The sequence below is a fragment of the Calypte anna genome, chromosome 2, assembly GCF_003957555.1.
Source record: "Calypte anna isolate BGI_N300 chromosome 2, bCalAnn1_v1.p, whole genome shotgun sequence".
NCBI classification, from domain to species: domain Eukaryota; kingdom Metazoa; phylum Chordata; class Aves; order Apodiformes; family Trochilidae; genus Calypte; species Calypte anna.
The window spans coordinates 139,187,179-139,307,881 of NC_044245.1; the positions used below are offsets into that span (position 1 = coordinate 139,187,179).

Sequence of the window (120,703 nt, forward strand, 5' to 3'; positions counted from 1 at the left end):
TCTTTCAAGGGGTTGAATAGTTTTCTTGAGTCTCTTACACTCCTCTTATTCATTTAGAGATTATTTTTTATATACAAATAACTTGGGAATTGAAGTAACACAGTCTGCTGAAGCTTTCCTCCTCTGATAAAAAATAACATCCAGGTTCCCCCCTTGACAAGAAAGAAATGGTTTCACTCAATAAAAGTACCACCCAGCACTTCAGGGTAGCTCCAGAGGCTGATGCACTGACCTTCAACAAGCAGAACCACAGTGTTTCAATTTTCACCATTGTTGTTGACACCCTTTCTGGAAAAGAACAATTCCCACCTCTCCCAGAGCCACTGCTCGTGGCCACCTGCAGCCTCAGCCTGCCAGTCTCAACTCCGAGCTCTCCACCTCATCCCAACTTCTGGCAAAAGCTGCTGGTTTACCTGAACAGTTTCAAGAGGATGCAGACATGGTGCTGTTTTTACATGAGCAGCTCCTGCTGGCCTGTTTTTAACAGACTCTTCCAGCAAGCCTCACCCTCGTTCTCTGATGGCAAAATCACCGTCTCCTTAGCATCCTGCACACTGAAGTTCTTAATTTGTCATCACAGCATTTTTTTTTAAGTTAACAAGCATTAAATATAAGAGCTACTCAGAGCTTATCAGGCTTTTACGACCCATTTCTTAATATGAACTAGAACTGCCTTACTTTCCATGTCTTGTATTACTGATTCTAATTTGCTGCTCCTGAACCACAGCCACCAGTACCTCAACAAGCCAAGAAATAACTCAGACAAGAAAAATCAGTACTTCCTTGGAATGATGTTCTTCATGAATTATCACATGCAGCAGCAATTCCATAATTGGCATTTAAGCTTGTTCAGCACCAGATCAATGCTTCAAATATGACCCAGACTGCTTTTAAATTCATCACTATTCATGTTGCAAGGCAGATGTAGAGTTGGAGGGGGGAAAAATCATGCCCACATCCTGTCTGTTGCAGCTGCTATTCAGAAAAAGTGTTTCTGGATCCAGGACACCAATAGACTTCTTTCTTCACACTTTCTGCCTTCTCACCCAAGTTCACCAGCTCTTTCCTGGGGTTGCAGTACCAGCCGGTGGCTGTTCTCTGGGAAACACGAAGCAAAGCTGAAGCCTGACACACAGTGGTATACTCAGAAATTAATGCAAATCCACAGAATTACCCTCATTTGGGCTACATGCTGTTTACAATTGCTCCTGCCCAGCAAGGAACATCTAAAGTAAGCTTATTTTTTAGCATTTATTTCAACACAGATTACAATTTGAATGTGCTCCTATCAAAGGGGAAAAGAGTTAAGTTTTATAGGCCAGATTTTGAGTGATTTGATCAACAGATTAATTTACACCCAAAAAAATACCACCAACAGAGCAAGCTACAAATCCAGTGTGAGTGATCATGGCAGTGGAAACAGCACTGAGTTAAAGATCAAATCCAAAGGAGATCATAGAATCATAGAATTATAAAATCATAGAATTGGCTGGGTTGGAAGGGACTTCAGAGATCAAGTCCAACCCTTGAACCACTACTGCTCCAGTTACCAGACCATGGCACTGAGTGCCACATCCAGTCTCTTTTTAAATATCTCCAGGGATGGAGAATCCACTACTTCCCTGGGCAGCCCATTCCAATGCCTGATCACCCTCTCGGTAAAGAAATTCTTTCTAATGTCCAATCTAAACCTCCCCCGGCACAACTTAAGACCATGCCCTCTTGTCTTGCTGAGAGTTGTCTGGGAAAAGAGACCAACCCCCCCTGGCTCCAACCTCCTTTCAGGTAGTTGTAGAGAGTGATGAGGTCTCCCCTGAGCCGCCTCTTCTCCAGGCTGAACAGCCCCAGCTCCCTCAGCCTCTCCTCATAGGGTCTGTGCTTGAGTCCCTTCACCAGCCTGGTTGCCCTCCTTTGGACCTGCTCCAGGACCTCGATATCCTTCCTAAACTGAGGGGCCCAGAACTGGACACAGTACTCGAGGTGTGGCCTCACCAAGGCTGAGTACAGGGGCAGAATCACTTCCTTGGACCTGCTGGCCACGCTGTTCCTGATACAAGCCAGGATGCCATTGGCCTTCTTGGCTACCTGGACACACTGCTGGCTCATGTTCAGCTTCCTGTCAATCCAGACTCCCAGGTCCCTTTCTGCCTGGCTGCTCTCAGCCACTCTGTGCCCAGCCTGGAGCTGCCCATGGGGTTGTTGTGGCCAAAGTGCCACACCCTTTCTGGAACCGTGTTGAACCTCATCCCGCTGGAATCAGCCCAACTCTCCAGCCTATCCAGGTCCCTCTGCAGAGCCCTCCTGCCTTCCAGCTGATCGACACTTCCCCCAGCTTAGTGTCATCTGCAAATTTGCTCATGATGGACTCGATCCCCTCATCTAAATCATCAATAAAGATATTGAATAGAACTGGGCCCAACACTGATCCCTGGGGGACACCACTAGTGACCGACCGGCCGCCAACTGGATGCAGCCCTGTTCAGCACCACTCTCTGGGCCCAGCTCTCCAGCAGTTCCTAACCCAGCACAGGGTGCTCCTTGCCTGGCAGGCGTGGGAGAGACCTAAGGAAAACTTTCCCCACTGGAAGGGCTGCCAGGCACTGGGAAAGGCTGCCCAGGGAGATGGCTGAACCACCACCACTGGAGGACTGCTGTGATTTAGTGGTGGACCTGGCAGTCCCAGGTTAATGGTTACACTCCATGATCTTAAAGGTCTTTACCCAGCCCTGCCCACTGCTCCAGCTGGTGGCCTCTCCCAGGGCAGGATTCTCCCCAAGCTTCTCTGCTGCCCACACCCTCACGTTCCACTGGAGCCCCCCAGAGAGCCAGCAGGAACGAGCCCATCTCCACACATAAGCAAATCCACACATACAAATACAGGAATGGCACTGAATTCCCTCTGGCCCTTTAGCTACAGAGGCATCAAGGCTGAACCATTTTTAGCCTTCCTCAGGGTGCTGCCTTCATGGTCACAGGGGTGCAATTACTTTCCTGCTACTCTTTTCCCTCAATTTCTTCTGTGTTCCCTCCCCAGCAGAACCATGCCCACACATCCTCTTGGGGGTGTTTTTTTCCTTTGAACAATGCAGCCAGGGGTCATGATTAATCACAGGGTTTTCCATACTCTATTTCCCTGCTTATTGTCCCATGCCACTTGTTGAGAACCTTATCTTTATTAGCTGGTCTTATCACAACTCGATTACACATTAACAGAAACTCTCCTTACTCAGCAGGATTTCCTCAGGATTGTGCTGCTTTTGGCTTCAGAGAGCAGCTCTGTGCAGAGAATCACTCCAGCAGAGCCAGCCTAGGAAATTACTGATCTCATTTAAGATGCACAAGGGCACACAGAAAGCTGTAGGACGGCTTGAAGGAACTGGCAGGAGTGGATTTAGAGGACAAAGTGTCTCTATAGGGGAATGAAGGCATTAACTTACTTATGTTTATATTTGAGTTAAATTATACAGCAATTATGTGGTCCCTGTGATCTGTACTCTATAACAGCAGCTACAGAGCTCTCAGAGATCCTCCAGCACAGGGATTGCAGCCAACTAAAATGTCCCCCTATCCACTTAGCTGCTCAGCCAAATAATACAGCTGTAGGGCCTATTCTTACCTGTCTGCTGAAGAAATTTATCTGATACAATACTTAGAGGTTTACTAGACCTTCAAAAGTGCAACACCATCACACCATGTACACCTCAGAGATTTTTCTCCTTCAGTGCTAAGATCACCTTGCCCAGGAATGTTGTGGCAACCAACTTGTATTAACTGGTCTTGATTCTTCTTTACTTAAAAAGTAAATTATATAGGTAAATTCAGTATTTGAAAGGGATGAGGAGATGGGTGCAAGAGAGGAGAAAAAGCCTTGTTAGAGATGAGAAAATGTTTCTTCACAGGTGGCTCTTGTGAACTCTAAAAATCCATCTCTTGTGAATGGTCTGTCCAAGGACTCCACAGTGTGGTAAAACCTCCCAGTGCCAGACAGCACAGGTGAGAAGCAAGCAGAGCTCACCTTTTGGTTAATGATAGCATCCCCTCTGCTCGGGAAGAGGGGTACATCTGCAATGACAGGACATGGCCATGGTCCTTCACACTCCCCTCTGCTCCCAGAACAGCCCACAGACACTTTCATGGAGTGGCTTCGAGGAACAGAAACAAGGAGAAAGTCTGGAGAATTCATTAGAGACTCAGTTGACACAGCTAGAAAAAAAAATTGGGCAAGACTGAAAGCACAAAATTCTTCTCCTTAAATAGCAGCAACAGGCTCCCAAAGCATGGGTGGCATTTGAGGACAATTACTCTGAGTTTAACCAGTTACATACATCAGACCATCTGAGAGAACAAGTAGCTGATACCTGGAAAACAGAGATGGATGTGAGCCAAGGAAGAAGTATTAAACTGGTTATCATTGTGAGGGGGAAAAAACAAGAGAGATTGGTAATTTACTGCCTGCATGACAGCCAAAGAGGAAAATATTATAAAATGCTACAAAACCAAATATTGCTACTGGGCACATGATTTTAAGTATGAGGACTGAACTTCTGAAAATGGTTTGGAGCTCTTTATATATGATGGCTCTCATGGCAGGCAATAGATGAAGTGTCTGTTACTGCCTGCTTGGGCTTTCTCAGCTGATGAGGATACACATTTTGAAGGTGCAGCTCCTGGTTCCTGAAAGTCTTCCCTGCCTCTACAGAACACAGGCAGCAGCTACAGCTACAATGCAACAGAGCTGAGAGTATCCCTTTTTTTTCTTTCTGTGCTATTGTGAAACACTGAAGTTCATCTTAATTCTCAGAGTACAGTTCTAGATCAAAAAGAGGGGAATTTAAATGAAATAATACTGCTCTAATGAAAACATACAGGGAAACTAAAAACTGGATTGCAATGACTCCAATGAGAGCAGCAGACCTGCTAGGAAGCTTTTACCTGGAATGCAGACACTGCCCAGAAGCTCCAGGTTCCTAAACCTCTCCAGGTGACCCCTGCTCACAGGGCAAAGGAGATTAAAACCTATTGACAACAACCCAAATTAGATCTTTTTGCAACATTTAAGTCCTGTCTAAGGCAAGAACCACAAACATCAACTCCTTGATTTATCACAGTGAAAAGCAACCACCACAACACTTCTGGAAACCAGGGCTGAAGTTGTGTTTTGTCCCAATTAAAACAGTAGGCTCTGATTTCAGCTGTTAAGGGTTGCTGTGAGTTCTACAAGCAAACAGAAAATGCATTGTATCTCCTAACCTAACTGAAAGTCATTTTAGAAATAAAAACCAGAAGCATTTAATTGTCATCAAAATAATACAAATGAAATATTCTCATGCTCCTCCTTAACACATACGATTTAATTCTAATTCCAGCAAAACCTGCACACACTATGAGCACACACAAGTCTGCCCTGCAGCCAGGAACCTTCCCTCTGCACACACCAAACTTTGACCCTTTTCATTTCAGATTAGGAGCCACCTTCCCTTCCACAGCCTTCAGAAAGAGCAGTTTACATCCCAAGAGGCTTGGGATGTAACTCCCTGGGAAAGGCTGTATCCAGTAGGTACCAAACCAGGGCCTCTTCAAAAAGATTTGGTCCTAACTTTAACCTACTCTGTCTTAGTCTCCTCTGGGTTGTGCAAGCCCAGCAGCTCAACACTGCCAACTAAGGGAAGTCAAATAGAGAAAGCTGCCTGCTCAAGTCACTCCTGACATTCTTACCTCAGTTCCCACAGCTTTTGGTTGTGTTAGGTATGCTGGTCTCCCTGGGGGGCCCCTGCCCCTGGCTGTGTGCACCCTGGACTACTAGAGCCAAACCAGACACTGAAATAGCTAGAAAGGAGCACATCCATCTTTGTAAGTTTTACAATACAAGAACAACAAAAGCTCTGAAAGCAATGAAAGCCACCAGTCACCTAAAGTTCTGGGGTGTTTGAGCTTCTTGATGCTGCCCCAGAATCTTTGCTGTACTTTTTCAACATGAACTGGATTTTTATCTTAAATTACATACCTTAGGGAAAGAGGGAGAGGCAGAGAGAGAACAGGACAAGACTTTTCTACTCAGTTGTATATTAAAAGCCAAACTCTCAAGCATTCAGCTTTGAATCAGCTTTTAAGAAAGTTAATCTGCATGTAAGAGCTCCTAAGTGAAAATACTGAAACATTTACATCAGTTAATTTGTTAGCTTGAGCCCCTAAAATGAACAAGACCAACTCCCCAGGCATACACATTGCTATTTGGGTTTTGCAATTGTTTAAATTCGTGACAGCAATAAGCATAGGCATTTAGAGTCAACCAACAACTGCTTCAAAAGACAGCTGGAGAGGTGTTAGGCACATGCTCAAGGCTTCCTTCCATAGAAAGGCTTCTCTGCTGAGTCCAGCTGTGGGTACAAATACTAAACAGTGTCTCATCCATCCACGGGGGGGTTAATGATTCAGGAGGACAAAGACAGAAGCTGCTTTTCTTTGCAGCCTCCATAGACTGACATTTTTTGAGACCATATTGGGAAAAAGCACTTTGAAAAACATTCCTTGATCACATAGTGAATACAGTCCTCTATATTCACAGCATTTTTAGATCCTTTCCTGACTGATTTAAAATATTTTTTATTCCAAAACCCAGTACCTTAGGCTTATCCACACCACACATCTACCATCACCATCCATGAACTACATCTTCATTGAAAAAGAAGCAACAACGTAACCTGAACTGCACTCCTCTGTTACAGTACATGCTCCCAATAGCTTGGGGCTACGAGCACACACCCTGCCCAAGCACCAGGCAACCTAAACAATTCTGATTGCACTGATCCAAGATCCTTTCATATCTAAAGGAACAGTGCTGTGCAGGAGGGGCACTGTGTGGACTGCAAGAGGGCAAGAGCCCCTCCAACCTAATTCAAGAAGAAAAGCACACAGCACCATTCCACAGGGAGGGGTGGGCAACAGCAAGACCCTTTAGTCTTCTCCCCTCTCGTGTCTCTGGATGAATTTGATACCCAGTTGCCTGCTGGAGCTTTTACAGCACCAACACTGAGTGATGCCAGTCGAGTTTTTGTGCTACAAAAAGTCTCTGCCATTGGGAGTAGGTGAGGGTGTTTTGATTTTAAAGCAGGCTGGGGGGTTTGTCAGCTGTTTGACACACAGACTTGAAACCAAAGGGAAAACATTACTGCAAACAAACTTTCTACATTTCACTAGCTACTGCAAGGTGACCTGAACTCTGTAGTGTCAAGAGATTTCCCAAGCAGCTTTGTAAGCTGAAGGTTGACACAGGCAGCAGCCTCACACCTCCACTTACAATGACAAGTAAATGAAACCATTAATATAATTGCCCACTCACAGTCCTTTAATCCATGGACTGTACAGGGACTAAATACACACATCCCTTTTAAGAAATAAATGTAAAAACTCAGATGCAGGAAGACTGCTTGTGGTGGCTTTGATTTTTAATACTGCCTCCAGTTGCCATGATCTTCATCACAGGAGACTAATGGGTGCTTAGTAGTCCAGAGAAACTTGGCCTCAAAAGTTGATTTCAGCTCTCATGGCATCTTGCAAGTACTTGACATTTTTTGGGGGGGAAGGGAAAGAAAAGGGGAGGAACAATAGTAAAATACCAATCCACCTCCAAGCACCAGAATTAAGGTTTCATCATCACTTTTTTTCCCCTCCAACATAAACAAGATTCATCACAGGCCTTGCCAGCACCCTACAGTTACAGTTCCTTTTATGCAACTTCTGCTCACAAGTGGTGTATCACTCCTCCTGAACTATGTTCCAGCTGATAAAAGGGTGAGGCCCTGCTGTGAACAGAGCTCCTCTCATCAGCAAGGGTGTGCTTGAAAAATATAAGGAGCTGAAGTGTTTTTATCTTTTTAACCCTACAAAATAACATGTCATAACCATTTAGATGCAAGTAGTCCTGCTTAATATACACATATTACATGTTTAACTTAATTAATAAAATCATTACAAAAGACTCAATTCTGAATTTCTAGTCACACCACTGCTATGATGCACAACAAAATATGAATCTAGGGACTCACAAAACTAGAAAAGCCATTTACTACTGCAGACAATGGCAATGCTAAGGACATCTTCACCAGAATTTGTGCTCTGCCATACTATGGCAAGTACAAATTGACTCATTATCCTAAGCCTAGCACAGAACAAGAGAGAATATGAATCATCTTCATTTTATAGATGCAGAACAGGATTCCAAAGCCATTAGGTGACTTGTATCAGAAGCTTCAGACTGTATATTAGTGTGTATCTCTCCAGTTCACTACCTTAGCTGTCACGGCAAAGCAGTCTTCCTCATCGATAAGGTACACAGTGATATATAAACAGAGAAGAACCTTACATTGTATTGTAAACAATATCTTGTTCTGAAAATTAAAGCCTCTCAGTTTTCCTAATGCAACAATTAGAGGACAGAATGAAGCAACAGGTCCAGTGTCTCATTAAGTTGCTGGCAACACCACATTACTGAGTCGTGTTGAGAGAGGAGCTGCTGCCAAGACAAAGGGATAGGAACGAAAGATGAAGGGGTTTAGAAGCATTTGATTGCATATTCCTGGCTGTTCCACTGACTGTTCATGCAACTGGAGCAGAATCAAAAGGCACACACTTGCCACACTGTTCTATCTGGTGTATTTAGTATGGAGCAAAACTTTCCAGTACAAGGAGCACAATAAATTCACACAGTGCCTGAGGTACCAAGTCCATGATCCCCTTTGGTGCCTCTCTGGTAACAAACAGGAAAAGTGCAGTCAGATGAGTGATGAGGACCAGAAGTCATTCAGAGGATGTTCCATGTGTCTCCAGATCGGGTGACCCTCCAAAGAGATTCTGACAGCTACACACATCTGGTTGAATAGAGATAGGGTACTGCAGAATACCAAGTTCAGCCCTGGAAAAGCAAATGATCTCTGTCAATCAGAAAAAGCTGGAAGGTGAGTAGAATGTTACTTCTTTCCAGAGAACAACAAAGAATGAATCATCAAGTATACAAAAAAAGCTGTAAAACTGTAGTAGCCCAGGAAGGACAGGCTGTCAAAACTCACAGTGACAGAGACAAAGAAAATGCCTTTATGGTTTTGCAACTGATCAGAGAAGATGAGCCCCAGCCAAAAAGCAGGTTATTTTCTTGAGTACTAACAGTAGGAGGTGGTGTCACCGTGCAGCTGTCAGGCATTTCCCCAGGACGTGCAGATCACAGCCTTGCCTGAGCTGAAATATGATTTAGGGAAACAGAGACAGTAACAGAGATTAAAACTTTAATTTAAAACTTTGCCAACAAAAACTGATTACAAAAAGGGAAATTATCTGTACAAAATAAGAAAGGAGGTACTCATTTAACAAGAGACTGCCATTGTCAGTGTACACTGGAGGACAAGCAGTGCTTCAGGTCAAGTGACAGGCAAGAAAAAAACCAACAAACTGAGCTCGCAATATGGAATTCTGAAGTGAATTTTCCATATATCAAAGTAAATTGACTTGAAGCAGCTAAAAGATAAACATGACTTCTAAGAAGTCTATTTTCCTTGAAAACCCTTTCCTTGTAATTTAGAAAAGCCACAAGAAAAAACAGGCAATGACTTCTTCTCACTCAAGGCTTTCTACTGGCATTCGCTAAAATGATGTTCTGGAATTTGAGTGTGCCAGGGTTTTAGCTGAGTCACAAACTATTCCATCTTCACTTAACAGTCAGGTACTGGCTCAAGATCAAGATGAAGACAGGCTATGGAGACAGTGGTATTACAATGATTAAAACACCAACTGCATCATGAAACCTCTAAAAACGATGTTTTTCACACTTTTCAAGTGAGTGCCAAATAGCAGCTGTTGGTCAACAATGGATTTGTATTTACAACACTGCCATCCTCTTTTCTATCTACCCTTTTTAAAAAGAACAAGAGAAGAGCATCTTTAAAGTTATCACTGAATGGACAAAAATGGTGGGTGATTTCTCAACTCCAAGTTCCTATAAAAATTAAGCACACAATATCATCCTTAGCAGTTTAGATTTTTTCACAGGTTGGATCAAAAAACTGAGTTGCAGGTTTTTTTCCCCAAACAAGCCAGCTGAAATATTCCAGTCCAACTGCTTATTTTTCACTCAAACCAAGTAGTATGTACATGTTTCTAAACTTTCAAAACCCAGCTTTTGTGAAGAAACAAAGGAGTAGTAAAAACATTTTGGCCCAGATTCACTTCACCTACTTATAGATACCTGAGACACCCCAGTTGGAGCAGAAAGAACATCCTTCTGTGCCCTACCTACCCAGTAAAAAGACAGACAAATGCTAAAGGGAAATTCAATCAAAGACTTGAATCTCATCCTAGTGATGGTGCTCTTCATTCTCCGACTGTAAAACAAAAAGCAAGCAACTATTTTACAACTTCAGTCTTGGTTAAGCTTAGAGTAATTGTTTTCCTAGCTCAAGTGTTCTCATTTCTGTGAACCTAAGCCTTACCTTGCTCACTAACAGCTTCCACCATGGGGAGCTGGGGACAGCTGCCTTTCAAGAATGCTGTGTGACACAAATGAGCCCTCCTTACAGCTGGGAAAACTGAGATTAGTAATAGTTTGCTCAAGTCCATGCAGTGAGTCAGCAACAAGCTAGCATCACAGCATCCCAGATTTCAACCCTGTGCTCTACCCACAGGAACCCAGTATGAGGCAAACTACTGTACAGAATCATTCCCTTTTCCGTGTCAAAAAGTTTTACCAAAAAAGTACAGAAACCAATAAACAGTGTACATAATTTCTTATTTGACAATGAAAGAGATCTGTAATAGAGCAATCTGTTCTACTGTAACTTGACCCTGGAAAAGTTTATTTCCAGCTTTGATTCTTTGATGTCTTAAAGCTTGTAAGAGAAAGTTGAAGATTCAGTTAATAAACATAATGCTGCAGTCAGTACCCTTTACATTAACCACAACGATACGTGATATTTTCTAGTTTAAGTAGTATGTGTTACCCAATTGTGCAATCAAAACAGAAATCTTGAGGCCAAGAATTCAGAGATGCCACGAAGAGTTCAGATATTTCAATTCTGTGAATACCTGTTATTGCCATTTCAAACAAAAGCCCTCTTATCCTACGTCTTGTCCATCCCATGCTGTAGCAGCCATGACAAATGCTGAATGGCAAGGAAAAACTCCCTTCAAAATACAGCTTAATAATGGAAATGAAATGTTTGCAATTTGCTTTATGAATGCAGCAGAGAGATATCACTTAAATAATGTTCCCAAAGACCCTGGGATTTAAGCACAGCTATGGAAAAAGTCAGCTTTCTAAACTTCAGGGTTATTTGATACATCTGCCTCACACTGGATTCTTACCTTAATCACAGTCAGCAAAGCTTTTAACGTACCAGATGAGAGAGAACACCATTAGTTTGTTCCATCACACCATGGAACAAGATGGCATAATGGATGCCCCTTGCAAGAGATAGACAATACTGTATAAAGAAGGCTTTTTTTAATGGCAGAATCAAATTGGACACTACTGGCTAGCCTGGAGCAAGATCTACAATTTTCCCTTCTGGAGTTTTGAGTTTTCTCTTGAACCAGAAATACTCTTTCTAATCAGTTAAATCCAAGAGTACTACAGAGAGCTCAGTTCTTAAGCATACTCTGCACCAGGAAGGGTTGGTTCTATGTCCAATAAAAAATGAAGAGTTGCTTCTTTTCCAAGGACAGGAATTCTTCACTGGTCACCCAGTCGGAAACCTTGGCCCCAGTTGTGTCTTGCACCCCCCTGCTGATCTTCTGCAGCTCTCCTCATGCTAGCAGGAGGGACACCAAACCCTGAGATGCCTCCTCTTCGATTTGGCAACCAGCGGTACCTAGGACAAGCCAGAAGAGGAGGAGAAAGTTTGAGAAATAGCTGTACCTTTGGGTAAATGCCAGACTACTTCACCATGCACTTCCTTTTAGCTGGTCTTTGCAGTAAAACTTTAGCTTTTCAGAACAGAATTCTTTCCAAATCTGAGACCTCAGCACATTGAGAAATGGGAATTCCAGGGAACTTCCACCTCTGGGATACAAGAAGATACAATAGTCCAAAAAGAGGGGGAAAAAAACTGGCATGAAAAGTGAGCCTCACTGTTGAGAATAAATGCTGTCATACAAATTTTAATTCCCCTAACTTCTCTCTCTCCCTTTTTTCAAAAGAAATAATAATTATTTCTCTCCAACAGATAATAAAGCTGCTCTTACCACAGCATCCAACCATCTCGCTACTCTCCAATATTCCTGAGGAACTGAGGACAAAAGCCATGAAATAAAAACAACTCAAACCTTGCCAGAAAACAAAGCTCAAGTGACCTGCAGAATCAGAGCTGTAATCCAAAAGCCATCATCCAAATTAGGCTACCATCTAAACAGAGCAATATAAACACTGCTGCTACATTTTGCAAGCGATGCCATCAACTTGGAGTCATTTCAGCTCTACCATAGCTACACTGAGCTTCTGCAAATTCCTTTCTGAATTCAACCACTAAATCTGAGTTTAGTGGTTGACAGGAAACAGACAGCAAACTCAGGAAAAATGATCCTGTATAGAAAAAGCTGTTCATTATTAAAGGTATCTGTAATTCACCACAACATTTTAACAAAAGATTACAGTGCAAACGTAGAATTTATCCTTCTTTAGAGATGTTTCTTCCTGCATCTGTTCCTGCTTCTCAAAGAAAAATTAAATGCACGTATGGGGAATCAAGAGAACTGCACATAAGCAATATGACTGTTATTATCTAGAAAGATATTCTAAAACGCCATTTTGTCTTCTAACTTTACAGAAAATTAGGTTCACCAGGAGGGCTTGCAAACACAAAAGTAGAATATAAAGCTTCCCTACTCATAAGATTTGTACAGAAAGTGTAACTATAATTCAACTTTCCACCTTATATTTAACAGCTTATGCTACAGAAAGGATGAACTGACTTGCTAACTGAAGTTCAGTAGAGAAAGACTATTTACAACCCAAAAGGATGGGGACTAAGGCTACTGAAGCTACAAACTTTGTCATCTGATCATAGCATTTAAATGCCAGAACAATAAGCAGATCAAAAGAAGCACTTCAGAAATCAGGACTGCAGCCTCAGCCAAAGCAACTGGTACTGATGGCAAAGCAGAATACGTATTATAGTCCTGAACAAGTCTGTAGCTGACTCCTGTTATTGTCACAGGTTGCTGAACTGGTGGCTACTGTAATGAAACATGGAAATACAGATAAAAAATCATTTACAAGAGTAGAAAATTTTTTCATACTGTCTGGTAATTGTTAGGGAATTCTCTTTAAGGCAGCTCAAGTCACAAGCAGAGTGGGTACAGGACACAAGGCATCCATAGGGGTAACAAAGAACTCACACCGACCATTTACAAAAAAAAAAATAAAATCAATGTTTTTGATGACTCAGCAGCACAGTCAACACAATAATCTGAAGCAGGTTGATTTAGCAAAGCATTTTGCACCTTACAATACCAGAAAATATATGTCTCGTGAACAATACAGAAGACTGTACCAAGCAAATAGTGAGCTAAGAATAAAGGCAGCTTACAGGAACTGAGGTGTGGACAGAAAATTCCTTCCTCCCAAATCCATCGGATATTTAAACATTAAGAAGAAATACAGGTGTCCAACCAGATTTCCTATCAGCTCATTGATGACTCTGCAAGGCAAAAACAAAACCAAAACAAAAAATTAATTGTTTCACATGCAAATAAATGAGTGAGCATCTTCAGCCAGTTACCATTCACTTGCCACAGCCATTGCTGGGGCCATGAGCCACAAAAAATATTCCCTTCCTCACCATTTTGCAGCCACTTCTTTAGAAGGGAAACCATCAGTGCCAACACATCAACAGCCTGTCCCACCCTCCCTTACAACCCTTCTCTACAGTCTGTACTGCAAATGCAATTAAATACTTGTTTACATCAGGGAATTAGACCGTGGAGCTATTAGTGTCTAAAATAATAGTCTGCAGAGCTTGAGAAGTTACTGCTGGTTTCACTGGACAACCTGTCTCCTGCTGAACTGAACTGTTTTGTTCCCAATTTTATAAAAACACTGCTGAATGGAGGCCCTTGGGTATCTTCTGTCATGCATAGAAACAGCAGGTATTGAACAGCAAGCAGTTTTCTCAAGTGATGGATGAGTCAGTAGGAGGCACAGTGAGAAAAGGGCATTTGGTTTTGCTGTACTGCCTCCTCCCTTTATACACCAACCACATAAAACTCCTTATTGTCAGTAACTGTGTCACAGCGGCACCAAGAGGCTGCAGCCAGAGCAGGGCACCCATGGGGAAGACTCTGCACAGAGGAGATTTCAGCATCACAGAGAAGAAACTCAAAGAAACCCAGGGTAGACCAATGAATTCAGCAGATCCTAATATTCATGCTGCATGGGACTGTGAGGAAAAAACGAACAGCACCATCATAGTCAAGCTATGATAGTGTTTCTAAAACCAGTACTGATGGCTGGTCATATGGGATGAAATCTTTCTTAACCGTGCATTAGAGGCCTAGTGCATAGACTTACCAGAAAAAAACCCACAAGTTCTCATTACTTTCCCCTCACCTATATTCTCTAGTTCACATGAACATCTCCTCTTTGCTTTAATCTTAAATGACCACCATGTGATACTGAGCATTATCAGTCCAATTGTACAGTTTTAAGTCTCTTATTTTACTACTGCTTGTAAGTTAAGCACTAAGTTCAACAGCTGTAAAAGCATCTGTAACTTCAAACTGGCACACGAGTAAACACGTACGATCCACCAATGATGTAGTTGAATCCCAGAATAACCCATGGGAGGTAACAGGCCTGAAAAAGAAAGCAATCGAGACAGGGAAGTTGTAAGTACAAGTTAAAGACATGGACCTGCTCAACTTCCCACTGCACTAATAAGCATGAGTATAGTCTCAATGTTTTAGGCATTACACAAATCCTGACATATTAACTTAAGCAGATTCTACTTAACAAAGCAAAATATTCTAAAACCTGAGCAAGCACCAACATTTTTAGACTTGTGCTCAATTAAGAACTAGAGTACAAAAGACACAGGTACTTATATATTCCACACCAAGGTTACATCTGAAAAAAAATTCTCTAGTGTTTCTGATTTTTAAAAGACTTCTTAAAAGATTTCTGACTTTTAAAAGAGTTTTCACTGTGAGATGTGGCATAAACAGATGAGGCCACACAGGAAGCAACAATTTAAAATATCAACATTACGTCATTATAGTGTCATGACATTCAGCTTTTATTCAGGTTAATGTTTATTAGGAAGTTTTCCCTCTTTTCAGTCTGATGAACTTGAGTTGCCAAGATATCTTTTGAGTAAAGCCACATTGAGTGACATAAGGAAGACCATGAAAAAAATTTGTCTTTGCTCTTTGCTGCAGCTTAAGTAGTATATAGCTATGTGAATGCATGGGATGTCATTAATAACAGAAAATATTTCTATTTTGCCCCTTCGTGATCATCTTCTGAGCAGAAACATTTCCAATATTTTGTCTGACATACCTTAAATCTTGTTCCAAACCAAAATGATACAATCATGTCTCTGTTCAGTTGGGCCCACACATAAAGTACTGACATGATAAGTGGAATCATCAGCAACTGCAATATTATATAAAAAAAAAAAAAAAAAAAGGCAAAGTTACCATCACTTTCACATAAGCCTGAGAAACTTAAGACAGAAGCTTCAAAATAAACATGACACATCAGCAAAACCTTTAAAGGTTGCCCTATGGTTATTGCCACCATGTGTCATGGATCTGTTGAAAAGCTATTGAGAAAGCTAAGCAGGAGAATCTATGTGGTCATTGTTTTTGCAAGACCAAAACAAAGCAAAGGGCTCCAATTAACACCAAGTGACAAAGCTGTGGTGAACTCCTCTGCTCCTGGGTGCTTGGTAGTACAGCAACACACTTGGTGCTACAATCATTTCCACCCACATCCCAGGGCACTAACCCACACACACTCATCAGTATATCACCATTTCAGAGTGCCACAGTCAACCCTGGGCAAGGCCACCTTGGTAGAGAGAGCCTGATGTTAATCTGTGCTCCATACCAGGAGATGAGACTGCTTCAAATACTTCCTTATGTGACCATATATCAGCTGATTGGACTATTACCAGTGAAACAAATATAAATTCCTATTCTAGCTATCTGCTGATTTCTAAACTGAAGACAGACTGTGCCAGCAATATTTCAGTGGTTTAACACTACAGAGAGCCCACGAACTTGGAAAAAGAGTTTAAACTCATCCCTTCAGGGGCACTGCTATTTAGCAGGGTACAGCCAGCACACCAGCAGCAGCTCAGCCTTCCCCCAGCCCATCTGTGCACCAGCAGTCTGACTTCTCACACAAGTACTTCAGGATCTTTAGCAAAAAAATTTTTATTTTACTAGAAAAACAAAGTAATAGCTAATTCCTGAAAGTATCTGACATGGTAATAGAGGCCCAGCTATCTTACTCCATCTTCTCAGTTTCAAGCAAACCTCTCAACACAAGCAAATAAAACCTTCTAAGAAAAAAAATTTGTACATCAAACAATTGATTCTCTTTTAAGCAATACTTCATATGGAGATACAAAACAATTTTAAGTACCTTTTTAAAAAGATACATATCAACACAATCAGTTTAAAATTCATAAAATGTATGGATACCTTCAGCATGCTTTTCAAGAATTTTGTGCTGTCTTTCCTGCAGCAAAAAGTGTTTCAGTGCAAATTTGCAGACAGCCCTTCACAGAACTCAGTCCTGACTGCACATGTACTATTGCTATTTTTTGCTGCCAGGGGAGCCATCTAATAAATGCTAAGATAACACTGTATAGAATGTTCAGAGATATGGCTTTGGGAGACAAGGAGAAAATAAGATGAGGAGAGAACAGTAGAGGTAGGCTGCAGACATGCAGTTATCTGATACTCTGTTGTGTCCAAGAGACACTTCCCCATTTGCTCCCTTAATATCTGGGGAGATAAGAGCTACTTCATTGAAAATGCTTCTTGAGATAACTATTCAATCATCCTTGTGAGGATCTTGCACTTCATAGTTCTGCTCTGAATCGGAAACTGCATTTTTCCCAAAAAGATCTTCTGTCAGCAAGTGAAAGGCACACTGAATTCAAGACGACTAATGAACCCAAGAATCATTTTTAGATAAAAAAGAATGCAGTTCCACATTCATAAGAGGAAACAGCGCAGAGGTGACATCTTGTGTCCATTTTAATATCAGGCTGAACACTTCCTGATGCCACAAAGAGACAGTTTTCACTCCTTGACTCCCTAACTAGAGTAGAAGTGGCGGAGATAGATAGCTTGTGACATTAGCTGAGGTGAACCCAAACTAAAAAAACAATACACATAGAGCAGACCAATTTTGATATAAATTAAACCAGCCTAGCTTAACTATACTCTGCAGTTATATCAATAATGCTCCTATAAAGTCATTAAGTAGTCAGACAGTTCCAAAAGACTATTTAAGAAACTGCACTACACTTACCTGCATGTCCATTGCCAAGCCAGTTATCTGTCATTGCAGCATTAAGGAAAATGCAGAAAAACCTGATAGACTAGAACAACAAAAAGAAGCTGCACACACCAAACACATGCAAAGGCCTTTAATGTTCAAGAGTGTTCCTGCATAGTGTTAAGCTAAGAACTGGAAAAAATTAAAACCTTCCAATGATCTAGAGACTTACTTACTTAGTTTCAATAACCACTTTAGAGTAGCCTTTCAAGCTGGCACCTCAAGTCACTGCATAGAGGGCTGACAGATGCAATGGCCTTCTCTCCATCATGAACCTGGCTAACTACAAACCTGATCAGTCCTCACACAAAAGCATGTTAAAAGGTTCATAGAAACACTATGGCTGGAAAAGCACTCTAAGAGCATAGAGTACAACCATCAACACAACACCACCACGTCAACTTAACCCTGTCCTGAAGTGCCATGTCCACTTGGGATTTGAACACCCCCAGGAACAGTGACTCCACTGCTTCCCTGGGCAGCCTCTATCACTGCCCAACCACTCTTTCAGTCAAGAAACTTTTCCTAATATCTAAACCTCCCCTGAACAACTTGTGGCCATTTCTCTCATCCTGTTGCTGGTTATTTGACCAACACCTACCTCACAACCCACCTCACTACCCCCTCCTTTCAAGCAGTTCTAAAGAGTAGTAAGGTCTACCCTTAGCCTCCTCTTCTTCAGACTGAACAACTTCAATTTCCTCAGACACCTATTGTAAGACTGTGCTCTAGACCTTTCACTGGCTTTGTTACACTTCTCTAGACACACTCCAGCAACTCAATGTCCTGGATTCTTTCATTAATTTTCTAAAGACTAAAATGTTGGTTTTCTAACCAACACCATCTCAGAAAAAAATACCAATATATTGCCACCGAGTCATAGAAAATGTATAATTTCTTGAAGTGCATCAATGCAGGCTCTACTGTCCTACCTCAGAACACAAAGATCTACTTGCTGTAGTAACTGCTGACTAGAAACAATTGCTGAAGAATTTTGCTGTGACCAGAATGGCTTAAACAGATTATGAATGTGTTTAAAATGGCACCAAGCACTTTCCCAGGTCAGGCATCCAGATTGCTCCTTACATCACAGAGGGAACAAGCAACTGGAAGCTTTTAAATGACCAGTTGAAAGTCAAGTCACAATCAGATTAATTTAATAGCTCATAGCCAACAGTCTGCAACCACAACAAAGCTGATGGTTTTCCTGACAACATTAAGTAAGCCTACATTGTTTTCCTAGTTACCTCTGTGGCTCAACAGGACTAGCAGGAATAGCAGTTCCCTGCCCACCATGGAATGCAACTAGAGATAGTGAATCTATTGATAAAGGTGACATCATTTCTACACACCAGCTTTCCTGGCTGTATCTGATTCACTAATGTCACTCCTTTGTCCACATGCTGTGCCATTGCAATTTGCTATAAGGAGGAAGCAACAGCACAAACAGAACTGGAACTCCTCCCCAGGTGGAGGTTTCACAACCTCTTTGAACAACCTGTGCCAATGTTGTTTAATTTTCTGTGTTTTATTTGTGCCTGTTGCCTCTTGTCCCACCACTGACAGGAGTCTTGGCTTCAGCATCTTTACTTCCTACCCCCCCTCCATCAGGTATTTATGCACATGGGTAAGACACCCCTGAGCCTCCTGTTCTCCCAGCTGCACAATCCCAGCTCTCTCGGCCTCTCCTCATGTGACTGATACCCCTTGTAACCATCTTCATGGCTCTTCACTGAACTCATTACAGTATGTCCATGCCACTCTCCTATTTGGAAGCTCAGAGCTGCGTGTACCTCCCTACATGTCTCACAAGGGGTTAGTAGAAAAAAGCAATCACCTCCCTCATCTTGCTGGCAATACCCTAACAAAATGCAGCCTGGAAGGCTGGTGGCCACATTGATGGATCATGGTCAGCTTGGTTTGAGCAGGTGCCCCAGGGTCTTTTCTAACAAGATATTTTGCAACTGTCAGCCCCAAATGTGTCCAAAGCCTGAGGCTGTTCCTCCCCAGGGGCAGGACGCGCTGCCTTTCTTTTTGCTGACCTTCTTAAGATTCCTGACCTGCACATTTTTCCAGCCTTTCAAGATCACTCTGAGTGGCAGGATCAAAACAACTCCTCTCAGTTTTGGATCAGAGACCTAAAGAAAATTCAGCTAAAACAGCACAGCTCATAGTAAAACTGCTTCCCGACATTCCCAACCCAACAAGCCCAGCTTCTTCTGGAAGCTGGCTCAGTGCAGACATCACAACATTGCTTTCAGACTCAACTGCCCTGTACCAGCAGGTAAAGGATTTCTCCAAGAGGAACCAATTCCTGATTTATGGAACAAAGAGAACAGACCTGTTCCCAGACAGGCAGCTTAAACACTCTAAATGCACTCTTAGCCCACAAAGCAATCCACAAAGGTGGCTGAGTGAAGCAAGACAATGAACACTACAGAAGCTCACACTGCACCAGCAGAGCTTTACACAAGTAGAACTCTAGTCCACAGATTACATACCTGTGTTGGCACATTTATCAGTATTCTCCTTGAAAGCCACTCACTGCCTCTTCAGGAAGATTAAAAAACTCACTTGTGAACATCTGCTACATTTTAAAACTGCTGTTGCTAAAGCCTGATCTTTGAATAACACACTTCAAGCAGAAATATAAAAACCAAAATATTTAAAAATTATGATGATGAGGAGGATACAACAATGCAGATCCAGTTAAACAGGAGCATGAACATGTAATCTGCTGGCCTTCCATCAAAAGCCCCTGTAAATAAAAACAGCTGTTAGGAAAGCTACTGAAATCTTGATAAGAAATTGAGACTTCTCCTTTTTTTATTTTAGGAGTCTATGGAAAGCTCAGTTAATAACAGTTGCCCTACACACAGTCTGCAATTTATGATTTTTATTTTATAAATTTTAAAAGGCCTTATGACAGAACAAATTTCAGGACCAAAACCTAAGACATTCAGCCTGTTCCATTAAGTGCACACACAGCAGCTCTACTTTAAAAAGCACACATTTTAACTCTGGAGAAAAATCTTTTTAAGATTTAACTTCACAAGACTTCAAAATGGAGTTGGACCCCAACATTCATCAGAAGCTGCCAGTTAGAAGCCCACAATAAGGAAATACTCTTGCACAGCAAAAGCATAGACACCAAATTCAATGACTGAGTCATGAAAAAAGTCTTCAGGCAAATTGCATCCTCTTTGCATCATCTAGTCTGACTCAAGAGATGTGATAGTTTTCAAAATCCAGAAAAATTAACATACATGACAAGCAAGGTACAGATGTGCATCACATTCTGTTCCTTCTAACCTGAACTGCTTGCCTAATTCCTCATTACAAATGTGTCCATTTTTTTTAGGACAGTGGAAATAAAAAATATCGAGTAACATTCCCTGCAGGTAATACAAAATCTTTACATGCCCAGTTAGTTTGGGACCTCGCACAGAGAGAAGGGTTAAAGAACAAAATCTTTGTCAATGCCTTGTAAACACCAAAATCATAAGTTTTCACTCTTCCAAACTGTGGCAGAAGGCTGGCACAGACCTCAGTATTTGAGTGAGACTCCGATCAGCTTTCAGACAGCCCCATGCAGGAAATAAAAGCCTGAGAATATTGCTGAAACACACCCAAACTGCACAGAACACCATAAAGAAGCTGAAGTCCATACTAATAATTGAACGCCAAAATACCCAGAAAGAAGGCCACTGCTTAATTTTAGCACTATTTTGCTTCCTACAACTATTTTAACATGTTCCCAAAAAATCAAAGATAACTAATTTTTAAGCATTAGAATAATTACAATAATTATTAGAATAATTTGAGTAACTCAGCCTATGTAAAACAGAATTGATATTTTACTATTTTAGGTTTACTGTTTAAGTTCAGCCATCCAAGTTACATGACAGGAAAAAAGTTTGAAAAATCTTTTGCAAAGTTTTAAAGTTGGAGAACTACACAAACTAGAGTTTTCTCCTTATTGTTGCCATACAACAAACAGAAACAAATAGAGAGGTAGCTTACTATCCCTGTGTGTGCTCCAGTACAGGAATTACTCCACAATAGAAGAAATCAAAGAAAAATTATTCCCTTAAAATTTTTCACTTCTTGTTTAATCTAGATTACTAACAAGAATATTAGACAAACTAATTAAGTTGACTTTCCAATTAATACCCAAGAAAACTGACGTCAGCATGGGGCAGCAGTGATCTCTTACCCACTGGGTCCCAGGGTATAATCTTATCATCAGGGGAAAGCTGCAGAATCTCATCATTCATCATTTATACTGCTGGAGAGTGAACTCAGCATATTCTGCTTTTGCTGCTGAGATTTTTATATTCTCCCCCAACAGAAACAAAACAAAAATGCAGCAATCTCCTTTTCCTCAGGAAGCCAGAAGTCAGCTTGTTAGGGAAGCACAAGCACAGTACACACCATATGGACATGTCAGGGGTAACGGGTTCAAACTAGAGGAGGACAGATTTAGATTAGATGTTAGGAAGAAGTTCTGCACCATAAGGGTGGTGAGACCCTGGCACAGGTTTCCCAGAGAGGTGGTGGAAGCCCCACCCCTGGCATTTCCTAAGGCCAGGCTCTGAACAACCTGATCTAGTGGGAGGTGTCCCTGCCCAAGGCAGGGGGGTTGGAACTGGATGATCTTAAGGTCCCTTCCAACCCTGAAAACTCTGTGATTCTGTGACATTTCTGAAAGCTAAATTTGAAGCTATCATGAACACCAGTGCATGATCAAAAACTACATACAGGCCTGAAAACAGATGTTTCACTTCCTCAGTTTCACAGACAAAAGCAGTCATAGACCTACACTGATTTCCACCTGTAACCATTACTATCAGGAACTCACACACCTCTTTCAGAAGGATTCAAGCCTTTTTCATAGGAAGAAAGGACCAGACTAGCCAAAAACTTAACCTGGACCCAGAAAAATAACGGTAATATAAAAGAAATACACTGATTCAAACAGTAACTTAATGGTTTGGGTTGGAAGGAGCCTTAAAGATCAACTATTAACACAGCTGACTTCCTGGTATTAACACAGCTGACTTCAGATGTATTACACAGAAAGAATGCAAACTTAGGATGAACTGACATCCATACAGGAGACTTGACACATACAAGGACATACAACTAGAGCTTTTTTTAAGTACATGAAGAAGCAGTGATGTTTTATAATTTGCCTATATTAATCAGGAACTCTTGATACACATAGCTTAGCACAATACAATGTCAATACTCTCCTGTGATCATAATCTACTGCAGAAGAACTCAGAGGAGAAACTTTCTGGTTACTAAAATACTACTTGCTTTCACCAAGAAAACAAGTCTTGCACATCTCTTTCCCCATCACTCTTCCTGCAATTTAAATGGGATTCCACAATACTGTCAGAATGACAGGTTTACTGGGGATCTCTCTTGTGGAACTTCCCAAACATCACACTGCAATGCATTTCCACTTAGATCATCAATTTTAAGATTCCGTTAGAACTACACTGAAAATCTTGTTTCTAAAGGCAGTCAGGGGGAGCTTGGCTTTGCAAATCCTCTAGTTTAATTATTTACATAAATTGAAATAACTTTTGCCTAGCTTTAATGAGCTGTGTAATGAAAAATGAAACCAGTTTTGAAAGTGCCTTATTAGAACAACTTCCTTTTTGAAAGAAATGACCTGTGATCTGATCTCCTTTCTTCCACTCTTAATTCATTCTCTCCCCCTGAAAATCCAAATAATTCTTTAACTTTTTCACATTTTTATTTGACAAAGGTGTTCACTTCATTTGCTCAAGGTATCTCTCAATTCAATGTCTCTGATCAAGTAACACAGGTAACCATCACTGCCTTTTTGAAAAAGAGGAAAACCTGGCATTGTTATTTTCTCAAGATGGATATATCTATTTTACCTATGCTCTATCATCCCTCTGAGTTAAAGGACAGCAGACCCAAGAAAAAAAGAGCTAACAACATCTTTTAGTCTCCCTCCGTCACTTCCCCAAATCCAACAATTAATAGCAGCAGACTCTCCTCTTGAAAGAATTATCAAGTTCAGACCCTAAGTGAATGGGCTCTCTGCCAAAGGGAAGGAGTCAGTCACCAAAAATCAGTTTTCAGCAGTTTCCCATTTACCAGCACAAGTAGGTACATTTTCTCATGATGCTGTCTGAATCAGCCACAACTCCATCACCACGAACATTCCCATGGGAAGCTCTATCTGCCACTGATCAGCATTTATCAACTCCAGGCAGAGCCCACCATGTGCATACAATCTGATGGATGACATACCTGTTTCTAATCGTGATGAATATTGATATAAGAAATACAAATTCACCAAGTAGAGAAATCCTGTTCCAGGTCCCACTGGGAAGAAGAAAGTTGCAGTTATCGGCCGCCAGATCTGTCCAGATCAAAAGAGAAAGATATATTTATAAACTGTACAATGAGCTCATATTGCAGAGATTTTTTGTTTTCATTTGTTACCAATTACTTGGATGATCAAGGAGGAGATTAAAGACAGCTTAAGTATCAACTACTGCTTCTTCAGCAGCTTTTACAGTTGTGGAGTTTGTTTTTTTTTTAATCTGATATGGAAAGACATTAAGATTACAACAGAAATTGCACACAACTTCCCAGGTGGCTTCCATGACATCTTCACATTACTACACACTTACATTACATCACACTTACATTACTGCTGTGCAAAACGGACCTGCTTGCATGGATGCTACCCTGTTTTAAAAGCATCCATACAAAATTCATTCTTACATGTTGTACAGAGGCCAAGAAACTCACACAACAGCCCTTAGCACACCATTCCAGACAGCATGCACTGTTCTGAATGTTCTGCACCTGCCTTAGAGTCTCCCCACTATCAACACCAGGCACAGCCACCTGCATAGCACCATGGAGCAAGACAGAAAACATCTGGCCATCTATGAATGAGCTCTTTAAGCAGCAACATTCCCAAACAGAGTATTTGGATCCTGAATACAAACAGCATAAACAAGAGAACTAGAGGAAAAAAAAAACACTTAGGCTACTAAATTTTGGGAACAACACATGAAACAAACTACTACCTTTTTCACTGAAAAGATAAACAGATATAATACAAGTTTCAAGGTTAGAAGCTCTTTTCTTCCTTCACTTTCATTTTCAGCTCATGCAATGGGTACTCCCTATACACTGAGCCTGTAACCTCCCAGTGCAAGGAAAAAGACCATGTCCAAATTGTAATCACTTGTGATATTGCTAACACATCCAGAAACACTGTACATCTGACACCTCAGGATTTCAGCTGTTACCTTATGTCAAACACATCTAGGCACTGTAGCTGACAATCCCAAACACAAGCTTTCTAAATTCTGAGCAAGAAACGCCAAGAAGGAACAAAAGATGCGCTTCTCTAGCTCCGCCCTATCATCTTCAGAGCCACCTGCGGTTTAGGACGTTTGCACACCTGTCTGTAACCACGGTTCCCAAAGTCACACCCACAAGATCGCACAACGGAGGCCGGGAGAGTCCCCTGAAGCCACAGCCAAAGGTTTGTGATTACCCAGTGCCTTGGCACAGCAACTGGTGCCAGTCGAACAACCCCTCCCCTAAAAAAAAAACCTTAGGGGGGGAAAAAAAGACACCAGAATGAGACGCAAGAGAGACTACAGGGCCTGTCAAGATCCACGGGAGCCCTCACCCAGGGGCCCGGCGGGGCCAGGCACCGCAGCCTGTGTAACCTTGGTGGGGAGCCCGGGGCCTGCGGAGGCAGGGCACTAACCACAAACCCAGCTCGCAGGCCTTACCCATGTTAAGCTGGAAGGCAGGCCCGGCTTCCCGATGCAACTGACCCGTGTCACCCTCTAAGGACACCATGGTGCGTGATTGCCTCCCAGCGCGGCCGTGGGGCCGGGAACAGCCCCGCCCGCAACCTCCGCCCCGCGGCACGGCCTGACGCTCACTACAACTCCCAGAATGCCCGGCGCGCCTCGGACCGGGCTCTTCTATGGCGCTGCGGCCGCAAGGCACGCCGGGACCGATAGTGCGGCCCGTACCTGGAAGCGGTTGATGAAGGCGCTGGGCCAGAGGAAGAGGTAGACGGGGCTGACGAGGCCCAGTTTGCCGATGAGCGGCACCGCGATGGAGCCGGCGAACCAGTAACGGGTGATCAGCGGGATGCTCCGGAACCAGTCCCCTAGGTCGGACATGTCGTAGTCGTCGCCGCCGCGCCCGGCCGCTGCCGAGACCGCGCTACGAGCCGGCCGCTGAAGGAGAGACGAGACGAGGGTCCGGCCGCGCTCCGCCCGCTGCTCCCGCCGCCGCCCCGGGCAGGGAGGGAGGGAGGGAGGGGAGCCCCGAGCCAGACGTGGCGCCGCCGAATTCGGCCGCACCACCGCGACTTCCGGCCACGCCCCTCTGTTACCGGGGCAACGGCAGCGCCGGAAGTCCCGCCTCCAGGGGAGGGGACGGGGGAGTGACCCGGCGTTGCCAGGTGACGGTGCTGCCGCCGTCCCGGCCGGCTGGGCCTGCGGGCGGCCCCTCTGCCAGGTTCAGTAACGCGAGGGCGCTGCACTTGCGAAAGACTGAAAAAACTTTTTCAGTGTCCTATTGAATTATGTTGTAAACCTGCTTGGCTGATACCACATTATCTTATAAATTTATTTTTTTTTTTATAAGACGTGGCCATCACTTTATTACCCCCCACTGACCGCGCCCCACTCCCCTGTTCTGGCCGGGCCGTTCGCGTGGCCCCCTCAATAAAACCACAACTCCCGGCAGGCACTGGGGCTGCCGCCCCGGGCAGTTCCATTCCCGAGCAGGCCGATATCTAGGGGGGGGGAACTGCCTCTTCCCTCCCACTGCCGTCCCTTGGCGGAGCAGCAGCGGGACTGCACCATGTGTGCGGGCTCCCCCTCGCCGCGGCGGCCGTTGGAGGAGCCCTGAGGGGAGGCGGCGAGCGCGGGAGCGGCGGCAGAGCGGGGATGGAGCGCTGCGACCTGAGCGGCCGTCAGCAAGGAGCCATCTGGCACCGCAGGCCCGGACCGGGGGCGCGGCGGGGGTAACCGGGGGCGGCGGGGCAGGGGCGGCTCCGCGCAGCGCTGCTGCTTCAGCTCGCAGGCAGGGCTGAGTGCCGGGCTGTGCCCAGCGCTGCGCTGTGGAGGAGAGGCAAAAGGAGCGGGCAAGGCGAGGGGAGGGGACAGAAAGGGGCAGGACCAGCGGGAGTTCAGCCGCTACAGCCCGGGGATGCCCGGTTAGATAGCGGGGCAAAACCTGCCCGCTGAAGGTGGAGCAGGACCTCGGGGAGGCTGTGGAACTCCCGTGCTCAGAGATGCTGAGGAGCTGACTGGCCGAAGGCCCTGTGCAACTCTTCTGATTTATTTTTGTTATTTAATTGTACTGAGCGAAATACCCCAGGCAAAATCCCAACAGATTTTAATGAAACTGTTAAATACCAGGAAAATCTTCTCTGGTTTTCCTGACTGAAGAGCAGCAGTGTGAATGACTGTCCCTTTGGAATCCCTGTGTAGCGTGTGGGGAATCTGGACGCAGCCCCGGGCACTCCTCTCACTGTTCTCTGGGTTAGAAAAGTGGGAAAGTAACTTTAGAGAGCAGTGTTGAAGAAGTCCTGGGAGGTGCTGTAACTATACTGATAGGTACCAACATTTTAGGGTATTTTTAGAACAAGGCAAGTCATGCCTTGTTTCTTTTATGACCCTAACGATATCTCTTTAATCTCATTTTTATAGCACTTTTATTACAGAAAAGAATAGGCTTAGCAGGATGAGATAAAATCAGTTTTGTCTCTAATTTGTACCGTGGCTGCATGGCCCTTCTGATACTCACACTTTGCACATGTGCCAACAGTTGAATGCAGTTCTGGGTTGCTGATTCTGCTCTCTTGGCAGCTGGTGCCTGAGATAGCTATCAGCAGCTTATATTGCCATGGTCACAGTCCTCTGCATGTGCCCTGTAGCATTTAATCATCCTGGCAATATCCTGTACAATTTTAGACTCTAAATTTACATCCAACTGATGATATAAAATAACTGGTAGGACCAGTGTTTTCTGAGAAATCCAGGTGTAGTAGCAGATCTCCCAAACCTTAATGTCTCACTTCCTGGAAAAGCCTTCTTGTGACCTATTCTGCACATGGGCTTTGGTTCTGAATACATTTTATTTTATACTAAAAGCATGGTACAAGGATAGAATGCTAAAAAGCAGTAACTTTTGTTTCATAATATCTCAAATGAATAAATATTGAAATGGCTTGCTTCGTGTTTTTTGAAGACTCTGGAAAGACTCTGGTATTAAAACTGGCTCTCCCCCTACCCTGGTCTAATCTGTCTGGTTTCTTAGAGTGATTCATGGCTTCTCAGTTTTCTTTATGGTAATAATGAAGAGCCAGGTTCCTTGCTGAGTGCCAAACTGGGCATTCAGATACATTGGCAGATGATACATCAGCATACACATTAATCTTATTTGTTAATAATGTAATTAAAAATCAAGTAACAATGAGCCAAGTGAAAGGATCATTAATGTTGGATTTCCCCCATCTGCTTTACGTGTCTCCTAACTTCCTTCCAACATACTTAATGTCTTATTTTGCTTAGTATAATTTTTATATCAAAAATACAGATTTTTCATAGAATACTATGAATGATGAGAATTGCAAAACCGTAAGCTAGGAACATGTTAGCCCTGGGTCTTGGAGGAAATGTGTGATAATAAAACAGTTCTAAGTGTGGTTGTTCTGGTTGCTTTTTTCTCAGAGTTATAGTAAACATAATTCATAGCGTCAAAGGATACCACTCAAAGACAATACATTTTCTGAATGTGGCTTTTGACAGTACTGGAGATTCTCTACTTGCTGGAGACCACCAAGGGAATATATATGTTTTTTACTTGAATGGCAACAGGTAAGGGTATTTCCATCAACACATTTTAATTGTCTTGACCTGTATAACAGTTAGAGGCACTTGCCTACACAGTATGCCACTGGTCTGGTTTTCACCCTCAGTTTTCCATGGATGTGGAAATAGATAGTGGTTTTCTCAGAACTGAAACAGCAAGCCCCTTTAGGCTCTGTAAATATTATTTTATTACTTTAGCTGCTTGAGAAGATCAGTAGTTTGTAACTCTGAACTGAGCAAACAGGAGTTTCGTAGAACTCAAGTGATTAAATACTAACACAAGAAGTCATTGTTTGAACAGTTTCAATCCGTTAATAATGTGAGTCTTGAATAACAATAAATTAGACCTACTATTGTCATTTGTAGAATTAATCAGTCTTTTCAATCTTACAGTCTTTTTCAATCTTATTGAGTTTCAATATTTTTATATTTATCATAAGTAGCTTTGATTTCTTTGCTTCCATGTGTGGTTTTTTTTTTGCTCTCAGTAAAATTCATTGAAACTGCCTAAGTTGTTGCCTCATGTGACATCATGAACCAGAGTTTCATGACACAATGAGAAAATATATTTTTAAATAGGTTCAACCTTGTTCAGCGAACAATGCAAGCTTCCACTGCCTTGGCATTTAATCTTCGCAGAAAGACAGAATTCCTGGTGGCTCTGGCAGATTATTCCATCAAGTGCTTTGATACAGGTAAGGAAAAATGTAAATGCTTACCATATAATTTTATATGTTCATTATAATAGTACTATATACCATTGCTTAGCAATTTTATTACTATATAATCTGTATAATTGTAGTCTTGATCTCAAATATTATCTTACTATAAAATCTTATTATGTATTTATTATCATCTGTTCTTCCAAAAAAAAAAAAAAAAGTTTGAGCCCATGTGTTATAGTCCTGTGAGTAAAGGGACTCTTTTCTTTGTTATTTTCTTTTTCTCACTGTCACAGTGTCTCACTGTTTCTCACAGTGTCTGGCTAACTAAGTCTAGCACAGGGTTGCAATTATGCATGTTACCTTTTTAAAAGTAATAATGTATATACTTGCTTTGAAGAAGGTGGTAGATGTAAAATCAAACAAATAAATTGTTGGGATGCAACTGAACCAATTATTAACTGTATTTACAGTAACATTTTAACAAAGTGACAATATTCAGTAAAACAACTGACAGTACTTTTTGAGTATTCGGATATATCTGTGTCCTTGTTCAAACATGATATCTAATGTAACTTCACAGACTGGTTGCGTGTCTCTTGATTAGAAGTTAAAATAGTGAAAGGCAGTGGCAAGTAATTCTTAATAAATTCATCTTAACCTACAAAAAAATGCAGTTACAGTGTCTCATATAATCTGGGTTTAAATCTTTAAACAGCCATAGGAATGAAGGAATGGAGAAAGAAATAGCTAAGCCCATCCTCTGTGCTTTTTTTCCTCCTTTCAACCACAATAAGTCCAAACTTAGATTTTGGATGCACTTAGAGAAATCTTCATAATTATTCCACAGTGTCCTGCATGTTTACATGGTGCTGAATCCAGTTACCAAGTTATACTGCAGAGTGCTTTAAAATATAAATGCTCTTTGCAGAAGTCAGTATTGGGTGAACTATCCTTACAGTGCATTAGATAATATTTAGTTGTTGGGCTCCATCCCCTGCTTTAGCAGCTCTAATCCCAAGTCATCCTCCCAGGTGACAGTGGCTTTAAGCACTCAGTTTTTTGTAAGCCCTGCAGAAGGTTTCACTGTTGGGCTTTATGAGCTGCTTTATATCCATTTCCCATCTCTTGCCACAGCAGCAGGTCAGCTGGAACCACCAGGCAAGCTGCCCAGAGTAAGTAGTGTAATTGCCACAAATAGAGTTTGGTTGCTGAGGGAAGATTAGTGGTCACGCAGTCACCAGTGGGAGGCAACATAGTCAGAGGAGCCATTTCCCTAGTATGCAGTACACAGCATAAAAATGTTTTGGACTCTTAAAAGAATTAATGAGGTGTTGCTTTCTGACTGTGCCTTCCTGTAGTCATAGCCTGTTGTCATTAAACCTTTCTTCCTTGCACCTGTAAATAGCTGTGTAATCATTCATACAGACTGTCCACAAGTCAAAACAAGTGGAGAGTTCTTGCCAGAACATTCAATCTCAACTTCTAGAAATTCCTGCAGATGTTCACATCAGATAATCTGCCTACAGTAGGGCGTGCTGAGCTCACCTGATCACTGTATTCATGACTTTTTAAGATTGATTCTCAGACTAAATTAAACAAGCCTGTGCAAGTTGTCTTTCTGTGCAGAAGTTGAGAATAAGTTATGAAATCTGTTACTTGGAGGTGAGGAAATGGTTATGCTTCTCTAAGGTATAATAACTACATGAAGACTGATACCTTTGTTTCCTGTTAGCTGAGTTGTGATGTTAAATGGCCGTGTACTAGACGTGCTTAAAAGTCTCTTTCCCAGCATAGTGTTGGCAACATAGAGTAAAATAGTAATTGCTTCACTTTGAATGGCTCTCATATCCTTTTCATTTTTTTCATCAACTCTTGTAGAAACCAAGGAGCTAGTTAGCTGGATGAGGGGACACGATTCTTCAGTGTCTTCCATCTCTGTCCATGGCTCAGGCAGGTATGCCATCACTACATCCACTGATACAGCTCAGCTGTGGGACTTGGACACCTTTCAAAGAAAAAGAAAGCTGAATGTTCATCAGTCTGTGGGCATACAGAAGGTGAGTAGAGAGCAATTGCTAAGGAGTGAACAAGCATACTTCAGCAGAAATTGCACTGCAGAATCACAGTGCTTGAGAACACAGCCCAGTCTTTTTTGTGTTCTTTGGACATATCTACTTAACTGTCATCCTATCACATCACCCAGACCTCTGGAATAATCATGCAGTAGTTGCAAAGATCTGCTGGGAACTTTTGAGGGAAATTTATATGAAGATCCTCAAACTTGGTTGGATATGACCTTGACTAACCCAGTTGAACCTGGCAGTTGGAACCATCTTCTAGATTGACCCTGCTTTGACCTAGGGGTGGGCTCAAAGGACCTCCAGAGATTGATTCCATCATCTGATTTAAGGATGATACTCTGATACCCTGATTTAAGGATGATACTCTGATTTAAGGATGTTGCTAAAAGAACAGTTTTGGTGTCATAATGGTAACTTCAAACATTTACCACCATCTTCCCTATTCAGCCACTTCTCCCAAAGCTGTTCTTCTTTCCATGTGCTCTGGGCACTGGATGTGGGAACAAACAAAGCTGATAAGTAGCTCAGCAAAAATTAATTGCTGGTTTTCAGCCTAGTTATTCCTTTTGTTCAGTTTGCTGCACAGACACTTGTATTGGAACAACAGAGGGGATGAGAAGGATGATGTGTTTGTGTCAGGGAGTGATTTAAATAGGTCTTCCTTAGTGTTAGGCAACATTGAACTGGCCACCAGATGTCAAACTTTGACATAAGTACTACAGAAAATAGTGACACAGTGCCTGAGCACTGCTTACACACGTGCTGCCCTGCAGTGAATAGTCTTTCAGACACCACTTCAAACCAAAGTTCTCATCAAACTGGTCACTAAAAAGCCATGCTGATTTTGCAGAGAACAAGGCTATTCATTTGAGTGCCTTCGCCATGTTCTAGGTCAGGCAGAAATTTTGTCAGCCTGAAATAGTCACCTAGCAATTACTGTGGAAGGTCCTGCATAAATTTTTGTTTGTTTGTTTTATTAAAACTGTTGTGTAATGCATGTTGCTAAAGTAATTGTCATGTTTTCTGTTCAAAGAGGGCTGCATTTCATTAGTGGACAAGATTTTTTTACTGTTTCTTTTTGTAGGCTGTGTGTAGGGGGTTGTTATTGGTAAATGACTCAGAATTTGGTAGGATCAGTGTGTTGCATAATGGAAATAACCTTTAAATCCAAAAATAATTGCAATGGTTGATTGAGTAAATAACTGTTAGGGAATCAAGATCCTGCACTTTTTGGTTTGGGTCTACCTTTTCTGATAGGGCATTATGCAAATAATCCAATTTATCTGGATTTCATTACTTAATCCCATGCCAAAATTTAAGACATAGATATAAGTGCTTTATTAAAGATCAAATTTATTATTAGACTGCAGCCCTGACTCGTTAGCCAAAGCTGGTTTGATGCTTTCTGAGCCATCACAGTAGCGTCACACCAAGCTCTGTGGTGGGATCCCAATTTATGTGTTGCAGATTTTCAAGGCCTCAAGAGACAATTCAGAGCAAAACCCTGGGCTTTGTAGCACTAAGTGTAAATCTCAGCCAGTGAGTCCTTCATGTAGTCCCTCAGCATTCAGATACCACAAGACAATTTCAGTTTAATTTTCAAAGTTGTAGGTACAGGGGAGTTGCTGAAACTTCACGTGCTGCTGCCAAAATAGAACTTCTGATCTAAACTGGTAATTTGTTATTAAGCAGGAATGTGTCTTATTACATAAAAAAATTTAAATAATGACATTTTTTCTTAATGAAAGGAAACCATGAACATGTTTGGAATAACATGTTCAAATTTTAAATATATAATTTTAATACAGTTTTTAAAATTTTAAATAAATAAGAATACATAATATTTTTTAATTTGTAGAATTTATATAGTATTTTTATATTACTTATATAAAATGTAATGTATAATTTTATATATAAATATACATATAATTTTAATATATAATAATTTTTTAAAATTGTTTTTGTCTTAATTCATCCTCACCATAAAATCTGCATTTCCTAATTGGACAATACACCACTAAGCTTTCTGCAATATTTTTTACTTTTAATAGTAATACCTAAAACTGAGGAATTTAAAGATGAATGCTTCATAGAGTGCATCTGCAGGCTCTTGGCACTGTTTGAATGCTGAAGATAGTTCTTACAAGATGCAGTGTGCAGTTGCAGAGTGAGCAGTTCTGGGTCATGTTTCCCATCCCCTCCTGCTACTGGGTTCACGTTCTCACCGTTTGTATTGCATACTCCCTGGCAGGCATCAGAAACCTCCAGGAGATGGTTTAGCACCCATAAAAATAACACAGATAAAGATGTGTGTCATGTGGGTGAGTTACACTGGCTTAGCAAAGGTACAGTTTCTGCAGGGGGGAGGAGGTCTGCCCAGGCTGTGGAAGGGAACAGGGTCCTGCTGCCTTTGGGGTCCCAGTTACAGCAGTGGCCATGCTGTGGTTTCTTGCTGTGTTTCATTCAGCCATGCACTTTGGTCCAATTTTAAGGGTACTTCCTTGACAACATACTCCTTTTTTTTTTTTTTTTTTTTTTTTTTGTCATATTCTTCCAGGTTTTCTTTCTGCCACTGAGTAACACCATCCTCAGCTGTTTCAAGGATAATTCTGTTTTTGCCTGGGAATTTGATACTCTTCACTGTAAATATCGCCTGCCTACTCCTGTAGAAGGCTCCGTGTTACTGTATAAGGTCTTTGCAGTTACCAGGTAAATTGATACTTTAAACATCCTAAAGACAAACTACAAAAATTTTAGTTTTAAACCACGTTTTCTTTCCTTATGTTTTCCTGATATTTTTTTAAAGTATTGAGCTAAATACTATGATAAACTTTTGAGCTCTGCTGTGACTGATACTTTTATTTGGGATCAATTATTACAGACCCATAGCAGTTGAAATAAAGTAAGTTTATTTTTAATGATCACAAAAAGTAAGGTTAAACTGTCCTTTACTAAAGCAAATTATATTATCTAGGAGCTGTTTTATTCTTTCAGGAGAGTGCAACAGGAATAATGACAGATTCAAAAGTGGTTTGGGGGCATAGAAGGAAATGTATGATTTCTTTCTTTTTAGCTAATACTAACTTCAGTTGTAGTATTCTGATAGAAACTTTGCCTCATCTGTGATCCAGAGATGGCCGGATTTTTGTAGCTGGTGGAAAATCAAATCATCTTCACTTATGGTGTTTGGAATCAAAGCAGTTGATACGAATAATCCAGATGCCTGCAAAAGTACGAGCTGTCCGCCACCTGGAATTCCTCCCAGACAGTTTTGATGGGGGCTCTAATCAGGTCAGTTTTTTTACAAGCTTAAGACTGGAGTATGTGTTTAGTTTATTCAACACAGGTACTTCAAGAGCTTTTGGGAGATGCTGGGGATATGGAACATCATTGCTTAATTGGATATTCCTATTGGTTTTACACTGATGATATTCATTGATTAATCCGTTTAACTTACAGATCCTTGGAGTGTTAAGTCAAGATAATATTATGAGATTTATCAATATAGAAACATGCAAGCTTATTTTTGAGACTGGGAGTGATGAAGAGGGAATTAGTACAGCAGCAATTAGCCCCAATGGACGGTATATTGCAGCAGTGATGGAAAATGGTAGCCTTAATTTATACAGTGTCCAAGCTTTGACTGAAGAAGGAAATAAGGTACAGTGTTTTGCATGTCTTAAAACAGCAGTAAATGCCACCCATTAAAATTGCTACTTGTCTTCATAACTTCCGTATTAACAGTAGTTTGCAGACGTGTTGAAGTGCCATATTTAACAATAAAAATAAAGACTTAAATGATTTGTAGAGTTCCTTTCATAGTTATTCTAGCCTGTCAGGTAGTACGATGTTTTTTAAGTATATGTGTGACTGTGTTTCTGGTGCTGGAAGTAGAGGGAAGTGGTATTTCTTCCTACCACAGTTTGTAAGGACCAATTTATCTTTGTAATGATGTTTTGGGAGAGCTGGAAACAGCATAATTGTGCTGCTTCTGTTTCCTATAGGAAATGTTTTGCAGCTGATGCTGTCTTAACTGCGGGCATGAATGGTGTTTTTGTTCCTGTGATTTTGTTCTTCTTACTGTGTTATTGAATACCAGCATTCATCATTATGGCACAATCATACTTCTAATCCTTCCTAAATAACAAACATTCTAAATACCACTTCTTATTTTATTAAAGTAATATATTAATGAGAGTCTGGTTTCTAAATCCAGAATTCCATATATATTTAATCACCATGTCTTTGAAGTAAACAGTAACCAGCTTTGGATAATGATGGAGTTGAGGCTGAGGAAGGATGTGTAAGGATGTCACACATCATTCCATTTGCACTTTTGCTGCTGGCTTGACATGAACTGAGATATCAACTTTGTTTTTTGATTTCCCACTCTCCAACATGGAATTAATACCTCCCTGACAGTGAAGACTAATTGAAGTTTTTAAAGGTCTTTTGTATTCTTTTTAACTGCTGCTATAGAAATGCAAAATATTTCAGTGACTGTGAGAAACACGCTGAAGTAAACAACCCAAACAGTACATGGTACGTGTTTATGCAGTAACAGTTATATTTTCATGTTTGCTAAACATGGAAATTACATCATGTGTAGTTGGTTTGGAAGCTACATAAACCATCTCACAATCTTTCTAGTTAATTGCACCAGTTTTATTCACTGGCATACTTCTTTAGGAGTATACCATCCATATATATTTATTTATAGTAGGAATGTGTCTCTATTCTTCTTGCTGTATCAACCAAGCTCAAAAGTATGGAATATAAAATAAACATCAAATTATAGTGTCATTTAATCTGTCTTACAAGATGCTAACCAAGATGTTTTCACTTAATATTAGCCTGCACCACCCATTTTCAAAGTTATAGAAGATGAGTCCAAGTGCACATCAGAGGCAAATAAACTGACAATGAGAGTGACCTCAGGAAGGTCAGAGCGGCCTGGGAAATCTAAAGGTGGCAAAATTGAAACCAGATTGATGAAACTGCAAGTGAATGCACCACTTGAAAATAAAAAGGTAGGAAAAAGTTGCAAATGTTTTCTTCTCCAGTCTGCAGCATTTGAATTTCATTGCAAAAAATACATAAACACTTACTTTAAGGAATGAGTTGAGGCACAGATTCACTTGGATGTTTGAGTGGAGAGGGGATTGAGAGAGTTTTAATACCATTTCCTCTTTCTGTTTAGCCCTTATTCCAGTATTAGGTGACACAGCCAGAGCTGCCTCCAGTGATCTTAGGGTACCTCTGTATTTGTTCAAGCAACCTGTGACACATTTGAGTATTTGCTGTATCTGATCTGCTTCCCTTTTATCAAATTGGCACCTCTAAGATGTCTGCCTATGAGACATTTGTTTACTAATTACTTAGAAAATGCATCACTGTTACATTTATTTTCCTGCTGTCATCACTGTGCCATCTTCTCTCTGTTTTTATTTTGCTACTGTTATATATATATATTCTCAAATACATACATACATATATACCCACATATCTATCCTCCTGTAACATCCATCACGGTACTACCTATTTGATATGTCAATATTCTCTGTGGTTTGGCTATATCCAACATTTAATTCTATATAGTTCAGTCAGTCAGGGTCTGATTTGCTTCTGGCTGAAATCCATGGCAGCTGTTTTTTAAGTTCAGTAGATAAGTGATTGAATTATTTTTTTTGTTGTTGAAATACTTAGGATTATGTAACAGATTATTTATTAATGTACACAGTATTTATTTATTTAAATATTATGTTGGTAACAAGCATCTTGCTACTATTAATCAACTGGAGTGTGAGGACAGAGATTATGAAAGAGAAATGCTTACATTTATTGTTGATCCCCTATTTTGTAGAACGAATTGCCTGGTGGATTAAACAAGAAACGTCTGCAGGCCTTACTGAAAGGATTTGGAGAATATCCAGCAAAATACAGGTGTGTTTGTGTGTATGTTCCTGCTTGCACAAAATAAAATTGTTTTCATTGGGCCATGAAAGAGAAGCTGCCCAACTAAGTCTGTGTTTTAATTGCAGGATGTTTGTGTGGCGTTCCTTATTACAACTTCCTGAAAACCATTTGGCTTTCAGTAGCCTAATAGATAAGGGTATCCACAGTGCATTTGTGAATATTCAAAATGAGTATCCCATCAAAAGTAGGAAACTGCTGAGAGTCTTACAGAGGTAAAATATATATTTATGTTTATTTAAATATTACAGATTTTTATTTCATGTAGTGATCTGGAATGTTTCCAATAGCTGAAATCAGCTTTAAGGAAAATACTAAAATTAAATAGCAGTGCCCTTATGCAATTTTGTTTGGTCATTTTTAGAATCATGCATCTCTTTTGAAGTTCATAATCTTTCTATGTTGTGGTTCTAAAATGCATATTTTATTATTTTTCATTTGGTTTGGATCAATGTTCTCTAAACCTTTTTTTTGCCTTTGTGTTAGGACCTTATCAGCTCTAGCTCACTGGTCTGATATCTTTGCCGAGACACCTTATATTCCTTTGCTAGCATTTCCATTTGTAAAATTATTCCAGAACAACCAACTGGTTTGCTTTGAAGTTGTTGCAACAGTAGTAGGTAAGCAATGATTTAAAATGTGCTGCAATATATTTAAGCTTTCCCATGCAAAAGAGATTTTCCTGATTAAATGAATAAGCTCTTTCCTCAGAGGTGACCCAGCTCTCATCTGAAGGTGTTCTGAGAGATTAAGATGTAACAACTGCATGCTTAAAACCAAACCCTGCCTGTAAATAAAACAATATATTAGACTTCCTTGTTTCTAGCAAAAAGTTAGCAGTATAACAGTATTTGTGAAGTCTGATCAACAAAACTAAATGTATCTAGCATAATCATAACAACTAAAATCTCTGAGAGGTGGAAAAAGTAGTCGTACTCAATACCCTCACCCACTGCCAGTCAAAAGGGAATGATTGCTTTTAAGGTTTCACTGCGTTCAGTTGCCCTAAGCATGTGGCAATTCAAAATTAGACATGTGGCTGAAAGCTGGCTCTGGCTGTCTTCTGAAGAAACATTCTAAATTAAAGTGCTTTACACTTCAATTACTTGTTGCAGCTGCTGCTAAGTCTACAGAAGATATGTGCTGCCAAGCATACATGCCCACTTTGCAGACACATGCTGTTAATGAATAACTATCCAAGTTTACTGAAATTATTATTAGTATGATAAAAATGACTTGATGCAGGCTCTGGTTTTATGGGACAGAAATACCAGTTTAAGTATTCCCATCTGCCTCCAACCACTTAGTCCCACAGTACTCAGACTTTTTTTCATTTTAATTTTGAGTCAGATTAGTTCTCCAGTTTAGTTTTCAGTCTGCTGACACAAACACTCATACCAGTGCAGCTGGAGGAGCAGTGTACTCTGGGAATGGTTTAGGAATAAATGCTGTGAAAGAGGGCATATCTTAAATAGGTTTTGCTACCTAAAACTGCTTTTTAAATTCATAGCCTTTATAACCAAACCTTAAGCTCAAGAGTCCATCACTCTGGACTACACTGAATTGCATTGGGCTTTTTTTTTCTTTCAGTTAATTTTTGTCAGCACTGGTTTGAGTACTTTCCCAATCCTCCAGTTACTGTCCTTAGTATGATGGAAAATGTTTTGGCACATCATGACAAAGAACTACTTCACCATTTATTAAAATACAGTGTGACTTCACAGGTAATATTCTAAGCAACTCCATTATATGAAATGTCATAGCAGTGAATGGTAGTGCACAAGTCTTTTATTTTGAAATAATTCTTCTTTAAGGGAGTTTTTATTAAATGAAAGTGAATTATATGGGAGTGTAAAGAGTATATCATTGCTTTCCCACAGCCTTCCTTTTTCCATGATCATGAATTTCACATGCCACTCTACTTCTTAGAGGTCCTTTGCAAGTCCATGTTGCTTGAAGATCTACTCATCAAATTATTAATGTACTTCTTTTGTGTTTTTTCTAAGTGGACACAGGTGTAATGAATGTTTTGTAATCTTTATAATTAGGAACTATTTTAGCTTCATAAATCTAAACAGAAGATTTAGACATCCAGTGAAATAAGATGTTTATTTTTAATTACCTCATATTATTTTTTTAAGTTTATTGTGGATGGTAAAACTTACCTGTAAATATTCTGGCTTAGTTCCTGTTTCTTTCATAAATAAATCTGTGGAATAAGGCAAGAAAGCTTCATATTATTTCTTTAAAAGGATTGCTAAAATTGTACTAATGGGCTGTTTAACCAATTTCCCCAAATGATGTAGGTATATGCGTGGCCTCTCTTAGAAACACTGTTCTCTGAAGTTCTAACAAGAGAAGAATGGCTGAAAGTCTTTGACAATATCTTCTCCAACCATCCTTCCTACCTTCTAATGATTGTTGTTGCCTATATAATTTGTTCCAGAGTTCCATTGCTTCACTGTAATCAAAGAGCAGATTTTGAGGTAAACATCTTCATATTTGAGTCTTACATGACAGTGTACATAGAGAGAGATGTAAAACGTTGGATCGGTTGTTACAGAGGTTAGGAGCAGATATTTCATTTCCACACTAAGAAATCATTATGTGTTTCTGAATGTCATCTAGCAGCTGGCAAATATACAATAAATTAGTAAAATATTGATCATTTTCCTACAGCTTCATGCAATGAGATGTGTAAAAGCTTTCATGAGCCTTATAGTGCCACTAAAAGCTGTCTTTGTCAATAGTTTATCAACCACAAAATAATTCTGCCTCTTTGTTGGGGATCTAGTGTGGACTTCTGTCTGTGGAGACAAGACAGTTATTCTGTGTGTTTTTGTGTTCAGATCTGCAAAATTAGGCAGTATTATTTGATGTTTTCTGAAGTGAAATTAAAATGTTTCCTACTGTTTAGCTTTCCATGAGTCGAGGAAGTTTTTTCCTATGAAAACATCTCTGTAGGCAAACAAAGTGATCCACCTTGAAAATGTGCTTGTGAGCTGTCAGCTTGACAGACATCAGACAGACAGCATTAGTGCTACATTAATAATGACAAATTTAAAGATTTTCTTGGTTAATAAGATCTTTGACAGGAAGAACAGTCCTTCAGCAGAACTTCCAAGCTCCATGTTATAACTGCAGTAGTAAAGGGAGATTTAGCCAGTGGTAGGAGTGTATCTACAGGCAGTTGGACACTGTATTCACACCTAGCTCTCCAGAGCCCCTTACACAACTCCCTTTGAAGAGAAGGAAGAGAACCAGAGCATACTTTCACAACTTCAAGAGGTTTGGGTCAAGTTCATTAGAGCTGGTGATATTTTATTAATTTATAGAGCTAATTTAATAATCCCTTTTAAAACCAACTTTTGGGCCAGAGGAGGTTCAGATTAGATATTAAAAGACACTTCTTCACTGAAAGGGTTATGAAACAACTGGAACAGGTGGCCCAAGAAGGCTGTTGAAATCCCATTTCTAGAGCTGTTTAAAAGACATGCAGATGTGGTGCTTAGGAACATGGTTTAGCACTGAACTTGGTAGAGTTAGGTTAATGGTTGGACTCAATGAACTCAAAGGTCTTTTCCAGCTGAAGTGATTCTGTGATTCTGAGTCTATAATATAGATCTTGCTAATTTACCTAATTATTCCCAAATAGGTTTATTAAAAATTGCTTAATCTTTTGTAGAAGGTAAATGGAATCATGTCTTTTACAGTATTTCTTTCACCATCGTAACAACCTGGACATCAATGCTGTGATTAAGGAAGCTTACCATCTGATGGAGACTACACCACTGGATATCCATCCACAGCAGATGCTTAATGACTTCATACCACTGACGAAAGGACAGTACCCTGTATTTAATAAGTATCCCAAGTTCATTGCAGATTATCAAACTCAAGAAGTGGAAAGGATCAGACAGGATGAAATTGAATACTTACGAGAGAGGTATAAATGGGAAAGTTGAAGATTGTGTCAGACTGGGAGGGACAGGAAACAGTTGGCTTTTTGTACTGTGAACTGTATGCTTGAGAAGAGTTAATTAAGAGAATTAGGGAGATTACTTTAAATAGCTGCTAAAAGATAAATTATTCAGATTGACACCTTTTTAAGTTAAATTGGCAGTCTTAAAAATACATGTTTGTTAGTTTGCAGAAAATATTTGGCCTCAAGTCTTTAAATATGAAAGCTTGTAAACTGGAGCCTAAATCTCCACTGACCTTGTGGTATCCAAGGAGTTGGACTGGAGTTCTTTCTTAGCTTGCTACTAAAAACAGTGGGTACCATGATGCCACAGCAACTTTAGAAACTTTTTTGTTATGAATGTGTGGAAGACAATATACTTTATCAGCACGTAAAGGGGATACCATACTCTTATATGACATCTCATTTCAGCAGTTCTTTGCTAGTACAGTCATCAATTTATGAGTAATCAATTCATTTCTTGATACTTGGCTTCAATTATTAACATGCCATCTCCTTCTATTAAGACATTTAGCACATGAATTAGAAGCTAAAGCACAGGAACAGAAAGCAGAAGATGAAACTTGGAATCGAAAGCAGGAGTTACTTAGAGAAGCTGAAGAGCAGAGGCGAAAAATGCTGCTGGAAGAAGAAAAGCTGGCAGAACAGAGGAAGAGGTATTACAATATGAGAAGAATTAGGGGCCTGACTGCTACATCCTGCTATTATAATTTTACCCACAAGTGAAGGAGAAATCAGCACTATTTTTTATCAGTTGTAATGTGGGATAACAGTGCGGTCTGGTGGGAGTGAAGCTATCTGGGTTGTATTTCTGCCTTCCTTGCCCGAGGGAATACAGCAAATTAGAGGCCCAGTCATTTCATATTTTTGTCTCAGCTCTCAGCCTTTTGTCTGGTTTCTTCAGACTGTGAATGCTATTAAGCTGTCAATTTCTGCATGTTTGCACTTTGTGACTTCAGACTTGCACTGTGGGCAGACTCACTCTGCAAATATGGGTTACTTATAGTATCAGTGCTGCATCTACATTTTCTTGTATTTTTAGTGGATTTAGAAAAAAAATAGACTGCTTTCTGTATCAAAAGCTGAGCAAAGAGCTGTGATAGTACTGAAGCTGAACTGTTGGTTTGTCCATTTTGCATCTGTAAAAGTTCAAGAGAATTTCAGCATCTCCATAGTTTTTAAGATCAACTACAAGTAGTCACAGAATCATTTAGATTGGAAAAGACCCTTAAGATAATCAAGTCCAACCATTAAACTAATTCTACCAAGTACACTACTAAGCAATGTAGCTAAGCACTGTGTCCACAGAAACTTCTCCTAAACCCCTGTAACCTACAAAGTTAAGTTTGCAGGTTTTTCTAAAAGAGGGCAATGGGCTTTGCAAGGTAATTCTTGAGTTTGTGACTTTGTTCCTTGAGAGAGTTTGGTATTTTCTAAATAAACATAGTACTAACTTTGTGCAGAAAGAGATGCCAGGACACCAGTAGTTATTCTAAGGAATAGTTTCCTCTTCTGGATCATTGCAGTGGTAAACTGGGGCTTAATAAAGTAGGACGGAAACAGGGCACACCATTTCATAAGCATAAATGGGGACGTTACCCTTTGAGGTTGGCTGTGTGTCTATGAATTTAATTTTGTCTTGTAAATGAAAACTGGACATTTTAAAGTAATGAAAAGAACTCTCTAAGGTGTGTAAGTTAAGAGATTAGCTCATAGTAGCTGGTACGTGGATAACTACAGTGCAAGTATGTGCTCGTTGGTACTGCCTTTTCATATACACAAATTACATTATTTCTGTTTGTTTTGGCTTTGAAGACTTGCTGCTGTGAAAAGAGAACTTAGAGTAAAGGAATTACAATTTCTGGATGCTTCAAGAAGGCATTTTCTGAAACACCAGCAAGATCAGCATCAATCAGAACTGAAACGTCGGGATGATGAAATTGCAAGAAAGGCTGAGTATTGCTCAAACAATTATTTTCTCGAAGGTTTGTTTGTGAAAGTATATAAGGAAAGAAGTTGATATACTGGGATTTGTGAGGTTTATGCCTCACAATGCCTAGAGGTGTATTTAGCATGAGATGGACTGTTTCAAGTGGTAAATGCTTAATTTAACAGTTTTATTTGGCATTTACTGTGTTGCACTGTCTTGCTTTAGCTGAAAAAATTCCTGAGAAAAGCCAGATTCATCTGTATATTGGCAGTGGTGAAAAATATAATTAATTCCTTAAAGAACTAGTTAATTCTCAGCTGTCTGTGGGTTTTATGTCCAGATTGCAGATTAACTCTGCTATTGATAGAGTCTCTGCAGCAGCCTCTGGCCAGGCGTGGCTCTGCTTCTGTGACTGGCTTGAGCACCATGGCACATAGGTGCCAATAATGGAAACTTTGGAACCTTGGGGGGCACAAATTGAGCCTTTGAAGGACCATTCTTCGTGTCTCATAACCACACTTGAGAGTCCAGTGCAGTTGTGTGTTTTTTTCCACAGTCAGGGCACTGAGAGATTCATTAGCTGCAGCTCAGCCTAGGTTCTGCCAGGTGCAAAGTGGACACTTCTCTATCTGTGTACTGTCCTCTGCAGCATTTCTGGGCTCAGAGATTCCTTATTCAGTGCTGCACTGCACCTGGCAGGTCACTAGTACTGGATCAAACTTGACATTCCCCTAATATGCTTGGCTGGAATCAAAAACATTCCTGTGCTGCTTCTCCATCTTTTGATATGCAGTGCTTTCCATTGTTCATGGTGTGACATCAGATTTAACTAGAATTAAGAAGCAGGGTGGGGCTTGGGGTTTTGGTCATTCTTCTTGATAATGTTTTTTAAGGGAGAAGAATTTCTCCTTTCCTGTATGTTCATGTGTTTGTTTCTCTTCTCCCCAAGGTGTCCATGAGAGAGCAGGAAACAGCTGCTGCTGCTCAAGATGTAGAAGTACAACAGATGCAACTTGAATCACAAAGACAGCTTTTTGAACAGGTAATTATTAGGGAACTCTGCAGATTGTTATTTAATGATCCTTCCTTTTCACTTCACAGATTCGGTTGTAGCTCATTCAACCAGATTTTGTGAGATAAAAGAGAGCCTTTGGTTTTTTCCCTTTATGATACCTTTTTTGTTTCAGAATAAACCCTCTGCTGAGGAAAGCATTAGTAGAATTCAGTGTTAGGTGCTTTTCTGGGAGAAAATTCCCATGTGCTCCTCATTTTATTCTTCTCCAGTGCAGAGGTGTTTGGTTGCTGCAGGGTTTAGCTGTGTGCTCAGCTGGCTGAGAGGAGCATGGAATGTGTAAATAAGAAACAAGTATGTAGCAAAATGTTCCAGATCCCTGAAACTCTCACCTTTTCATCTGTGGTATCCAGATATATCTACATTTTCTGGAGGGAATAGTATAGCAGATTGACATGGTTAATGAAAAAACATCCAATTGCCAGCAACATCATGGAGCAAAAAAGGAACAGATGATTTGTGGGGAATATGTATTTTCTTTTCTCAAAAGACTGATTTATAATTCAGAAACATTCAGTAGTAAAGAATTTTAGTTAATATTACTAGTAATGATTATAAATAATTAGTGACTGAAATGCAAGGCTGCCAGTGGAAGGCTTTAGTAATTTCCTTTTTGGTTAGAAATAGTAAGTTAAGGAATCACAGCTGCACATGCCCATCATGCATATCTGCAGAGCCTATGGAATGTGGACATCCAGACAGTTAACCCTTATTTTGAAGCATGTGTTTGCTAATATTTGACTTTCTAAAGCTTTCGGCTACCGACTTTTCATAACCCATGCTGAGCATAACCAGGATAATTTCTTTTAGCATTTATTTATTAAATACACAGACAGCTGTATTGTGGCTACATAACACAAACTAGACTAAGCTCATTTGTCTCCCAGTACTTGTAAAGTCAGCAGTTTAAGGGAACTAATTCTACAGTGATCATCCTCTTTAGGTTGGAAATACAGCAATTATTTAACTATCTGAGGATACATCTCTGCCCACAAGAGTCTGTGTAGCCAGGCTTTCCTTGCTTATGCCCTGAACAGTTTTACTGCTGTCAGTGAGGGGCTACATTCAAGCTTAGGAGGCTGAGTATGTTAACTTTGCTTCAGTACCCTGCTGACATACAGCTCAATAAATTCCTGCAGGCCTGGGAAGGGGTTGTGTCTTCTCCAGAAAACTATGTAGATGTGCACTGATGAATGTGAAGAAGTGGTGAGCGTTCAAAGTCTGTCTCAGATCTGCTGATTCATTCTACTTTACTTGGGCAAATCATCTCTGCATTCAAGCTGTAGATGTGTTTATAAGTCCCTGTACCATTAAACATTTATATTTGTGAAACATTTTGAGGTTTTGGCTCAAATGTGCCATAAAAGTGGAGAATATTTTGTGGTGGATCTAATTCATTTAACTTGGAATTCTACTTTTATGCTTCACTGTAATCCAGGGAATGGATTTACATCTGTATCAACCTGTGAGACCACTGTGATGGACTCAGGCTAAGAGTAATTCCACATGGAATAAACAGTAGGGACTATCACTTTCTTGGACAGTTATGATATCTTGATGGTTATGACAGTGGGATCAGATGGGTGGATGTATTCAAGTACTAGTTTAATGAAATATAATAAATGTTAAAGAGACTGTTACAAATGTGGGTTAGCAGCTTAGCAACAATAATTTATATTTGTGTGTTTGGCAGCATCGAATCAAAGATCAAGAGGCAATTACAAAGGAAATGAAAGAAGAGGTGGATGCCTGCAGAAGAAAGATGGATCTGGAAGATCATCATATTCAGAGACTGATGGAAAAAGATACAGAAGGAAAACAGAAATCTCAGAGGGTAAGATGATTGGTTCCTAACCCTAACACATATTTTGTGGACATTGTATGTTAACTACTTCAGGTTAATGTGAAAATATTTTCTAAATAAATCTAATTTCTAGATACCTATATTAATAAGTTATGATAGCATGTTTAAAGTTTTGAGGTTTTTAAAAAATCTGACTGGAGTGTCCAAACAGCATATGATGCTGAAATTCCCTGGGCCTGCCACAAATACTAACTTTTCTTTACTTCTCAGGAGGCATGTAAGACTCAAAAGTGCTTTTCAGAATAAGTCATGCTCCTGTTAAGGAACATGTTTTAGTGGTTAACATAATAAAACAAAAGTAAGCCTGAAGGGAACTTTCAGTTGGTAGTACTTGGCAGGAAATTCAGCCATAGAAGCTGTCTTCTAGATCACAGTAGTGAACGTGTGTATCTTGACATTCAGAATTATTCAGATTTTCAAGCTCAGAACTTGTAACTGCACAGTTGGAAAAATAGTTGCAGCTAACCCACTGCCCATATGCTTGGCATCTGCATTTATATTTTGACTAGAAATAAACATATGGGTCTGAATTTTTGTAAACAGGCTTTAATTTTTGGAAGCAGATGGATGTGGGTGGAAGTATTGGCATCTAGGTATCAATCGTATGTTAATTGCACCTGTAAATCTTCTTAAATCCATGCTAGGAAAGCAAAATCCCCAAAATTATCATGAGGGTTGATGCCTTTTTCCAAAAGATTTAAAAAAAAAACAACCAGCCAACCAAAAGAAAAAAAAATTAAGACCCTCTGTAAGGGAAATTGTAAGCAGCATGAAGAAGCAGCAGAAAAAAGCCCTGATAAGTGGGACAGCCCCTTGTATGAATGGAGGAGTTGCACTGCAGCTGCATTCTCACAGCAAGTTCATCTAACAGTGATACTGCAGAACACTTCATTTCCTCTGACCTTAGCTGCATGTGAGGCTCTGTTTCTGAAATAGAGTAAATGGAATTCTGGTAAGAAAGATGTTTTTTTAGGTGGCTGAAGAAAATTTAGCCAAGGTGCAGCAGAAACACACTGGCACTGGCTGGAGGCTGCAAGCATTGCAGAAACTCAGGCACAGTGCTGGGGACTGTGAGAAGCATTATGAAGAGATAGCCAAGCTCCTGCATGACAACAGGGTGAAGGAAGCTGAACTGCTGAAGGCCATGAGAGAAGCAGAAGAAAAAAAGGTATCTGCATTATTTCTAGGACAAATTTCAACTGTCTTTTGTCCGTAACATGGTGGAGCATAAAATGGAAAGGTATTGAAGAAGTACTGGTTTATGAATCTCCTTTGTCATTTTGACTGGAAGTTTCTGGAAGCACTAGAGCAACTTGGTGAGAATATAGAAAAGCATGTTTCTAATTCTGTGAGTTTCTCTCTTGTTTTATTTTTTCCAACTCCTTTCCCCTGGTGTTTGAATGAGAAAATTTTCAAAAAGAAAAAATCATTCATCTTAATAACATATATTCTGATTTAAAGGTGAAATTTAGTCTGTACTAATCCAAATGGTTTTACATGTTGCTTGTTCCTTGCAACGTATCTGTTGAGGACACATTTAATATCACTGTTTCACAGTGGGAAGAAATTATACGGACCAAAGACCAACTGGAGGATGAGCAGAAGGCTGCTGCTGCTACAGGTGAGCACAGGAAGCAGTTTTTAGAAGACAGAATGAATGGTGCATTAGAATTGTCTGAAAAGCTGCAAAGAGAAGATGACCATTTTGGTGAGCATCTAGATAAAGGAGTCATCATGCGTGGATGCTGGCATGAAGCCTTTGGCAACTGAATACAAATTAAGTGTCTGACATTAGGGATAAAGCTGAGGTTAAGTCTATCACATAAGTACTTTCTGGCAGTATTCTTTCTTGAAACCAATATATGAGACCAGACTTGGAAAGAGATCTCAGATTGGTATCTATCACATGCAGCAATATAGATGACATTTTTGGTAGAGCATTGGATTAGTTCAGCTTAAGCCAACCTTAGAATTGCATCCCTTGGGAGCCCTGTGTCAAATAATGTAAATAACATCAAACTCAGTGCCAACAAGTGGCTTTGCCAAGTGTGTTCACAGGAAAGACCATGTATGTGCTTTCAGAATTGACCTGTAAATCATTCTCAAGCTCTGCATTTGTGTGTTTTTGCAGGTATTTCTACTCTCCCATCTCTGCAAGGTGCTCACAACATTGGCGATTTGTGTTAAGATTAGGTGATAAATATAGCTTTGGGCAAACTTTTCAGACTTCACCCTTATTTGCCTAATGTTTTTAAAATGGAGCAATTTGCAACTGCAAATTATTAAAATGAGTGTCTCCTAAAATTGCAAGTACAAGCAGACATATTCCACATGATCTTAGTGGTCCATTTGTCAGAAGATTATTCATATAGGAATGAACAGCACATGTGGAGATGTAATTTCTTAAAATGAAATGCAGTGATGAATAGCTTTGATCCATAGACTAGAAAAATTGACTTCTCATTCTGAGCAAATTGTACTTGCCATTAGTTGGAGTGAGTGATGGTTCCAGTTTTGCTTCCTGGAGAAAAAGTGGTTCACCTCAAGCTAGAATTCACTAGAAATTTAAACACTTAATTTACAAAGAATCATTCTCTCCCTTTCCCACAGAGAGACTGCATGACTTAAAGGCTGGAGGTACAGAGAGAGGAGTAGAACTTCACCAGGTGCCAAGGTCTGGAAACATCTATCTGAATGATTTTTTTGCATCAGAATCATCATCACACAGTAAGTTTCTAAGTTTCTAAGTTTCTCTTACATTTAATTTCAGACGCATTACTGGAACACCTCACTGGTGTTTAGTGGATAGTAAACCAGTTTGTTGTTGTATTCTATTCCACACCTAAAAGCTGTCTTCACCACCAGCACAGGTAGAAAGCACCTGAAGTGTGTCACATTATGAGAACAGTCATGTTAACCTCAGCCTAGTTTACACCCATTTTACCTGGGATTTCTCTGGCTTCATAGTTATGTATGAATTTGAGGATGTTGGGAAGATGAAGAGCATTCCTTCATCAAAATCATACTGAGAGTTAAAGACAGGAATAAATGTGTAATAATTTCCTCTGGGCTGTCCTAGCCATTATGGCCAGTGAAAACACATTTTAAAATCGCATGCATCTTGCATACAGAAGTGTATGAAACAGGAAACATGTCCTGTGGTCCTGCCCCAGGAACCTATCAGCACCAAACCCTTTTGTAACAAAACAGTTACCACTCTCAATGAACTTAGGAGGCATTTTACTTGCTTTTACAGATCTTAGGGCTGTCTTGCATACAACAGTACTAATAAACCAGCGGGAGGTATCAGTTTTGCAATAAGCACTTATGGTATTTATGTAAAACAGTTGTAATATTAAGCTCGAGTTTCTAACACTCAAGTGTCTTTAGACAGAAAACGAGAAGAGCTGGCATGCCAAGAGCGGGAACTGATGGCAGAAGTCAGGCAGCTCAGACAGAAACTCATCTCACAGGCTCGAGCAAGACGTCCTCCAACCTGTTTCCAAGCTACAAAGTGGACACCTTGAGATGGTTTGCTGTGGACCTCACTTATATTTTCAAGTTATTAAGTGAAATTCTGAATATTTATAGTGTGATTAAGGACTGATCATACATTGTTTATTATAAAAGTCTGGCAATACTTTATATAAAAATAAATGCTAGCTAGAGAAATGTGTGTTGTTTATAACCACTTTATTTTCTTGGTAACTGTAATGCTATTTTTAATTCTAAAATAAACTCACTTTTTACCATTAATTTATTACACTTGCAGTTTTTGTGTAATTATTTTTTCTGGTGAATGCAATGATATGAATAAAAAAAACGCTGCTGAAATGTTGGTTTTGTCAGTGACATGTGAGTGAATTCTACACATTCCTTCAGTGAAATTCTCAATTCGAGATAAAAATCCTTTCCATTGAGAGTCAAACCCCGAAAAAAGGCTCAGAGATGCCTACGCTGAAAAAAAATAAACACACAAGGTTTTTTGCTAGCACCTTGGGCTCTATATGTACAGAACTGGAGTTTGTAAAACTGTCAGCACTGAGGCTGGGGCTACACTGGAGCATTCCCTGCCAGCGGGAGTGGGTGCCCAGTCCTGCCCTGTCCCAGTTCCAATGCCTGCCCACTGCTGGGACAAAAGGAGGACCCAGGAAACTCCAGGCCTGTCAGTCTGACCTCTGTGCCTGGCAAGGTTATGGAGCAGCTCATCCTGGGGGCAATCACACAGCACCTACAGGATGGACAGGGGATCAGACCCAGCCAGCACGGGGTTAGGAAGGGCAGGTCCTGTCTGACCAACCTGATCTCCTTTTATCATCAGGTGACTGCCTGGGGGATGAGGGGAAGGCTCTGGATGGAGTCTACCTGGACTTCAGCAAAGCTTTTGACACCATCTCCCATAGCATTCTCCTGGAAAAGCTGTCAGCCCAGGGCTCAGACAGGAGCACTCTGTGCTGGGTTAGGAACTGCTGGAGGCTCCCAGAGAGTGGTGCTGAATGGTGCTGATCCAATTGGTGGCTGCTCACCAGTGGTGTCCTCCAGGGATCAGTGCTGGGCCCAGTTCTGTTTAATATCTTCATTGGTGATTTAGATGAGGAGATTGAGTCCATCATCAGCAAATTCACAGAGGACACTAAATTGGGGGGGAGTGTGGATCAGCTGGAAGGCAGGAGGGCTCTGCAGAGGGACCTGGACAGACTGGAGAGTTGGGCTGATTCCAACGGGATGAGGTTCAACACGGCCAAGTGCCGGGTCCTGCACTTTGGCCACAACAACCCCATGGGGAGCTCCAGGCTGGGCACAGAGTGGCTGAGAGCAGCCAGGCAGAAAGGGACCTGGGAGTCTGGATTGACAGGAAGCTGAACATGAGCCAGCAGTGTGCCCAGGTGGCCAAGAAGGCCAATGGCATCCTGGCCTGGATCAGGAACAGCGTGGCCAGCAGGAACAGGGAAGGGATTCTGCCCCTGTACTCAGCCTTGGTGAGGCCACACCTCGAGTACTGTGTCCAGTTCTGGGCCCCTCAGTTCAGGAAGGAATTGAGGTGCTGAAGCAGGTCCAGAGAAGAGCAAGAAGGCTGTGAAGGGATCCAGCACAAGTCCTGTGAGGAAGGGCTGAGGGAACTGGGGGTGTTCAGTCTGGAGAAGAGGAGGCTCAGGGGAGACCTCATCACTCTCTACAACTCCCTGAAAGGAGGTTGGAGACAGGGGGGGGTCAGGCTCTTCTCCCAGGCTGCTACCAGTAAGACAAGAGGGCATGGACTTAAGCCCTGTTACAGGAGGTTTAGGTTAGATATTAGGAAAAAATTCTTTACAGAGAGGGTGATTAGACATTGGAATGGGCTGCCCAGGGAGGTGGTGGATTCTCCGTCCCTGGAGGTTTTTAAAATGAGACTGTGGCACTCGATGTCATGGTCTGGTAACCACAGTGGATTAAGGGTTGGACTTGGTGATCTCGAAGGTCCTTTTCAACCCGAATGATTCTGTGTTTAAGTGCAGCACTCCGCGGCCCTGCCCGCAGCCCACCGCAGTAGCGGGGCCCATTCTCCCCCGTGCCCACTGCTGAGTGGCTGACAGGCAGCACGGATGCAGGGACCCCTCCACCGCAGCGCTGATTTTGAACAATACCCGTGGTGGAAATCCTTTCCGTGGGCTGACAACAACGAGACCCAGGCCCCTGACTAGAATCACGACAGCAACGACAAAACTGAGGAGTGGTCACACCGCAGGTTTGTATCGTTTTGCCGCTGCTAAAAGCGCTGGGTTGCGGCCGGGGGCGCTGAGCGGGTCCCGCAGATAGTATAGAAGGGCGCGGTAGCAAAAAGAGCTGCCCGCCGTTGCCCCGTGTGAGGATCGAACTCACGACCTTCAGATTATGAGACTGACGCGCTACCTACTGCGCTAACGAGGCGGCTGAAAGACGTCTCCCCGCGCTAGATCTGGACCCTGTCCTTCGGCTCCGCCCCGCCTGGGCCGCCGAGCGCTCGGCGGCCTCCTCAGGTTCTGGTACTGAGGACGAGGGGGCGGGAGGGAGAGACGGCCCGGTCCGGTCCCGCCCGACCCGGCCCGGCCCTTCCTCCAACTGCCCTAGCGGGCCCTCTGCCGGACGGCGCCGCGGTGACCGCGTTGGGCCTCGGAGTGGCGGTGTGGGACCCCCCAATAGTGACTGAGCGGGCACCTATGGAGACGGCGTGGGGCTTTGTGGTGACGGTGTGGGTGCTGGTGGTGGCAATGTGGGACATGGGTGTGACCATCTGAGTTTCCAGAGTGACAGCTGTGGTTCTCTGGGGTGACAGTGCGAGGCCTCATGGTGACAACCTTGGGAGTCCCCTGAGTGTGGCCGTGCTGTGACCATGTGGGGACCAGGACTGTATGGGACATTGGGTGACCATGTGGGACCCAGGTGCTGGCCCTGGTCACGTAGGGATGGGTCAGAGGTCTGCTGGACACCGGAAAGCCCTGATCGGTGCTGACAGGGTGCAATCTTGCATGTCAGGTTAATGAGGTGGCATAATTTTCAGCATAATTACACAGAACAGGTTGGTAGATAATTAATGACTTTTGACCGCGTCTGACAGCTACAGGAGGATGCTGGGGGCGGGGGGAGGGACAGGATAGTTTTCAAAATCACACTGGGAACTTGACAAGCCCTTCCCCCACATCTCCTCAGCTCCACTTGGGTGTCTCCTGCCTTCTGTGGCTCCAGGATTAAAATCTGAACCATTTCATGCAATTTTCTCCTTTCATATGTATATATCTTACATATGCTTTTTTTTCCCCCATAAACCTGCTGATCAATGTCAGCACAGACCCACCCAGAACCTGGGCAGTTACCCTGGAAAAACTGGGCCTGTGTCATCCTGAGTGTCCCTGAAGACACCTGTGCTCCTGCGTGTGTTGGTCAGAATGTCAGGACTCTTTTCTTGCTGAGATGTGCCCTCAACAGCAGGATCCCAGGCTGGTGTGTCCCCTCCATCCTCTGCTCCCCTCGGGAGCTGCGGCACTCTGGTTTACAGATGCAGAGCTACACGGGATGAGAACAAACTTAACCTGCATGAGAAAACTGTGTCACGCGTGCCTCTGTGTACAAGCATGCACACAAGTATTTATGGCATACCTCAGGCAGGGTGCCTTCCCACCCTGCCTCTCCTCCACCCCCACAGAGTCATACCAGTCAGCCCTGCACCCTGGGGGCACTGCGCCTCTCACCCCGCTGGGAACCTGCACCTCTGTGCTGCTAATGACACAGCAGCACAGCTGCCACAGGGACAACGTGACTCCAGAAGCTGCTGCCTGGAACAAATTAAAAAAAAAAAAAATATAAAAAAAATTTAAAAAAGGAAACCAACCAGCCCTAGATGTGCACAATCAAGTGATGACTGTATTTCTGATGCTTTGAGGCCAGCTCACTACCCTTCCTTCCTCCCCATAATATGCAGGATGTTTGGGAAGGGGTATTTTTCTTTTAATAGGATGGCGTAGTCACAAAGCTTTAAAGAAATACACAAGTGAATCGTCTAAGGTAATAGCAACATGCTACGAACGGGGCACAGTGACGAAGTTGAAGTCTATTTTTAAGCCTGCCTGGCAGCATGTAGATGCAGGCTCAGAGTCCGTGCCCCTTTCTGCTGTTCTGAAGCTATGGACATGGCTCATGTCCCCATCCGAGTTCAACGTCAGAGTTGGTTTTACTCCCTGACGAATATTATGGGAAGACAGAGAAGCCTCGAGCGGTTTTGAAGATTGTGTAACAATGCTTGGGAGCCTACCTGCTTTTGCTTGAGTGCTTTCCTCCCTCACATTTCACAAGATGGGACAAGAAGGGATATACAACTGAATCGGACAGCTCTGGACTCAAATCCTTCCTATGCCCGGGGGGTGAGGTGGGTACCTCTCAGATAAGCAATCTAATCATCTTTGCACTTGTATCTCATCTAGAAACAGATGGTTGCCGGAAGTACACCACCACCTGAGAAACAAGCTTCTGGGGTTTTTTTTTAAGATAATTGTACTAACAAAATCAGGGAGTGTGAATTTGCCTGAGGTAATAAGATCTCTTTATTTTTATTCATAGTTAATTCTCTCAGCCAAGGCAATTTCATGCCAGAATGCAGTCTCCAGACAAGAAGGATGATTGCACCGCCTGTGCCGCGCATATGCATGGTGCCTGCCCGACAGACCGACTGCTGAGACAGAGAACCATGAACCACTCCAGACACATGGGCAAGATAAGGAAAAGGCTGGAGGATATCAAGAACCAGTCCATGAAGTTGACGAAGGCAGATTTCAGCCACAACGAGAGCATAAGGTTGGCCACTGACGCCTTCCTGGATGGTGGGACAGACTCTTACCTTGAAACTTTAAGCAAAGAGGGTGAGGTAGATTTCCTCTCCTCAGTGGAAGCTCAGTACATCAAGGATAATGCCAAGGAGTCCTATTATGCACAGGAATCCCTGGCCACCGATGGGGAAGCTGCACCAAAGCAGAACGATGCTGGATCACTCCCTTCAGGGACATACTTCCCCACCATTTCTGACAGCAGTGAGCCAGCTCTGCTGCACACATGGATTACAGCAGAAAAGCCCTATTTAAAGGAAAAATCCACTGCCACCGTGTATTTCCAAACAGAGAAGAACAGCAATATCAGAGACATTATACGCCGGTACATCAACAAGAGCACCCAGGTAAGGGGAGAGGATTGCTGTACTTCTCACTCGGTTGTCTTCCTGCTCTTAACAAGGTCAGGTAAACACTGTGTTCAACCCAAGCCACTCTTGTGTTTTGCAATGTAGCTCTGCTCTAGAAAGTGGCTGTCAAGAGCCTGTTGAACATAGGCAGGTTTTTTTTCAGGTTTTTTGTTTTGTTGTTTTGTTTTTTTTCCTGTACTCACAAACACCTTGCTATGCTGGTGACTTAAAAAAACCAAAACAATGCGTTCCCTCTTCTTTTAAACTCCCATTAACTTGAGAGAGCAGATGTGCCATAGAAATGGTAGCTGAGCTCTAACCCTTCTCACACATCGCCAGCAGGATGGTTTGCTCTGTTGAGACCACTGCACTGGTAATGAGAAGCTAGAGCAAGCTCTGAGCCATCAGCAATAGTTTGAGGGCAATCATGGAAGATGTAGGTAGAAGGGAGCTCAAAAAAGGGTGTGTGTGTCTGGTGTGCCAGCAGCTGTCCCCAAAGGAATATTCTCTGGGGAAAAAAGAAAAAGGACCTTTCATCCCTAATACATTGTCAGTGTCACTGAAAATGCCACGTGGGCTCCATACAGAGATTCTGCAGAGTAACTTGGAAACTGGGGAAGGTGCAGATGATGCCCCTGACCACAGACAAGTGACAGGGGCCCCACGGAGAGGTGCCAGCCACAAGCCAGGCTGCCCACAGTCACTGAAACCAGAAGGTGAGCAGCTAGAGGGTGACAAAAAGTCTCTGACGTGTGTTCTCCTGTTTTCCTGGGAAAAAAATATTCCACATTTTAGGGCTGTGGATGCTTACCATCATCTGGGAATTTTCTCCTTGCATAAACTCAGGACACCACTAGCAGTTTCACAGGGGAACAGTCAGGAACAAAACCAGGCTGTGGAGCCTGCTGATGAGCACAGACTGTGGAGCCCTCTGGAGTTCCAGACTTTTGCTTTGTTACTCTCCTACAAGGGCAGGTGCTGGGGCTGATAACACTGAGTGTAACTACAAGGGTAAAGGGTTCCTGTTGGCACCTGCCCTGTCAAAGGCTACAAGCACTCAGCACATCAGGGGAAATCATGGATCAGTCATTTCAGGCTGGTGGCATCAGAAAGATACAATAACAGCATAATGGTGTCTGGAATAACAAAATAAGCATCAGGTAAAACATCAACCCAGTCTAGTTTCTGTCCCAAGAGGAGAAAACTTACAGGGAAAAAAGTGGGAAACGTAATAGAAATCCATGCTTCACATGACCTTCTTAACCATCTAATTTACATTATAAGAGGCTGCTGGAGCAACACTCACTCACAGTATAAATTTGACAACTGCTTTTTTAGTACAGGTTTTCAATGGCAGCATTTATTACTTAGGGTCTAATAAGAGTCTATCCTGGATATATCAAGTAGCCTAGTATTTGATATATTCATGAACAACTTGAACAGCAGAGTAAAGACTGTGTTTGTGTGTGACTTCAAACTGCAAAGGTTTGGCAAGCAGTATTATTATCTTAACACATTTATGGAAGACACAATCATAAAATGAAACTGCTGGAAAAGAAGCAAAAAGTACTGCAAGTCAGAGTGGAATGTCAGGTGCAGAAATAGAAGCTGGGAACATCTCGTGAAAAAGCAGTGCTAGAGAGTGTGTTCTGGAGCTACAGTGAGGCTGGACACAGGATTGTGCAGTCTGAAAAGACAAGATGAATTAATAGCGTGGATACAGGATATTGGACATAATTGTGCCACTTACCTTGCCACTGGCAAGGCCCTTTCTGAAGCACTGTGCTTTGGCAGCAGAAGGAAAATGTGGGATCCTTACTGCTCCACAAATAACTTGGCTTGCCTGAACAGGGTGCTGGCAGCACAGGGTGTGCTTGGTCTTGTAGGGAATTAGCCTGCTGGCAGGTGTGGGCAAAGGCTTTGGAGTAAGATTCAGTGCTAGTTGGAAGCAATTAGTGAGATAGATCTGCAGAGATAACTGTAGAGGTTGTTCTGGTTGAAGATGGTGTGGTGTGAGTGCAATTATCAAGGATTCAGTCTGTAGTCAATAGAAAAGTAGGCACCTAGTGAAGAAGATAAGTATTAGCTGGGCTGAATTACTCTGAGGAAATGACTCTTCCCATAGACAGCAGCAAACATCAGTGAAGACCAGCTCCTTCATGAGGCTGTGTCCAATGCTGAGCGTAGGGGATAGAGTATGGAAGTGGGTTTATATCCCATTCAGCATTCCCTCAATCCATTCTGTCTGGAGGCTGTGCATTTAAGTAGCTGTTGGGGCTTTTATGCCCAGTCATGAGACTTTTACACTCTATCCTACCAGTTGTGAACTGGGAAACATGGACATATGGTTAAAATGAAACAATTTATGAATCATTATAAAACAAACAAACAAAAAACGGAGCTGTCACAGTCTGTCACCTCACCACCAATGGCAGAGTAAGGATTTCAAGCCAGAACCATTCCAGGTATAAGTCATAACAGAGAAAGCACGATACAGTGATTCTTGCTAAATCCATGTGACTAATGAAAGCCAGCCAGCCACTTGGCAAGGTCCGTGGTCTCTTCTTTTAGCTCTTTTATTCTCTGATTAGTGCTTCAATAAATTTCCTAGTGCTGAAATCTCACCTAGAAATTCACAAATCATCTTGTGCTTTATGATTAAAAGAGCTTAACTGAAGTACATGCTATATTGGCTTTAAACAATGGCAATAAAACAATGATGCAGTATGTCATGTCAATTTACTAATCCAGGCAGCCAGGGAGAAAACCAGAAGAAATAACCATATATATCTCCAGAGATTTTTGTTGGTTGGAATTTAAAAAAAAAACCAAAATAAAAGCTACACTTCAGTGGCCTCACAGGCAACATTAAGTTCTATAAATTAACTCTGTTAATGACTCTCCTTGTCCCTCTCTAGGTGCTGGCTATTGTGATGGATGTGTTCACAGATACAGAGATTCTTTGTGACCTCCTGGAGGCAGCCAACAAGCGCATGGTGTTTGTTTACCTGTTGCTGGATCATGGCAATTTAAATCTCTTCACAGAGATGTGTGACAAGTTGCAAATTGCTGAGGATCTCTTCAAGGTACTGTGGCTCTGTGAAGCTCTCAGGCACAGATTCACCTGCCTAACTTCAGACACTCTGAACTAGAAGCATGGTTATGCTGGGGTCAGTCCACCTTGTAATTAAATGGGAGCAAGGGATTTCCAGCACTAGTGTTAGAACACTTGATTCCCCTTTGAAGACACTGACATTTTGCCATGGATGTTGCAGGAAGGTAGGATATTTCCTTAGATGAAATTAATCTGGGCTATGAAATCTTAAAATAGAACTTAAGTCTGAGTAAAGCTGTCTAACACAAGCATCAGAACTGCTTCTGTTTAGTGACTCTTCAGCAGCCATGGTCTGGCAGCCACAGGCAGCAGACACACAACACTTTTGCATTCCAATACCTTGGTATCACTAAGCAGTTTCTGCCAAAACATGTTGTTAAAGCTCTGTTTTAAAGATAATGCCTCAAATTTAGCTGGCTGTTAGCTTAGTCCACCTTCATCACTGGCAGAGGGAACCTCCTATCCACCACTTCAGTTGCTGATTCAGATGCTGTAGGTCACCTGTGGCACCTCCATGGGGATGGCTGATAACACCAAGGCAGTGCTGCACCTTCTAGAGTGCAGCTGGAGGAAGGGCAGGAGACCTGAGGACATCTTACATGCACCAGTCACCAGAGTTTCAAGAGCTGAATTCCATTCCAAACATATAAAGAAACTGAAATTAATAAAACATGTTCATGGCAGTGTTCACAGGCCTGCAAGCTCCTGCTCCTTAGGAAGAACAATCCTGTGCTATTTTTTGTAAATATGCTGCTACAACACACAGGCTTCAACAGCATGTGAGCCAAATCCTTGGTGCCACTCTTTTGTTAAGGCCCTGATTATGCAAAAGGCACACACAGGCCTGGGTGCCCAGACTGACTGTCCTGTGCTTGCTCAGGGACAAGGACATCATGAAGGATCTCATGCTCCACATTGACCTGCTTCTCTGCTCACACATGGACCTGTATGTGATCCTGCAGGACAACATTTGCCTGTGCTGCACTGGAAGAGCAGCTTGTGCTTCCTAGCAGGCCCTGGTGAATTGGAAGAGCAGAGGTTTTGCCCTGCTGTTATGTGTCATAGCCAGTGTAAAACAAGACAGCTTACAGATAGAGCAAATTGTTGCTGGGAGTTAGCAGAGGTACCAGGCTGCTCTCAGCATGGACACATCTCATACCCATTTCAGTGAATTTCTATGCAGATTTTTATCCCCACTGAAGCAAGTAACCCTGTGGCAGATAAGAGCATGGCTGGGTTTCCTCTGACCCCAAACCTTCAAACAGAAAACTAGAGAGTCCATGAAGAAATTGTAACAGACACTGGGGAAGGGAAGGAAGGGAAGAGCTAAAGGCAGTGAGGATAAAAGGCCCTTTTCTTCTGATTTTAATATTTAAAAGAATTAATTAACACTGTTCTTTTTTTTTTTTTCCTTTGCAGAATATTTCAGTTCGCAGTGTTACTGGAGAGGTTTATTGTGCCAAATCAGGCAGGAAATTTTCAGGACAAATAAAAGAAAAATTTCTTATTTCTGACTGGAAATACGTGCTCTCTGGATCTTACAGGTGAGATAAGCCATCACAGTTCATGTCTAGGTGCTGGTTTATGATTTTTAATTGTATTTAAAAAAAAAGTGCCATGGAAATTTTTGTACTGGTGAGAAGTATTTTTGAAAAAAAAAAAGGAACCTCAGGAACCTCCTGTTGTCAAATATGTGCCATTTTTTAGTAATTCATTTGTACTCCAACTTGCTTCAGAGCTGATGTTAGTTCTTTAGGGAGTGTAGCATTTAATTTAAATGTTCAGAAACTATCATAAACAACATCGTGGTGCATCCCTGGAGCAGAACTAGAAATATGTATGGGTTAGTATTAGGATTTCCTCATTGTTTGGGTCCTGAGATGCTGTGATCATAAGATACAGTACATTTCCATCTCCCTCAGGATCCCTTAATCAAGCATACATCACTCATCTTATCTGAGAGTTTGTTCTTCATATGACAAGTTTAGGGATTAAAGTGCAAACAGAAATACTTCAGAGACTTACTGGGTTTTTTTTCTTGTGTTTCATTAACAGATAGGCAGTATGTGTCTACACAACTCTTATACCTTCCCTTTCTTTATCCTTTTTTTTTTTTTTTGAGCAGATTATGTAACTCTCCACTTTTTTTCCTGATATAATTATTTCAAGGTAGAGGATCTAGCATCTCAACAACTGGGTTTTTAATTAAGATCCAAGACCCTTAGGTGAGGGAATTTCAGGAGAGGCTGAGCTTCCATCAAGTAAATTTCCTGTGCCTCATGGCTACATAGATAAGCCTCACAAACTACCAAAATGTATCTTAGAAATACAGATACAAAAAGAAGAGGAAAAAAATTACAGAGGTTATTATTTAATTAAAAGGCTGAAATTGTTTTTCTTAATCCTGATTTATGATTTGGAGGCTTAAATGCCTCTATCCTGGTAAAACTGTGCCAGCAGGAACATAGCAGTAGCTATAGTAATGAAGGCAAATTCATTACCTGAATGAATTAGGGTTAGCTCAGGCTGCAGGAGGGGTTAGCTCAGGCTGCAGGAGGCAATCAAACTAAAGTGAGTGAACACTCAGAGTATTTGGGGTTTTTTTATTGGCCACTCTGTGGTTTCCTTGTTTTTTCATGTTTGTTTTAATCTCTGTGTAGAAATGAAAGAGAAGATTCATAGAGAGCAAAAGTGAAGGATGCATGGGAGAAGAGGGACAGAACAAAACCTACATTCTTTAGGCAAAAAGTTTTATTTTGGCTTCTCTTTTTGATTTGAAAGAAAAAGAAAACCTTCTGAAGTCCTGTGCAGAGTCACTTGTGTTATTCCCTACTTCTGCTGCAGTATTGTCCAACCTCAAGAGCCTTGTCAAAATAGATAATCCCCTATCCAGCAAGCAAATAGAGAGAATGGTGAGGAGCAAATCCATACACTATTTAATTTCAGTATGCTCAGCACCAGTTTGCAGATTCACACGGGTTATAGCTGCCTTTTCTGTGGGTTTGCTAGCTCTCACTTTAGACATCTGAAAGTTTTCTGTTACCCCTGAACCTTAGCCACCAACCTCTGCAGGTATAAACAAGAATGGTGTTGAGTAAAACAGGGTAAAACTCTTTTGCAGTGCATTTCTTGGAAATCAGATGGGAATAGATCCTAAAAATAACACCAAAAAAATCTTAAAACTAATAAAACAGCAAATTTCACCTAAGTGCTGTACTCAGCATGATTTTCTATTAAGGTTTGGAACAGGCTTAGGAAATAAAATAGTTCTTAAAGACATAGTGCTGTAAAAAGGGTCCTGGATCACTGCTTCTAGCCTAAGGGTTTGGGGACAAAACATATTTGCTGAATTAAGAACAAAGAAGACTGAAGCTGGCAACAAGTTAGGAAGCAGAAGGAACAGCCACTGAGTCTCTGGCATCTCCAACTCTGGAGTGGTTTTAAATCCACGTTAAAAAGCCATTGCTTGGTAAGTGTGGTCCTGCCACACTGGGCAAGCTGGAGCTGAGAAGCTTCTGAAGGTTGTTCCAGCCATGTGTCCACATAAGTGCAGGCATGAGTAAATGTTTTAGGTTACATTTTTCCTGTGTTTTATGCCAGTGTCCACAGTGCAGCAGTCAGAAGCAGTATTTTGGTTTGCTGTCTCTTATCCTGCTCCACCCTGTGATAGCTGGTATTCCTTGTTTTGTTTTGTTTTGGTTTTTTAAATTAATTTGAAGTTAGGCAGTGCCTGAACTTAGTGCTCCTAAAGAAGATAAATGAAGATGGCAGAGAGCACAGACTTTATTCCTTAAGGGCAGCTGAGTGCCTCCCTGGCTGCCACTCTCAAAGTCTTTCCATAGCCAGTGTTTAACATCTAACACCAGGGCCCAGGTGGGGCAGGTTTCTCACACAGGGTTTATCCCAACAGCAGGAACTCTAATGCAAAGTGTTAATTCAAACCTGAGCTCAGCTAAAAACCCCCAGTCCTTCCATTTCAGATGAAATGTGTGCAATGCTGCACAATGCTGTGTAGCACTGTTCATGCAAGGGATGAGAGCATTCTGGATGAACTGCAGCTGCAGTAGTGCAGAGCCTGCATGCAGATAAAGAACAAGTCCAGGACAAATGAAGATCAGACAAGAGAGATGAGGTTTGATTCAGACAATCATGAATTAAAGGATCCAGAATAGGACTTAAGTTTGGGGACAAAGCACTGGAAAGATGGCTGAGAAGTATCTATTTATGAATGAATTTGTGATACAGCTTTGGCCCCAGGCCAAAGTACCAGTACCTCTTATTGCTTTTTGGTTTTACTGTTGTGCCTCACACAAAGAAGACTGGGAGAAAAATAATCCTTCTGGGTAGACAGTGACAGTAACTGATTTCTCTGACCCTTTCCCAAAAGAGCACTTGGAATTGTAAACTGAGGAGAAAAATGGAACCAAAAATCGAAACAAAAGATTTCCTCTTAGAATGAAGCCAGTGAAAACCTGTCTTTATGTCAAGTTCTGCTTTGTTCTTCAGCAAAGTGTAAAGAATGTGAATTGCTGTGACTCACTACACAAAGTCCACAAACATTTGTCTAAAATCATGCAGCTCTCACCTTGTTACTTTATAGCTGATCTATTTGCCTTCAGTCCATGAGAATCTCTGAGCTATTAATTTGATCCATATTTTTCTGATTGCAAGGGTTACAGGTAAGACCAATGAGCCACAAATGAGTATCATCTGTCTGTCATGTAGTCCAGGCATTTACATGTGGGAGTAAATTATCAAATTTGATATAACAGCTTTTCCCCCTGAATTTGTTGAGTTTTGAAAAGGCATTTATAAGTATGATTTTTATTTCTCTCTAAATTTTCTTTTATTATCTCTAGCACTTAAACTATAAACCTGCTACTCCACACCTCAGACCTTTCATAAGCTTGTAACCTTCAGCATGGCTATCCCAGACTAATTGCATGTCTTCTTGTATTTGTTCCTGGCTTATTCTCTCCTTAGCAGTTAGACAAAGGACATTCAAAGGTTTAGAGAGTGTTTGTCAGTGAATAAAGGCAAGGCTGAGCTGGCACAGCAGATGTTACCCACACAGCAGGGAGTCAGTTTGCTGTGCTCTCAACCTCCACTCCCGAGGTTTTGTTCATAATGATTCAAACAAAGTGGATGAGAAGTATCTGCACTCTAGGAACTGAGGGTAGATTTTTATGCCCAGTCATGAAGGGTACAGTGGCTGCTGTAGGGTTGCCTGGTGGCATTGAACTGATGATTTCTTCACTCCTTCCCTCCTGAAGCAACAGTGTAAAAGCTTCCTATGCCCCGAACCCAACCCTCCTTAGGTATGCTTCCAAGAGGCTGATGTAAATCATCCCTCCTTATTCCCTTAGTTGAGCTCAGGCTGTCAGCCACACTGAGTTTCACAGGAGTTTTGTCAAAACATGACCAGAACAAGATTTAAAGTGCACACACCTACACCCAAATCTTGCTCTTGGCAACCCTCGTGCAAATCTTGTGTAGCTAATAAAATCATGCAGGAATAACTGGGCAGACTTTTGCCAGCACAGAATAACCTCAGGTTCAAATCCAACACTGCTCTGTATCCTCTGCTGCACAGCTGGAGCCCCAGTCAGCTCAGGGAGTAATTACATCTCACCCTCTCAGCTGTGCTCCTTTTACTGATGCTTCTGCTCCTCAGACAGGGCAGCCTGCACAGCACAACCAAACTGACTTGTGGTTTTGTGGAAGAGCACAAATTTTTGTTTGCCAAGTGGGTTAGGGAAGCACATGAAAGAAAATTAAGTTAAAAGCTGTGGGGTACCCTAAGGTGTGTCTCTGGACTAGCAGGGTGAAAACTATTGCCATTTTTCTCCCTTACCTTATAGCAAAGTGTTTTTTTAGTTTTGGAAAGGCTGAAGGCAATTTTTAAAATTTCATTTTCTCTGTAGTGAAGGAAATAAGCATGTGCCAGATGTGGCAGCTTGTTTTGCAGGAGTGGGCTGTGACAAGGAGGCTGGGTTTTTATCTGTTTCTCTTGACCAAGTCAGAAAAATTACAGCAAAATGAAAATAAAGGATGGTTATTTTTCACAAGTCTTTCTAATGTCAGTTTTGAGTGGCTGAGAGCTACCAAGTGGCACAGCATTCTGCAGAGAATACAATTTATGTGTATGCAGACAAGACATAGTAAGACCTTAATTTAAACACTGGGTACGGAAGAGGAGTACCCAGAAGAGGGGTCTACACTGCTTCCCATGGAACAGGCAGCCACATTAGAAATCCTTGGGTATTGTATCTGACCTGTAGCCCTGCCATGGATCGGGACCACCGCTCCCTTTGGGAGGTTGTATAACTTTACAAGGTTTCTTGAAGGTTTTAGAGGCAGCTGCAATAACAAATCTAGATCCAAGTCGAAGAGCACTGATGTGAACTGACCTGAAATTCAACTGTGACACCATCTTCATCCCGTGTTTGGACAAGAAGCTTCAGCAGGAAAAGGCATTTGCCTTCCGTACCGGCCCCGCGGGGATCTCCGGTTCCCAGTGGCTGATGCTCACCCTAACCCTTACCTTGTCTCTCCCTCCAGCTTCACATGGTTATGTGGCCAGGTTCACCGAAACCTCCTCTCCAAGTTCACAGGTCAAGTGGTGGAACTGTTTGATGAAGAGTTCCGACACCTCTACGCCCTCTCCAAGCCAGTGAGAGGACCCAAGTCCCCCCCCCGCGCCATCCCCTTCCTCTTCAGCAGGAGCTGGGCCTCCCCTCCCAGCCTCCCCGACAGCAACGAGGGCAGCGCTAACACTCTTTCCGATGCCTTCAGCAGCCTCTCAGCTGGCAGCCCCCACCAAACCAAGAGACCCCCGAGAACTCTGATGTGCAGCAGCAGCAACTTCGGCCCCCCGTCACCTCTCCACAGAGTTAACTCCTTCCACAGCTGCATCTCCTTCACACCCCCCCCGCTACAGATGGCCACCCCAGCCAACTACTACCCGCCGCACTACATGTCTGATAACTCCCCAGCTCTGTACAGCAACATGAACCTTTACAGACCCATCAGAGTTAGACAAGAGGAACCAAACAGGACAGGGTTGAGCTCACCATGGAGATGCCTCCACAAAGCTAACCTGTTTGCATAATAACCACCTTGTTTTGAATTGCAAGTAAACGTAGTGAGGACATGTTTAGCAATCGTTTGTGTACTGATGAATATAGAAATCCAGTATAATACAAAATGAGGGTGATTTCGAGCCTCTTGTTTTGTTTTGCTCCTTATTTGTTTCCCTAATTGAAAAGCCAAGCCTGCTAACATGTCAACTTTGGGTGCATCACGATCCCAGGAGGAGCACACCTGAACAGTACTGCTCACAGCACAAAACTGGTGCTGCCCATCGCCTGTCCTCAGCAGCAGACTTGTGTGGCAGCAGATTTAGGTGGGCAACTGTTTCATATGTCCTGGCACCTGCAAGGAGGATTAGTCCCAGCTTATGGCTGCCTCTTATGCTCTGGCGTAAGGAGACCTAAGGCTGCTGTTGATGTGCCAAGTGGACACCATGCTGGCAGCAACAGTCTAACTTTGTGCTGTTGTTGCACCTGAACCTGGATCTCGGAGGAGCCCCTTTAGGGCTGCTGGAGAAGCAGAGTTTCCACCACTGCACTGCCTCCCCACTGACTGCTGGGGGTGTGAAGCAAGGACACCTGTCCACAGGGTTTCCTGCTAACCATGACATGAACTGAGGCTGACAATGCAGGGCATGGAGAACGTCTTGCAGCCACCACATGCTCACTTCCACTCATCAGCAACCCAGGTGCATCCCGGTGCACTTTGTTACAAACTTCCAGTGCAGTGCAGCTCAGAGCCATTTTCCTCAGTGCAGTGCAGCTGCCAGGATATCTCCATTTATCTCCATTTCAAAATGGCAAATCAAGCTGAGTAAAGAAGCAAAGTCCTACTGGCAACACATCAGGACTGAGTTCCAATTCAATTAATAGCACATAGACCCTGGAAAGCCTCTCAGTGGTAATCCGATTGAACATAAAGTAAGAGATAACGATGCTTTATTTCTGAGTTCTTCAAGGTTTCTAATTTCCAAAGAGAAACTGCATCTGTAGTGCCCATTGAATATAGAGGGAGTTACAGAGGTTCAGCAGCTTGAACTAAGTAGAAAAGCTTTCTGTCATATGAAAACTATAAAAACCATGAAATTGCCTGTAAATGAAAGGCAAAAAACAGTATGAAAACTCATGAAACAAAGATCCTTACTAGATGCCTAACATCTACTGATTTCTCACAACATCATTTTTTTCATAATTTTTTTACCTGCTTTGTATCATCTTTCATATGATTCCAACAGAAAACAGAAACCTAAACACATTTGCACATTTGGCTCATTTTTCCTGACTTCTCACCTGCTCAAAAGGAATACATTTTAATTATTTAGGCTGTGGATTATAAAAGTTATGTGCAGCAACAAAATCTCAGGTGGGGAAAGTTTCTTATCCTTGGAGGAGCAATCATTTTGAAAGTATTCTGGTTAAATTTACAGAACATTAGGAAAGGTATAGATGAGACACATCCTGCTCTAGCTTTGGTGTAAACATTTTAATCTGTGGTATCAAATCCTGGAGTCCAGAATAACAATAAACTATTGCATATAACTGTAAATTCTGTACATAGCAACTCATTTTTTTTAATCCTTTGGGGAGAAGGGAAAGCTGATTTTCATTCTTATGTCAGTTCTACTTAATCACCTAAATATGGCAACCATTTGAATAAAAGACTTTCCTTAAAATCCACTTGAGAATAACATTGTTTCTTCATATTCTCGACTTGTGCAGCTCACTCTCTTCTCTTCTAAAAGCTAAATGAGTTCTATACAGTCAAGAGTCCAGGTGAAGATGAAACATATTTTGTTTCTTCTGAAACCAACAGGAACAGAAATAAATATGTGTCCTCTCAGTCTAATTAAGATTTTTCTTCTGAATTTCGTTCAGTTCCCTGACCCCACTATGGCCCAAACAGGGGCAGCACAGAGAGGGTATTGGGCAGAAGTTTGTAGACCACTGCCTCTGAATCCTTCATTTCCTCAGGCCATGACCCATGAAATCCATGGAGGAGACCTTTACATCTCTGGGGGGGAAGGACAGTTTGCTTACACAGCTAATGAAAAGTAGGTAAAGGACAAGCTAATAGCCCAGAGGGAGCACTGAGAGCTAAGAAGAGCTGATTTCAGCCCTGGCTCAGGGATACAACTTGTCCAACTCAGATGACAGCTTGACTTGAACACAAAACAAAAGGAATTTCAGTTTTGACAGAAAACTAGCAGTAGGAGTGTACAACTTCAGCAATGCGCTATGCAAAAATAACCAACAAAGTTTAACAGGCCCCCACAAGCTTGATCATTCAGTGATGAGGGGAATGTGTGGTAAGAGGCAGCTGCAGGAACTCCCTGTCGGGAAGGTGAGGGCAGGATGTTGACATCCTCTGTCCCTCTGCTGCAAGGGAAGGGCTGGAATTAACACTGCTGCCATAGAGTGCTCCCTCAGCACCTTTGTGGATGACACGAAGCTGAGTGGTGCAGTTGATTCACTTGAGGGAAGGGGTGGCATCCAGAGGGACCTGAACAGGCTGGAAAGGGGGGGCAGATGTCAACACTGAAAAGTTCCACAAGGCCAAGTGCAAGGTCCTGCACCAAGGCCAGGGCAACTCCAGATATCAACAGAGTCTGGAGGATGAAGGGATTGAGAGCAGCCCTGCAGAGAAGGACTCTGGGGTATTGGTGGGTAAGAAATCAGACATGAGCAGGCAATATGCACTTCCAGTAGGTCTAGGACAAGTGGCTGCCACCAGCTGACCTCTGGATGCTTCTCCACCAGGACAAGTTTGCCCAGCAGCAGATCCTGCATGGCTCAGGGCCACTCCTCCCTATCACACAGCACCCTGTCACCACTTCCCCCACCACCCATTACCACACCACCGCTCCCGCCCAGGCACAGGGAGAGCCACAGAGCCCTTGAACATCAGTGAGAGCTCCGCACAGCACCACAGGAGCCCTGAGCTCCTGGCAGTGATCAGTCCCTCACAGGCAGCAGAGGGGGGGCTGCCAGGGAGCCCATTCCTGCCCCCCACCTTTCATTAGTGGGTGGAGGTGGGGGTGATGGGAGATGAGGCAGGGGCTGAGCACTGCCTGGCAGGGGAGTTTTATCAGCCTTTGGTTTTCCTTTTTTTGAGGGGGGAGTGTGTGTGGTGTTGCTTTTTAAACTGAGAGGCTTACAGACATAGTGTCCCACCACCCCAGCATCCTACTCAGCCCCAGGCAGCTGGGAATGCCAGGAGCCAGCAAGTCTGCACCCCTTGGAGCTCCTTCCCCACCTGCACAACACACACATCAGAACCAGCAGTGCTGACCCATGGGACTGGCTGGGAGGCAGCGGGGCAGCTGCCTGATCCCCAGCTTCCCAAGCAAAACCTCCTTGTAGTCGTCCTCCCACCCATCTTGCATCCTGCCTGGGGTTTAGCTGGCTGTGCTTACCCTGGCTAAAATTTTAAATTTTGTAGTTTGATTCTATTGGTTACACTTGATTCAGTTGCCTTTATCACTGTTATTTTTTGATGTCTCTCCTTTGATTTGAACTGCCCTTACCTCACTGTCAATCAGACAAGATATGAAAAAATCACACTGAGATAAAGGCAACTCAAACATGAATTGTAATGATCCTGGGGTGATGGGAGGCCATGCCAATTAAGTCCCTTGATTTGAAAAACACCACCACCCCAGGAAAAAAAAAGACAAAAATAAAATGAGCTGAGACTGACAAAAGTAAAATGAGCATGGCCCCACCTCCAAGCCTGTCAGTGTCCCCCTGGATGGCCATCCTTCCCTCCAGCATCTCAAACACACCACACAGCTTGCTTGTCAGCAAACTTGCTGAGGGTGCACTCAAAGTCATTGTCCATGTTGCCAGTAAAAAAGTCCCAAAACTGCTCCCAAAACCGTTCCCTTGGGGAACACCACTTCTCACTGACCTCCACTTGGACACTGAACCATTGACCCCAAGTCTTTGTGACCAGCCAGCCAACTCTTTATCCACTGAGTGGTCAATCTGTTAAGTCCATGGCTCTCCAGGAGGACACAGCCAGGACAGCTGGCCCTACCTCACCAAACAGATATCCCATACCATGCACCCTCGTGCCCAGCAATAAAAGCTGAGAGGAGGGGGCATTTGTCATTCAGGAAATTTGTCTCCCAGAGCAAACTCTGTCTTCACAGAGGCACCAATTCCCAGGCAGTGCCTGCACATCACCTGCTGATGGGAAGTAGAGAATGGATCTTTTTTTTTTCCCTTTGCTTCTGCAAGTGGCCTTTGCTTTTCTTTATTACTTAATAAAGAAAATAAAGAAAGCTCAAGGCCAGGCTGCATGGGGCTTTGAGCAACCTGATCTAGTGCAAGATGTCCCTGCTGGTGGCTGGGGGTTGGACTGGATGATCACCTTCAGTGATCACCTTCAGTTCCCACCAACCCAAACCATTCTATGGTTCTGTGATGGAGAAAACTGAGTGAATGTCACTAGTTCCAGCACTAACATCCTCCCTCACCCCAAAGCCAGCAGGATTTAAACACTCAATAGCAAGAGACACAATTGAATTGTGTTTGTACACAGCAACAGAAGCATCAGAACTAGGGTCTGAGGGTGCTTCCCAAAGCATGTGTAACACCAGCAAGTTTAAAATAACAAAATCAAACCTCAGGAACCTTTAACCAATTCTCACCTGCAGTTTGCAATACTGAAGTTTGCTGTTTACCTCAGCATGGAGTACTGATGCATGTTCTAATACAAATAATAATATTGTAAGAGCCAAAACATGAGGAAATCTATTAGAGGCAGATGTACAATTATGCAGAACACAGAAGTAACAATGAGGCATTCAGATGCAATATGGAAATGCAAAGCCCCTCATGAGATATGATCGGAAGGAGAAAACTGGAGTCAGAAGTGGCATTCCAAAAAAGCAAGGAGCAGGCCAAAAAAGGAGGAATTGAAGTAGCTGGGATGAGAGATGGCCAGGCACAACTTGGACAAAGAAATATCTCATGGCCCCAGTGCAATAAACACTGGTCATTCGGAGCAGTAACTATGGGACATGTTCAGAACAACATTCATGTTGTTTTCTTTGCAGTAGCTAGCAACAACATTTTTGCTTTGTTAAATTTAAGAAAATACTGCCTCTGCCTAAGAACTGCCACTTGCCCTCCTCTCCTGAAGCCAGAGAGGAGTTAACTGTTGTGTTGCCAGTCTAAAGGGACAACCTCAAGTCAAGCAGTCTGCCTGCACACCAGAAAGTCTCCCTGCCACCTTGGCTAGCCACTGGGTATTTTGGACATCTCAGTCACAAAATGACAACATTTGGCAAGCATTTGATTTTTTGCTAAAGTAGTTCCAAAGCTACTTCTACTAAACTGTGGAGCCAAATCATTTGGCAAGTTCTCATGAAGCTGCCATATAAACTTCTTCTGTTGTCTTACCACTCAACCTACCCGAGAGCCGTGGAAAACAAATTATAGCTTTTGTATGTACTACTCATGGCTGTAAGTTTAAGAATCTGGGAAGTCCCTGTTCCAGTTTTTTGCTGACATATTTGGCATCCAGCTTTCCATGTTTGTTATTTCTTTGGTGTGAGACTGTAATTCTACTGTTGATGCCAACATTGTAATTAATTTGCAGCACGTTATGGACAGTCTCTACTGAAAACTTAGATCACCAGTGAGCTTTGAAAGCACCCCCAGCCCTTCAGGCAGGCTTCACTGCTATCCCAGCACAGCACACACAGACACAGAGTCCCACCTAGCAAAGCACACGCTGTGACTAAACCAGACATTCTGCATTATGATGAGTTCATGCGTATCCAGGTGCATTTGCCAAGACATCATCTTTCATAACAAGCTGACCAGGATGGGGTTTAATCGCATTAAGTCACCAAACTATCAAATAGAATTAATTTGACACAGCTGAAGGCAATATTCCATTTTTCTGGAGAGGTTTTAGAGTCAGCTTAGCAGAGGGCTATAACACACCAATCGTTACTGGCAGGTTCCCTAACCTGTATCTTAAAGCCTTAAAACTCACCTTGAAGCAGCAGGCACAAAGTGTATTCACATATAGTGAATTTCCATTCAATTGTGACTTATTTAGTTACTTCAGAAAGAAAACACAGGAAAACATGAAGAAAAAGTGACACCAGATTATGTCTAGGAGATTTTAAGTGACATCCATCAAAGAAAGAGCACTTTTACAAAAAGCTACAAAGAATTCAAGTCTCACTGTTCAGGAGAAGATGGAGCAAGAGCACACCTTGTTTGCCCCAAATGCAAATTATTCCAAGAAAAAGAACCTACAGGACAATCTGCCTTTTTCTGTGGAAGTCCAAAGCACATAGCATGGATGCTTCAGAAAGTAAAGCAAAGTGGTGTCATCATCAACTGAAAGCCTAACATAAGGAGCTGGATGATGCAGAAACAACACTGCCAGTTTTCACAGCAAAGATCTTCCTTGCAGGGTTTTACAAAGGATGGTCTGACTAAGCACTCCTCAGTACATATAAACACCAGCAAGTCTTTCTTCTCACTCATCTAAGCACACTGAGGACAAAACTACAGCTAGTTCTCTGCCTGCAAAACCACTCAGCTTTCAAGAACAAAAATCTCCTTTTGGTTCTAAGTTAAATATTGACCATTTAGATTTTTTTCCTACAGACATAGAGAATTGTTGACAATTTATTGGTATAAATATATCCAAGATTTCCAACTATCCAGCTCTGAACAGGAAGTCACTATAATGTCAAATAATCAAGAAATAAAAAAATTAACAGAAAAAAAAAGAAATGGGTAATTTCATGGCTCTAAACGCAACAACATAGAATTTGATACCAAAGAACTTTCAGACTGGATATTATCAAGAAAGACTTTCATCCCACCAGCATCACAGGCTCCAAATAATCATGGGCACCTCAAGCACAATACAGTGGGGTTTATGATAGAAAGCTACCCCTGAAAGACAGAGTGAAAGCTCAATTCTATACTGCAATCCTTATGATCTTAAATACAAACAAAATCAGTGAGAAAATTAGGAGGTGTTTGTTTCAGAGCAAAGATTTATGTTTTCTTAAAAGACATACAATATGAATTCTTAAAAAATGTAATATGAACTTTATTGCACATGTCGTTTCATAATCATTTGGAGATGTGAGAATAAACACAATAAAACATTCAAGATACAGAAGGTGAGAGATACATATCTGAACAGAATTGCCTGTCACAGTGACATAAATCATCTTGGAGATTACTGAACCACTTGATTTCAAACTCTGTGGCTGATGCAGTTACCAATGATGACAGTGCTGAAGGGCCTATGCATTTTACCTCACCCTGAAATTCTTCTTTCAGTTTTTCTGGTACAAGATCCTGGCCCATAACCTGCAAACAGAGTAAGAAAGATGGAAAACAAGAAAATAACTCGTGAAGGAAAAAAAGCAAATATGACATTAGTAGCAGATTTTTAGAAGAAAAGTTCTTGAAACATAAACCACATGCTGGCCAGGAGAAGCTTCCAAGTCACGATCCAGCTCACTGTCTGCTGCATTCCTCAGTGAACAGGCAGAACTCAGAGTCAAAGCTTCCCAGCTGCACAACCCCACCCAGCTTCTGGCTGTGCTTGGACAGGGAGATTTTTACAGAGCAGCAGCAGGAATCGCAACACCATCTCTGCATTCAGTGCCCACCTTGCAACAGCACCAATACTGATCTCTTCCTGGGGTGTGTGGGACCAAGGGAAGCAAGGAGTGAAGTTTCTTTTCCCAACCTTTTGAAAACCTGAGATAGTTTGCATGCTACTGCCCTCTTACGGATTAAATCCCACAAGACTGCTTGCCAGCCCGGGAATGGCCTCACCCTTACTCCCTTAGAGCTTTAATACTGACACCAAAGTTACAGTCTTCCTGGCTTTCTTCTGTTCCTTAAGTCAAAGGTCTGAATCTCTATAAATAGCCCTAAAAATGCTGATTCTATATGAATGAAGTCTTGTAATGTTATTCTCTTCCTTTCTATGTCTTTAAAACTAGAACCCACTACATGAAACAAAGAAATCATGTAAGAGGATGTCTCTGGCTTTTTCTGAAAATGCTTAATAATTTCTATGGAATGCTTAATAGTACTGTGGCCATCAAAGCAATCTCCACTTCCATTTCATACTTGTGATTCACTTTGTGGCATCTGAAACTCCTGAGATAAACTCCCTATCTCAGGAAATGCGCAGTGATGATGCATCTGCAAATACAAGTCCAATGAGAAACTTAACAACCCTGATCATTCCTGAAAGGAGAAAACTCAGCAGAACAGAGATACACCTGCATGACACAAGCCAGCACTACACAGGCATCACTGTCAGTTCCGGATAACTCATTACCACCCCAGCTAATTTACCTTGCTTCCTGGCACACAGTTAATTAGCTCAGGGGAATGTCACACTTGCAGGACTTTGTGCCTGAACTTGCTCACGTACCTCAAGCAGCCCACATATAGCTCAGAACATGCACACAGTGAAACATCCCTTCACCTTGGTCATCAGCAGCAAGGAGTCTTCATTGAAACCAAGCTGTGCCACTTTGTCCTCAATTTCTTTTTGACTTCTCATATTGTTCTCTAATGCAAAGGATGCCTGTTGCAACTGGGTGAGCTGAAGCAAAAGCCTGAAATGAAAAAGGAAATTAAAAAAGGCACAAGTGGCAAAAGAGTAAGTTAGCAAACCTAAAGCCTAATATAGTACTTCAAAAACACCCCTTCTTCTTGACTTTTGCCAGCTGCAGAAACTGCAGAGAAATTAATACATCTGTATTGATCAGCTATGTGTATGGTATATCCATGCTATGACAGAAGCACTGAGAAGCACTTCTGAAAAACAACATGCCAAGAATGTCTGACTGCTTTGAGCAACTGTTTCTCCCCATGCATTGGTCACAGGATTCAAAAGTGAAGCTTGGATCTGCTGACATTAACTGCAGTACATCAAGTGTCTCACATCCTCATTTATCACAGCCATTTATCTCTGCCCATGGCAATGACAATCTTTGGAACCTGAAAAGTTGAAAACTGGGGGGTTCAGACAAACATCAAATATCCTCCACACACATGCAAACCATTGACTATTTTCAAAAATCTTGCATCACAGCTCAAGGCAGTGCCCCATGTTCATGCAACATCCACATCTCAAAACCCAACAGACCTGAAAATATTAGACAAGCTTTTTAATGCAAAAGCCCTGGGCAGGGGAGATCCTTACCCAGGAGAAGTCTATCTGTAAATGTAAATCACAGTGACACTCTGTGAAACTGGGTAGCCAAGCAAGAAAATCCCACAATTTATAATTTTTTCAATGCTGAAGCATACACACAGAAACAAGCAACACAAATTATTTCAATTTGAATGTAGTTTTTACATTCAATATCAGTACTAAATCCATTAACTTCTCCCAAGTAGCAATTAAAGTCATCATCTCTTAGTCTGGGAACAGTTAAAATCTACTGTATTCTTTAAAATATTTAAGTCTTGCCCTAAGAGGGCAGTTATACAGTGTTCTCTGTAAACATTTTTGGAAGTTCGTAAAGTGGCTCTAAATATGTTTGGTGACTAATACATCATCAAGAGGCAAGGCAGGGGGGAAATCTAATCTATTTTAACAAAACCAGTTCCTAATTATCCTGTTGAGATTATGCTTTGTGATTTTTCTTGAGTGCAAGAGGTTTAGGAAGAGAGGTAAAAAATGGAAAGAGCATTTTAATGCAGCCCTGTCGATCAGCAGTCACAGAGTTCACTTTTCAGCCTCAGCCATTATGCAGATCAGGGCACTATTATAAAATACACTTGCACTCAAGCATGAGGCTTCAAGCAAATAAGACAGGTGGCACTTGCAGAAGGAAGACTGGCTGGCCATCCCTTTGGGGCACTTCTGCTGCTGCATCTTTAATACCAAACCAGGAAGCAGCCATGCTCTAATAGCCTGTTGTATATAATTATTTGAAAAGATTCATATAATAAGGTCATTAAAAAAACACTGTGTTTCTCAACAGTGCATGACTCTTTCCACTCAGATTCAGGTTGTTCACAGCTACCATGCCAGTGGATTTTGCTTTTTTAGATCTGAAGCAATAGCAGGGTGATTCTAAGTTAGCATTTCCAATGCTGAAACAAACATTTTAATTGAAAATATAAACCGGTAATATTAGGGATGGGAAAATTATGCTTTAAATTGTTCTCAGTGGAAGAAGTTAACACTATTCTAAAAATACATTTAGTTACCTTGCTCTGATAAACGATGCACATGCCTTTGTTCCAGCTTTCTTTGATATGTTCTGCTCCCCAGACTCAGAGGCTGTGCATTTCCCTTCATCCGTCCTTTCCAGTTCTTCTGAAGCACAGAGGAATTCTTTTACAGCTTGGCTGCTCTTGCAAGGCACTGCATTCTCCCTCTTTGTTTCTGAAGCAAAGCCTGAGCAAGGGTCTTCCTTCTCACAGTCTGACTTGTGAGGCTGCAGATTAGCCTCTCTTTCAGCTGACGTTTTGAAACTACTATCACTGACACTAACCTCTTCAGACTGATAAGAGTTTGTTTCTGGAATGACTGCTGGAGAGGAACTCTGTAAAAGGCTCATATAAGCTTCAGCAAGTAACTTCCAGTACCAAGGGTTGAAAGAATGTAAGCAGATCAGTTGCTGCAGACACATAATTTTTCTTCCTATGTTTTCTAGACCCTGATAAATGGCAAACTGCAGGTTGAGAACTGTTGTTAAGTGATCTGTGTTTGTAGCACTGTTTCTCTAGAAACGAGAGATAATAGATTAGAAAGAGGAGTAGAACAGAATCATCCATCAGAGCCTAAGAAAACGTGTCCCTGAATAATGAAACACAAGTCTGAAAGCGATTTTTAAATCGTGCAAAACTGTGCTTTTAATTTTACATGATACAACGTGACTCAGAGCATGCATGACTAAGCTGACAGCACTGGCTCCAGCTGTCTTGTCCCAGTCTGAAAGGCAAGAAGGCCCTGAATGCTGCCACTTGTTCATTTGCATTCAGAGTTCTATACCACTGCCCTTCTTTGCAGTATAAACACCTTTTATATAAAATAAAACAGCAGTAGTAAAATTCTAGCAGACTTCAGAGCCTCGGGACTTTTTCCTTCATGAGAAAAACTCAGTTTCTGGACAGACACCTTTCTTGGTGGCAGTTTGGCAGGGAGTATATGGAAATAAAAGGCAGTTTTGAACCATCATTTTTATAATGGAAAGATTTAAGAACTCATTTATCCACTTTCTTATAATTCCTATTACATTGCATTAATTCTGCCTGGCAGAGCATGATATTTAGTCCCTTCCAGGACTAGCAGCCTCCCTGCACAGGGAGCTCATTGTGGTACAGGGTGTTCTGATTTCTAAAGAGTGATTATATCTGCAGTGACAGTTACCCTCTGTTTACCAAATACTCTGAGCACTGAACATCCTGGAGGATTATACACATGCAGATTATTTTTCCAGAAAATGGTCCATATAAAAGAACTGCTGGTGATATTTCACGTTCGAAGCCTAAAAGAAAGATTTCATTAATTACCATTTTTTCTGCAATATCCAGAGCCTCCTGGTGCCTTCCTAGGCGAGACAAACACCGAGCCTGGCCCTCTTGGACATCTCGTCTCATTGCAACGTTACTGGGAGGTAGGAGTTGTAAGCAGTTTGAGTATTCACACAGGGCTTTCTAGTGGTGTTGACAAAAAGACAAGCCAAACAAATCAGTGAGAGATTCCAGTTCAAAGATAAGCCTGGCAGTACGTTCTGTTTATGATTACAGTCACAAAAGGAATTCAGGAGCTGAAGCCCACATTTTTATTTCTCCAGACTCAGCTACCACCTATGCCAGCAGCACATGAGGGCCCCAGTACTACACAGCCAAGTCCAGGCAGTGATAAGCAACCTCAGTACTAACTCGTGTTTAAAGCCTGGCAGGATTCACCACACATCTGAGCACCTCTCTCCCAGGAGCCCTGATCCAGAAGGGATCTACCAACCTGGGCATACGTGACACAAGGCATCTTTCCTCCAGCAATCAACTCAGTGATCGGAGCACTCATCCTAAATTTGGGGAACATCATTTTAAATGCAAGGCATTCTCCACATTCAACCAGCAAGTACCTCACCTTACATGAATGATCAGACATCTACACCTTCAGCAAGGAAGGTGAATCTCCATTGTTCCTGTAGCGTGGTTCTAATCTGCATGGAGTAATTAAATATTAATTGGGCTAGGAAAAACGGACAAGAATGAGCAAAACTGCTGTAGCTTAATGATCAGGGCACTCACCAGGACTCCAATTAACATTTAAATACATTAAATTAAGCGTGCAGTGAAGCTAAGAACTTCAGTTCCTCCTTCTCCATATAAGCGCTCAGACCAGGAGAATAAAGAGCAGTGCTCATCCTCCCATGTCTCAAAATTAATATTTAATTATTCCTTGCAAACTTAATTGGTTCTAACAGAAAAAGCTTCCAGGTGACACACCCTAAACACTGCCTAGCAAAATGGCTAAAAAATATTTTTCTTCCCTGCTGTTAAGTTCGCATTCCTTCTCAAGCAAAAGAGGAGGGAGCTCCTATCTGCCCAGTGAGTGCAGCAGCCACTGGTGAAAATGGATCAGAGGAGGGCTACAGGAACCCCTGTTCAGCTTCTTATGTGACAAAGGGACAGAACCTGGTAAAGATCAGGCATTATGACTCCCAAGCAGCTTCTGCAGTCACCTACATCCTAAAAATGGGCACTGAGCTTAGATCACTGTGGTGCTGGCATTTCTTATCAAGTGGCCTGATGTATTCACAATGAGTGAGGAGATTACTACTCCAATTTACTTATTTCCAAACTCTTCCTAAGTTTGGTGCTCTCAGACCTTCAGTTTTATGTGCAGTATAGTTCTTACTATGGTTCTGTCACAGAGGTCCAGGTTAGCAGTTAAGCTGGAGGCCAGACAGCTTTAACATGGATCACTGCAGCAGCAAAGGGTTAGGGAGAAACAATCTGTTCCAGCAGCAGATCTGAGGGGGTGTCATTCTCTCCTGAGAGGGCACCACAGCAGACAGCAAGGTGCAATCTGCTCTTCCTGATGGTAAGCAGCCATGTCTGACCACAGCCTGAGGCATCTCTCTTCTGAAAGCACTTCTAGAAGAGGCTGAGAGAGCTGGGGCTGTTCAGCCTGGAGAAGAGGAGGCTCAGAGGAGACTTTATCACTCTCTACAACTCCCTGAAAGGAGGTTGGAGCCGGGGGGGGTTGGTCTCTTTTCCCAGGCAACTCTCAGCAAGACAAGAGGGCACGGTCTTAAGTTGTGCCAGGGGAGGTTTAGGTTGGATATTAGAAAGAATTTCTTTACTAAGAGGGTGATCAGGCATTGGAATGGGCTGCCCAGGGAAGTAGTGGATTCTCCGTGTCTGGAGATATTTAAAAAGAGACTGGATGTGGCACTCAGTGCCATGGTCTGGTAACTGCAGCAGTAGTGGATCAAGGGTTGGACTTGATGATCTCTGAGGTCCCTTCCAACCTGGTCAATTCTATGATTCTATGATTCTATAAACCTCTTTAGGGTGTCTCAGTTGAGACAGGAAAGCGTGTCAGGAATAGACAAGGCAACAGTAGGGCTGCAATAACATTAAGAAGCAGAAGTCAGTGCCAACTGAGGTACAAAAAGATCCCCACATCCAATGGGCAAGGCAAAAGGTGTCGAGTTAGAAGTTAGCCTGAGGGGTTTGTAATCAGGGATCCTGCAATGCAAACCACAGCCTGGAACAGGAAGCTATTGCAGCTGAAACGAGCAGAAGCAGGTAACTTCAGCCCAGAAACAAAGTAACAAAAGACCAGATTCTGCAACTAGGCAAAAAACTCGAGAGGGGAAAAAGCGCATTGATGATTAGGAACTGGGCTCAGAAGGCAAGTAGTGAGGACAGGGTCTAGGACTACAGCAGGCAGGAACATAAACAAGGAACATAAATAGACCTTAAAGGTACAACCAGCCATTCAGAGAGCAGGGAAGCAGAGGAGGGGTGAGACAATTAATGCTGAGGCTCATGAGCCATCTGTTAGGAGCCTGACAGCTCAAGCCAGCTTTCACTTGACGATGGGGGGAGCTCTGAGAAAGGTGAGCAGCAGCCAGCTGGTTGCCAGCGACCTGACAGCCTCTGGGGGACCTGGCATTATCAGAGAAATCCACATGCTGACCATGACATCCACGGCCACAAACACCTATTCTGCTTATTACTGAACAGCTCAGATGCGCAAATCCGATCCGGATCAGCTCCGGGTGCGGAGCAGCATTTCTGTCCCCTTTACACTGACTCCATGCTTACTCCTGGGTAGCTGACACCCGGCCGGGGGAGCCTGACAGAACACAGATATCGATGCTGGCCTGACCACAGCTCTGTCAGCAGGATCCCTGTCACTATCTGTGGGGTTACCGTGCTCTGGCACAAACCAGGAGCCACCAAGCTGGGCGGAGCTGTGCCACAGCCTCCAGCACCTCCAGGCTATGCCCCGGCCGGCGGGTTTTTATATAAGTACACACTTTCACCCAGCACACCGGGAACCACAGGTTCACCACAACCCACAGATTCCACCGACCAGGGCCCAGGCGGAGCTGCAGCGGTGCAGGCTCCAGGAATACCTCAAACTCCCGCTGCCGGTAGGCCCAGTCCGCCATGAACTTGCTGGCCGTGAGCTCCTCGGCGCCTTCCCCGCCGCCCGCCGCGCCGCAAAACCACTGCGGGAACAGCACCAACCTGTTGGTAGGGGGTCGGAGCCGCCCCCGCCGCCCCTAGCCCACCCTCCCGGCCCCCGCCGCCCCCGGCTCCTCACACAGGGCTCGCAGTGCTTCGCGCCGGGGGTCGGCCCGGCCCCGCCGCCCGGGCCCCGCTCCCGGCTGGGGGCGAAGAGGGACTCCTCGAACCGCCATCCCAGCAGCGGCTCCATCCCGCCGCTCCGCACCGACAGCGGCAGCGCGCCCCCTGCCGGGCCGCCCCTCCAGGAGGACCACAGAAGGACGCGGCGCCGCGGAGACCGACCTCCGAGGGGCACCGAGTTAGGGGCGGCGCGGGCTAGAGCGGCCCCGACCTGGCTGCCACCATTTCAGGCAGGGCCGTGTGGAGCGGAGCTGCAGTCCCCACCGCCGCTCCCCGGCCTCTGATCCCCTCGGCCCTGCTCGCCGGGTGCCTGAAGCGAGCAACCCCCGAAGGCCTCGCCCCGCCCCCCGTAACTCCGTGCTGCTGCGGTAGTGCAGTCCTTTGGCCAAACCGCCCCCGCCAGGCCGGGGCACGGACCGGAATCGGGGGCAGCTTGGGCGCCGCCGGTCTTGCCTCGGGGAAGGTACCGCTTCGGGGCAGCTTGTAACTCCTCCTTTCTGGTGTTTGCCCCTTGGTTTTAGGAGGTGAGTGGGGAAAGGGCGCAGATTGCACCGCCGGATGAGCTCCAGGGCCGTCGCAGCTCCCCGGCTCTGGCGAGGAGTTCAGTCGTGATTCAGAGTAAAGGAAATGTAAGATCCTGTAACAAATCCATGAACCAAAGTGTCCCGTGCTTTGATAAATTAATTGCATAACTGTGGAGTTTTTCTGCTAGTGTCTTGGTGCAGTGTCTGTGCAGAGGTGGATGGGAATGTAATTCATTAAGTTTTCCATTTGATTTCAGCCTTGCCCGGAAGAAAAGGAAATTTGTCAAGTCTCAGGCTTTCCAAGTCAGGGTTTTCCAAAGTCCTCTACACTGTGCTATGAGAAAAGGAGGCATGACAAAGTGAATACTGATCCTCAAGCTTTGTCAAGAAGTAAAGACTCTCAGGCACACTCTTGATCATTAGGAGCACCAAGGTGAAACTGCAGCTACTCTAGCTGTGTACACTGCCTCATGATACTGCTGTGCACAGAACGAGCTGTAATTGTACTACAGTGCTGCTTCCTTTCTCTCCCCTTCCAGTGCATTCATCCAGAAGGGTCCATTTTGTCCCATGTAATCTCCATGCAGGTTTGGAGGTGAGCCAAAAAGTCATCCTTGTACTTCCTTAAAAATGAAAAATTAATTAACGAGCCTATCAATACCAGAACAACTTCTGAGTCCAAAGCACTGCTTTGCAATGCTGCAGCACACCAGTCTAATGAGCAAAGCATGAAAATCCATCAGGACGATTAAGAGCAACTCAAAAAGAAGAAAAAACAAACAAACAAACAAAAAAGAGTAATTAAAGTGAAATGTGGCCGCAGCTCAAAGTAAAACACAAAGAGCAAGGCACTCCCAGGGGCAAATCCCAGCACAGCAGTTGGCTGCCAGCTTGGATTGCAGAGTCCTCCAGGGCTGGGGGTTTCAGCAGTGCTGGCTCTGAGGATACCAAGGTGAGTGTTGCAGTGCAGAGAATGCCTTTGGCTGGTGAATCAGTGATAGGAGAGCAGCAATTCCTGAGCACCACACAGGGTGCCCAGCAGCTGACTGCATAGTTTCAGTCATAGGCATAATATTGCCTCTCCTTTCCTCCCTTGCCTGGATCTCCTCTTTCCCTGCCAACATTTAAAAGGCTCCTCGTGTCTTAGTTACAGAAATAAAAAAAATGCAACTTAAGGAAATTCCTGTGCTTTTGTCAGGATCCATTTCTCCCCTAAGACCCGAGTCATCAGTGTAGCTGCCAGGATACATACTCTCACTGTACTTAAGCTGTTTGCCTGAGTTTGCAAGGCATGACTTGCGTGATGCTGTTAGCCTTGGCTTTATGCAGGAGAAAACAACAGCTCTGGAAGAGGCAGCTTCCAGGGGCCTCAGAGATACACAGTATCTGTAAGAGCCTGCACTGGTGCAGCTGCTCTATGTAGGCAGCTTTTGGGATTAAAAATAATCCAGAGATGGAACTTCCTAAAGGCAGCCAAGGCCTTATTCCACCACCAGCCTAAGCCACTGGCTCAGTGTAGGAGGATCAGCCCAATAAATAAATGGGATCCAGTAAGTTGTGGTCACCAATCAAGCTCCTGTACATCAGCAAAGTTACTGACAGGAGCATTCCTCTTTGCTCCTGCAGTGAGGTGCTGTGACCCAGCTTCAGCTCCATGGAGGGAGTTAACTCCATTGACTGCAACTCTCTGGGCCCTGCCATGTAGCCAGTTTCTAATGTATACTCTTTATTGGGTTAGAAACTGGCTGCATGGCAGGGCCCAGAGAGCTGCAGTCAACAGTTAAATCCAGTTGGCCACCAACTACCAGTGGTGTTCCCCCAGGCTCAGTCTGGGGCTGGTTCTGTTCAGTATCTTCATTAATGAGTCTATATGAGGAGATTGAAGGCTTCCTTAGTAAGTTTGCAGACAACACCAAGTTAGGTGGGCAAGTTGATCTGCTTGAGGGTAGGAAGGCTCTGCAAAGGGACCTGGACAGGCTGGACCAGTGGGCCAAGGGCAGTAAAATGAGGTTTAACAAGGCCAAGTGCCAGGTCCTGCACTTTGGTCACAACAACCCCGGGCAATGCTACAGGGTTGGGGAGGGATGGCTGGAAAGATGCCAACACCCCCAGGACCTGGGGTGCTGGTTGGCAGGTGGCTGAATATGAGGCAGCAGCGTGCCCAGGTGGCCAGGAAGGCCAACAGCATCCTGGCTTGTATCAGGGGTAATGAGGCCAGCAGCAGAAGGGAAGTGATTGTGCTCCTCTGCTCAGCTGGGCCCCTCACTTCAAGGAAGACACTGAGGTGCTGGAGAGAGTTCTGAGATGAGCAGTCAAGTTAGTGGAAGGTCTGGAGAACAAGCTTTGTGAGGAGAGGCTGGGGGAATTGGGAATGTTTCGTTTGGCAAAGAGGAGGCTGGGAGGAGACCTTATTGCTCTCTACTTGAAAGGAGGTTGTAGGGAGGTGGGTGCTGCCCTCTTGTCTCAAGTGAATAATGACAGGACTGGAATAAATGGCCTGAAGTTGCACCAGAGGAGGTTTAGACTAGATCTGAGGAAGAATTTCTTTACTAGTAGAGTAGTCAGGCATTGAAACGGGCTGCCCAGCGAGGTGATGTAGTCACCATCCTTGGAAGTATTTAAAAATGTGTAGATGAGGCACTTGGGGACATGCTCTACTGGGTGATACAGATATGGATACATATATTATATTTTAGAGGGGGGGGGGTGGTATTGGTGTTGAGAGCTGGACACAGCGATCTTGGAGGTCTTTTCCCACTGTGGCAAATCTGTGAAACAGGAACAGAGAAATGTCTGTATTTCCATATAAACAACCTTGGTGAACAGGAAGCAGGCTGGTGTGCTTCATCATCCTGCAGGGTGAGCCCAGAAAAACCCTGGGTGGTGAAGACAGCTCATGTGATAGGCAGGAATTTGTCACACTGCCCTACTGCCTAAGCCTTTTGGCCAGGAAAAGAAAATACAGCGTGGCAGACAGAGCTTGTCTGAATCCTGACAGCCCTTCTTCTTCTCCTCCCTCCTTCCCAGACTACTGTGAGGCAAAATTAAAGCAGAAGAGTTCTCCCCCAGCGTTTCTTTAGTTACTGAAGTTATTATTACTTGTATTGTGATAGCCTCCATGGGTCCTCGCCACAGCCTGGCCACCCTTGTGCCAGGAGAATGCACACCACAAAGGTTTCAGGGACTTTCAAGCACACACAGCAGAAACAAGAAACCTCAGTCAGCAAATAGGGCCTGAGCTTGGTAGGCACTGCCCACACACATTGGCTAAAGAATAATGCAGCTCTTGCCTGGTTTATTGCTTTTTTTAATTTGCTGGAGAGGGGCTGCCCTTGGAAGAAAGCAAGAGACAAGTTCCCTCCTCAAAGCAAGAGAGCTGCCTGCAGTGAAGAAAGCAGTAAGACCCAAAGGCAACATTCCTCAAAGGATGGGTGATCATGAAGTGGATTTTTCCAGAGGGCAGGATTTTTCCAGACATTGTGAAATATTCATACCTTGAGGGAAGATTAGTTTTCTTTTTTAACAGTCTTAATGTAGGCTCTTCCCTAAACGTGTTTGTGAAAAGAGGAGCAGCTCTTTATCTGCTGACTCTGGCCTTCTATTTAGATGGCAGTTCTTTACAGCAGAGACCATCTGTCACCCTTTTTGTATATGTCACACATAAGGGGATATTGTCCATGACTAAGGTGGGAGGGTAGTATAAGTAAGGTATCATGGCTAAGAGTATACAGATGTTATCACTATGACAAAACTGCAGTGGAGGTTCTGACAAGCTCAGCTGATCTGTAGCAAATCTTATTATGATGGTTTGAGATGCAACTGCAGAGCTCAAGAACAATCCTCCTTGAACAGTAAGTTGTTACACTGAGGGTGGTAAAAGACTGACCCCCTGAACAAAAGCTCTCAGAAGCCACTGACATTTTGGGAAAAGAACACGTATCTTGAACTCAGCGCATCTTTGAGGGAGTGCTGGCAAAACTGCAGTGAACCTCCATCCATCTCAAGTTAGTTGAGGGAACTACTGCTCAATCCAGGCTCAGCAAATGCAGATGCAGGAACTAACATGGTTAACTACTCCTAAAGAGAGAAAGGGCTCCTGCACAGTCAAGCACTGTGAGAGATGAGTGCACTGAAACCAAAGCAGTGTCAGCATGAGAGCACAGAGAGCAACAGCTGAGCTGAAGAGCACCAGGCAAAGAGCCTGGGAGGAAAAGGTGACAGGGGAGGGGGAGACAGAGTCAGCTCCAACCAGCCCCTGAGTCCAGTGGGCAGGGATTATCCTTTTGCTTTCTCATCACTCAGAAGAGTAAAACCATGGAATCCACTCCCTTTGTAAATTAGCAAGCCACCCCCTCAGCTCTAGTAAGACTCATCAAAAAGGTGTGGGAAGGTGAGGGGTTGTGCATCATAGAAATCAAGGAGTAAGAATTGTTCGTCGGTGCCATAAGCTTTTTAGGGGTCCTTAGGACAGATAAAACATCCTACAAAACATGGATCATTTTCCTGTTCTACCTTAAGACAGCACAACCTTTCAACCCCCTGGCAAGCCACATTAACCAGGCTACAATCCTTCCCCCTCAGGCCTCACAAAACCAAATAAATTCTTTATTGCCAAAAGGGTGCACTACACAGAGATGTGTTCAGCTATTAATGGGCTTCACAATTATTTTCTGTCTAGTAAGATAAATGATGGAACAGAATGAGCACACCCTTGGGTTTTACCAAAATGAATTTGAGGAGAGGAAAAAAGCTTTCTGGAAAGAAAGATGATCAGGTGCCAGGGAAAATCCTACAGAATGCTTCCTGTGCAGCCCTGCACATCTGCAGTGCTGATGTGAATCATGTATCTGAACTAATTCACTACAAGCATTTGGGGCTGCAAGTTAATGGTCTGTGGATCCAAGCCTAAAGGGTGGTATCTCCAATCCACTGGTCTAGCTGGGAAAAAACCCCAAGACTCATCATCAGGCATGGGGAAGTTTGTATGCCGCTTTCTATGCCCTTTTTGTCAGTTTTATCAGTTTATCTGAAAACTCATTAACTTCCTCTGGCTGCAGTTATGCTTGTTGCTTAATTGCTACCCATGATGAAACCTGGCCATGGAGACCACAGCAGATTCAGTACCTCTCCAGGTTAAAACTTTGCTACTGTAAAGTTTTCAGGACTGAGAAGGACTATGTAGCACTGGTAGCAACTGCTCTAGGACACCAATTCATCAGCCTTGGCTGCTGTGGACTTCTACTGTAATAAAATCACTTCCTAAAATACTGCTATCCTGCAAGAACAAACAAAAACAAACCTTAAGAATTAGGAAAAATAAGACTATGTTGAAGAAACATACCCAGGGCTTCGTGACTGCCCTTGACTGCCCCACACAACTCCTGAGCTTTTCCAGCCCTACACTCCTGTACAACATGGAGGCTGGCAGGGGAGGCTGCCTCCACAAGGGAAAGAGCCAATCTGCTTGTTGATTCTCCAGTACCTCATTTCCCATGCAGCTTTTGCACTGTTGGAAAGGACCAGTGGAAACGATTAAATGTAGTTTCTATGGCTTTGTGTTTGCCTTGTACAAGTACCAGTGCCCACAGAAAACATGAGGTGAAGCAGAGGGAGAGCACTACTCAATGAAGAAATGCAAACAAAATGCAGAAATCAAGAATGGATTTTGCCCACAATTGCTCCCTTTCCCGAATCATTGCAAGTGAAATGTATCTAGAGCAAAGAACACTGTAAAGCATACGTCAGCAATGTAGTCTTTAACTTTGGGGTGGCATGAAACAAAATGATGAACCAGCTCCATACCAGGGCTTCCATGGGCCTCTGTTTCTGCTCTGAACCAGAATGTAATGCTTGCACAGCAATGCTTGCAGCTGGACTTCACCTGGAGGCTTTGGACAGCTACTGGAATGAAATTGCAGGACTGAGAGCAGTTGCAGTTGTAGCATTATTTGCACCATCTCCTTTGACTCAGAACATGTCATTATTAGAGATTATTTTTAGGGCCTTCTTCCATGTTAGTCCCTTAGGACAGGCTTCCCTGCAATTATGCTTTTTCCTATTTGGCTTTTATTTAGGAAAACTGAAGATGGCTAGGAGAATTTCTGCCAACACTGAACTTTATTTTCACCCAAAGCCACAAATCAACTAGGTGGGAAACACAATTTCATTCTCTTTTTCTGCATTTTCTTTCTTCTGCCAAATCAGTGTTTTAAGGTAATGAACATCAGCTCAGCACTGAGCCTGTAAAGAAACACACATGGGAGAGGAATTAGTCAAAATGCTAATAGTTCAATGTTATTGCAGAAGAAACATATAAGGCTATTTGAAGATTTCATTTTGCAGTATTTGAAGTGCAACAAGTCATTTAACAACCAAAAATGTTAGAAAACACCATCTGACAGACTGAAGACCAACACCAGCAATGTTTCAAAGCAACACCAAGCCCAGAGGGAGCAATTTAACATCATTCTAGAGGGGGCTTTCTGGCATAAAAAGAAAAATAAGGCAGTGCACAGAGTGGCTTTGTATTTTAAATTCTTAAAAACAATAGTTGACAATATTGTTATGAAAACAAGTAGAAGATGGAAGGGGCTGGGAAGAGGAGGCTGAGAGATGGGAAGCCACGCACAGGGCCAGCTGGTCTCTTGTGAAAATACCAATTGAATTGCAGCATTTCAGAATCACTGGTAACACTGTTAACAAAAAAGGTAAAAAGGTGACTGCGTGCATAATTCGGGGCTTTTCATAACTTCCTCATTAGCTGATGGATTCTTGAATAAACATTTTTTCCCCCCTTATTTTCACTGAACCAAATAAAACTATCTGGCCGAGCACAATGCTGTACTGACTACTAGGGCTCATTTCCAGGTCTGTGCATAGATCACTGCTTCAGCCAGGGATGTAATTTTTCGGGAGTGACATAAAAGTGACATACAGCTCAGGAATGATTCTGTCCCCTTAAACATCTGTTTCTCAGGCGGGGTCTGTGGGATCAATGCCGGGAAGACCGGATCTCCATCCGCCCCGGTTGGAGCTGGAGTAGATGGGTGTGATAAGTCAGGCTGATGCAAGCCAGCAGCAGCACTGCCTCAGCAGGGAGGTTCTGTGAGACACGAGTCAGAGCTCAGCAGAAAACCCTCACCTCAGACCCTTCTTCTCTGAGGACAAGGCACACGTTAGGAGTCACGCACACAACGTGACGCACGACTGACAGGGGCTTTGGCGAAGCGGTGGTTCCTGCTCTCCCCAGCTCCTCCCACCCCAAATATTTTAAATGCAGTTAGAAAGAGCATCTGCCTTCATGAGGAAAATCATGTGAATGTGTCCCTGGTCTGCTGACACAGCAGAACAGTTCAGCAACAAGCAGCTGTACTGACTCACACATGAAGCTGACCTCACGCCGGCCGTTCAGCCAAGCCAGTTCTCCAAATTTGATGTGCCTCAGGAATCACTGAAACTCAGTTTTGTGTAACAGGAAAATCAGACACTTGGGAAGATCTGGTTTGTGAACATTTTCATACGTATGTGGTTCCTGGTTTCCACATCCCTCTTAAAACCACACGCACTCAGTAAGGAAACATTTATTCCACTATTTCTGTTTTCAGGTTTTTGGTACAAAGTTTATTTTCAGAAGTTCCCACGTGATCCTTTCTTCTACCAGCATCTTTTAGGATTTTTCTATCTCTGATTTATTTTCTTTATCTGATGAAGCAAAAGCAATAATTGCTACAGAAAGCAATAATGGCAATATTACAAATACTTTACAGCAGCATCTATTCATCTCTTTGCCTCAAAAAAATAACAAAAATAAATCCAAAGACAAGATCCATAATGCCACGAAGGCTTAGGTTTGTAATATCCAGAAGTATGCTGTGTTCCCATATACGAGTTGTACAAGTCCAGCACAACTTTCCAAGTTTGTGCAGAGCCTGATAAATAAGACACAGAAATATCAGTTACATTATACTGTTTCTAAGAACTTTTACTCTGTAAAATGTTTGGTCACTCAAAGCTATAAGCTTAATCACATATCAAAGAACACAGGCAATAAAGCCCATCTTACTAGAACATATAGTATTAGGCCAAACAAAATATAAGAGGACAAAATCTAGTGGTCACTGAAGCATCTTCAAAAAAGGTCTAAACCAGAATGTTTCCATGTATCAGAATAAAAATGTACTGTATTAAAATTTTGATTTTTTTTTTTACAAGCTGTCTTTTAATCAGTCTTCTATTTACAGTGCAGAACTTCTGCCAACTGCAGTAGTTTAACTTTGGCACAACACTAAGTTCAAATCCTTTTGAGTATTCAAGTCCTGTGTGTGTCCAAAAATGTTCTTGGTTTCACGAAAGATTAGGCCCATTCACAGTTAACCAGTTATCTTGAACATTTTCAAGAATTGCTTCCCCTTCACCACACTGGGCAGCTACAAAGGAAAGACACTGTAAGCTATTGCATCATTCGAAAGAAACTCTTCATTCCAAACAGTGAGAGGATTCTTGCTGCCTTTAACACCACATACACCAGACAAATCACACGGACAGCTACATACTGGACACCTTCTAAAAACCTTGCTGGTTGTTAGTGAATCATCTTCCTCATACTGCAAATACATAACAATGCATTAACTTAATTTCATTTCACATGTCAAACAGGACATTTAAATATATTGCAATATATTATAGAAAATTGCAAAGCGCCATCATTTCTGTAAACGAGATCGACACCTGTGAACTCTCCTGTGCACATGAAGAGCAGTACCTAGTGCCACATTTTCTATACAATATAAAGCCTTCCCAGGTAGGGCAACTCATTTTAGTGCATTTCTGTACAGACTGTAAGCATACATGCAGATAGCCAGCTATGCAAAATTGGAAACAGTTTTGTAAGCTGGAACTGGAGGCAGGGCGAACATTTTGGAATCCTAAGGGAGCTCTCACGGTTGGTGGTTTCATACCCCAAATGAAGACTTGGATCTTCTGTCATTCTAGCAGATTCTTTAGGGAAAGTTTCATGATAGGTATCTAGCATTGGATAAGCATAAGGAAATACTTTTATCAGCTGAGACACAAATATTATGTGTCTTAACACATTCTAAGATATGCATGGTCCAATGTTCCTATAGTCACCTTATCTCTAGAACACTTGAGAAACCCCACATCATCATTATGCCACAGTACTATAACAAAGAATCAGTTACTTTATCCACCAATGTTGTGCTACCTGCTCTAGAAGAAAAAAAGCAAAAAAAAAGCAAAACCAAACCAAAACAAACAAAAGGCCTCATGCTCCCCAGCAACTGTCAAGTGGGAAGCAGAGGTGAGTACCATTGCTAACCACAACACTGAGACCAGTGCTGAAAACCAGCATGCTCCCAGGTGAGGGTTCATCTCACCTCATTCCAGATGTCTGCAGTGTCCCTGTCTGCCTGCAAGCCACGTGTAGCAGTCAGTGGAGTTTAGGGTGCAGTTCATCTGACCAACTCCAGGCATGCAGGATGAGCTGTCTCACATTCATTAGGTGTACTGACTAGCTACAGTGTCCTGCTTAAAAGCAGACATCAACAAGCAATCAGACAAATCTCACCTTAGTTCACAAAAAGTGCTACAGGATCCTCAGTTACCACACTACATTTTAAAATGCTGTGTAAGTCTTTTTTGCCATTACCATCCACCGAAAAAGTGCAGATGCCCTCTATTGCAGAAGGAGAAAAACCCCCAAAAGCTCAGACCATTAAACTTGGAAATATGGGTTGTAACCCCCATGTGCTTCAAAATCTCCCTTTTCAGAAGTGGGAAAATAACACAGAATTCTGAGCAAACGAGCATGTGTAAGTAGCTACTGAGGGGATTTTTCACTTTCTGTTACAACTTCTTTCCCTAAAGAATTTTAATATATCACCAAACATCAAGTAACTTGACTCAGTAAGTTTCAAGCATACTACTTGGTACCTCTACTTATCCTAGGATATCACAAGCTGGATGAAGAATACAGGTGTAACCCAGCACCATTTAGTGCAGAGAACTGAGCCCTCACTAGCCCTTCTCTAATGTACATGATCATCCCAGGCATTACAAACAACTCTTAACAGTTCTACTGCTCTCTGGTCATTGATACTGTCTCTTCATTACTATTGAATGTAGGCAAAATTCTTTTCCAAGAAAAAATAAATTAAATCAAAGAAAGTAGCTATATTTCATGTGCACTCAGCTTAGGTCAGGGATATTTAATATTACAGAAGCTTAAAGATTATCTTCTCTCCTTGGGAGATATGAATATACACAGATACAAGACTCAGGTGGAGGATGCAAATCGATACCATCATATTTACAGAAGCAAATACTGATATCCAGCCTGAATACACAGTACTCCATTAAGTGCAAAAGGGAAAATACAGCCCACCTTAAAACACAGAAGCCAGAGACAAGTTGTCAGAGTTACTGCTGAGCTCTCACTTCAGAAGGAAAGAGTGGAGGAAGAGTGTCTGCATCTTTGGGCTTTCTGGCCTATGGGGACCACATGAGGCCATGAATCACTTTGTGTGGGCTCCAGAAATGCTTTCTCTGCTCTGCAGAGGGGAAGGGAGTGCATTTGCTTGCCTTGAGTTCCTTGGTGAGCAGGAAAAGACTTTTGGATGAAGTCTACAAATCATGCATTAGGAAAATTATTTCATGTCATGTGTGGACACTGCAAGAGTTGCCTTCCCAATAACCAAAGTTGCAGCCAGACACCATATTGCATATATTGTAATGAAAAAAAACAACAACCAATTTTTCAAATGGTACTGAGCAAGGTTAAAAAAGGGAATGGCTTCATTCATTCTAACAGTGGATTAGAGATAATCCACTAAATTCTAGTAATGAGGTACTGGATATCTTTCTTCTCCTTGGCTTTCAAAACAAAGCAGAGATTTCTGTGTGCTAAAAATGAGTGATTGTAATACTTGTTCTGTCAAAAGAGCAACAATAAAACTTGTTTTGCTTATCAGTTTTTAGGTAAGTGAATTCTGCAGGGCAGGCAAAAGTCAAGAGCCTTCAAGCTTTTGTATTTTCCCTTCCTTCTACTTCTCACAAGCCAGCACTCTGTTCGTTCATTCAAACCTCCAGGGAGGAATAAGTCTGACTTTCTTTTTACAACACTAACCTTGGGGTCATTGAGAGGTTGATACTGGGAAGACAGCACTGTTTAAGATGGAACTGTGCTTTTTCACTGTACTTAGAAGCAAAAGCAAAACATGCCATGAAGCAGCACGATGCAGTCATGGTGGATGCCTCACCCGATGGTGACACTGCTTGCTTTCTTTTAGTCCTTCTCCCTCTCCATTTTGGCAAAGGATTATCTTTATTCTCTCAGATGAATTCCATGGACAGCAGTAACTAGCATCATCAGATCAGGTACTGGTGGAAACAGCAGATGAAGAGAAAAGCTCCACCTTAGCTCTAAAGGACCTTGTGCTGACATCCAATACTCAGAACAGATCAGCTACTTTGAGGTAAGATCTGAGCAAGATCAAAGAGTTTCTTTATCTCACTGTCAGTGACAGCCACTGAAGCCTGGCTCGTAACTAGCTCAAACCTAAGAGGTGAAGCTCCACAGAAACACAGAAAACATCCCACTGGCTCATCTCCACACAATTCTTCACTGAGCAGGGGAATGAACAAAATGGACACTCACCCAGGGAAGATGGACTTTTCATGCCTCTTCCCTCTCCACTGTGAACATAGCTCAGCACAAGTGGCATCCAAAACCCTCTGCAGACAAGTGAGAGCTACAAGAGGGAGCCAGGCTGCAGTGACACTGCTGATGAGCAGAGCAATGCTCAAGATTCCTCAACAAATCAAGACACTTGCTTATGTGCTTAAGCTTAGGAAGTTTCCTGTTTGTAACTGGTAGAACGAGAAGGCACCGGATCCTCTCCACCCACCTGGAGATTTCTTTCTCTCAGTGACTCTGTGGTGTGTCTTGGGCACCAAGGTAAGGAGCAGAGCAGCCCAAGGTTGGCTGAGATTAATCTGGGCTAAACCACTGTTACCAGCAGCTTTGAGTTCCCATCAATCATGACCATAATTCACAGATAAAACAGATCAGAATGCTGACAGCTCTTTCTAATGCTTCTCCTGTCAATCCTGATGCGGGAGGCCTTGGAAGGAGTTTCCCTCTCTCCCAGTAAGCAGTGCAAATATACACATGAAATAAACTGGTAAATCAATGGACTTTGTTCAAACAGAAATAAGAGACATAATATAAGCAATAATGAATGCATAAAACTGCTCTCCTCAGGCTGAGCCCACCCAGATTTTTTCTTATCCTTGGCACAACTGAAAGGCTTACAATGAGCACATAGCCCAAAGGAAATGTGGGCACTCTGCATCTCTCATTAGCTGACCCACAGCACATGGTTTAATTTCAATTTTATATTCTGCAAAGAGATGCTGTCCCTCAATTGGATGTAAATACTGTTACAGCCACTGGAATACATGGAATTGCAACATTTACAGCAATGGAAAATCTGGCCCAGTATATAACTGCCACCATCTCTGACCATCTCACTGGAATAAGACATCCAATCCAACTATATTAAGTCTGATAAACAATGTATTTCCTCTTCCTGTGTTTTTCAGGCCAGATGTGCTCAGGCCTACCATTGTAGCTGAGAGTTATTTGTATATATATTTGTATACTGCCAGAATGGAAAATTTCCCACTTTATTCATATAATTACCTTGGATCTTTATTTTTTGCCATCTTTTTAAAAAGATTTGAGTTAGTGCTAACCTAAATCAGTCTCTGCTAACAAAAATCAGAGATGTTTATTAGGACAGGTTGCTTGAGTATTTTTGGGTTTTCTATTGTAAAAAATTAAATCCTGGGTCAGCCTTAAGGATTCAGGCAACTCCAGGTTTTCCTTGCTAGAGGCATGTTCCCAAGGATTTTATGGATTTCATACTTTTGGAAACTTAAAATAGCATCTCTTTCTCTACTAGCTTTGTCCTTTCCCACTCAGCAAGCACTGATTTTTGACCCTGTATTCCCAGGGGAGCTTCAAGCTAACATGAATCTTGTATCTGGTGGCATCTACAACAGCCTCATCCATATCATTACCAGCCAAACAAGAGCACCTCCCTAACACATGTAGAAGTCAGCACTAAGAAGACCATCAGGCCTTGATCTCTCTTACAGCACCTTACATCCAGAGCCATAAGCACTCCAATGAAGCGTGCTGACAACACAGTTTTGCTTCTCCCCCATCCCCAGGTTAAACTGAGTGACTGCTGCTGGTCCTCTCTAGCATCACTGGCCACCTTGTGCCTCACTCACAGGAGTCAGGAGATAGTTTCATCACCAAAGTCATGACACACACCAAAAGCTATTGCCTTTTTCTTTCCAGCAATCTCAGACAGTTAGAAGAGCTCACTCCAGTAAATGGCTTTCACACAGAACATGCTCCTGCAGCTCAGGCAGCCTGTTCCACCTGGAAGCAGAAGAGCAGCTACCAGTGTCCAGGAAGGAAGCTGAGCTACCAGTATTTTTCATTTTTTTCTTGTGTCAGATGTTACTCTCTTTGATCTGCACGATCAGGTATGAAAAACAGATCTAACATGGCCTCCTCTGCTTCAGAAAATCATGTCACAATGACTTTCTTTGGTGTTTTGACAGTTATCACAGGGAAGAAGAAATTGTAATTCCAGATTAGGTTCTTGGAAACATTAGGGCACATTTTCTCTACACTAACATGTCCCTCACTGGTCACCAGATGCAGAAGCCTATAGAGAAGGTGCTGACAGATGTGCAAAAGGAGATTGCTAGTATCCTTTCCATTAGTGCCAATGTAAAAGCAGACAATGCTGGCAACAGCAGCACCAATTCATTATCATTCTTTGACATCTAAATATAAAGTAGCTCATCCCTAAAAAATGTAGTTTGACAGTAGCAAGAACACAAATTACTCTTCCTCAGAAAAGTACCAATTCTCTAAATGCCAGACATTTGCCTAAATTAACTTCCATTAGGCTGGCCCATTTATAAAGTTGATCATTCAAACTCTTGCTATGCTTTCAGTGTCTTAAATAGCTACTTTTTTTCTTCTTCTCTGTTTTAAAGATGTAGCAGTTTCTTAGACTACATTATTTCAGGAGTCCAGTTCGGGTAGCTCAAACCACCTCAAAAAATGAGTGCATTCACTCAGCAGCCCTATCAGCACAGGGCTGAGCTCAACCCATTCAGATGAATTTAACTTAAACTTGCACACACATCATCCAACTGGGCTGTCGCTGAAGAACAGTTAAACACTAGCATGTTTATCATTCCTAAGCGTCTAAAAGCCATATAACTTCATTTTGTTTGAGAATTAAACATCATGTCATTGCCACAACATGAAAACCTTTCTTATTAGCACCCAAAGAGGCTTTTCAACTCTGCAACTGTGTATTCTTACAAGCCCTTAAGCAACTCTGAACAACTTTTAGGCAGTTTCTGCCTCACGTTTACCTTAAAATTCAGTGTAAGATTTCAAGAAATTATTCTTTTTAGGTAGAAATATACATACTTTTCTTACCATTTCCAACAAAGGGAAGAATGCACAAGCTAAAAATTAACATTACTATTAACTGCATCAAGTTTGTCAGGCATTTAAATTAAATTGATGTAGGATACACTGATTAAATGCAAAAAGCATCTTCTAGCATTTGACTCATTCAGTTAACTCAGTTATAAACACGGAACATGTCAGAACAAGTTCTGTAAACCCAAAACATTCTGAAGCTATGCAAAAGGTGCCAATATCACCTCATTTGTTTAAACCAAGCAATCCTCACCCCTAGGTTCATTGATTCCTTTGTCATACTTTTCCCCTTCTCTTTTGTTCTGAACTCTTTCCTTAAGAAATAGACCCAGGCCACGAAACCTTTCAGGTGAAGCGATGTTTGCAAACAGACATCTTAGGTTTTTGTACTTTCTTCCTTCATGAGCAGGTAATGTTCTCCTACATCAATGAAAAAATATGTGTCTGTGGTTTTCTTTTGGAATTAAACGTAAGGCAATTAAATATTGAGAAGCAGTCATGAGAATTACAAACATGAACCTTCCTGTTGGTAATGTGGAAGAGGAGGAGCTGAACTGGATCTCATTCATAAACTCACGTCCTAGGCTAGGCCTGAGGGTGTTCATCTCTTGTAGCAAGGAAGCAAATAGTTGTTTCCTGCATAGGTAGCATCTTGCCCATGTTTTTTTAGGCGGAAGGAGGATGCTAAGCAGGTGCTTGCTAAACTGAAGGCCATGAAAAATCATTTGGCTCTTCTCCATAACATCCAACCTAATTAACAGGTTTTTGGCCTCCAAATCACAAACTGCATGTCAATCTGATTTTGAAAGTTTACGCTTAACATGTCGGGGAGGTTCCCAAGTATCACTATCATCTGTTTCTTCCTCATCTTCCTGATCTTCAAGCATTTCATCTTCCTCCTCATTCTCATCAAACAGCTCTATTCCAAGTTCTAATCTTCTTTGCCTTTCTGCAAACCACTCTCTGACCTGCTCATATCCCATGTGTGATTTGGCTACCAGTTCATCAAGGTCTTGCTCATTAAGGAATTTGTGCTTCATGTAGTAGTCCTTCAGGATTGCTGTTCCAGTTTTGAATTTTATGACAGACACACCTCTGTCCCAGCAATTTAATCTCTTGCTTCCTCGAGGCCTGCCCCGAGGCCTCCCTCTGCCTCTCCCTTTTGGTCTTCCTCTCCCTCTTTTTCTTGAGAAGCCTTGGCCATTCAGACTGTTTGTATTGGCACTCTGATAATAATAATACCATTTCAATCCACCATTTTTCCAAGCATAGCGAGTATCTCCAAACCAGCTCACAATTTCTGATCTTGGGAGCCCAGTTTCTTCTGCCAGCTTGTTGTATTCTTGTGGAGATGGCCACTGAGTACGAACAAAGGAACTTTTAAGCATATGCAACTGCTCTGGTGATTTTTTCCCTATTTTGCTTGAAGTGGAACACCCTGATTTTGTTCCTGCTGCTCCATCTCCCGCAGATGTTTCTCCAGCCTCCTCTTTTGAGCTGCCAGCATTGCTCTCAGTCAAGTCGGCTCCCTCTTCCTTTAAGACATTTGATTTCCTTTTTTCTGTAAACCAGGCGTCAATCTCTCTCCTGGTCAGTTTGGTTTGTGCTCTCAACCTATTCATCTCTTCATCAGTTAGGACAGGGTTATTAAGAAAACTTGCTTGGAGGACTTGCAGCTGTTCAGCAGTCTTCTCTTTGAATTTCTGTGGGGTGAAATCAGGAAAAGCACTCCACGATGACTTGCTCTGCGGAGCGACTCCCGTCGGGGACTCATTCATTTCATCACTTGAATCAATAACAATGGTGGCACACGAATCACTGTTGAGATGAATCCCATGATTATTCTTTGAGTTTCTCTGATTGTAGCGTGTATCGCTGAACCACTTTTTGATCTCTCCTTTAGTCAGCCCTGTTATTTTCATAAGCCTAACAATTTCTGAATCTTGAGGAAACTGATTTTTAAGGTAGCTGACTTTCAACTCTGCCAGTTGTTCCTTCGTTTTTTTGGCTCGTATGCCAAAGGAGTCAGGATTCATCAGTGCAGATTCATTTTTGATGGGCTGAGGGGCCGGGGTGGCAGCTGCTTGTTTGGTTTCTGCAAGAGGCTGAGCCGTGTGGATCTGACTCTTCTGTAACTGCGTTTGGTTTGGGACCCCCGCTACAGTCAAAGCGATTGGGGCTGTGACTGGCAGCGTGTTTGCACCAGCAACTTGAGTGAGAACAAGTCCTGGCTGACCAACTATTTGGCACGTCTGTAAAATGGAAGGCAAACCATTGCTGGCAGCGGAAATGTGCGCTGGAATGACGGTAATTGTCTGTGGCACAGTGTGCACGGTGCCATTAAATTGTTTCCTCCTCGCTTCCTCCACTTCCTCTGGTGTCCAGCTCACCCCGTGTTTCAGACGCTGGGCTGAAAACCAGATTTTAATCTGTTCCTCTGTGTACTTAGCTTGAGTGGAAAGAACAGTGATTTCTGACATGGTTGGATATGGGAATTTGTTGTAGGTGTTGAGCAGAAGAGGATTGTTATCCAAAGCAGTATTATAGGCTGGAATGCTGTTGACAGGTATTAGGACTTTTGGAATCAGGTTTGAGTTCTGTGGAGCTGTAACAGCTGTTATAACCTGTGCCACCCCAGGCTGAAGCACTGGTGCTGGAGTCACCACTGCACTGGCCACATCTGCTGCACTGCAAACAACTGAGTGGCTCCCTTTGGACTCAGGAACAGCCGGTGGTTGGTTTTCCACTGCTTCTTCAGAGTTTGGCTCATTCTCCGTTCCCTTTTCTTCACCAGGAATGTCATCGACTACATTGTGGAAAACAGCAATACGTTTAGTCTCAGCTTTATTTTTCATCATTTTCATAATAGGAGTTTTGCTAATTGAGATCCCTGATGAGGGGACCTCAGAAGATTCAGCCTGTTCAGCATTTTCTTCTCTAACAAAACTCCCATCAAAAGTGAGGTCGTTCACTGTTTGTTCAAAGATTGTCTGATTATTACGTTTCACCATGGTCAATTTAAAATTCTCCTCTCCAGGGTGGTACTTCAGATTATGTTCTGAGAGAGCATCATATCTTTTGGTAAGGAAATTACATTCTACACAAACATAGGAGGAATTTAGCACTACGTTGGGATGTTCCGAATCCACATGGAAAGTAAACAGATTGAGATCTGGTGTTTGAAAAGTACAGTATTTACACTCATAACCACCTTCTACTTTATTTGCATTTTTCTGATTGTCTGAATCCACACACTCATGAACATCCTCATCACTTGTTACGCTCTCTGCTGCGGGGTTATCTGCTGGTGTCAGTACAGGTGGTCCTTCCTCCAAGTCAGATACCATTTCCAGATCTGGATCCTGCTCATTGGCTAAGACCATGCACGGTGTTGTTGATTTTCGTTTACTTGCCATGCCTGTTATGTGAAAATGATACCAATTGGTCAGACACAGACTTAGCTTCAGGCTCTTCTTGATTAATAATAGTAATGGCTTTTGGTACTTCAAGTCAGTTCTTGTAATGTCTCAACATTTATCCCATTAGCAGCTTTGCTTTTGTAGTGCAATCAGATTAAAAAGAGACAGTTGAGGATGAGATGCTGAGCCACACTCTATTCTAAAGTCCACATCCACCACCTGTAGCAAAGAAGAGACAGTGGAATTAGTTCAGTTGAAAGAGGAACTTCCAGCCCAATACCTATTGTAGCTTAAGGTAGGTCAGGCCTTTGGGGTTCATGCTGACACTCTTCACCCCCTGAAACCAGCAGACCCATTCCAAGGACACATGCCTGAAGCTAAGTTAAGAAAGGCTGGAAATTGTTTTAGTTCAGGTCAAGGCAGTGAAAGACATAAAAAACTCTGTAAAACAGGTAACATTCTGAATGTTTCCCTTTCTTCAGAAGCCTTTTTCTTGGCACAATGCTGAGCTCAGTTGTCACACACCATTTCTGCAGTCTTGCTTTTGGAGTGCTTTGCCTCCATGATGACTTCTGACTGCCCTGTGAGCTCAAGTCCTTCCTATCACAAACTCAACCCCAGGACAACATCTCCACTGCTGACTCTGCCGTGTCTTTGGTGTCAGAGGTTGTGAAGGGTCCCAAAAAAGGCAGCCCAGGCTGTTTTCCTGTTGCATTCTGCATGGGAGCATGAGCACAAGCAGGGCCTTTCTCCCAGGTCTGAACATAGGCAAAACAATGCCTTTTTAAGGCACTTTGGCAGACAAAAGATGATTGGCCTTTCTTCCTAGCTCCCCAGATGTCATTATCCAATTGAAGACAATCCCAAACCAATAAAAGTTGATTGCTAGCACATGGCAATTAACTAAAATCTCTTTTCATGCCACTATGCATTAACAGGAACATGACTGATTGTGGGAACCATACCGGAGAGAAAAGGCATTAAAGACTGATACAGCAAGCAGAAGCCAAACAAAATTACGTTTTTCTTCTTCAGATACTGATTTCTCATACCAAAAAGCCCACAGGTATATTCATTTTAGACAGTGGAACATCATCTACTTCACAAAGTGGGAGCATGCTCATACCCAAGGGAACACACTGTAGCTGTTTCAGCAGGTTTAGAAATGGAACAGCATGGAACATGTTACAAATAGCAGGCCAGCTCTGTTCATGGCCATGTCTTACAGGAACACAAGGAGTGTAAAAGGAAGAAAGTAATTTACAACAGGTGGGAAGGGGAAAAGAAACACTCTTTTTCACTGTAAAATAAGATTATTCTTTCTTTTTTGATTATGGAAGGGCAGAAGTTGTGGATAGGAAGGAAGATAAAGAATTCTTAGCTTCATGTTTTTCTGAAGGCAAACGACAAAAGTGTTCATCCATAGCTTCCACTCAGTGCTTCTCCATAAGTTGTTTTTGAAGCTATGTGCTTCAACCTCACTTGTTCATAAAAACGCTCTGCAGATGTTTTTAACAGTGACATTGTGCACTACTTCTGTGCCTACATCCATAGCACACAGCCTGGCATTATAGGGTTTTGATTCCAAGGACATGGTTACATGGCATTAAGGACACTAAAAATGCTCAATAAGTTTCAGGTAATCATTCCAGGATGGCAGTTATTTAATAGTACTGGAGAAGAAAGACACCTTTCTTCCACAAGTTAATGCCAAGAGAAAAAAAAACTGCACAGAAGTATAAAAGACCATAGAATGGCTTAGGTTGGAAGGGAACCTAGAGATCATCTACTCCAACCTCCCTGTGTCTACAAAGTACGTATCACAGGCCATCTCTTTTATCTCTGCAGCAGAAGAACCATGAAGCCAAGACAAATGGATCCATTTGTCTGTGTGTCCTGATGGATGAGAGGTAGAGCATTACCAACTGTACTGCTTCTTTGTGGGACGGAGGGCTCTTGACAAAAGAAAGGCATCTGCCAAGACTCCGTGTTGAGCAATGCTCTTGGGGAAGAGCTGGGTGGCATTACCTAATCTTTCTGCGATCTTGAGTAAAATTTCAGAAATGCCAGAAATGCCCCCTTTCAAAAGCTACTGAGCAGCTAGTTTTGCTGACTGCAGCTGCAGTTTCAGAAGTGGATGCAGTACCCTGCAGTGCCTCATCCCTAGGGCAGCACTTAGGATCTTTATGCAGGGCAGCCTTAGGGAGTTTCAGGGCTTGTGGAGGGTCCTGTTCTGGGATGGCACAGAGCAAAAGGGAAAGAAGATTTGACCTGACATGCAGCATTGAAGCCTACTGGAGATAAAGAATAAAGTGGGAAGCCCTTCCAGCAAATCAGTAAGTGTTTTTTTCCAGTCCCCTCATTTATACAATAGTACTCATGGTGCCTGTAAGCCCACACATCCATGTGCATCACGTGCCGCACTTTCACTCAATCTCTGTAGCTCATGTTTGCTGTGGTTCACTTTCACTCACAGTTCACACACAGATTATCCCATCCCTGCACTGTTTACCCACAGAGAAACACACTTCTTTGATAGAATCAGGTCTCAGAAAAAGAAAACTCCATCTATGTTCTTCTGACTACAGTGTGCAAGACAGGTTTCTTAAAGGCTGTTGTGATTTGAGAACCCTACTATAAAGAGGTACAGGAGCATTCACTACAGTCTCAACAAAGCAAGATGCTTGCAACTGTTCCCAGCCTTCTTTCCTCTGAAGACTTTACAGAAACCTCCTTTCCTTTTTCTTTGGTGCTCATGGGATTATTCCATCTGTAACACCCTGTTTGACATGCTCTCACAGCCGACCAGGGCATTACAAACCCTCACACCTGAGTAATTTATCACAACAATAATGCATCATCCTTGTACTTCAGTTCCCCTAAAACACCTCTCCTGTACTTCTCACAGGAATGCCCTGTGGGACCCTGCTATCTTGACTTCAGTAAGGTTTACAACATTCCCTGCCAGTAGGTCATTTACTCCAGCAAAAAATTTAATCAGATTTGCCTGACATAATCTTGTTTTGACAATTCACACTTTAAGAACCTTGTTAAAATTCTCTAGGTTCTTACAGACTGATTGTTTTGTAAATTCTACCTGCATCATTCTGGCAATGAAGATCCTATTAATCAATCCTTGATTCTCTATGTGTTCTCCCTCTCTGCTCATGCCTCTTCCTCATGTAAGACTTTGTGATATGTTTGTGTGTCTCTGCTGAGACCTGCCCCCATCCTCCACGAATTCCTGAAGATCATTACTAATGGTTCAAAGATGTCTTTGGCTTGTGCCTTAGACAGTCTAGGGTCAAATACTTAACTTAGTATTGCCTAATATTTTCCATTTTTAACTTCACTGTATTTTTATCCATCTGTTAATACAGACACTGTAGTGTGCAGCTTGGTTTGTAATGAAATATTCCAGGTGTTTGTTTTATGTCAAGACCAGCATTTTTCACTGAAAGAATATGGAAAAAAAACTTCCATTGGCTACACACTTCATCTCTCAAGACATTCATCACTGAAATTCCCTTTCGTAATTCTAGCACAAATCTTCATACAGGTGATATCCCAAGCAAAACCAGCCCATTGCTCTGGGAACATCAAAAAGTAAGTGTAGCCATACTTTTCTGAAGGTCCAGGATCTTGTATTTTATCTTTGAGCATGCAATTGCTCAGGACAATTCTCTTCAGAAACAGACCATAAACAGTTAATCATCCCAATTTATTAACTTCTATATTCAAGCAGATATATTCCAGAGTGGATTTCAACATTTAAAGATTTGGATCAAGTCTTACAGAAATACATTCTAAATGCAGGCAGAAATCTTCTAACCCTTTGACTAGGGTTTGAGAAAGAAAAGACAAAGGACTGACAGCAGAAGACACATAACTTGTTTGTCACACAGTTTTTTCCTTCCCTTCCCCAAACAGGAGTAGCTGATGCAGCAAGAAAAGAAACAAATTTACAGAAAGTCTTTGCTGTGTGGTCAGGTTGTATTCTTTATGAAATGGCTCTTTTTCCTGCTTGCTGTATGACACTTCCATCCAGTGTACTGGAAAAGCTTGCCAAACCTATATAGTGGGATTTTAAGAATTATGCACAAACAGGGTGGCTCAGGAGAAGACAAAGTAATATAAACTGCTACTAACTTATAAAATCGCTTACAAATTACCTGCCATCTCTCTTTACACAGAAATTGTTGCTTAGTCTTCTCCTGGTAGCATATGATTAACCCATGGCAATATGCAATTCTTTATCCTTTGTTTAGGCACGTAATAACTATTACCATTTTTTTCAGAGTAGGCATATCCATGTCAAAAAACATTCTGCACAGAGCTCAGTAGAGGCTGATCTGCTCTGTTTTCTGCTGCCTGTCAGTGAGAAGGGTGAAAGACTGTTTTATAGTGACATTTTCTTCAGTTGTTCAGTAGCTGCAAAGTTCAGAGAGTATACTCCTTATGGCTCCAAAATAAAGCCAAATATCTAAACCCTGCAAGATTCACATTTGATTCTCATATTTAAACAAGGTCTCCTTCTAATTGAACATGGGAGTAAAACTTGTTGAGCTGATTTCAGCAGGGCTTCATGTGTGCTGCAAAGATAAGGGCATGCTTAGGATCCTTGCCACATTATGATGTGAAATGAGGGAGGAATGTACCAAACCCTACTGTCCTGCCTGCTCCACACAGCTCCAGGGTATGCCAAAGCCAGACCCCAGCAGTGGGAACCTGACCCAGAGCCCAGCAGAGGAAAAGAGTTTGCCACTCAACATGTGAGTAGACTCTCTTTGTTGCCTCCTATCCCCACTGGTTTTAATGGGTAATGAACAGATTCCATCAAAGTAAACTTCAGGATTCCAGGCCACAGATGACCATTAAATGACCTAGATTATCTTTATCACAAAATATCCCCCAGGCACCTCTACATTGAGCACACTCACTTGTGTCACTGCTTTTGACACAGAAAACCACAAGGAGTTCTTGTGTCTAATTGCAGAGAAGCTACTGCTCAAACATGACAAATACTCAACAACCATGGGTGCACTGACACAGAAGTACCTTCAATGTGTATGGTGCCTGTCTCTGCTCCTCAGTCACATCAGCATGTATTTTCTATGTGATACAGTTGCCTTGGCAGCTAAACCTCATGTAGGAAAGTCTTTCTTTTTTTGACCTCTAAAGTGTTCAATTCAAACTGTGAGAGCTCAGTACTTTTAACATCTGACATCTCTGCATAATTACTCTTGAAAGAGAGTATCAGACTTATGTAAATGGCTATCATAGCAAATAAAATGGCAGCAAAGTTAGGGATACTTTTTTTTGCACGGTTACAGCTCTATTTTCCTTTGCTTGCTGTGCTGTTACTTAGAAAAAAAGAAAGGAGGAAGAAATAAATTATTGAAACAAAAAGATTTAAAACGTGATTTGGGTTGAATAAACATTCCATTTAACACCCAAAATGTTTCATGGAATTGTTTAGCTTGGGAGGGACCTAAGGATCATACAGTTCCCATCCTCCTGCCATTGGCAGGGACATCTCCCACTAGACGAGGCTGCTTGAAGCCCCATCCAACCTGGTCTTCCAGGGATCTCTTTAAACCTCCCTGGGCAACCTGTGCCAGTGTCTCACCACCTTCATAGTCAATAATTTCTTCCCAATGTCTAACCTATATCTACACTCTTCCAGTTTAAAGCCATTCCTTCCTTGTCTCATCACTGCATGCTCTTCTAAAAAGTTCCTCCCCAGCTTTCCTGAAGGCCACTTTAAGGTCTTCTCCAAGCTTTCTCTTCTCCAAGCTGAACAATCCCAACTCTCTCAACCTGCCTTTGCGGGAGAGGTGCTCCAGCCCTGATCATCTTTGTAGCCCTTCTCTGGGGGGACTTTTTTACTGGCTTTAAAAAAACAAAACAAAACACAACAAAAGAGTAGTAAAAAAGTATTAATTTTTAAAATTGTTTACCAAAAAAGTTTCTCCTTAAAACATTGAAACAAAAAGTCTCCTCCTGGGATTTCCTTCTTTAAAATTAAACAATGTGGTGCAGACTTGATTTCACAAAATGTTCCTTTCAACTTGAATCCGCATTTTTTTTCCCAGATGAAAAATTTCTAAGGATCTTCATTTTCCCAGGCTTAAGTACACGGCCTTCCTTTCACTTCCTGGAGTTTGTGTCCCCAGACACCTTTCAGCTTCTGCAGAGACCCAAGCAGCAGCCCTACAGATGGTCTCCCTTACCAGATAGCCCAACTCATTCTCTTATCATCCCTCATGCTATGCAGGAACCCCCGCGCTGTGAAAGGTGACACAGCTCAGCACAGATTGTCTCCCCCTTCTCTCCCCCTCCTCCACTCATTGCAGCAAACTGTACACACCCTCGTCACATTGGAAACCAGATTTTGATTTGGCTGCTATCTGCTTTCATTAATGATTGCTTGTCACCCTGGCAAAATGATAGCCTCTCAACAGCAACTCACAGCCTCGGGAGCTCTCTCCAAACCAGTGGGAAGAGGTCTCAGGGCTTACCAGACCCCAACACTTTTACACCTCCTGCCACGCCAGTGGCATTCGCAGGAGCACGGGAAGGAGAGCAGCCTGAAGATGCATTCCAGTACAATAACCTAGGCAGATGAAGGAGAAGGAGAATCCATTTAATAAAGGTGGTTGAAAGCAGCCTGCAAGTGTACATGATGGGCATAAAAGCATGATTGAGAGCAGGTAATAAAACATCCTGCAAATTCTCCCTTGGATACAAAAAGGTGGTGATACATTATGACTCATAATTCTGCCTTTTTTTTTTTTTTTTTTTTTTTTTTTTTAATACAAGAATGCTCTTCTCAGACTTCAGGGCTAGATCCTTGCCAAATGTCAAATTCCTGTGTCAAATCCCTGAGGCACAGAGCTGTTCAGGAAAAAGAAATATAATCCAGTTTTACATCGAGATTGCCTCTCTTCCCCTCTGTGCTTCCCCCCTCACTCTGTTCATTTTGCTTTTGAACTTACTGAATGTTCCCCCAAAACCAAAGAGCAGAGAACAAAGGCAGCTTCCAGACAGAAACAATGTGTGAGAAATTATTTCAGCCATCATAGGAAAAGGGAAACAAGGACTTACAATAGACTCACCAGGTGACATTGAGGTGCACGGCTGCATGCTTCATCTGTACAGACACCAGGATTCAGACCCATAACTTAAGAAACTTGTAAAGGATCCCAAAAAACTCAATGTAAGTGCATGAACCCAGTGTTTACACTGGACTATATAAGTGCCAGTACTGCATGAATGAGGAAAAAGAATTTCACTGGAAAAGCAAAAAAAACCTTACACTTCCATTGGATGGACCTAGGTCAGAGTATCTCAAGGTAAAGCCACACCATCAAGGCTGACACTACTCTTTAGAGCCTTCTCCACCACTTCAACCACCATGTGGGCTTTCACTCACATGTGCTTACTCAGAACCTCTTCTGCATGCCCCAGACCCACCTGCTTCTCACCCCAAACCCTCCTTAAAGCCTCCTCCAGCCTCTTAGCTTTGCTACTGCTTTGTGAGAAGGTCAAGGAGCGCAGAGTGCATAAAAAGTCCTCTATTTTCTTTGCCACATGATTTCCTTCTCCACTTCAGAAGGAAGAAATGTGACTTTGGAGCTGATATTTTAAAAGATGGTTTTTTTTAATAATGTGGCTTATAAACTTCTAGTGACATATAACAGCTATACAATTATAAGCTGAATCACCTGAATCAAGGACAGACAAAACCAAGAATTCACCCAGGCCCTACTGAGAGACTCCTCCATACTGGAGATTTGCAGAAAAATCTTATGTTCATGCTTGCAAGCACAGCAGATCTTAGAGAAGTTCTACAGGATACTACCCTCTGACCTGATCCAACCAATGCTGGTCAAGCAGCAACACCTGAATACAACAAATACTCACAAATACAACACTGCAGTTTCCCTCTACATATTCAGAGTACTTGGTTATTGCTATTTTATACAAGTGTTCCCAGTGCAGCACTAAATTATTGCCAGGACAAGGAGAAGACAGTCAAGCTAGATGATGTTTCTCTGCCTTTCACTGCAACACCACCATACTCTTGGTCTGCAACAGATGAACGTCACGTTAGGGGCATGGTGATGGTAGAGCAACAGCATCTCAGTGCTAGCAAGAAACTGTAACCAGTTGTCTGGAGAGGTTGTGGAGATGTGCTGGGAACATCTACAGAATTTCCATCCTCATAGATTTTCTGAAACTTGGAAAGATGCCAAACAACCCTATCTATCTTCACAGTTAATTTTGCTTTGAGCAGGAGGTTGGACTACATGATTTCCCTAAATCCTTTCTACCCTAATTTTTGTCCCTAGGATTGTGGGATGTTTCAGCTTATAGCTAACAGGAAGGAGGGCACCCCAAGCTGCCCACATAAAAACTCTCCCTGCAGGTCTCAACTATCTAGTAAAATATCACCATGTACCAAGTTAACCTTTGCAAAATGCAAAGCATTTTTATTTGCAACAGTGACCTGACTCCACCCCCCTGCTGAGCACTGTGCTGTACTCCTTGGATGCTCCTGCTGATTTCTGTGGGAAATTATGTCTTCTGTGTGTGTGACGAAGAGTGAGCCCCTTCTCTGCTCCCCCCTCTCCCCCCATGCATTCACAGAGGGGGTAAACATTGGTTACTGCCAATCAGCTCAGTCACAAGAAAGGTAAAAGAGACGGGACTATAAAGCCTTTCAAGTATAACAGGCAGAATAAAAAGCTGAACTCCAAGTACAGTCACCTGCAGTAGCCTGAGAGGTGACTGGGTACTCAAGTTACCAGAGAGTACTGAAGGGTCTGAAAGATTCAGCAGACCAGAACAAGCATCTCAGCCACAGCACAGGGAGCAGGAGGTTTGCAGTCACCATGTTTAACACGTTCTGCTTCACAAGCACTGCTGGACCAGGAGTCCAGCAATGGCCTGACTGCTACACCACACTGCTCCCAGCTCGCCTCAGATGCAGCAGCAAAGCAACCAAGCAAGATTCATCAAGATGGGTTCCCTGCTTCCCTGTTAGCCAGGCTGATGCCCCAAACTGACTGTGAACCTCACTGCCATGACTGACGTGACTTCACCAGACACAGGACATCTCTCCTAACTGCTCCCAGCCCTGCTTGAGAGGACAACCCCCAGTTTATGAGTCACTGGCAAGGCTGCACCTTTTGCCCTCTTCTGCTAGAGCTGCCTCTTATGAGAGCAACTCTTGCAGAAGAAATGCAAATCTCCAATGGTCAGTCCTGGCAAGGAAGTGAGTCAAGAGGAGTATCAAAAACAGGCGACCCAGTTTCACTTTTTGTCTCACATCCTAGTGTAAGCATGGAAAAGGAACACAAGCAGTTTTAAGTGTAAAGTATGTAGTTAACTAAAGCACTGCACTTAGAATGTATGTTTGCTTTTTTTTTTTTTTTGCTTTAGACTTAGACGCCACCAAAAATTGTATTAGTTATGCTTTAAGAGGTATAGGTAGTTTAAAGCTGCATAAATATCCCAGGGTCAAAATTATACCCTCACTGATTTAACTGAAAATAGGCAGCAAACTTTTATTATGAAATACTGTATGTATTGATAAAATTTAAGAAGCAACAGAAAAGCCTACAGAAAAAGCAGAGCATGAAACAGGACAGCATCAGATTGGGAGGGGGAAGGAGGAGATGAATCAGGATTATATCTAAATCTCCTACTACTTAAGAGTAGGAAAGTCAAAATGGGTTTTGGTGAAAAACACTTTGGTAATTTACATTACTGTTTCAAGAACACACTGAACATACTCCCTCATATGAGTAACACCTATCTAATTTACTAACATTACACCAGTCATCCTCATTAAGAGCACCGATGTCTGCCTGAAGTACTCCTCCAACTGTAAACAGAAGTTTTTATCAATGGGATAAAAGCACTGAGAAAAAAAAAAGTCAGCATTAAAACAGGTTTAGTTAATTTTTTATTTTTGTGTAAGCAGCAAGTTCTCTTAGCTAACTGAGCTAGAAATTCTTAGTGAAAACACTAAGTTAGTAGCATTTAATAACTAAATAATAAATAACAGACAGACATTCATTTTGTAAACATCTGCACTGAATTAAGATATGAATTATTTTCAGAATGACAGAACTGCCCTGCCTCAAAGTTGAAAAAGCAGGATGGGTTGTTTTCTATGTATGAGCTCTAGTTCAGGTTTGAACATGAGCTCTGCCTGGGATAAAAACTTGGATATGTCATCACAGAAACAATAAATTTAATCTAGTAAATATAAAAATGCATCCTACTTTGCCTCATAAATCCTTTTTTTTTTTTAAATACAGTTGTGCTTGAATAAATGTATTCCTAAATATTCTACATATTTACAGTAGGTTGATTAATACTACAGACATGTTATGCTGTTTAGGGGAATTTTTTAAATTCAGTTGTAATTTCCAACCAAATGCAGTTTGGCATAAATTGGAGAAAACAAGAACTAATCATTCTCTGAAAAACAAGACATGCATAATTCACTATTTTGTAAGAAAATTACAAAAAAAGTAAAAATTAATACTTGAGTTATTGTATGTTGAGATAAGGGACAGATTATAGAATAAAACCTCACTGACATAACTTAGCCCTTTACAAAACAAACCCTGCAAACTACTACAATATCAAAAAATGACAATCACTGACCATTTATGAAAGTTATCAAGAGCACAAATGCAAACCATAATTAGAAGAAATAATTTAAATCAAGCTTTCCTACATGCAAATTTCAACTGTGATTAAATCACCTACTTAACCATTCTGATTTCTATCAGTTATTCCAGTTCCCATACATTCACATTGGTTTTGCATTAATGAATTAGTTAATTGATAGCTGGGGGGAGACTGGGAAATACAAAGATTGGTAAGGAAAGGCAAGAGGAACATGTATAGTGTCACCATTAAATCAACCGAATGAGAAGAGCCCAGGATACAACTGGGGTGTGGTACTCAAAGAGAATGTTTATGAGAGTGTCCAAGTTTAGCAGAACAGAGAAGGCAAGCCTGGAAACTCCATGGGAAGAAGATGCATCTGTTGCTGTAGGCAGTCCCAGCAAAATGTTACTGGTTTAGTTGCCTGGGGCAAGCTTTTTTTTTTTTTTTCTCCTTTTTTGACAGCCAAGGACAATATTAGCTTGCATTTTCTTCTTCTTTTTTTATTCTTTTTCTTTTTTTCCATCGTCAAGCTGGGCAAGGGTGAGAATATTTTGTGTCTAGACTAATAAATGTTTGTAAGGATTTTGCAAGACTGGTTTATGGGAACAGAATCCACTTTTTGTTTTTCTGCTGGAAAAAGCAGCATTAAAAGCAAATGAGCACCATCATGCATTTGTTTTAAATTGCATATTACAGCACTGCTATTTTGTGTGCAATCAATACATAATTTGGAAGAAAAATGCTTTTAAAATTCAAAGCTATCCCTGAGCAGCTAAGGTTCTCTTGGAAACTGAAGGAGGAGTCTGAAATTATTGTTCTTTTGTTTGCATCCCCCAGTGGGAAAGGCAGCACACAACTAGAAACCACTGTGCTTGGAGGCAGCACAAATCATTAAGAATAAAGATCAACCCCCTTCATTTAAACATTAGGTATTAAAACGGAATCTAGGACAAAGGTAAACTAAACAGACTCTTTCCTTCCCATGCAGTTATTGGGCAAAATAAAATATTAGGGGGATTATATAAATCTTGTAACTTCCTCTACCAAAATCCAAAAAGATACTTGTATTTCACAAAACATGACCCTCCTGTATCACCATCACGAGCAGCCACTTCATCGCTGGAAATTACTGGGATATGCATGGGCCAAACCCTACATTTTCTTTTTCATATTTCTTTTGGAGGGCGGGGTATCTCGAGATGAAATGGCTGACCAAGCTTATTATTTCATTGCTTTGGGTGGAAATTACTGAATCTTTCCACACAAAGTGGTGCAGAGAAGCTGCTCTGGTGCAAAGCAATCTTCAGTCATAACCCTCAGGCAAGCTCTCATCCTCAGCGCATCTCTCTCTCTCTCAACTCAGCTCTGCTGTTCAGTAATTCACAGAGAGTAACTTCATGAGGATTGCATCCAGAAACAGGGTTATTCACTCATACAAAGGAGCACATATCCACAAATTCTGCCTTTGGAACCAGCTTGTGCCCATACACATGTGGCCTGTGCTGCACTAGAAGTATTGCTCACTCTGTCAGTAAGCACGTGTGACCACAGGGCACGGTGTTCATGCTGCTATCACCCACACAAATATTAATGTACTGGAGAGCTGTCAAAACAAAGGATTCTGAAGTGAAATTTCAGCATATTCAGGAATGTAAAACTTCCCCTCTGATATTACATACAATAATATATATAATATATACATACATATATATATATACAATAATACATATATATATATATTCCTACAGATGTGCACATGAGACTGTTTCTTTACTATGTGTGGAAAAAGGAAACTTACTTCAGTTTTACTCTATTTTCTCACCTCTTCCTTTCTTTCCCCAAAAGAAACAAAGTGGTAATATTAACAAGGCCTCAATTTTTCCCCAGAGGAACCCAAGAACTGGAGTCAGATTTAAAATGGATGCTTGTAGACTATAAGACCGCAAATACTTGCAACACCCAAAGTTGTAATCATCTCACCAAAAAAAAAAAAAAGAAAATAAAAAAGGCCTCCATCTTAAATTATTTCTTTTAATGAGATTCAAAAAAAATCACTTTTCTGCTCACTCACAAACTTTGCCAACAAATTGAACAAATTGAAGTAAAATAAGAAGTCAAATTTCAAAACCACTCATAAGATATAAGGAGCAAAGTCATGTGGGTTTGCATCATATTTAAACAGATACCTACAGTGCCAGGAGCATCAGTTTCACAAACTGATCCATACACAAGAAACTTGAACTGTGATGCTCCAGGTATGATGAACCTTTTGTCAGTACAGATCCCCAGTGAGAAGCCTGGAGGACAGAGAGCCCAAAGTATCCAACCTTGCAAACAAGGCTGAACACTGGGCAGTGCTGAATGCTGCCAAATTCAAATTCCACTGAAGCTACCAGTGTGTTTCACCTTGCTGAGAGTCCTGCTGAGAAGCATAAGCCCCACAGTCTTCCCACTTCCTCCATCTAGCTCACTTGGGAGCTGCTGCCAAGTGCCAAACTACTCCCAATACAGCTCTGATTTGAGGCGTGCCCTCAGCTCCAACTGATGCTTCTGAAGGCAGCTGACCTACAAATTTTAAAAAGGCAGTATTTTTCCACTTTGAAAGTATTCTAAAGGTTAATCAGGAAACTGGACTTTTGGAAGAAGCACAAAGCTGTAACTGAGGTTTAACTACCAATTCTTCTACAGCCCTGGTAGTAATAACTTCTTTCCGGACTCCTGCCCCACTGTCCCCTTTACTTTTCTTAGGATATGCAGCATCCTAGATCTTGTTTGGACCTAAAGCAGAGCCATACACCTATGCACACAGACAGCAAGAGTTCTCAAATCAAGGGCATTTTGACATAAGAAACATATCTTTCCACTACAACACAGGGAGGAAGGCAAACCACCTTAGTGTCATGTTTTGTATAGGTTAATATTTCTCAATTTTTAGGAAAACTAAGCTTAGAGATCTCTACCAAGATTGCCTTAGCCCAGAAAAACATGTGTTTTCATCTGTGAAACTCCTAGCACCTTTGCAAGGAAGATAACATTAAAATAATCACATTCCCAATCTATAAACAAAGTTTCAAGCCTTAAAACCTGTGTAATACAACTGCTGAATTCACAGAACTCATTGTAAGCTAACAGCTATTTCCCATCCAGTATATGTGGTTCATAAGATGCTTTAAAGACTGAGTGCTGAACATGTGGAACTTTTACCATAACCATTAGAACATTCAAAAGCTCATTTCTGTCCTTCTGTCTGGTGGGGTGAATTTGGCTCTCACAGTGCTCACAGAACGGTGGGGGCTTTGCCAAACAAGAGGGCTGGCGTTATGCATGCCTCATTACACACTTCTGCCTGCCCACTGTTTAAACAAAACTGCCAGCCCTCAAGGCTTCCTTGCAATGGCTTCAAATTGCGGGTCCCCTGGCAGTGTGTTAAATTCCTTCAGCTCCTGGTAAGGCAGACAAATAGATAAGGAAGGTGAGCAGCAGACTGCAGAACACCACTGGGGAAGGCCAAGTTGCACAGAATGAACCTACAATACCAAACTCAGTTTCTTAAATGGCTCCAAACACAATTTGAAGCCTGTTCTTTGGAAGGAGAATATGTTGAACTCTTTTAGACCTGTTGGGCACAAGCAGCAGTCACACTGCTAAAAGACGTTTGCAGCATTAAGTTCCTTGCAATCTTTGATGTCATTTGAGGGCTGCAAAAAGTAGTACATTCAAAGTTCTTCACCATTTTTCCCTGAAGGTTCTCTCAACAACCACATCCATTCCTCTTTTAGCATAATACTGCTAATAATATATAAGTGTACTCTACATTCCAGTTCTTGCCCCTTTACATCATACTCCTTCTCACTGCATTTTACTGAACTTTAACAACTACTCTGATTCCAAATCTCTTTAAGATAAGAGTTGTACACATCTTCCCACAAGCAACAACAACAACAATAGACTTCTGCTCAGCTTGGACTGATTTCTCAGGCTGGTTAGAAAGGATTCACTGGTAGCAAAAGCTGTATTATGAAATTTGTTACAGTGCACTGAACTCTGAAGGATACAAAAAAGACTTGAGTGGACCTTCTCAAGTTCCTTCTAGCTCAACAGAAAGAAAACATAATTGGAAACGAACCATCCATTAAAGTGATGCAAGGCACTGAATTGCTACATGCCACCTGGATGGTACAGGATAAGGACATGGATAGGTTTTGGTGGCTTTTACCTCCACAGAAAAAGAAACAACTGTTTATGCAGGAAAGTGGCTGGAATATTTGGGAAGGTCCTGAGCTAGCCCAAAAAATTTAAAAATTAAAAAATTATGAGACAGAGAAAAAAAGGGAGAACATGTATTGGAATAAAGACTATAACTTGGACTTTATATGACGTACACGATGAAAACTTAAGTAATCACATCCCCTTAATAGCTGGAAGAAAGAAGGCGCTTTAATTCCTATTTTGACAATATTGGAAACTTATATAACAATAGAAAATCATACTCTTATGGGTATATATTCAGCAAAGGTGGTGCTACTGACACACAGTGGGGAGATACATGACTAAAATACTAAGATCAGTATTGCTGCCTATTTATGGAAAACAAAGTAAACAAGAGAAAAAGGGGAAGTGGTACTATATTGAAAACTGCATCATTGTTTACAAGTCGCAGACAGCTCAGGGGCAAACCATCTTGGACATTTATGGCTCAGTGACCCTGTATATAAAGTGCAAGGAGAGGGAATATTGACCACTAATACACAGAACAGAACAAAACGTCCATGAGCTCAGCTAAAAATGTTCAGACCCTTCCTCCACTCAATGACCACAAAACCATTATTACACATGACTTTTGAATTAATAAACAGCCAGATCAGATCAGAGAGATCATTCCGTTAATTCTGCAACAGGCTCAGGATTTCTAAAAATCCTGAAAATAAATTAACAAAAATACTGATTTTGACACAATGGAATTCTTGATTAGACTTCAGCTTGACAAGTAAAGAGAAACTGATGACCAAAATATAGGTTAGCTATAGCTTAGTTGCAGCTGACTGTGTCTTGCTTATATTTAACATGTGCTTTAAAAGTCCCAGTTTCATAAAGCTGGAAAGCAAACCTTAATTCAAACAGGAGAAAAGAATCTGACTTGCAAGACATACCACTTTTTCAAATCAAGTCTCTTCTGAAGTCACATGCAAACAAAAGGGTAACAAATGTTGATCGTAACTAGATGGAAAAGTTAACATAAATTTAATCCTTTCCTTCAGACTACACAGAAACAAATGGGGGGATAGGAGGGGGGAGCTAAGGGATAGCAATCAACTTAAGTGAAATACTAAATACTGCTCAGTGAAGCAAAAGGCACAAGAAACAGTCAGAACAAAAGGAATCCTAACAATAGTACTAAGTCCATTATTCAACAGAAATTCTTCAGCACCGAGGAATCTACAAGAGGCAGAACTGTTCAACACAGAGCTCTAACAGTCTCCAATGATTTTCTGGTAAGCAGTGATAAATAGTCTAGTCCAATCATAATTAACATACATATAAATGACTTGACAATTAAGGCTTGACACCAGGAAACTAGATCCAGCCAAAGCACCCACAGGTCCTCGAGGGTGTTGCAAGAGAGGAAATTACCCAGAAGACAGTCATTAGAAACATTAGGAGAGTACTAAAGTATGCCTCACAAAGAAAAAGCTCTACCTCAGACTGCTACATTTTACAAAGACAAGTTTGGGGACAATCATAATACATGTGCACATTAACCAAATGTGACAGTGGAAAGCTTTTCACTCCAGCAATGTGCAAAGAACCACTAGCCTGAAGTCAAAAGCAAATTGTTTCTCTTAAAAAAATGGCATCTATTTCTAATAAGCTCAGAAGAATTCATTTAACACTGTAAGTGAAATAGACTGCCTGGCTGGCAATGTTTAAGGACAGTAACAGAAGGGTTTTCTAAATGATGCATGCTTGCCCAAGGAGACCACAATTCAGGGTATTCCTATAGTTTGCAGGTTGTTTTAAACAGGGTTTCTGTAAGTTCTCACAAGCTTCCTTATGTTGTGTGATATCCTTCCAAGAAACAAACACAAACCAGACTGTTGGTCAAAACCAACAGCACAGCTTTTCAAATTCCTTTCTCATTTCTACCTATAATAGGTTTGTTTTCATATAGCAAGGTTCAGCACAAACCCCACTTTTTATTTATACTATGTTTACATGCACTTTGGCAAGCCCAATATGCTCTCTATACATCTGTATTCTAAAAAGTAGCAGCAGCTTGCAGACCAAGAGACAACTCAGCTTTCCCTGTGTGAAATGACACAGTGCAAAGTAAACTTCTCCATCCTTCCATTAACTATTTAACCTGCCAGAAAGCCCAAGAAGCTCAGAAATAAAGCACAAGTACCTACCAGAAAACGTTCACTATTGCAGATCCTGTGAACCCTTTCAGAGATCCAGAACTGCCTCCATTTCGTGCTTTATTGTGGTCGGTGTTGATCTCCAGCGCTGCACATCCTGATCTAGGGGAGAGCCGAGCGTCAGAACGCACCCCAGAACCCAGACACCCCCCGAGGAGTAAACCACACATCTTCCCCAACTCTGCCTGCACATACATCGCACTGCTCTGCCCCCGCTCTGCAACCCCACGGGATGCGAGACAACTCTGCAGCCAGAACTTCATGCCGCCAGCCTGTCGGTCAGTCAGTCCGCCTGTCAGTCCTCCTGTCAGTCCGCCTGTCAGTCCGCCAGCCCGGGGGTACCAGCCGGCAACTCGCCAGCTCCTCCGGGCGCAACTTCTTGACTCTCCTTCCCGACTGACAAGTCAGGCGAACCTTCCTCCGCCCTGCGGCGGGCAGAGCCACGCACAGACTCCCGGCTCCTGCGCTGGCACAGGGCGGAGGAGGGAAGAACGCGGAGAGGAGATCGCCCGCGGACTCGAAAGGGTTTAAGCGCCCCGAGGGTCGGGTCGGGTCAGGCCAGGGGGAAGGCAGCGGTCCGCCTCGAAGTCACGCCCCGGCTCTCCCTCCGCCCCGGCTCCCCGTGACAGCCGGCAGCCCCTGGCAGGCGATGTCCCCCGGCCGCGGGGACAGCGCCGGCCGCTCGCTCGCCGCCTTCAGACAATAGGGAGGCGGGCGGGGCGCGGCCGGCCCACCGCGCCCACTCCGCGGGCGGCAGAGGGGCGGTCGCCCCCGCCGGGCCCCGCTCGGCCCCTTCGCCCCCGCCGGCTGGGGCTGCCCCGTGCCCCCCCGGGAGAGCACCTGGACCGCTCCCCGGGGGGAAGCGGGGGCGTGCGAGGGGCACGCCTCCCCGGGGGGGTCGGCGCCCAGAGCCCCCTCTCCGCCCGCGCCAGAGGCGGCGGGAGACGCAAGCCCCTACCTGACGGCGCCGCTCCGCCTCGCCCCCTCAGCCCTCGCCGCCCTCCCGCCTGCCTGCCCGCCTGCCGCCTTCGCTCACGGCCGCGCCGCCATCTTGCGTTTCACAAACTACTGCACTTCTTTTGGGGCGGGGGGGCGGCGGGTGAGCCGGGAACTCCCAACGCCGCCGGCCGCCCGGGCCCTCGCCTCGCCGCCGCCCGCAGCGCCCACTCGCATCCTCCCGGCGCCTCGCCGCCCCGGGTCGGGTGCGCGGGAAGCCGGGCAGCGGCGGCCGGTGCCTCAGCCTCCCTGGCAGGGAGCGGGGGCGGAGCCGCTCCGCCGCCCCGCCCGTCAGGCGGTGGACACCATCCGGAGGGCGGCCCGGCCCCGCCGTGGCATCGAGGGGTTACCCCGGTGCCGCAGCCCGGGGGACACCGGTGTCTTCTCCGCCTTCGGGGACAGCCGAGGTGCAGCCACTGCGCATGGAGGAAGGGGACTGAGAAGCTGGGAGCTCCCGGGGGGGCGGCAGCGGCGCCCTCGCAGCCCGCTCCGTCGCCGGAGAACTTGGGCTCCGCGCTAGACCCCTCCAGACGGCTTTTAAGGACAGCGTCGTCTCCAGACCCGCGAAGGCTTTTCCTCTGCCGCCAGCCCCGAGTTTTCCTCAGGCCCTGATCTGGTGGTGAGGGAGGGACACGGCTGCAGGGTCCAGAGCCCCAAAGCAGGGACGAGTGAGCACAAAAGTAGCGGCTCTGAAGGGAAACAAAACAAAACAAAACACAACACCCCCCTTTTATTGTTGTTGTTGAGTTACGGAATTTGGAGAGAGCGGACCTTTTCCTTTAGTAAATACCTCAGGGACAAGGGAGCAGAACAGAGCTGGCGGGTGGTCGTTTGGGTAAGTGTCTCCGACTCACTCCAAGGCGAAGTTCACTTCAGGACTCCTATGCTGGTGATGTTCTTGCCAAACGCTGTTGCAAGCATCTCCCATGCCTTTTGTAGTCTTCTTGGGCACTTCTTGGGATGCACAGTTTCAAACTGACCTTGTGAATGTTTCACTTGAGGGATTCAAGCCGCAGAAAAGCAGATGGAAATGTAGCTGCAGAAGAATAGCTCAAACATATTTACATATTAATTTTAACCCTTACCAATATCAATTCCCCCCTTGGGAAGTCTTGAAGATGTACTAGTAATCATGATTTCCACAAATGTGCATCAACATTATCTTGTTATTGAACAAAGCTCTTGTCAAAGCTCACTTCAAGCATGCAAAAAGCTTACAGGTGCAGTGTAGAAGTAGATTAGAAACATGGAAAGCTAACAAGGTTATTATCAATGACGCCAACACTCACTTGACCCATCAGCTTAAATCAGGGAATAAGGAAATTAACAGTTCCCAAACCTCTTAAAATCCCAGAGCTGTATAATCTTTTTGAATTTCACATATGATTTTGTTTAAATCAGTGGTAATTCTCCCACTCTGATTTCTGTATACACAGCAGTTCATATTAATAATTGTGCATAGTCCTCTTTGAGAAGTTAACAACATATCTAGAGCCATTTTATTCTGTGTAGCTATTTAAAATTTAGATACCTCTTCCTGCAAAGCAAAGATAGCATGAGAAATTTAATTTCCAATTTATTCTATGAGTAGACATGTTTATTATGGCACTTCCTCCTATCCAAAGAATAAACCACCTAGCAAAGGAGAGAAAATGTATGTGTCTACTGAAGAGATTATGATCTTAATCATGAGCTCTGGTCCTTATTAACTTCCTATTGAAATATTATCTGACAGCCCAGTATTATTTGTTGTCACACACTTAACATCCAAAAGATCAGGGTCCAATACATACGAAGTTTGAAAATCAGATTTATTCTTTCTTGTGAACTTTGGTTTTATCCACGAACTATTTGCCAGGATGTATTGAAAATAATTGGTATTCCTACTAATGGTACTCCCTTACTAGTATGCAAAGTGGATGCAACTGGTTTGTTTACCGATTTTCATGGCTTTTTCAATCATTTCCAAATGAAGATTATGATTCTAGGAATCAGAGCAAGCATCCTGGTTCCCTTTAGTCGTGAAGATGAGAAAAAAGATGCCACCACATTTCTCTCATTGTTGGGCCTCTCATTATTACAGATGTCACAATGAGTCATTTATCTGGCATCACTTGCCATCTGCTCTCCTTGATCTTTTTTGGTAATTCTGCTGACTTGTCACCTTCTGCCCCACAGGCAAGAGGAATGTCCATCTCTAGATACTTTTTAGACACCAAAGACACTAATTCTGAAGTTTCTACTGCCCTTTTTGCTGCTCTTCAATTCCTGATTACTTCAGGTTCATTTCCAAACCTGTGGGGCTTGTGATGCGTAACTGGCACTTGCTTCATTGTGCTTATTAATTGCAACAATCTCAAAGTGAGGTTCCTGACTTTTATAGGGGCACCTTGTGATGATAAAAGTCCTCTTTCCTTCCAAAAGGCTCCATGCACATGCAGCACTCCAAAAGCATGCTTAGAATCACTCAAAATATTCACATTCTTTTCAGCCAGTTCCAATTCCCGAATCAAAGAGATTAGTTCTTGCTTTTAAGCTGATGTGATCACTGGAAGAGGGATAGCTCCTACCTCTGAGTCTGCAGTCACAATGGCATATCCTCCTTTTTGGTGTCCCTTCAACATAAAGTTGCCACTGTCGATGAACAATTTCATCTCAGCTTTTTCAGAGGGTGTATCCTGCAGGTCTGGCCGGCTGGAATGTACCTGCTGGATTGTTTGCAAACATGATTTAATTCTTGCCACTGGTAACAGAGTTGCTGGGATTAAGGTTTTAGTAACTTTCAATGCAATGTCTTACTGCTCTAAAAGGACAGCTTGATACTATATAATTATACTGGGCAACAGGCAGAGGTGTTCCTTTTGTTCCAGCACACGGGTTACTGCTTGAAGCACATAGAATCACAGAATTTTCAGGATTGGAAGGGACCTTAAGATCATCCAGTTCCAATCCCCCTGCCATGGGCAGGGACACCTCCCATTAGATCAGGTTGCTCAGAGCCCTGTCCAACCTGGCCTTAAAAACTTCCAGGGATGGGGCTTCCACCACCTCTCTGGGCAACCTGTGTCAGGGTCTCACCACCTTCATGGTGAAGGACTTTTTCCTAATATCTAATCTAAATTGACCCTCCCCTGGCTTGAATCCATTCTCCTAGTCCTGTCACCATCTGACATTCTAAAAAGTCCCTCACCAACTTCCTTGTAGCCCCTTCAGATACTGGAAGGCTGCAATAAGGTCTCCTTGGAGTCTTCTCTCCAGACTGAATAACCCCAAGTCCTTCAATTTGTCTTCACAGGAGAGGTGCTCCAGCCCTCTGATCATCCTCCTGGCCCTTATCTGGACACACTCCATGTCCATGACCCTCCTGTAACAGGGGCTCCAGAACTGGACACAGAACTCCAGGTGAGGTCTCACAAGAGCAGAGTAGAGGGAGAGAATCCCCTCCCTTGACCTGCCACACTTCTCTTGATGCAGCCAAGGATCCAGTTGTCTTTCTGGGCTGCCAGTGTACACTGCTTGCTCATGTTGAACTTTTCATAGATCAGCACAACCTGAGGAAAAGGACTTGGAAATGCAGTGATGTGATGCCTCTTGATTTAGCAACAATGTTGCTGCCACTGCTGGCAAGGAAGGAAGCATCCATTATTTACTTGATCCATTTGCTTTGAACAGTATCCTACTGATTCTTCCACAACCCTGTGCATTGAGTCAAAACTCCCAAGGCCTGGTGACTTCTTTCATGTTATATGTAGGTCAAAAGGTTTACATGAATTGGTGTGACCCAAAGCAGGGGCTGTCATCAACTTCCTTTTAAGATCATCAAAGACTGACTGAGATTGTGGTGTACAGATCAGACATTCTCCTGGCCCCTTGACAGCCTCATACAGATGTTTTACTGTTAATCAAAAATTCCATGGATGACACCATCTGGCCATGCATGAAAGTGCTCTCTCTACTCTCTTTTTGACACTGTGGGAGGCAGTATCAGGCACATTGACTATTTTTGCTCAGTTCCTAAGCTTCCCTTTCACTTGTTGATTTCAAACCTTAAGTAGATAAGAACTTATCTGTGAGCAGTTCCAAACCCCTGTGAGCTTCCAACGCAATGGGATATTGTTTTCATCTTACCAGTCAGGTTCCTGGCTTGGGAGATATCTTTACCATTTCCACAGCCTTTAATCTTCCTTACTGTATCCTGTTGACCCATACACCATGTTCAAGGCTTTTATCACATCCCCTAAGATGTGATAAATCTTATCACATTTCAGTGTTCAGGCTCCAGGTTTGTTCTTCGTTGTGCAAAACACGTGAGCC

The 120,703-nt window shown here is 42.6% G+C and overlaps 5 protein-coding genes, 1 long non-coding RNA gene and 1 other non-coding gene across 14 annotated transcripts; 3 read left to right on the forward strand and 4 right to left on the reverse strand.

Annotated features, from left to right (window-relative positions):
- Positions 1–8,633: 8,633 nt before the first annotated feature.
- Positions 8,634–25,957, reverse strand: DERL1 (derlin 1). The gene is made up of 8 exons (XM_008505379.2): positions 25,609–25,957; positions 23,849–23,960; positions 20,248–20,312; positions 17,528–17,554; positions 15,539–15,634; positions 14,784–14,836; positions 13,572–13,682; positions 8,634–11,855 (listed from the first exon to the last, which is right to left on the reverse strand). Exons 1-8 carry the CDS (start codon positions 25,759–25,761, stop codon positions 11,717–11,719), a joined length of 756 nt encoding a protein of 251 aa, XP_008503601.2. The 5' UTR covers positions 25,762–25,957; the 3' UTR covers positions 8,634–11,716.
- Positions 25,958–26,531: 574 nt separating this feature from the next.
- Positions 26,532–49,769, forward strand: TBC1D31 (TBC1 domain family member 31). The gene is made up of 22 exons (XM_030445241.1): positions 26,532–26,612; positions 28,324–28,470; positions 29,044–29,159; positions 31,008–31,186; positions 33,768–33,919; positions 34,342–34,501; positions 34,670–34,870; positions 36,064–36,240; positions 37,074–37,153; positions 37,252–37,398; positions 37,670–37,803; positions 38,774–38,907; positions 39,490–39,669; positions 40,897–41,129; positions 41,672–41,821; positions 42,981–43,116; positions 44,045–44,137; positions 45,861–46,001; positions 47,005–47,199; positions 47,589–47,739; positions 48,642–48,758; positions 49,413–49,769. The coding sequence occupies exons 1-22, from the start codon at positions 26,536–26,538 to the stop codon at positions 49,556–49,558; spliced, it is 3,246 nt and encodes a 1,081-aa protein (XP_030301101.1). The 5' UTR covers positions 26,532–26,535; the 3' UTR covers positions 49,559–49,769.
- Positions 49,770–51,865: 2,096 nt separating this feature from the next.
- TRNAM-CAU lies at positions 51,866–51,938 on the reverse strand. The gene has a single exon. It is a non-coding gene; the product is annotated as a tRNA-Met (tRNA).
- A 2,275-nt stretch (positions 51,939–54,213) lies between these two features.
- FAM83A (family with sequence similarity 83 member A) lies at positions 54,214–64,940 on the forward strand. The gene is made up of 4 exons (XM_030445786.1): positions 54,214–54,711; positions 57,633–57,800; positions 59,249–59,373; positions 64,391–64,940. Exons 1-4 carry the CDS (start codon positions 54,229–54,231, stop codon positions 64,938–64,940), a joined length of 1,326 nt encoding a protein of 441 aa, XP_030301646.1. The 5' UTR covers positions 54,214–54,228.
- Positions 64,941–71,989: 7,049 nt separating this feature from the next.
- C2H8orf76 (chromosome 2 C8orf76 homolog) lies at positions 71,990–79,965 on the reverse strand. Its single transcript, XM_030446365.1, has 6 exons — positions 79,739–79,965; positions 79,548–79,643; positions 76,459–76,602; positions 75,151–75,668; positions 73,412–73,544; positions 71,990–72,273 (listed from the first exon to the last, which is right to left on the reverse strand). Exons 1-6 carry the CDS (start codon positions 79,850–79,852, stop codon positions 72,067–72,069), a joined length of 1,212 nt encoding a protein of 403 aa, XP_030302225.1. The 5' UTR covers positions 79,853–79,965; the 3' UTR covers positions 71,990–72,066.
- LOC115597945 lies at positions 79,420–81,126 on the forward strand. Of its 2 annotated transcripts, XR_003987286.1 has the most exons (4): positions 79,420–79,565; positions 80,304–80,411; positions 80,564–80,739; positions 80,846–81,126. It is a non-coding gene; the product is annotated as an uncharacterized LOC115597945 (long non-coding RNA). The 2 variants fall into 2 exon arrangements; XR_003987285.1 differs by having other exon boundaries at positions 80,564–81,126.
- A 6,745-nt stretch (positions 81,127–87,871) lies between these two features.
- Positions 87,872–116,529, reverse strand: ZHX1 (zinc fingers and homeoboxes 1). 7 transcript variants are annotated; one of them, XR_003987304.1, is made up of 4 exons: positions 116,352–116,529; positions 115,385–115,495; positions 95,120–98,504; positions 87,872–88,732 (listed from the first exon to the last, which is right to left on the reverse strand). XR_003987304.1 is itself a non-coding variant. In XM_030446537.1 (3 exons), the coding sequence occupies exon 3, from the start codon at positions 98,280–98,282 to the stop codon at positions 95,658–95,660; it is 2,625 nt and encodes an 874-aa protein (XP_030302397.1). In that variant the 5' UTR covers positions 98,283–98,504; positions 115,385–115,495; positions 116,352–116,529; the 3' UTR covers positions 87,872–95,657. The 7 variants fall into 7 exon arrangements, 2 of the variants coding, with proteins under 2 accessions (XP_030302397.1, XP_030302398.1); XR_003987303.1 differs by having other exon boundaries at positions 87,872–88,909; XR_003987301.1 differs by having other exon boundaries at positions 87,872–89,330.
- Positions 116,530–120,703: the final 4,174 nt, after the last annotated feature.

Coding starts and splice junctions, on each gene's coding strand:
- ZHX1 (XM_030446537.1), bottom strand. CDS start 98,282: ATGGCAAGTAAACGAAAATCAACAACACCGTGCATGGTCTTAGCCAAT.
- DERL1 (XM_008505379.2), bottom strand. CDS start 25,761: ATGTCCGACCTAGGGGACTGGTTCCGGAGCATCCCGCTGATCACCCGT. Junction 20,313..23,848: donor TTCATCACGATTAGAAACAG/GTATGTCATCCA, acceptor TTTTATTTACAG/GGGCTTTTGATGGAAGGCCA. Junction 11,856..13,571: donor CTGTCCACACCTCAGTTCCT/GTAAGCTGCCTT, acceptor GGCTTGTCCTAG/GTACCGCTGGTTGCCAAATC.
- C2H8orf76 (XM_030446365.1), bottom strand. CDS start 79,852: ATGGAGCCGCTGCTGGGATGGCGGTTCGAGGAGTCCCTCTTCGCCCCC. Junction 73,545..75,150: donor GCATCGTTTATCAGAGCAAG/GTAACTAAATGT, acceptor TTTTCATTTCAG/GCTTTTGCTTCAGCTCACCC. Junction 72,274..73,411: donor CCTTGCTGCTGATGACCAAG/GTGAAGGGATGT, acceptor CTCTGTTTGCAG/GTTATGGGCCAGGATCTTGT.
- TBC1D31 (XM_030445241.1), top strand. CDS start 26,536: ATGGAGCGCTGCGACCTGAGCGGCCGTCAGCAAGGAGCCATCTGGCAC. Junction 38,908..39,489: donor AATACAGTGTGACTTCACAG/GTAATATTCTAA, acceptor CAAATGATGTAG/GTATATGCGTGGCCTCTCTT. Junction 44,138..45,860: donor AAAGACAGCTTTTTGAACAG/GTAATTATTAGG, acceptor TGTGTTTGGCAG/CATCGAATCAAAGATCAAGA.
- FAM83A (XM_030445786.1), top strand. CDS start 54,229: ATGAACCACTCCAGACACATGGGCAAGATAAGGAAAAGGCTGGAGGAT. Junction 54,712..57,632: donor ACATCAACAAGAGCACCCAG/GTAAGGGGAGAG, acceptor GTCCCTCTCTAG/GTGCTGGCTATTGTGATGGA. Junction 57,801..59,248: donor TTGCTGAGGATCTCTTCAAG/GTACTGTGGCTC, acceptor TTTCCTTTGCAG/AATATTTCAGTTCGCAGTGT.